The following is a 144,179-nucleotide window of genomic DNA, read 5'->3' as shown; positions in this document are numbered from 1 at the left end:
AAATGCTTCAAGTGCAACAAGTTCGGGCACTTCAAGCGAGAATGTCCACTATGGAAGAGCAAGAAGGGAGAAAGAAGTGGCTCAGAATCAGTGAGTGCAGTTGCTGGGCAGCAGGTGGAGGATGATCTACTTGTGGTATCAGATAGTCACAGGCATTACACAGAGGAGTGGACACTAGACTCTGCGTGCTCACATCACTACACACCACATAGGTTTTGGTTTGCGACATACACCAAGACAGATGAGGGATCAGTGACTCTAGGCGACAATCATCCTTGCAAGGTGGCTGGGATAGGGACAGTCAGAGTGAGGATGTTTGATGGGATTGTGAGGATATTGACAAATGTAAAGCACGTCTTGGAGCTGGAAAAGAATCTGGTGTCACTAGGCTACTTGGAGAGCAGTGGATACAGCTTCAGCAGTAGGGCTAGAAGCGAAGTATTGAACATCTCCAATAGAGCTATGGTAGTGATGAGAGGCAGGAGGTTGGACAATAACCTCTATCGCATGGAGGGATCTGTAGTGACCGGAGAGTCTGATGCAGCAGCTGCAGCACAGGACCAGCAGGGGGCTTACAGGATGTGGCACTACTGCCTAGGCCACATGGGTGACAAGGGGCTGAGGGAGTTGAGCAGGAGAGGACTCATCTCTGATCTGGAGGATGGTGCTACAGGAGAGATCTGTGAGCCTTGTCAGATGGAAAAGCAGAGGAGAGTTCAGTTCAACATCAGTACAGCCCGCAGTGCAGCCCCTCTGGAGTTAGTACACACGGATGTGTGGGGACCAGCCCCAGTTTTAGCTAGGAATGGGGTCAGATACTTCATGACCCTGATTGATGATTTCTCAAGGAAACTCTGGATTTACTTCATGAGAGAGAAGTTAGAGGTCTTCACCAAGTTCAAGATCTGGAGAGCTGAGGTGGAGAAGGAGCAGGGGAGGAGCGTGAAGTGTCTGAGGTCAGACAATGACGAGGAGTACACCAGCAGAGAGTTTCAGGATTACTGTGAGGAGTGTGGGATTAGGAGATACTTCATAGTTAAGGGGACTCCACAGCAAAATGGGGTGGCCGAGAGGATGAACAGAATACTTCTGGAAAAGGCACGATGCATGAGGCTGCAGGCAGGGCTTCCAAAGGAGTTCTGGGTTGATACAGTAGATGCAGCGGGTTACTTGATCAATCGGTCACCTCACACCAGGTTGGATGGCAGGTTTCTAGAGGAGGTGTGGTCTGGGAGGACAGTTGGGCTGGGCCATCTACGGGTATTTGGGTGCATGGCCTATGTGCACATTGGAGCTGGTGAGCGGAGCAAGCTAGACGTCAGATCACGCAAGGCTGTGTTTCTAGGCTATCCACGAGGAGTCAAGGGATACAGGCTGTGGGATCCCTTGAAAAAGAAGGTCATCATTAGTTGGGATGTGACTTTTGATGAGGAGTCAGTCCTACGGAGGCGAGCAGGCATGGAGGAGCAGTAGGAGCAGGAGGAGGTCCAGCAGGGCGCTGCTGGACAGCTTACCTCTTTGATTTTGCCTCTTGCAGGTACTACGGGAGGACATGACATTCAGGTGGAGAACCTACCTAAGGTGTCTCCATAGGTGGAGAGGACTCGGATGGATGATCGAGGCAGAGAGGTTCAGTAGGAGCGAGCTGGACCGAGGACTGATATCGGTGTTGCCCTACACAAGCCCAAGAGGACCTTCAGGCAACCAAACCGATATGACTTCGAGGAGACGCTGTCATATGCCCTGGTGATAGCGAATGGAGACCCATATACATATCAGGAGGCTATTGAAAGCCAGGACAGAGAGCGATGGGTCCAGACGATGTCCGAGGAGATGCAGTCTCTCCACAAGAATTAGACATGGCGATTGGTGCAGTTGCCACAGGGGAAGAGGCCCATTGGCTACAAATGGGTCTACAATCGCAAGGAAGGGCTTTCAGAGCAGGGAGGTATCAGATTCAAGGTGAGGTTAGTGGCCAAGGGATACTCCCAGAAGGAAGGCATCGACTTCAGCGAGGTCTTCTCTCCCATCGTCAAACATACTTCCATCAGAGTGTTGCTGAGCATTGTAGCAGCTCAGGATTTAGAGCTGGAGCAGATGAATGTCAAGACGGCGTTCCTCCATGGGTATTTGGAGGAAAGGATTTACATGGAGCAACCACCCAATTTCAGGGATCCAGGATCAGAGGGAAAGGTTTGTTTGTTGCAGAAGTCGCTGTACGGACTGAAGCAGTCGTCGAGGCAATGGTACAAGCAGTTCGACTCCTATGTGCGCAGCATTGGACTTTTCAGGTGCGAGTTTGATCCCTGTGTTTATGTTCAGTCTCTTGAGGATGGTTCTAGGTTGTTCTTACTCTTGTATGTGGATGACATGCTTATAGCATGCAAGAGTAGGAAGATTGTGCAGGATCTAAAGGCATCCTTATCTCGGGAGTTTGAGATGAAGGATTTGGGCCCTGCAAGGAAGATCCTAGGCATGAAGATTTTCAGAGATCGAGCCCGGAGGGTGCTGCATCTATCTCAGGGGGGCTACATACAGAAGGTCTTAGAGAGGTTCAAGATGAAGGGAGCAAAGCCGGTGGAGCTGCCACTTGCCGGTCACTTCAGACTCTCGAAGATCATGGCGCCACAGACTGAGGTGGAGGCTCAGGAGATGGAGATAGTTCCTTATGCTTCAGGAGTTGGAAGCTTGATGTATGCGATGGTCTGTTGTAGGCCAGACATCGCTCATGCAGTGAATCAGGTTAGCAGGTTCATGGCGCAGCCTGACAGGGAGCACTGGAGAGCTCTGAAGTGGATATTCAGATACCTGACAGGTTTAGTTGGAGTTGGCATCTACTACAGACAGCGAAGAGGTGCAGTGGGATACTTTGACATGTCCAGGGAGGCTCAGGGACTGATTGGCGGTTATGTAGATGCAGACTTCGGTGGAGATATGGATACCCAGAGGTCTACGATAGGCTTCATCTTTAGCCTGTATGGAGGTCCTATTTCTTGAAGATCGAGTCTGCAGCCTATCACGATCCTATCCACAACAGAGGTGGAGTACATCGAGCTGACAAAAACAGCTAAGGAGGCACTTTGGCTGAGGGGTTTGTTGACGGAGATAGACCTTACTCAGGAGGCCATTAGAGTACACTATAACAGTCAGAGTGCACTTCTACTAGCACAGAACTCAGTCTATCAGGCAAGGACAAAGCACATTGACATTCGGTATCATCAAATCAGGGAGCTTGTGGAGGATGGCGAGGTGGAGATGGTAAAGGTACACACCAAGGAGAATCTAGCTGATGCACTTATGAAGGTACTTCCACGGGATAGCTTTCAGAGATGTGTTGAGCTGATTCGGCTGATGGACAGAGTGGAGCTGGTTGAGGCCTTGGGGCACCAAGGTGGAAATTGTTGTGATCCAGATGGTGTGCCCAAGGCCCAGGGGACCAAGGCTAAGGCCAAGGTCCATCATTCATGAGGGCTTCATGAAGGCTCTAGGGCTAGTTGGGCCCTAGATTGAAAGGCTGTGGGCCTTTCGGGTTCTTGAGGTCTAGGTTATGTGGGCCTCAAGGGACCAACTCTGTATGGGCCAGGTCTGGGCCCAGGATAGGTGAGATTAGGTCGAGTCATGGGTGTACATGAGCTTGGGTTAACCTAATCTCCCATAGAGTTGGTCAAGGGAGTTTTGGGTTTGGGTCATTTGACCCCGTGTTTATATATACATGTACTGTGTATAGGTTTGATTAAGCCAAAGAATACGAAAACTCTTTCTGCCAAGTCTCTCTCTCTTCTCTCTCTCTCTTCAGCTATTCTCCATGCCCCAAGAGCAAGAAACCCTAGGGTTTCTTGCCGCCAGGTGCATAAAAGGCAAGAAAAGCAGGGGAGGCGCTAGCCCCTCCCCCTTTGTGCCGCCAACCAGATTGCCTCTCCCTCTCTTGCAGCTGCCCAAACATCAGGTCTGAGATTTAAAATCTCTTGCTACGAGGTTGGTACAAGTTTCTCTCAGATCTGGAGTTGATCTGAGGTCGTTTGAGGTGCGGGTGAGATCTCCATCAACAGATCTACAGGAAAGGCTGCAGCAGGACAGATTTGCAAGGTCTGGTTCTATCTACCTAATTTCCTATTTAGAATGCCCCGATTTGAGATCTATGAATTGGAAGACCTTGGTCCAGGTCTGATCTGGTTGGGTACTAGATCTTGGATTTTTTAGAGGTGATCTTAAAGGCGTTCTTCATCTGGAATGAAAGGCTGACGAAGAAGACAGCAACCAGGCTGATTTCGTCAAGGGCCTTCGATCAAGTCTAGAAGTCTCCAGATTTGTTCGTTGCTGGTTTCGCTGCACCCAAGATCCATGGGAGGAGCCAGGATCGTGCTCCAATAGCATCACCTTTGACGATGCTTGGGGGTTCATCCACAAACGGATCTGAGGTTCCCCCTCAGATCCGAGCCTCCCCTTTGGAAGAAATGCGGATAGGGGTCGCTCCTTGCTTCGACGTGGATGGATCCAAGCTCCTACCTTATGAACAAACTCCCCTTTGCCCTCCCAATTGCCCCCTGGTGATCCGAATCCAAGAGTGGCATAGCCTCCTCGATGCATACCAGACTGCCACTAAGAAGCTCAAGGCTGAACTCCTGCTCAAGGACTCAAAAGTCCCACTACCTTATGCTTTACAGCATTCTTCCCCATGCCTCTCTCCCTTCTTCGTACCTTCTTTATTGAGATGGTGCCCCGCATCTGCCAGGACCGACCCTATCGTCGATTATCGATAGCCTACGGGTGACAGATCAGCTAACCCACAGTGGCCTCCCCAAGCTTGCCAAAAAGTATGGCGGGCTCTGCCACCTCAGCCTTGGCTACCTCCATGCCTTCATTGTGTTAGCACTCGGCGTAACCCGAATGAGCGTGCAGGGCACCAATGAGAAGTTCAAAATGACATGGAGAACCCTTGATCGTGTCGTCGACAAGATCCCCAGTGAGCATCTGGTGAACTCAAAAATGGCTGGCCACACGACAAGCACACCATGTTGATTGAAAAGTTGAGACCTGACACGTCTCTTCGAGAGCTGCATGTTGATTCATACTCCCTAGGCCTGATCCCAACTCAGGCTGTCTGAAGACACGAGTGAATCTAAGATGAGTTAACTATCCACCTCAGCCTACAAGCTCCCTATCTATGTCGACTGCTGATCTACTCATGGATCCTCCGGCTCTTCACCAGCATTACTGCCCTCGGGCCATCAAACTCTATTCATACTACTGACTTCCTACTTCGGCCGTCAGCCCCGACGTCGGCCCCGACTTGGGCATTCGCATCGATTTTATTGCCCGACGGTGTATAACTGGCCCTTGAGGCTCATTCCTCCTACTCCTTAGTCTGCTTACAGCATCCAGTGGTATCCATCGGAAGTCTCCATATGATCGTCAAATCGAACCATTAAAGATAGCGGCTTATCATTATGACCTCAAGATCTCTCTATGACCCAATCACGTCATCTCATTAAGAAATGCAAGTGGTCATGAGTAGGATAAGATCAGATCAATCTCAGGACCTCTGGTTGTAATCCCAAGCCATTAATAAAAGTGGTTGGGCACCTATCAGATGGAGTGACAGCACCCACTAAATTCAAGAAAGTCAGAAGACTCGGTGTGATTTTCAAGAACACTCTCAATGGAGAGCAAAAAAGTCTCTGATAGTCTGTTCCCTTCTCACGACTCCAACCGCACCTATAAAAAGAGATAATTCAGGGATCCCAAAGGTATACTATCTCTCTAAAAGCACTCACTCTTTTTCATTAGTTGCAAAAATCTGACTTTAGCGTCGAAGGATCTCTGCCGGAGCCCACTCCGATTGGAGACTTATCTTACAGGTCCTACCATCGTCAACTTGTGGTCATTGCCCAGTTTCAACCAATCTGACTCAGGATAAATTTTTACTGCAATAATAAATACAAATAATGTAATCTTGTAAAAATATAGTAAAATCTAATTCAACTCGTTAACAAGCTTATCCAAGTTTGTTGAGATAAAAAATCACTAGGGCTTGAAATATTTAGCAAATTGGGCAATTGTTTGATTGCCCCTCCTAATTGAGTGTGATTATTGCTTGCCCTTTGCATCCATGCTACAGAAATAATTGAGGGCTAGGTTGGGCCCAATACATTGTTCCAATGTTATAAGATGCATTAAAGAGATGGTTTAGGTCTAATACACTCCAAAATGTAGACCAATTTTGAAGCTTTAATACATGTTATTTTCACTGCTACCCTACCTTATATGATATTTCTAAATTAGCTTACCCAATCCGCACCCAAGTTTAAAATCTCCTCAAACTAATTTAGGCTATGTTGAAGTACTTGGATTTCAATCACTCTGTCAAAAAATAAGTAGGTTTTTTTTAGAAGTTGATGCACAACTTTTTGCTTTTCAAACCTATTTATCCAAATAATTTCAAAAAAAATAGAGAATTAAAGATAAATTTTTAGCTCTACTTTCAACTTAAAAGCAGTTTTCCAAATAAGTTTTATATAAAAGCACTTACCTATTCAAAATATAAGTTAAAAGCAACTATCTATTTTGGCTAAAATTATGCTTATACCCTTATATCCTTTAAAATATTACATTATTACATTATCATAGTGCAGTATTTCTTTACAATAAGATAGTATTATATTATATTAGTGTAGTATTTCTTTATAATAATACAGTATTACTTTATTATATTATATTAGTATAGTATTTCTTTATAATAAGATAGTATTATATTATATTAGTATAGTATTTTTTTATAATAATACAGTATTGCTTTATTGTATTATATTAGTATAATATTTTTTTAGAATAAGATAATATTATATTATCATAATGTAGTATTTTTTTATTATAGTATTACTTTACAACAATGCAGTGTTACTTTATACTAGTATAGTATAACTTTATAATAGTGTAGTATTACTTTATAATAGTGTAGTATTGCTTTTATTATAATGTAGTATTATTTTATAATAGTATAGTATTACTTTATGATAGTGTAGTATTACTTCTTAACTGAAAGGATAATTGGATCATTTTATCATATTTAGATAGTTATTTTTAAATTATATTTCAAATATAGAAGATTTTTTACTTGAAACTTAAGTAGGTAGCTACTTTTAAGTTTAAACTTAATTAGTTAATTTTTATTAGTTTTTTCAAAAATATAAATTATTTTGCAATAAAAAAGATAGAAATAAATTATTCATTTATTCTAAGTTTTAAAAATAGATTTCGAACGACGTTCAAATTCAAAATAGAATCCATATCCAGGAGTTAAAGATCCGGAGCCCATGCATACTCGTGGCCCTCCAATCACCCATGTTTCCTTCGCTTGTATGTTGTAACCCCACTCTGTTTCGTGTTTCACTTGAAAAACTAGCTCGATAGAATAATCTAGAAGCACCCCATCACACCCCCTATATAAGCCACACCACTCATAAACCCTAGATCCCTCTTAGAACTCCTCCCTTCTGCCTACCTCTATGCATCTACCCATTTCTCCCGATCTCCTCTCCTCGAGTTCTTTAGCCATGGCGGTCGAGATGGAGACCTTCACCTTCCAAGCTAAGATCACTAGCTCCTCAGCTTGATCATCAACACCTTCTACTCCAAAAAGGAGAACTTCCTTTAGGAGCTCATCAGCAATGCCTCTGACGTTAGGCCCATGGGCCTAATGGACGGTCTTTTTTTTTTTCTCAAAAAAGTAGTCCAAACTGGCCGTGTCTTTAATGCCGTTACGGATAGTACCAAGTATGGCCCGTTTAAGGTCGTTACAGGCCAGGCACAGCCCATAATGGCTATTTTTTTTATTTTTTGGATTGGATAATGGCTAGTTTTTGATTTTTTACCATTTTAAACCTCCTAACAGCCATAAAATGGCTAGTTTTAGGGATAATTTGGAAACATAAAAATATTAGGATTCTACAGTTCTATATTATTTATTTTTTTTGGTCCGGAAGTTCTTAATTTCTTCTCTTTCTCTCTCTATTTATATATATATAGTAAGGTATGATTGGTAAATAAGCCATATAAATTTAAAGCAAGCATTACTTTTATATTTTAAAAAAAAAAGCCTCTCCAAACTGGCGTCGGCATCTATTTTTAGATGTTCTAGCGCATGCATATAAATCGTTGTGCGTACTCCGTACCAACTATTATGTCCTAACTAGCCATTAGGCATTCTTAAAATATTCGACGGTGGCTCCAACGGCTAATAACGAGCAGATTTGTCATGTGTCATTTATAAACTTTCCTATGAGTTTGATAAATTCTTCCGTTACTTAAATTGTATGTTAAGGAAAGAAAATTATATGTTATTAGATCTGTCTAACATCTTGAAAGAGGTTGAGTATAGTTACAGATGAATTGAGTTGAGTTCAATATGTAATTAACTTGTCGTGGCTAATTCTCTCGAGACCATCAAAATTTTTTATAACCAAACAGATGAATTAAAAAAGTTTATGGGCTAGCAAAAAATCATCGAGGTTAGTACTAACTAAAATAGTTAAAATCCCGAGATTATTGATAGCTATTGATTGATTGAGGCTCAATAAACTACCAAATAAATCCCTTGTATAGGTGGGCAAGGAGGGGCATTCTCCTAATTAAATTTATCTTGGTAATTTTTTAAATTTATCTTTTAATTATTGAGGTAAGTCACCTCAATTTCTTCTCTCTTTCTCATTATATTCGGAGGTCAGATCTAGCTCCCATCCCTCTCTTGTACTATTTTGATTATTATTAATAAATCAGTAGGGGTCCACGCCAAACCCCCCACCATTACAAGATGATTTTTTATTTTTATAAAAAAATCCTATATCTATTTTTAATTTTACTCAACTCTTTTATAATTTATAAAAAAAATATATTTTTTAAATTAAAAAAAAAGATCGAGCTAGCACGCGGACCATACCTGGCACAAGCCGTGCCATGCTTGGCCCGCGGACCATGCCTAGAACTGATCGTGCCAGCCTAGCGCTTATAGGCCATGTCGGGCCTGGGTCGCAAGCCGCAAACCCTCAGCCCAGCCCGGCCCCTTCTAATGGGTAGTGCTTGGCACGGCTCATTTCGTGTCGGGTCGGGCCGTCTAATGAGCGGCCCGACCCGTTGTCCATGTCACGGCTCGGCCTGTTGTCTATGTCTAAGGATAGGAAAGGCAGTGTGAAAGGTGAAGTAGAGATGACAATGAAGGGAAGAAAAAGAATATCTAGTGCTGTATAAGAGGAAATCAATCTAGATTAAGCCTAAAGAATTATAAAGGAAGAGCATTCAAGCACGGCCCATTTCGTGCTAGGTCGAGCCGTATAATGAGCGGCTTGGTCCGTTGTCCATGTCTAAAGATAGGAAAGACAGTGTGAGAGGTGAAGTAGAGATGACAATGAAGGGAAGAAAAAGAATACCCAGTGCTCTACAAGAAAAAATCAATCTGGATTAAGCCTAAAGAATTATAAAGAAAAAGCATTCAACTCGCTAAGAGGCTAGTCAATGATCAGAACAAAACAAGCCCGCCTAACTTCAAAGCCCATACTCTTAGTACTACCAAAGAGAGTTGTGCTTCTTGACCCCTTCGAAACGAGGAAGAATCTCAACAACATCAAGTTCTATATTTCTTTTTATGCGAAATTCTTTGTGCACTGTGAGCGATACAAAAAATTCGATATGGAGTACACCACTTCATTCGATTGGTTCATATAGTTATCACGTTCTAACATGCATTTAATGCTGACAAATCGATTTTTTTATTTAAAAATTTTGTATGACAAAAATACCTCCACTTTTTGAAAAAATTATGACATTTTATATCCATATTATGACATCCTGCATCTATAATATGCACAGGATATCATAATTTTTTTTAAAGAATTGAAATATTTTCGCCATTCAAAATTTTCAAATGAAAAAATCGATCTGTATGTATTAAATACATGTTGAAAAGTGATTGGACAAAAATATCTCACTCATATTATGATATTTTAGACTATATTATGACATCTTGGGCTATATTACGACAGAGGATATCATAATTTTTTTTCAAAAGATAGAGATATTTTTGTCATATAAATTTTTAAACGAAAAAGCTGACATGTAGGTATTAAATACAAGTTAAAAAGTGATGACTATATGGACCAATTGGATGATGCTGTGCACTCCAGATCAGATTTCCTATAATGATGCAGTGCACAAAAAAATTTTCTTCTTTTTATTCTTTGTTTGTTTGTTTCTTCAGACGTAAAAGAGAGGAAAAAGTTAATTACCATAGCTCTTGGTAATTTGTATATATATATTGCTTATGCTGTCTAACCGCACAAGCTCTCTACTTTTATTTAGATAAAATATCATTCATTTAAGTGGGTTTTCTCTTTTTTTTTGAAAGCATCCCGATGGTGTGATTTTGGGCCCAGCGACTTTCTCCACCTCATCCATATTCTAGACTTATCATAAACTTTCTTAACATTTACCTTATCTTCTTTTCGTTTCTTTTCAAACTACCAAATGTCCTAGGTCAGATCAACCGGTCACAATATGATGATCTATGTACTGAGCCTAACAGCTAATCCCCCATTGATTTAGAATCATCACTGACGCAATTGGGCAAAACAAAATAATCAGTCTCCCCCCCCCGGAAAAAAAAAAAAAAAAATCATTGGCGGTGCGTTATAGCTGTGCAGTGCATCGCGGTCCTAACCTGTACCATAACTTTCACGAATGCTCCTGGCTTGGCCAGGAAAACTTGCTGCATGGACCAGGTCCAAGTGGACCACGGCAAATCTGGAGCATATGCGCGGTGGATAATAAAAGGGTAATGTGCCGTGATATACACCGTGGAATTTGCGTGGTCCACTAGACCTGGTTCAACCAATAATTAGAGTCGGGCTGGGGTGATCCCTGTGTCCTGCCACCGTGTACTACTGTACCGGCACCAAAATACCTTCCAATTCGCTTACCGCTCGAACTAATAATAAAATTTCTCGACAATATCTTCCTTCCAGGCCTTCCGTGCTAAGAAAATGTGACCAGCAATCCTTTATCATCACCGGAGGTGACCGTATCTCTACAGTCTTCAAAGACGGGCCTTTTACGTCCGAATTCCGCCCTTTTCTTCCCCACCCTATCGTTCCATTGGTCTGGGACAGCAGAATTTGGCCGAGAGGTAAATCTCACCTCCCTTTCATTACCCACGGAAAGCCTAGTTTCGTGTTCAAATGATTCAATTTCTTGATCAATTTTATCATTTAGGGGCATAACTTTTGCTAGGTTCCTCTGCTTTTCCGCATCTTTCTTGATTGAATTCTGGATAATTTCTTGGTAGCTTGGAGTTAAATATCTTTATTCAAAAGCGGGATTTTTTTCCCTTCTTGGTTTCGATTGAGTATCGGGGTTTCATTGATTCCGTGAATTTGATGTTCCGTATTACGTGAATAATTGGTACTGGGCTCTTTAGGACTTTGATTTGACAAGGAATATCATTTTTATCGGGCTGTTCTGTGCAGAAAGTTTTGGATTGAAAAATTCTTTTATTTTGTTAGGTTTTTTGTTAATTTTTTGGTTAAGTATTCAGATTTGATGTTCATATCTCTTTCTTGATTGAGAATCAAGGTCGGAACTGATGAATTGCAGCACTTAAAGGATAGCATGAATAAAGTTGTTTCTATGTTTTTTCCCTTTTTTTTTTAATATCATCGAACACCTTTATTAATGAGGCAAACATGTATTTAATTGGATACTTTATGCAAAAATTGATCCTATCTTTTTTCTTAGTGCTCTAAACTGCAACCTATGTGATTGGAGTCCTCCCCTACAACGTAGCTTCTCTCTCTCTCTGAGATATGAGGTTTATGTTGGTGGAAGCTCGTACACCTTATTTCTCTTTTATCAATATGCTTGATTTCATTTGAGGTGGCTGGTTCCTCTCCACTCGATTAATTCTAAATTAGACAACATGGTTTTGAGTTGTCTTTATTTGAGAAATGAGAAAAATTGTTGAAAACTTGGAATTTTCTTTCTGGTACCTTTTTGTGGTAATTAGAAATAGGAAACATGAAGCTGTCTTAAAGAGGTTTTCTTCTTCGAAATCGTGAATGCAAACTTCATATAGTTTAATGGGAAATTACATTGAAATAATCTCACCAAGGGGTCTTATAGATATGATTATCAGCATTGGAAATATACATAACCTAATCTAAGAGAAAGATGTTTAAACAATTTGTCTTAAGTCAATACAACTTGAGTATTGGACTTTGATAAATATATCTCCAGCAGGGCCTTGTGTTACTTAAGGGTGAGTTCTCTCTTTCCTTCCAAGCATCCCATCAACCCTTTCCACCACCATGCTCTAAATAAAGGGCTTGCTTATGTTCCCCCGTTTGAGGAGAAAGCAACAACATCAAGCTAGACTTCTAAAACTGACTTCTGCATTAGCGTTCTAAATAAGATTGAAACTGGATCGGATACCATCATATCCATGTCCATATTTGTTTTGTCTAACGAATACAAATACGGATATGGATATTATTCAGATGCAAAAATTCATATCTATATATGTTTTAAATGGAGACGGATATAATTCGGATATTGAAAGTATGAACATAATTGCAGATATTACTTAGATAATTAAACTTTATGATTATAAAATCAAAAATATTACTAAATAGATGATAAATCAAGTTAATAACATGTTTATATGATTGTATTTTTTTTAAAAATTAATAAATATTATATAAAATTATATAGGGTTACGCGTAAATTCAGATATTCGGATACGGATCGGATAGTTATCTATCCAAATCTATATCCTTTTTTCTTCGATGGATATAGATACGGATGTGGATATTAGTCGGATTATCAAATTTTTGTCCATATCCAGGTTGATTCGGATGCGAAAACGAATATAGACGAATAATATCCATACCACATTCACCTCTACTTTTTAAACTGATATAACTTAATCCAATGTCGAACCTTTTGCTCCTTTAGTCAAACTTTGACATACGCTGAATGAAGTACATGTCATATAGGCCCATGACACATGTATCACCTAGTCTTATCATTCGAAGGTCTTATTGTGGAGTGTGAATGAGTTTTGTCGATCTAGGTGGATAAATTTAGAAAAAATAAGCTATCTTTGGAAATTCATTTCACAAATTCCAAAAGTTTTTCTGACCTCATTTGCTTGAGAATGTCACGAGTTTGAAGGTCTGGAATAACTCGACGATGTTGAGGAATTCAGGAAAAAAATTGGTAACTTAAAAAAAAAAAATCTGGAAGAAGGTTGGCAAATTAACTCGATAAATAATATATATATATATTAAATACATTTTTATATAGAATATTAGATATTTTTAATATTTTCATGATTCATTCACAATGAATGCAACCATAAAGTATGTTGAAAATATAAAAGAAGTTTTAAAAAATAAATAGAAGAGGAAGCTAGACAATCTATTAAGAGGAGAGAGATGAACATTGATTTGTGGTTAGTTAATTGAGGAAATTAAAGGGTGGCTTCTTTCTCCCAGATCCTTCCCATATTGGCTCTCTCTGTAAATGAGTCTTTTATATGCATGCTTTATGTTTATCTGTTTTCAATTACCTTTACTCATTTCTTGGCACACGTCATTTTGGCCCCCTTGCTCCATCTCATGCCTCACGATCTGCCAGATCTTGTGATCTATTTGCGAGTGATCTGTGAACATTACAAAGTACTCACATCCCATTTGCAAAGCAGAGAAAAAATGCAGAATAACTTAGATGGCTTCTATTCCAGAAATAAATTATGAATTTTTTGAAAGAAATTTGCTGAACACTTCAACTACGCTTGGGAGGAACAAGTAGATTAGTGTCAATTGGTGCCAACCATTGTTTCCCCCCTCACTTGGTACACATCTATGAGTACATTACTTAACCATGACCATTAACTTTGGGTAACACTCCTCATTTGAGTGCTGTTAATGGAAATTTTAGTTCGTCTCCATTCCAAGCTCTGTATGCGGCCACCTTTCTAATTTCAGTGCTTTTAATGGAAATATTAGTTCCTCTCCATGCCAAATTGTCTGTATTTATGGGTTTGCCTCTGCTTAATATACCCATTTTTATTTGTTTTTCCTTTTTTCAAAAAAGAAGATTCCTAATATTCCCATGTTTACATCTGTATCTCTTTTGTTCTTGTCTCATCACCGCATTTCAAATACTAACAATGGCTAGTTTTAGCAACACGTCAACCTTCATCACTTTAAAATTGAGATTCTAAGCCTCACTATCATATGGAAACCTTGAAAGATTCTAAAGCATTTTTGTCCTTTAGCCACAGGCCCACAAGTGTTGTGCTACCTACATATAAACCATTGCTACCATGGAGATTTTTTTCCATCTTTATTCATAGTTTCTGTTTTTTTGGGGGTTAGGGGTTGCATTTTTTTCTTAGCAAACTAAAGTCACCTGGCTGAATGCTGAAGCTTCCCATGATGACATGTTTGCTTAGAGCCTAGCTTATGTTTTGGTTGTCACAGACTCACAGTTACTAGTGTTACAACTTGCACTGACATTAATATGCATGTCAGTTGGCTATTTATGTCTATTTAACTCTGTTTTGTGATATGATATGCCATGGCATTACCCATTTCTTATTGGAATAATGCAAGATCTTGTTGTTAGCATGCTTGCTTTAACTTTCATAGCTTGAATTTCTAATGTGCTTGGAAATTTTGTGCAATTGGAAAATCTGTAAATACTTCGTAAAATGCTTTTTTTTTTTCGGATGGCTAGTGCATATCTATTAATGAAAAACCAGTACCAAGATATTGTGAGGCTGTTATAGTATTGCAATACTTTACATGCGATGCCTTAACTTATAAGCCTGAATCCATCTATGTGGGTCAGCTTTTATGTGGTCTCTGAAACTGTTTGAGGACAAGGATCAATCTAGTATCTAATTTATTTTGCAAGGCAACTACTTTCTAGAGAGGGATTGTCATGAACCTTGAAAGGCCAATTTGAGTGAAGGAAATTTACCTTATCGTGTATGTAGTTTAAGGTTGTGAAACTGGGAAGCAGTATCGGTTGGTGGTAATGTGAAGTGAGAAGGTAACTCTGCAATATATGAACCAATCCATTATTTGCATATGAAGAATGTGGAAACATCACTTTTTCATGTCAAGTCATATACTCCTGAATCTAGTCATTCTGTAGGTGCCTTAGGAGGCTTCTCTTTGATGAAAGGGCCTCAATTCTTTTTGCCTAAGAGAGCAAAGTTTGATGAAAGCAATGCATTCTCGAGTTCTGTGCAAGAGGCAGATGCATGTTGTTCTCCAGGTTGTTGTAGTTAAATCCCTTAGTTTATAAGGCAACATATGGAAGTGTATAAGTAACCGACTTATGTGTCATATTTCATGATAGTGCATTCTCTTTCTATACTCTAGTTGCCTCAAGTTCATCATGGGAGAACCAAACTAATTCTTTTTAGTAAACTGCAACTTCAAACCGTGAAAATGATATGACCACTTCATTTCTTTTATGATCTTGCATTTGTTTGAGAAGTTGACTCAGACAGCTAATACAGGCAGACAAGCTGCTACACTTTCAAAATACTACAGCATATCTTAATGCAATACTTTGAATCAAGTCAAGGGAAGACTCCAAAAGCACTCTACGTTCTTGACCCTTGCCACATTGGTGAACCAATCCATGGCATCATTTACTTTGTTTTTAATATGGGTGTTCACGTATCTCCAAGCATGTAAAATAGGGTGGGGTCTGTCTGTTCAATGAAGCTATAGCCCATGGCTGTGTGTCAAACTATTCAACCCAGAATTTTCATGACCTTTTTGTTTGACCACAAAAGATTCTGAATATACAAATTTCCAATTTTCGCATATCAGAAGTCCAAGTTGATTTTACCATCACAAATCTATACATATGACTTGCACTCCATCTTGCTCATTTTTTTTTTCAATTATTATTATGTGTTCATTCTAGCTAATTTGATGATTCCATTGAGTGGATACTACCACATAACAGCCACATTCTTTTCCTCTCTCTCTCTCTCTCTCTCTTTCTCTCTCTAAACTGACTATCACTTTCCTTGTTATGTTTTGTTACTTCTCTGGCAGTTTTCCAAGACATATTCCTGCTTGCTTTCATAAATATGAAAGCATCTCATCCTTAGACCTTGTATGTTCCAGCAGTTATAAGCATTGCATATAGCCTACTTTCAAATGATAAATATCATTCTCTCATTCTTGCTGTAAGATATTGCAAATTGTTCACATTATTTCACAGGTTTTAACTCTCAAGTCTTCATAAAATTAAGTGATTCGGTTCCATCTTATGATCACATACCTTGTATATTGAATGCCTTTTATTTTGTAACAGATATTAGATTGTTCATTGGGTTATCTTTATCAAAAATGGTTTTCATATCATGCATTGATAAAATGTATATATTAGTTTTTGGTACTCATACTACAACAATATGTACAGTGTACAACTAAATCTTATCTTTTTGTAAAATATAGTCAGTCTAACTAAATTCTTTTCCTTCATGGTTTTTTGTTAGGATAAAAACCGATATCGACTGGATACCATAGAGCATATTACATCCAGTTCTTGTGCATTATGGAACAACAAAACGTAGATGATATCCTGGTCATTTGGAGGGGCAGGGAGCTTAAGGTGGAGGTTAATCGACACTCTCAGGTCAGAGAGCTTGGACAGAAGCTACAAATGTTGACTAATGTCAAACCAGATACTATGAGGCTTCTTGTTCCACAATCCACCAACAAAAGTTCAAAATTGATTACTCCATTTTCTGATGTCGACTCGAGTTTAAGCTTGCAAGAAGCTTCTATTCTTGTGGTAAGACTTACACTTCACCCACACCATACGGTTTATATTTTAATTTATGGTTCCATGCAAGAGGCTGCTGACATCTAAATTTTGTTCCATGCCTTGTTGTTATTGTTAGCTAACATGTTGCTAAGGAGGAGTTTATCTATGTTTTCAAGTTTAACTGTCTTTTCTAGACCTGAAGTCTTGTATATTATCCTGTTCAAGAAATCTCTATGAGGCCCTTGGAAGATAGGGATAGGTAACCTTCCATCGAGTTGTATGCATGTAATTTGTAAGCTGCCCTATCATCATTCTTGTTTGGTCCTTTATCTGTTAGATCATGGGGAACCCTTTTTTCCGCCTTGGTACCTTCCCACATACTCGAGCCAGTGTCAGCAGAACCACCCCAAACCACTCGGTTCAGGGTATACTGAGCCATGAACTAAGATGCTTCTGGTCTTCAAATTAAGAAACCAGCAAAGGAGGGGGACGGGGAGAGGGAGAAGGAAAGAGAGGAAAAAGAGAGAGAGGAAGGAGTGAGGGAGAGGGAGAAAGAGGGAGGGTGCAGACGACCGACAGAGGTTGGGGAGGGGTGTCGAGAGGCAGAGAAGGGGCTTCATCCTTTGATTCCCTTGTTTTGTTCGAAATAGGGGTCTTGAAGGGGGGCCTTTTTCATCTTAAAGAATTTAAGTGAAGTTGGCAACCCCCTTACCTACTTCACTTAATTTTTTTTCAAAATAAAAGAAGGGGTTGCTTACTTCACTTAAAATCTTCAAAATAAAAATTGGCCCCTCTCATTTGGGACCCTTGATTTGAATGAAATAGGGGAGCTGGACTGTAGAGCCCCCCCCCCACCATGGTTTGTCATACCGCCATATGCTGTACCGTATTGGTACCATCCCTCTTCGGACGAGGTTTGTCGGACCGCCTCATATCGTATTGGTACCATATTGGTAGGGCATTTCATGTCTTACTGCCACTATCTTACCGTACCGAACCACCTGCTGGCATTATAATAGGATATACTTGTATGGGATCCGGTATCAAGATGGCAAATCTTGTCCTCGGCCCTTTGCCACCCTCCCTCCTTCCTCTCCCACCCTCCCCATCTCTCTCTTTTCCTTTCTCTTGTTCTCCCTCTCCCCGCCCTCTTTGTTGTGTTGGACCGCATTCTGCTGGCCTTCTCCCTTGCTCTCTGTCTCTTCCTCCCTCTCCCACCCTCTCTTTTCCTTTCTCCAATTCTCCCTCTCCCCTGCCCTCTTTGCTATGTTGGTATAGGCCTAGCACGGGGGTGTACTAAACTGTGCCGCTAGGCAACTGTTACTGCCCTTGTACCAGGCTACCAGCACAATGATCCTTGCTCTGAGCTTTATGAAAAGCGGCACACATGAGAAGAAACATGAAGTTATCTAGGAAATGAATGTGTGTAGTTGGTGATGGATGATTCAGTTTGAGGTTCTAGAAGCAACTAATACATGAATACTGATCATGGTCAATTTGATCAACTTGTTGTACTGTTGTGCCAGAATGAAGCCCTCAGATTTTGGTATGTACTCTGTATGTAGATTTGGTCCTTTTCTTCACTCTTCAGTGATAGTATTAGTGTTTTACTGTGGTATATAGAATTTAAGAAATCTTGTTTTGTCAAACAGGGATGAATATTAAATTGATTGGTATATTATGAATAGAAAATTGTGCATCTATATATATATATATATATGTGTGTGTGTGTGTGTGTGCTGAAATTAATTGTGATTAAAGTTTATTGTTTGCTGATTCGTGTAACTATGTTCATCTATGTCTGCCTGCTGCTGCTTGTTGAAAAGTGCAATATGCTTGCTTGTTTTACTTTTGCAGGGAAAGCCCATTAGAATGATGGGTGTTTTTGATGATGAAATTGAGGAGGTTTCACAAAATGGTAAGAAGCCAGACTTGAGGATACTTGGGTTTGACGAGGAGGAAAAGCGGCTGAGACAACGAATGCTGAATAGGCCTCAAGTTTCTCTGAAACTTCCACAAGGATCCTACGTCTTTTGTGATTTTCGCACGCTTAGCATTCCAGGGATTGAGGTCTGATTCTTCTTTGCTCAAGCTGTAAACTGACAATATAATTGGCTCACCTTCATTTTCATTATGTTCTCTGGTTGTGGTGTCCGTAGACCACTATCAATCTGTGGTAGTCAATAAAGATTACAAATCTTTAGAGCTTGACTTATCATCTTTGGTTCTCTTGACTAATTCTTCTCAAGAAGGCTTTGAAAAACAATCTAGAAAATTATTTCATGGTAATGCCATTCTTCTTGACTTGTTACTGTTTCTACCTCAGTTGAACCCTCCACCTTCAGAGGCACTGAGAAGAATGCACATGCTTGCCTGTGACCCTGGAATTATTGCCGTCATGAACAAGGTAGTGGCTGGCCCTTACAGATTAACATTTATTCATCATTACCCCCTTGCTATAGCATCTCACATAAGTTACTTTCTGCTATTCTTTTAGCATCGATGGCGGGTAGGAATTATGACTGAAATGGCACCTGTGGGATATGTAGGCATCAGTCCTAAATGCATTCTGGGCTTCAATAAGGTAAAAATCTTCTTGCATCGTTTGCTTAATTGCTCAATGAAAGTAGATGGTGATAATGGTTGGATCACAAGAATGAGAAAAATAACATTCATGGCATTAACTTGCTGTTTGGATATTTTGTTTCCCTCTGTTGGTGCAGAATCAAGGGGAGGAGATATCGCTTCGTCTTCGAACTGATGATCTTAAAGGATTTAGAAAATATGAAAGCATCAAGCAAACTCTGCTGCACGAACTTGTATGTAACTCATTTTTGCAACTTGGAACTTGTTACTAACTTTGATAATTATTTTCATGACTCAACTGTTATTCATCAAGCTTCTCTTGTGCTGCATTATCTATTGTTTATCTCAGGCACACATGGTATATTCTGAACATGATGCGAACTTTTTTGCTCTAAATAAACAGGTACTCATGGTGTATGCACTTCAGATTTTTGTATATATATGAGCATATTTCACCATTTTGTCTTATTATTTTGAGTTTGATACAGTTGAATGAAGAAGCTACTAGCTTAGACTGGACAAAATCAAGAAGTCACACCCTGAGCAGTCACAAGATCACTGATCATTATGAGGACGAGCTTTATCTTGGAGTAAGCAGCAATGATAAAGGTCAAAAGATTGGGGGAACATTTAGTTCATTGGTTAGCGCCCGTGCATCATCTGTGGCTGCTGCATACGGTCGTTTCTTAAGTGCCACCTCTAGTGCTGGTTTGGTAGGACACCAAGAAACTGCTCATCATTCTTTGAGTGATGACCACAAAACATTGACAACAATTGAACCTGATCCTGATGATGGTGAGCTGAAAGGTGAACTGGAGAATAAACATGCTGAACCCGACCCAGATGATGCACAAGCTATGGATAATGATGTTATGCATGTTGATCTGATCATCGACAGCAGTGAGCTCTCTTCTGAATTTTCTATGCTTGATGAGCATGGTGAGCCAGATCCTGATGATTGCTTAGACAATGGAAGGATGTTTGAACCTGATCCTGATGATTCCCGTGCTGTGGATTATTTGGTGCCTGGTGATGAACCTGATCCAGATGATTCTGTAGTTGGTGATGTTATGAAATCTTTTGAAGAGCCTGGTTCAGATCGTATCAGGTCAAACAGGATAAGTGAGAATTGCCAAAATATGTCTGAACCTGATCCTGATGATTCTATAGCTACTGGAACAATCAAGGGTGCAAAACAAATGGAAGATACCTATGTGCGAGAGAAATTTGCGGAACCTGATCCTGATGAGCGCACTAAGGAAATTGTTTTGATACCTGGCAGCAGTTTGGAACCTTGCGCTCGAGGTCTGCAGGCAACTGAAAGTTTGAAGGCTGAGCCTGATCCAGATGACCATATGGGTGGCTTGGACAACCAAGAACTACAGAGAATTGAAGATCCTGTAGTTGCTATTTGTTCACGTCTTCAGAGGGCCATTGAAATGTTAAGATCTGAAGTGACACCTGCAGAGGCTACCTCAGCTCTTAAAACACTTTTCAAGATCATCAGGTATTCCTAGCTCGCATCATGTGCGATTCATATATCTCTGGAAACTGTTTTGACCATGTCATATTACTCACAGGAATGTGATAGAACACCCTAATGACGTGAAGTTCAGAAGACTAAGAAAGGTATTCTTGGCTATTATTTTATCTTATCTTATCTCTTAGCCGTTCTGGAGAGAGATACAACTGTGCATATATTTTGAAATTTACTTGGTCGCTTTTCATGAGCTTGCACTTTTTGCTAGTGAGCTAATTCTTTTCAAACTTGTAGGCCAATCCCCAGTTCCAAAGGAATGTGGCAAATTATAAAGGTTGGGACCTTGCGAATTTATTTATTTATTTCTTATTATGTATTTACTTTTTTTCATATCTGTACCACCGAATTTTGTCTGTGGTCTGAAGTTAGATTTGTTTGGTATTATTTATACTGATATGATTTGCTTGACAGCTGCCTTGGAAGTTCTCGCGCTGGTTGGCTTCTGCGAAGATGTGATATCGGATGAAGTTGGGCGAGCAGAAGCTTACATGGTGTTGAAAAGGAATGATCCTGGCTTGCTTTGGCTTGTGAAGTCTTCTTTGGAAGTTTCTATAGCCTAGTGATCATTAGCTTAAAATTACATTAGTTCTTAAACAAATCATATGCTGTAGATGACAAGGCATGTCAGTTTATGCGTGGTGGTTGCGGTTGCATGTATAAACTGATCGGTTTGGCTTTGAAATGATATGTAATTAAAAGTGAAGTTGCATACTCGCATTTGTTTTTTATTACAACAGAAGAAACCATGGAAAGGAGCTTTGCCGGAGCTGATTGTTGTGTTCCCTAGCTGTTGATCTTGGATGGAGGTGGTGAAAGTGTGTGGGCGGTCGTAAGCTATTAATTTTTGAGATGGAAACCATGAACATTTTCTAGTTTGGGTGTTTTTGGTAAATCTGGCAAGCAAATGAGTAGCAACATTTGGAGATTTTGGACAGCCAAGTTTCGCTTTTTTATGCGAAATGAGATGACCGTAGCCAATTTGATGACAATTGTTCATGATGTTACGCAAAGTCGAATAGGATTTATGCAGGATTTCCTCATTGGCCTGACGACCTCCTTATGGACATTGTTTGGGCCGGTCGTCTACCATGCTGGCTGCTCTCCATGCTACAAAGCCCTCCAAAAGAGTCTACCATGCTGGCTGCTCTCCATGCTACAAAGCCCTCCAAAAGAGTATACCTGGAGACAAGCCATGCTGGAAAGTGCGAGATATAAACTGTTTGAGAAAATTGATAAGAAATCAAAATGATGGGAGAGAGTTGAAGGTTTGAAAGTTATGGATGACACAATTTTGATATGATGAGTTGAGACCACGGAGTTAGCTACCAACCTTGGTTTCTGGCATCAAGGGCAGTAGGTATTTCCCTTTTCTGCAGTGTTTGTTATCAACACGAGCAATGCTTGGCAACTCGGAAAAATTACTAAGAAAAATTCACTCAGCTGCCTTGCACCGTTCTGTTTTCATTACGTAAAACATTTTTTGGCGATAATTACAAGGGAGTAACATGCAGAGGTCACTGGGCTTCAGCAAAGGACAATAAATATTTTTTACCAAAAAAAATGGACAATAAATATTGAAACAACTTATATCCTTATTACGGTCAAATAAAAAAAGTTGGGGAAAATATAGTTTTACAGTCCATACTTCGGCCGAGCTACTTGATCCCTCCTACTTCGGCCGTTCATCTCCTAACTTGCATCTTGACATGCTCAAATGAACAAAGTATCCCCACCATTGTTATCTTTGCCTCTTCGTCCTTCCAATTGTTCTTCTCACCCTCGTCTATGGATCCGCTGCCGAGGGGACCTATGCTTCAGGGAGATACGACCCTCCCTATCAAGTCCCCATCTTCGCCATTAGGTCTGTGTAGCAGAAGGTTCACTTAAGAATAACAAATAATATGCACAAGAGGATCCGTTTGGTTTCACACCGGCTATACATGCAAAAGGTTAACCTAAGAATAACAAATAACATGTATGTGATGATCTATATACATATATATTTGGTTTCACACCAGCTACACATAAGGTAGATATTGAGTATTTATATAGAACCAAGAGATCTGGATAACATATTTCAGTTATAATTTTTTGAGGTGAGGTCTTAGATTTTTGTGAGTGATAGTGAAGTCGATTGAGGCCTATCTCATGTGGACTAGAGGATACCATCCTATTTGGGTGGAGAAAGTACATCTTCCATTCTTTATATGGGAGAGGAGGGAGTCATCGAGCACCTACATCTTAGTATTCAGATTAGAAATTTTAGAGATTTTAGATACTCACACGATGGTCTTGTTAGTCTTTTACTAAATCTCAATCCACGTTCAGTTTATGGAGATTAAAAGAAAGACCATGCTGAATCAAATAATTTTGGATAAATTATGTTTCTATTCTCTAAACTAAATCAATTTTTTTAAAATAATCTCTAAACTACAAAATTCTAAACTTTAATCTTTGTACTTTCTGAATCGTTTTAATATCATCCCTTCTCTAAATTTGGACCATTTTCTCTTATCGAAAATCTTAGCCAGCAATAATCGGTGCTTATATGGTAAAAAATATCTGACGAATATAATATAGCACAAATGATGTGGCAGATGAAAATTTTGATTTGCTAACATGGCATGGGTGATGACGTGACATCTGATATAGATTTTTTCTGAAAGCATCCAATCATCAAGAAATATGTCAACACTCATAGATAATATGTCATAAATGGCGTGACACATGTGTGATGACATAGCATGGATGATGATGTGGCATCTAATATGGTATTTTTTTCAGTAGTATCCAATCATTTAGTGACATGTCAGCACCCATAGATGACGTGGTATGGGTGATGATGTGACATCTGATATAAAATTTTTTTGAAAGTGTTCAATCATCGAGTGCTACGTCAATAATCTAGTACTACATCAACACCCATATGCCACATCATCACCTGTGTCACATCATCATTTATATACCATAAATTATATTTTTCATCCTCTAAGTTTCATAAATGTTCTTAAATGATCCTTGTACTTTAAAAAAACTCTAATTAGGTCCTTTATTTTTTTAGTGTGATTTAGTTTAATCTTTTCAGTAGGATGGCAGAGAAGATAATGATTCTGATACAGGATAAGTCATTGCATGCATTCAAAAAGTCGAAAATAATAGTAGTATTCAACACAGAGAGCCAAGTCTAGATCTAGAGATGGTCTCAAAATAGATCAGATTCAGAGATTTGAAAATCATTATTATAAACATAGCAGCGACAATGAAAAAATATACAGATTTGGTGTTTTCAATTTCACCGTTGCCAAGTTCGTTACCACTATCGACTTTTCCTTAAAAAAGAATAGATTAGTAATTGTGGACTATACAAATAAGAATCTTAGGTGTTTGCTCCAGTTGGAGTAGGATAGATCCCCTAATTAGGATCTCAAACATAGAGTAGGTCCCTTGATTTTCAAATATGATTTAATTTAAACTAATATAATTTTGATAATTAAAACAAATACAAAGAGATAATACATAAACTAAAAATTAAAAAATTATTTTGATAATATATTATTATATTACCAATTTTACTCAATCTTCAATCATACCTTTAACCTATCCTATTTTTCCTCCTACTTTGTATTAGAATAAATATAAATATATGCAAGAAAGAAGATTTACATCATCATGGCTCATATATAACACCCCATCATATATATATATAATAGACATAAATATATACAAAGCCAATATAGAAAGTTTGATTTGAATCTAAGAAGAATAAAAGCAAAAGAGGATAAGCAAAAAAGAAAGAAAACAATTCCTATTTTTGATTCATTTGTTCTCTGGACTTGCCTATGCTACTCCAGCTAAAGTAAACGCTCGAGATCCTTAGTTACAGAGTCCAGGATTACCAACCTATTCTTTTTCAAAGAGGAATACGACAGCAATAGCAAGCTCAGCAACGACAACATTGAGAGCACGGAGCCTGTATACTTTTTCGTTATTACTGTTATGTTTATAATAATATTTTTTAATTTTTCGAACCTAATCTACTTTGAGACCATCTTCGGATCTGGACCCAGCTTCCTGTTTGAATACTGATGTCATTTTTGACTTTTTGAATGCATCTAATGACTCATCCTATATCAGAATCACCACATTCTTTGCCATCCTACTGAAAAGATTAAACTAAATTATACTAGAAAATCAAAGGAGATAATTAGAGTTTTTTTAAGTATAAGGACCACTTAAGAACATTTATGAAACTTAAAGGATGAAAATATAATTTATGATATATTGGCGATAATGTGGCATGGGTAATGATGTGGCGTATGGGTGCTGATGTAGCATTGGATTGTTGACATGACACTCAGTGATTGAATACTTTCAAAAAAAATCTACATTAGATGCCACATCATTACCCATGCCACGTCATCTATGGGCGCTGATGTGTCACTAAACGATTGACATTATTAAAAAATATCACATCAGATACCACATCATCACTCATGCCATGTCATCATGCATATGCCATGCCATCTATGCCACATTATTTTTGAGTGCTGATATGTCTCTTGGTGATTGGATATTTTTAAAAAACAATCTACATCAGATGCTATGTCATCATCCATGCCATATCAGCAAATAAAAATTTTCTTCCATCATGCTAGATTATCATTCATATGCCACGTCATCTATGTCATGTCATATTCGTTAAATATTTTTTACCACGTTAGCACTGATTATTGCCGGCTAGAATTTTTTATGAGAGAAAGTAGTTGAAAATAGATGAAAGAACTACATTAGAATGGTTTAGAATATACGTGGACTAAAGTTTAAAATTTTATAATTTAAAAATTATTTAAAAAAATTGAATTAATTTAAAAATTAGAAATATTATTTATCCAGTAATTTTTTTGGATCAATCTGATATTTTTTAAAGCAGAACTGGACTTTTATACCCTCATTGTGTTTGTACAGCGATCTTTCGCTGGAACTGGACCGGCCAATGGCCCGGTTTGATGAATTTCTAGCCCGGCCAGGCAATCCGGTCCTTGATTTCCCGTTAGGGTTAGGGTTTGTTCAAACATATATAAATAGGGTACAAAGGCTGCTTGTTCTTTTCGTCGGATGTGATCTCCCCTTCTGGTTGGGTAGTTTTTCCGGTCCTAGGGATCCGCCGGCGAGGGTCATTGAAGGGTGTCGAAAGGTAGAGGCTTTTGTTCGTACCATCTCATGGCAGTACCTGTTTTTCTCCCTTGAAAGAAACCAATCTCCCGATTCTGTGCTTCTGATAATCGACAAAAGTTTTGATATTTGATCTTCTCCGTTTTTCTTTCCTCTTCGATTCATCGTATTAAGAAGGAATTAATGTTTATTTTTTGGATTGTAGATATTTTGGATCTTAGTTTTTTCGTCGAATTCTCGCACGGAGCACCCCGGGCTTTGCTGAGAAACTTTGTGACGACGGAAGCCCCAATGCTCGTGCCATATGGATTCGCCGTTCTGTGTTGCAGATCTGTTCACGAATTCTAACGACTGATCTGTGTCAAAGTAACGGCTAAATTTTAGATCTTCTATCATGTTTCTTTCTGGCTATTTGTTAAAAATTGTCTCTCCACACCTTTAGCTTTTTGAGCTTTAGTTTGCCGAGAGAGCCTAGTTATGGAGGCATCGCTCCTTTTTCCATGTTTTTGCCTCTAAAAATCTCTCGCCACAACTAGATGCCTATCAAAGGTTTGGACATTTGGTATTTCCTTTCCGACCAGTATCGCATTATGAACTGAAAAAGTGATCGAAAATTTTTTCCCCTGTGGGTAAGTGTGTGTTAGCTCTATAATCTTGTTTAGAATTTAAGTTGTTTTGTGATGTTATTTCCCATTCGGATGAAAGGGGAAAACGGTTTTGAATTGAGTTTTTTCTTTTTTCTTTTTCCTTTTTTTTTGTTACTATGTTCTTGTTACTTAAAATACTCTATTGTTGCCGATGGTTATAACCTGCATGTTCTGATAATTTTGCATGATGCGTATGAAGGGAATGGTTCAATTTCTTGATATGACCTGATGTGACGAAATATTTGCATATGTTTCTGGAATTTGCTTATTAGTTGTTTAGAAAAAATTCAAAATGATAGAATAGCGAGGTGTTCTTTTTTTTTTTGTTTGTTCGTGTTGGGCTTAATTGGGATGCATTGGCTGTGATGAGAATCCATACAGCTTCAAAAACGCCAGTTCTGCTTCAGAAAATTCATGATAGAAGAAGCTGATAAATAAATCTGAGCCTCTGTACATTCTGGAGTTGTCTCTTTTTTTGTTTTCTAGTTGTTTATCTATAATCATTGATCTTTTCTTCTTCCCTCCTTTTAAGTAACCTTGGCAATCTTTTAAAAGTGGCATTGTATTTTTGAGCTGCATATGATGATATTTCCAAGTTTATGGGGTGTACATAGCTCGAAGTCCTAAACAAGGAGAACGTAATTGGAGCTGCGAATACTCAAATGATGTCAATGGACTTATTTAAGGTTTTATTTCCTTTTTGATCATGATGTTACATTGATGTGCATGTAATATAGTAATTAACAATTACATTCTGGCTACATCTAAACTCTTATATCTTTTTATGCATTGAATGCGTGCTTTTTCCCAAAAAATAAAAGAGAAATTTTGAAGAAATTTCAGCTGCCAATGATGATATTAGAATTACCTTTTTTTTTTTTGTTTTTTCTTTCAAGGTTGTTTCATTAACATTGCTTGTAGTACAGAAATACATATTTGGTATATAAATGTTTGGTTCCTGAATGATAAGTTTTTTTTGTGAAACACAACTTGTGGCCTTTCCGATGTAAGAATTGGATTTTGACAATGCCAGTGATGATTTATCTGCAAAATGGATGTGTTGTGGAACCAAGACCCTGCTTGCAGGGAGAACCTACTTGGGGAAGCGGCAGCTCACATGACACGATAAGATACTTCTGAAGCATCAGAGATTTGTATAATCAGTCTTTCAATTTTATTTGATTTTGCTTTCACTGTTTTCAAAAAAAAAAAAATGTTACACAGAAAACGATTTGGAGCTCTTACATTTTTAGGGAGTTAGGTAAAAGCCAACTTAACCTGAACTGAATCTCCAACCCAGCTTTTAGGTTTTAGGGTGAAGTGGCATGGTCTGCATGTAATGGATGTAATTTCAATCAGATAATTAAATAAAATATTATTGAAAAATTGAATTTATTGTCTGCAGTCTGAAGCTTTGTATTATCATTATTATGATATTACATCAGCCAATTCATTTGAACCCACATGTACCTGAGTTTAACTATCCTCTTGCTACAGAATGCATTGTTGGCAGGTAGGAACTGACAAACTCAGAAATTAAGTGTTGTCATCAGCTTCGTCTCTTATCATATGACAGTGGAGTTAAATAACAGCACAACATTTTAATATTTTTACATGTTCTTGTATGCCATGTGTTGTTTTGTAGTCATCTTTCCTCTTCATTCTGTGGTTTGCTGAATTACTCTTCCATTATTTATGAGTATTTATGAGTTCTGGGAAATTTAGAATGTTTTGCAAGTAACATTTTAAGATTAATTAATAGCTCTCATCATTTCAACCGTTTACAACATTATAACTGAAATATTTTGGTTAGGATGAAATGAATGTAACATGGAGTTATTGTTAAACATGACACATACAGTCCTATCCTGATCAGCTAAGATGGTTGCAATAAATATGAGAATTGTATGTATGCATCTTATCATGTTTGCTTGCAAGTAAAAGCTTAAGGGTACCTGTTTCACAGCATTCTATCTTTTATAGATAGTAAACTTTTTAGATTTTGAGCTCTATATCCCCAAATAGTTGGTACCATGCTGTTCATTATATATAATTAATTTACAGTAGTTAGTGGGGTCTCAATTGTTTGATATTGCTTTATTAAACTACCCTGATCGATAAGGTTTTAAAACAGGAGAACTTGATAATTAAGTTTTTTGCTTCTTGAATTACAAGGATTATCAATTATTGTTGCTTATATTTTGCTTTTAACTAATCATGGGAGAAGTTTGTTGTATTTGCTTTAGTTAATGATCAGAGATTCTATATTGTTCCAATGTCTAAATAAATTACTTTTTCTGAAGTTATAGTTAGAACTAAGATCTTAGCACTTCAAGCGTTTTTATTCTTTATATTCTTTTGTTGAGCTCATTGAAATATGTGAACCTAACTGTTTCATTGTACTCTTTATGTTCTTATTCTCTTTGATCTTAAATTTTGCCTTCAAGATCTCATTCTCTTTGATGCTCTATCTCTTTTTCTCTTTCTCCCTCCATACATGCAAAATGTTTTCGTCTTGGCCCTTCGGGTATGAGGAGTTTATCCCTTCTTTTCCCTTTTGATTTCAGGTTTTTGTTTTCTCAAAATATTATGGTAGATTTTATTATGGTTGTTGGGTTAGCTACATGTGCCAAGGTCAGGGTTTTCGGTTGCCGTGGTCTTGAAGTATTCGATTGTAGCTATATTAACAAAGAAAAGAGGGAAAAAAACTGGTCGGGTTGCCCTTACCATGGGCAACCCGCTTACCGAGCTTCCCACAGTAAGTTGTTCTTAAGAAATTTCTATTATTTATAAATTTTTTGTGAGAGGGGAAGAAGAATGAGATGGTGTACTTGTTAGCCATTTTTTGAGGACCTTCTCGCATAGCAAGAGCTATCGATTTGCTTTGATTTTAATATTTTTATTAGTCTTTTAAAGTGATGATACCTTGGTCATCATCCAGGCAAGCTGCTTTGCATGAGAAATTGCAGATTGCGTCATCTGATGCCTACACCTCAGTATTCTTTTCTTTCTTTGTTATTGTGCTATTTTTCTATAATTCACAGTATTTTTTTAATCAAATATATCGACTCTTATCTTTTTTTTATTAATTTCTGGTAAAGGATGTTTCCCAACATCTCACCCAAAGAATAATCAATATTATCTTCAGTAACCATTCGATTTACCCTCGAATAGGAAGAGCTTTGTATTAAAAATGTTTTTACCATCACTATCATGAGAAGAGTAGCAACACGCTGCCCTGCTATTTTGGGTTACGCGTTCCGTCTCAGAATTGTTACCGCACAGAAGTCTTATATCACCAATATTTTGTAGGTGATGTATCATGGCTTGTATTTGGAACCACAATGTCTGTTTATATTGGTTTATATTAATACTTTAGAAGGAATGAAAAACAGATTATGACAATGCATGGTGTTGGAACTATTAAATTGTTTCATTTGTGATTGCAGTGAAGCTAGATGTATATAACAAATCTAATCAATCATAAAATCGGAAATCGGTGGGAGGAGGGAAACTCGATGATGGTTAGTGGTGGAAACCAGAGATAGAAATTCATACAGCGAAAGAAAATGGAGAGATAAGGCAGAGATGAGAGAGAAAAGAGAGAAAAATTCTCTCTCTCTCTCTCTCTCTCTCTCTTTTTTTTCTTTTTTCCTCTCTCTTTTTTCTTCTTTTTCTTTGTCTCCTTCCTCTTTTTTCTTGTTTTTCATCATCTCTTTTCCCATGAAAAAGACTGACTCACCTCACCGACAAAACCTTCATCAGCTGGTACTTGAGCCATCAAAGGATACGTAACCTACCCACCTTTTCTTAAGTTGCTAAACATTTGATAGCCAACCAGTGACATTCAAACAAGTTTACACCCTCGACTCCAAACAGATCGAGCAAAGTTCATCTATTTAGGTCTCCACGAATTGCAATTGATTCCAATTACATGCAAACTTAGAACAACCAACAAATGCACAGATTCAGCGGTCCATAGATGGGTGATCCATCTAAAATTAAGAGCGGTGGGGATGGAGGTAATGAGATCATTGTATTATAATGATTTTATATAGTAATAATTTTAAATTATTTTTATTCTTCAAATCATCTTTCAATTTAATGAGGGAATATCTCTTTGAGGTCAGGAATCTAAGTTTACCTTCAAATAGTGATTTACAAAAAAATTTGATATATCAATAGATCGTTAATATATTATATAAATATTATATATATAATATTATATTATATTTAATATTATATTTATGATATATATTAAGTAGGATAAATTAATGAGAAATATTCAATTGAGTTTAAATTTAATCATTTAAATTTTAAGTAAAATTTTTTTTATTTAAAATATAATTTAAAAATAGTTATTTAAATGAGATAAAATGATCTAATTATTTTTGCAGTTATAAAGTAATATTATATTATTATAAAATAGCATTGTATTATTATAAAATAGTTATGTATTATTATAAAATAATATAATATTATTATAAAATTATATTATATTATTATAAAGTAATATTATAGTTGTAAAGTAATATTATATTATGATAATGTAACACTATCTTATTATAAAAGAATGCTGCATTAACATAATACAATAAAATAATATTGTATTATTATAAAAAAAATATTATGTTAATATAATATAATATTATTTTATTATAAAAAAATATTACATTAATATAATATAATAAAGTAACACTGCATTATTATAAAGGAATCTATTTTAATATAATGTAATATTATTTTATTATAAAAGAATATTGCATTAGGATAATATAATACTGCAGTATTTTAAAGGATATAAGGGTATAAGAGTAATTTTAATCAAAAATAGATGGTTGGTTTTAATTTATGTTTGAAATGGATAGCTATTTTTATATAAAACTCATCTAAAAAGTTGTTTTTAAGTTGAAAGTAAATTGGAAGATTTATCTTTAGTTCTTTATATTAAATATTTAATATGTTACTTATATTTATTTTATTTTTTAATTAAAATAAATATTTATATTAATAAATAATATATTATAGGTATAAATAAAAAATTTAATTCTATAATAATAATTAATATATTTTTATAAGATTATTAATTGATAGGACTAATAAGTATATTTTTATAGAATTTGTTAATTATTAATATATTAATAAATATAGTAATATATTATTTATAATATATTATATATGATTAATAAATATATTTTTATGGAATATATTATGGATAGTTTTGGTATTATATAATCAGTGATCTTAAATTTTCATAGAATGTTAAACAAATTACAAAGGAATATCTAAGGATCTTAAATCATCGGATAATGGTCTATCAACATAATGATCTTAGGGGGTGTTTGGTTGGTGGGAGTGGGGTCTGAAGTCAGAATTGGAATGAGTGACTTTCATTCCAATAGTTTGGTTGGGAGGAGTCTCATTTCGATTTTGAGGTGAAATGAAAATAGTTCAATTTATATAGAATTCAATCCCTATTCTCGTTTATGGATTCAATTTTCTATTTCAATTTCGATTTTGGAAGATTTGTCCATTTTGATTTCGATTTCGATTCCAAGCCAGTTTGATTTTCATTTTCATTTTGATTCTCAAACACTCTTTTAAATTACTAATGATTAAATCATTATAGGATTTAAATCATCAGTTATCTTAGATTATTGTAAATTACTATAGTGATCTCATTTAGGCCATCAAATGCTATCATACCCTCTATGAGGGATTATTGCAGTGCAAGAAGCATCAATAGAGCTCCCGTAGAAGTATAAAGTTAGATCATAAACTCACGTTATTGGTTCCGAGTGGTGCGTCCAATACCGTTCCATCACCGGTGTTGTTCTAGTGAGATCACCTGTACGGTCTCTCAGAAGGAGAAACCCCTTAAACAGAGTGGGTGATCAAACTGAAACAGGAACAAGAGAAGATCCGGAATGTTGGTGTAATTAATGAATGATGAGTAAGAAATGTAAATAACCTCGCCAACCTTCATTTTGCCTTCACGCTTGTGACTGAAAAACCGGCTGGCTTCACATATACGAATGCAAAGGTCTACCATCTGAAATGATTCCATTAGAAAACCCTCTAAATCTCTCATTAAAAATTGCTACTTCTCGTATGGATCATGATATTCTCTTCCTAACCTTCCAGTTCGTTGGGACTTTGGTTTTGTTGCAACAAAGGATCATTAGCATCCAGAAAGTAGTCGCACATCCTAATGTCTTAGAAGGTTGACCTTAAATATCTCGAGACCCGGTCAACCACCACTTTGACGCAAGGTTTCACCTGAACTGCTCGTCTTTTTAGTTAACAAGCTTCCAGGAGAGTCATCTAAGCCTATCTTACACCTTATCTCATTGAAACAGACGCTTGATGCACGATCAATAGCCCAAGGCCTATAATATCTTTGCGTCAGAACTATAAGAACTTCGTCTGTGTTTAGCCAAAAGATTTTGATGACTTAGGGAAGCAGCACTAAGTTTTTAGGTTGAAATACAAGCAAGATTAATGTAAATTGAGTGATTCTACTTCAAGATTTGCTATCTTGATATCAGATTTTGTATCAATACTATCTTTTATAATATCAATATTTGGTACAGTACAAAACAACAAGACGTACAAAATATCATTATGGTATAAGACTGTATAGTGATATAAATTGGTATGCCTAGTATGGTACTGGTGTTAGCTAACAAATTCAGTCCACATTAAACATATTGCACTTTTTTTCTCAAAAAAATAAACATATTGCACTTTAAACCACACGCAAACAACGAAATTGCAGGGATACGTAGTTGTTGTTTCCATGAACTTAGAAAAACATGAAACATCACAATTTTGTTGCACATCCACGCTTAGAATCGCGGGGACACCTGGATTTGGTTTCAATGAGCTTACAAAATCAGTGAACATCATAATTTGATAGCATCAGCTCACCCTTGACATAATGACTTCACCAAAGTCTCCTGTAACTTAAAAATTATTAGCTCATGTAACAAATATCAATGCCACCTTGCAGTTCCACAAACCACCACCCATTTCCTATACCGTAGAACATCCTTATCCAAAACATTTAGTATACCAAATTCCCATTTCATGTTCATATTTCCAGATAATTAAGACCGCCTTGATTTGCAACTCCAGGATTTGTTTTCCTTTTTGATGAATCAGAGCAAATTAACTCTCAAGATCTGTCCATACCACTTGCATTCCCGTTTGAGGAGATGACACTGAAAGCGTTGCTCTCTGTTACTTGCTGTTCTGTGCCCCACCGAGCACGAAAAGTGAAGCCATTAGGTGAGACATTTTGGTCCACACGTTCAAAGATCGATGGCATGACGGGCTGATTAAAGGTTGGATGTGAAGCATTATTGGAAGGCTTTGAGAACCCAAATTCAAAAGATGGGAGTGACTCTGATGGAAGAAAAGCTTGGACTAGTGCAGGATCATTGGGACCAAAAATTTTCTGCTCATACTCCAGTAACTGCTGCTGGTTAGCAGCAATTCAGGATAGGCAAATTATTTCATCAGTAGAAGATACATTTGACAGTTTCAGTTTGTGCACTTATCATGCGCAAGCATGTGCATGTATATATACAGTAGATATGCTTCCAAGATATTATATTATGCTTCATATATCTATAGGTTCCGTTTGGCGATTCAAATGGGATTATCATGGTGATCTAAGATCATCAATGATCCAAATTCTGTGATAATCTGATCACCAATGATCTAAAATCATTGTGCTGGTAGATCATGGTTCAGCGATTAAAGATTCTCAGGTATCCATGAATAATTTTTAATATTTTATGTAAATTCAAAATCACTGGTCATATAATATCAAAATCATCTATGATATATTTCATAAAAATATATTTATTAATCATATATAATATATTATAAATAAATATTATTATATTTATTAATATATTAATAATTAATCGATTTTATAAAAATATATTTATTATTTTTATAAATTATTAATTCTATAAAAATATATTAATTGTTATTATAGAATTCATATTTTTATTTACATTTATAATATATTATTTATTAATATAAATATTTATTTCGATTAGAAAAATAAGATAAATAGAAGTAATATATTAAATATTTTTATTATATAAATATTAAATATAATAAGATAATTTTATTTTAATTTAAAATTATTACTGAATCAAAATATGACAATAATATGATTAATAATATATCATAATATAATATATATTATATATATAATACATAATATATAATATTATATTATATATATAATATTGATATAATATATTAATAATATATTAATATATTAATTTTTTTGGTAGATTGAAGATATTTTTATTCTTATATTTTAGTTCAAGATTATTATTTCGGAGTGATCTTAAATTTCCAACTTTGAAGATAGATATTTCGTTACTAAGTTGGGGGATGATTTGAATAGCGAAGGTAATTTAAAATTATTATTATTATTATTATGTAGGATCATGATGATGTAATCAAATGTGATGATTTTATTATCTCTATCGATCTTGGATAGATCATCTCATATCAAACATAAAGTAGTTTGGGACAAATGTTCAAAGACTAAAAAAGAGTAAGGATTAGGCTGAGAAGACACATCCATGATCTTGTGGCCACAGCTTATTTAGCAGAGGCGAATTCAAAGTGGTGAGCTTAATAAATGTCGCGAAGCATAGAGCAAGATATATTTCTGCTGGAGGTGAGCCCGGGTATGGCGAGTGTAGGAGATGGAAAGGACAAGATTGGGCCTTTACCTATTTAATCACATGATCAACTCCATTTTTATTATATATATATATATATATATTATGGATAGAAATCAATGCGCCGAGCTGACTGTTTTCAGTGCAATATAATGGATTCAACCATATTTGCTACTCATGCCACCTGTGCATTAAATGGGTCGATGTATTGTATCGTGAAACAAGTTGGTCGAGTCGAATGTCTATCACCCGATTGCTGCGAGGAGACACGGTACTGGCTGTCCCTGTCATGTCATGCTGGATGCACGTATCAAAGCCGTGGAAGTTGATTAGAGGATTTGTCTGATGCGAGGCCTAGATTAAAAACCCAGTGGTTCCTTCTACCAAAAAAAAAGCCAGTGGTTCCAGCAAGGTCAAAATTCCATCAAGCTGTGTACCTCTCCTTTAAAGATCTAGGCTTACCTTTATCAAAAAAAAAAAAAAAAAATCTAGGCTTACGCCTATGATTGACGTCTTGTACGAAACCACGTGAACTACCCATGTGCCGCACTCCGAGGGTCCCATCATATCACATGTGGCGACAAAATTCACTACCAAAAGTGACGCGCAGGAATCACACGACGACCTAAGATATAATTATTAAATTTATATAAAAATTAATTTAATTATAAAATTTTTGATCAATTTTATATTAAAAATATGTTCAAAATAATTTTTTAAATAAAATATATATTTTAAAATTTTTGAAAAAATATTTTAAATACAATTATTATTTTTTTTATTATAATATAATTAAAATAATAGATATTTATACTATAAGAAGATGTAAGAAAAATTGGATACAGATATATAGGAACACATTAAAGTTCTTAATATTTTTAATAATTTAATATTTTTGATTCTAATAATTCTGTAAGGTCACGATCATAATATTTTTTTGAATAGTTTTATTTCTATGTGAATTGTGAGGATTATATGGGACCCTTGCCCTTTAGCATTTTTTTTTTATTAAGATAGAAAAAACATATTGGGTTCATTCTGCTCGAATTAGAAGGGCAGGAAGTTATTATTTAATTAAAAAACACTTGATATGGTGGATAAATATGTTGCTTGAAGTTAATGGTTTACTGTCTGATAGAAAATATAAAGGACTGTGTCTAAAGATCATCGGACGGAATGAGGCATCTCTATCTATTTCACTATCATGTTTGTAGGGACTTGAACAGTTCAAGTCAAGTTGGTTAAAAATAATTTTGAAACTAAACTAACTTAAATTAATTTTTTAAAATCAAAATTAAAATTGAACTAATATGAAAATAGATTCAAAATAATTAGAAAAATTAATTTAATTTGATTTGATTTATTAGTTCCACCCGAAGATCGAAGATGAGCCAAAGCTGTCATGGCTTGCAGTGGAGGAAGTGGATAAGAAAAGGAACTATTAAATGTGTCTGTGCACGCACATATATTTTAGTAGTTGAAGAATTATTTGTATTCATATACAAAGTAATCAAGAAAAAAAAAAATTAAGAATTTATAGTATTTTGAAGGACCAAAGTGCCTAAGACATCATTTTGAGAGAGCTAACTCTAGCAAGAAAAATTAATGGCTAAGAATGATTTGAGGTACATGGAGGTGATGGTGCTGTGGAGAGGCATAAAAAGACTTATAAGGTCTTAGTCCCAGTACCAAAGTGAGAGACTTGGAGACATAAAATACGAGAAAGAGGAGGGATTAAGGCTGAGAAGAGGGAAGGGGAGAAAAAAAAGTTTTGGGTTGGAGGAGGCAAGGTGAAGGATTCTCCTAGGGAGGAGGGGAGTGGCTCTTCTTGATGACATGGGCCCACATAAAAGTGTCTTAAAAAATATTACGATAGATCTCACGATAGTTATAGTAGTAAGGGAGCCTATGGTGGGAGGAGAGTGGGGGAGAAGAGGGGTGATGTTCGTGAGAGAAGAGATGATGGCGGAAAGAGGGCCGAGTAGCAAGGATGTTAAGGAGAGTGAAGAAGAGGCTCTCCATAGGAGGAGGGATGATGGTGGGAAGGGAGTCGAGCAATAAGGATGTTGAGGAGAGTGAGGGAGAGGTGAGAGCACAAAGGGGTCTGAAGTTAAATAGCTTAAAGTGCACATTATTTCATTTTGGGATCAGATCCCTAGATGGTTGTTGATGATCGATCAAAAAGACAAGATTCAGAGAAATCTGATAGAAAGATTTAAAGTGATGGTTCTATTTAGTCCCATATCAACTGTTTAGATGATGCTTTCTCACTTTAAAACAACTAATCCTCATTGATTTTTTGGTTGAGCTCGATAGCAAGAGCTTGGGGCATTTGATGTTTGAGTGTCTCCATATGCTTGCTCATTCATTTCATATTAAAAATTATTTATTGTTTAGTTCAATTTAGATGTTTTTTTTTAATTTTTAAATTTAATGTGGATTGTATCTTTTTTTAGTTTCAAAAAATTCAACATCAAAACCAGATTGAATGTAAAAAATTTCGACCCAAAATAGATCAGAATAATTGGTTTAGATTAGTTTTATAGCCTAATCAGTTGTATCGCAGCCATATGCATACTTACAGAACTCACAACTTTAGGTTGTGTTTGGCAGTCATTTTGATATATCTGAAATAAAAATATTAATTTTTTAAAATATCTATTCACCATCTCTATTCCAATTTTATATTTGGTTGAAAATTTGTGAGGTCTATCGAAATTATATATTGTTATTCTTTAAACTAGAATAAGATGAAATTATTTTTTATCATTTTTTTGGAATAAATTATTTCATGATGAAATATAGAATAATTTAAATTAAGTAGAAGAAAATAAGATGTAATTAATATATTTTTGATCTTGTAAAATTTATAGATTTCACTGTCATTTCATAGTGGGTTTGAAAAAATAAAATGGAATAAGCCCAACCAAACGCTACCTTGGGGTGCAGAGTTGGGTTCTTGTTATATCGGTTTCTGAAATATCTCGCGTTTCTTGTAGGCCTCCCGAGCACTCGCGTCACGTGGCTGCTCGCATCGATCGCGACGCACGGAGTGTTGCGATTCAGAGGGCCATTGGATTCCACTAATTGGACGGTGACGATAATGCCTGCGAACGCCGAAATACGCGAGGTGAACCAGTCAACTGTGGTCAATGGGCCCTTTTACATCCGTCCCATGACCCAGAAGCAGCGCTCCGGCTACTGCTGCGCTCCTCTCCACTTTGTGCCCTCACCACACCACCCCCCCCCGCCCCCCCCCCCTCTCTCAATCGCATTTTGCTTCAGTTCCGAGAAACAAAGGATCCCTCTGATCCCAACGCAAGATCTCGAAGCCCTAGCTTTGCAATTGTCTCCCAGGTGAGCTTTCTAGCCGTTTTTCTCGCATTCCCCTTGCGTTGGCGAGCTGGAGCTTTCTTTCTTCTCGTGATCTCGTGAACTCCTACTCTTGTTCGCCTTTTTCTGACCACATTTATCTCGAGTTGGTGGAGATCGAGATCTCGATGTTCTCATGCTATATTTGCAGTGGATGTGGTTTTTTGAGTTGCACGAATGGTGGTTTTTGATGCAAAGAGGTTTTCTTGAGGGTTTCTGCTGTTGAAATGCTCTTATGCTGTTGCTGTTGCTTTCGATCTCGTGACTGAGCAGGATGCATCTTTGATGCGTAGTTTTTGGAGCAGGTTTGAAGCTTTTGTTTTTGATCTTGACTTCTCTTTATTTTTACTGAATTTTTAGTACATTTTTTATAATTTAGAGTTAAATTTGGTTATGGCTAGGCTTACGTGGTGGGATTGGTTGTGGTTGGATGAATTGCTAGATGAGTTTGTCTTTTTCTTATTCTCTTTTACTCTCTAGTAAGCTTAAATCCACGAGAACCGAAGATTTGACTTAAAGTCTAGTTAATGGTATCGCCATCTGGAACCACTGGGTGTATAATTGTAAAACATGAGATTAATGAGTCACTGACGTGCAATTTAATGCGGAGATGATCCTAGGATAATTTATTTTGTGAACCAAGCAACAAATTTAGTTATTGTTTCAATAGCATATGGTATGGTTGTCAGGCCGGGACACGTAGCTGGTTGTCGAGAGGCCCAACCCTGCTACCCTTCTGATGAGAATTGGACGGTTGTCGTTTAATACTTAAAGAAAGTTATATGTGGTCTCTTTTGTGCGAGCAGAATTAAATATTTTGTATGATTATTTAATGTATTCATTTTTCCTGCCTATCTATTAACTGTATCTGGCTTCATTCTGTTTCTGCAGAACTTGATCTTCCCGAGGTGATGTATCTATCTTGAATTTCACCTGGCAAGCAAGCATATCATTCACAGGCTTGCCAGAGATCTCTGTCCTTTTGGTTTAATAAGGTATATAGATCCAGATCTCTGTTCTTATTTCTTTGTTTTCCCATCTACTCCCATGCAGCTGCAACAACATTGTTTATTAGCTTTTCCTTGAATGCAGGTCACATTGAGCTATAATGGCAATCAGAGGTACTCAAAATCCTGTATCTGGTGAAACTACCTGTGGATCTTTGCTGCAGCAATTGCAGGTAATTGAGTTTATGCTACTGCTTTTATGCTACAATTGAAGGTAATGAGGTTGATCAAATTGCTTTCCTTTTGTTTTAGCTAATATGGGATGAAGTTGGTGAGAATGAAGAGGAACGAGATAAAATGCTTCTTCAACTAGAGCAGGAGTGCTTGGATGTCTACAAGAGGAAAGTTGATCAAGCTTCAAGCTCAAGGGATGTCCTTCTGCAGAGCTTGGCTGATGCGAAAAATGAGCTTGCGGGACTTCTTTCTGCCCTTGAAGAAAAGACTAATGTCAACACTGTGAGTAAAAATTAATATTGCATTTTGTTTCTCTTAACAATGTGTAATTGCACTCCGAGGTGTTAATTTCTTATGCGCCAATACTTTGAATCATCGGATGTGGCACTTGTTGATTGATTCTTTTACCATTCAGTATCATCATCTTCCTGCGCTAGCATCTATCTCCGACTAGATAAAGATCTTATAATCTTTTTAAAATTGATTTGAATGACTACAAAAATTTTGATCATGTGCATCTAGCTGTATTTCCTTTTTTCAAGATCCATTGAAAATATATTTGTCCTCGATGTGCATTGTGGTGTAAGAAGCAATGCACTTAAGGCGATCTTGAAATTTAGCTTAATTAATCAAATGTCAATACACAATCTGTACACTCTCCGGACTATGTTTTGATTTTTACCTATAATAAGTTGTGCCAAACCATTTAATATGTACGTATAAATATTTATTTACGTAACCAACAACACCCTTAACAAAGGTTGTCGACTCGAAACTGGACCCCGTGTCCGTCGGCTGGTGGTATAAGTCGGAATGCCCCTATATTAGACCATACCGGGTCCGAACCGATACAGAAATGAGGGATGAATCGGGGAGGAAAAGAGAGAGAAAGAGAGAGGAAAGGAAAGAGAGGCCGACGGAGATGCCAACAGTGGCCACCGTAGGGCCATGGAGGTTGCTGATGCCTTCCAAGCTCCGCGGTCCTCCATGAGAGAAAATGAGAGCAGATAGAGATAGAGAGAGAGCAGAAGGAAGAGAAGAAGAGGGAGGGGAAGGCAGCTGGGATGTGAAGCCAGCAAACCCATTGCCAGCTTCATTGTGTATTGTGCTTTTTAGAAAATACGATGAAACCAGGGTGAAGTATTTGTTTCAAATTTGTGACGGCTGTAAGGCTATTTTGGGCCATTCGTCAGCCACCCGGTGGCCCTTTGATGGCCTCCCCACAATCTTCCCCTCCCTCTTCTTATCTTCCTTCCTCCCTTCTCTTTCTATCTCTCTCTCTTCTCTCATCTTATGTAGGATCGTGGAGTCTCGGAGGCCTCAGTGGGCCACCGTCGGCTATTGCCGGCCTTTTTCTTTCCTTCCCTCCCCCCCTCTCTCCCTCTCTTTTCTTCTCCCTCACTCCATTTTTGTCGGCATTCTGAATCAAACGTCCGAACTACATAGATTTATTCAAAAACATCTGTTAGCCCTTGGTATGGTTTGACACTCCCACAGATGTATCCATAGGCATGGTCATGCCATTTTTGTTTCAACTTATGCATGTATTCTAAAACATCCCCTTATTGAGTTTTTGGAGTTGGCTATACTGATTATATGGTTATCCCTCTACCTAGAGCAAGTTAATATTGATGTTTTCAGACAATCTATCACTCATATCTTGATCTTGCAAATGGCAAATTTTCTTTTTGTAATTACTGCACTTCACTTTTTGTTGATGTCTACTTCGAAGGATGTGCTGTAAGACATTGTTATATTGTATCTTTAATTTATATGGAACTAAGCATAACACATGCATTCACAACTTTTTAAAAGTAAAAGGACATTGGTATAATGTATAATTATGTGATACAGTTTGTATAATTAAACATTAGGTTGAGCTGATTCACTGCTGTTTCTTGATGTACCACAGCCTGAGGAGTCATCGGGCACAATCAAAGAGCAGTTGGCAGCTATAGCACCAGCATTGGAACAATTAGGCAAGCAGAAAGAGGAGAGGATAAAGGAGTTTGCTGATATACAGTCGCAAATTCAGAAAATATGTGGTGAAATTGCTGGCAATTTAAAAATTGGAGAGCTGGTAGGGACACCTACAGTTGATGAGGATGATTTGTCCTTGAAAAAGTTAGAAGAGTACCAAACCCAACTCCAGGAACTTCAAAAAGAAAAGGTCTCATTTTGCTTTTCCTGTTGATGTTGGTAATGCTAACTTATTTTATTAAGATCACAAAATATGTTCTAACATCTGCAATGCTGTTCTGGTAGAGTGATAGGCTGCACAAAGTTCTTGACCTTGTAAGCACAGTACATGATCTCTGTGCTGTATTGGGGATGGATTTCTATAGTACTATAACTGAAGTTCATCCCAGCTTAGATGACTCTGTTGGTGTGCAATCCAAGAGCATTAGTAATGATACCTTATCAATGCTTGCTAGGACAGTTGTAGCACTTGAAGAAGATAAAAAGATGAGACTGCAAAAGGTAATTTTTGCAATTTTCTTGCATACAAGTTTGACTTAGTTTTACATATTATGGACATGCCATTGGTGCTTTATCTTCTATAGCTCTTTGGAAGAACATTTTACATAGTACGTGACACTAATGTCATATTGTGGGTCAATTAGCATGGAAAGTACTGTACAAGTCATACCCAACTATTGGTTTCAGTTTTGTAGGTAATTCTTGGTCATGCATTCCTATTGCAAATATATACTTCATGACCGCCAACTTTTTTTTTAATGCAACTTTCTTATAGAAATCTCAAGTCTTCCCCTGCATCTTGTAAACTGTCAATATGAATTCAAGCCTTTCTTGTTGGGGCATTTCAAGTCTTTCTTGCACATGCCCATGCCCATGCCCTCAAAATCTGTTTTCTCTGTACTCAATGAGTGCAACTCCTATGTATCTTCTTGTTGACATATTCCTGACCCTCTTCTCTCTTATCTTACTGCATAGCCATCTACCATTTCCCCTGTGTCCTACATTTAGTCATGCACATATTCTGTGTGCAACGTTTTAGCTGTTAACTTTATATATACCTCATTCTTTTAGTATACATATTTCTTCCCATCATTTTTTGCAATTTTCAGTTTAGCACCTGAATTTATCAATTAAGGATTATATATTTATTTTTATTAGTTACTTCAAGTTTGAGTATCAAAGAAATTTGAACGATTCAAACATGAGTCTGCTCTTGATTTCAGTCATTCAAAATCTTCAATAACTAGTACGGACAACTTTGTTGCAAAAAAGGCAAGTGACGTAGCAACGAGACAGTGAAGCCCATGTCTCATGCTATACAGATAAACATGCATATTTCTTCTGTAAGAAGTAAATCGATATAACCATGCAATACTACTGTTGGAAAAAGGAAGATTGGGAAAATCAAGGCCTTTGTGTGGACAATCATCTTTTGTCGACTCTTCATTGAGATAAACTTTGCAGCAAGGAAAATGAATATTGACAGAGGATGCATGCATATATCTGTACTTTAATTTTATGTTCTATTGCAGAACTTTTGACTCCTAATGACAAGGATTGGCAATTCTTAGACTTAGCTTCTACGTTCTAGTTCTGGAATCCACTGAGAAAAAAAACATAGAAAGATTTTGATCACAGAATCATAAGGTTTTTCTGTCAAATACCTTGATTGTCATTTCATTTTATTTTCTGAAGCATCAATTATCATTAGTTGTCTTTTCTTCTCCACAAGCTGCATATGCTTAATGATTGTTTTACGTCACAAAGTGATGATGCTTAGTCTGCTTAACTCCATCCTCTCAAATTTGGCTTTAAGTTGCCTTAGTTCTTCTTCTTTTATAATCTACCTCTATATGGTTTACATATGTACCTTGCCATACTGTATGCATCTATCATATTGTTGTCATACGATAATGGTGTATGGTTTGTTCCAGCAATATTGATGAGTCCTCAATATTTGCCCCACCCACAGGCATTTTTTCTCTTCTTTTTTCAGTCATATGCTACAATACCATTCAATGAGTTAAAAACATAGTTAGATTGCAGACAGATATGCTCAAGACTTTTTGGAGATTATTCAAGTGATATCAGTTTTCGTTTTTCCTCTTTCAAACATCCCCAATTTTGTTTGAGCCTCTTCTCTTATTTAGGTTTGTTTAGTTTGGTATATAATGCTAATTTATATAAATTCGTGGACTTAATTACTTGAGAGAGCAAACATTGTTTATCAAAAATGGATATTTATTTTCAATATTCTTTGGGATGCTAGATTTCTTTGCTGGTTAAAAATTATGGCTTGATTGTTCATCCTGTCTACTTCTTGTTAGAGAGGAACTACAATTAGATGGTGGGAAATGGGAGAAAGAAAGTGTTTGTTTAACACATCCTAACATGCGAGAGATGAGATAATCATTGTACTAGAGTGAAGGGAATCCTAAAAGCTAGATAGCTTTCTATTAGCAATTCATCTGCTTAATTTCCTGTTTGGAAGATCTGTCAAATCATTAGATTTTAGGTGGTCTTTCAAATGTGATGCTAAAGGCATTTTATCTCCAAAAGCCCAATTTTTAGGTTACAATGGAACTGATTCATGTGATGCTGTACAACAAAAGCGGTATTTTCATCAGAGATATTGCCAGTGGCACTGAGGAAAGCAAGGAAATCATCATTTAAACATCTCTATTGACAAAATCCATTTTCGGAATGTCTGGATTTCCCAGAGAGCTCCCATCATAGTGGAACTTTTATGATATCTTGAGAAGAGCTTTATAATATACTTCTAGCGACCACTTTGATTGGCATTTATAAACTCGATGGGCTCCTTTGAACTATCAAACTCCAGACAACACCAGTCTTAATTTTTGGATCTATGGATACATTATTTTGTTGATTTTTTTTTTTAATTTTAATTTTTTAGGTTGCAGAATTAAAGTTTTCTCCACTAAGAATTGTATATGTTTTAAATGGTTGGGCTATGGAATTGAATTTGTCTTCTCCAGGAGTGACTAATCTTGAATGCAATATGCAAAGGCCATACACATCAAGTCCAACTCTACGTTATAGCATTGTTATCAATTTAACAATATCCATGCTCTAGATGACCTTGAATGCTTAATGGAATGAGCTGGACTTATTTGCCTGATCCTGGTTATATACCGAGTTGTAAATTAAGATGGCATCATACAGTCGAAGTAAAACTGAAAGAAGCATGATACAAAACTCATCTGCTCATGCAGTGGTAACTCTTGGGCATTTACATAAGAGTTATTTCACAGATGGTTTTCCCAGATAATATAACTTTTACTTTGTTTACTTTATATGATTATTTGATGTGGATGTGATAACTGATTTTTATGCAAAACTCAGCTTCAACAATTAGCAGCTCAGCTTTCTGACCTCTGGAATCTAATGGATACCCCTATGGAAGAACAGAGTCTGTTTGATCATGTGACCTGTAATATGTCTGCTACAGTATATGAGGTCACCGTGCCAGGAGCTCTTGCCCTTGATCTGATTGAGCAAGTAAACAATCTCTACCATTTTATACTTTTTACCAGTATTTGCAAATGGTCTGCTGAACCTTGTCTGTGCTTGCTGTTATATGTATAGGCTGAAGTTGAAGTTGAAAGGTTAGATCAGCTAAAGTTCAGCAAGATGAAGGAAATAGCTCTAAAGAAACAGAGTGAACTCGAAGAAATTTATGCCCATGCTCACATAGCGATTGACTCAGTGGTTGCCCAGGAGAAAATAATGGCTCTAATTGACTCGGGAAATGTTGAACCTTCAGAATTAATAGCTGACATGGACAGCCATATACTGAAAGCCAAAGAAGAGGCCCTGAGCAGAAAGGAAATATTAGAAAAGGTAGAGAGATGGATGTCTGCATGTGAAGAAGAGAGCTGGCTAGAAGACTACAACCGGGTAAATAGGTTTTTCTTCTCAGAAGGAAATAGATGACTGTAGGAACATAGCATAGAAATCCCAAGCAACATACTGCTAGTCCCTGACAAACTTCCTACAGAACATCCATTTAATTGTTCCTCTCTCACACTAGCATTCTGTCTCAGGATGAAAACAGGTATAGCTCAAGCAGAGGTGCACATTTAAACCTCAAGCGTGCAGAAAAAGCTCGTATTTTGGTTAATAAAATTCCAGGTACTTATTTGATCCCAATGACAATTTTGGACTTTATTAGCCTCCCTCTTGTAAAGGATGTTACTTTCAGGGAGGAATACAGATGTGTTGTAATGTCAGATAGAAATGCCATAAATGCATGTCAAGAATTTTCATCAAGAAATATTACTGTAATTCACCTTATTAATAATGGGAATCATTCAGAACCTATTTCTTGAAACTATCAGACCATTTTCCTACTGTGTGATGGGCAGAGAGGAAAAGGAAAAAAACCATTGGACTGCCAGTATCTTTGCTTTCTAGGTGCATGTTTTTCTGTATGGATTTATGCATCATGTAATTGTGCAAATTCATAGGGCTTACCTGTGGATAAAATGGGTGACTGTTGCACCTGTAACTGCATACATAATTGTGTTTTGCGAAGTCCTTACTGGCATGGATGATGTCTCGCTTATGGGCATGCCTTAGTGTTATGGAAAAGCCCTTTCCCCATGATTGTATGAGCATACGAGTAAAGTCAAGGTCATGGAAAGGAGAACATTTGAAATGAAAGCCCATCAGGTTTTTCAATGGGAATCAGATAGATTAATTCTTAAAGCGGGCTAGTGCAATTCTTTTTTCAGGAAATAATTACACTATTATGTTTCCAACATAATCCTTTCTTATACCAATCAAAACCAAAATAGGCTATCATGTCATCAAAGCTATTGAAGGTTTGACCCCTCTTTTTTGGGTGATTGAAGGTTGGATATTTTTACTCTGCTCACCCAGTTGCTAATCTAATAAATGTTTTGTGCTAGCTCTTGTTGATACTCTGGTGGCAAAGACCAGGACATGGGAAGAAGATCGTGGCTTGTCCTTCATGTATGACGGTGTTCCTCTTCTAGCAATGCTAGATGAATATGTTGTGCTCAGGCATGAAAGAGAGGAAGAGAAACGAAGACTGCGGGTAAACATAATCTCGTATTTGCTTTTTCTAGTATCATGAAAAGTGGTGATTATATCATGTCACCGCTATTAAGATTTGCATTGTCAATGCTAAATTGAGGTATTGGGTTCTTGCATGAAGTCATTATGAATATGAGGTTTCGGGTTGCTTTTTGATATCCTAAATATCCTAGATTCTGCACTCTTGCATGTTAGGACATCTCCCTTAAGTTCTAAAAGTATCATGATACTCCTAACTGAAGCAATGACTTCCACCTTTTCCAATTTGACTTGAGGTCGTATGGCGTGTAAATGGTCTCCAGTCTAGAAACATGTATAAGTTAAAGACTTAAATGAGTATTGATGGATCTCACTATATCATTCACTGTTCTTATGTGCCAGGATCAAAAGCGTTTCCATGAGCAACTAAATACAGAACAAGAAGCTCTCTTTGGTTCGAGGCCAAGTCCAAACCGACCTACTGGTCCAAAGAAGGTTGTGGGCCCTCGTGCAAATGCTGGTGCAGCAAATGGAGCTGCCAGTCGAAGATTATCTCTGAACACCAATCAGAGTGGAAGCAATGGTGCCAGATCCACAAGCAAGGAAGGGAAGCGTGGTGACACCCGGCCGGTGGCTCCGGCAAATTTTGTGGCCATAGCAAAAGAGGATGCAGTTTCCTTTGTGTCTAGCAATGATCCAGTTCCTGCTTCATCATGACTTTAACCTAAATGTGTGATATAGGTAGATTATGCGAGTTAGATCAAAAATATAGTTTGTGTAGTTGGTTGATGTGTGTTATGTAGCGGAGGAGAGTGATTACTAACTGGATGAAGTTGTGCATTACTTTGCATGAGAGCTTTTTAATAAGTCATCTTTTACGGGGTGGCTCTGGCTCTGTTGGTCCTCAAACTTGTAATTGATGACTTTACATAATTATAATGGATTATTTAATTTCCTTGTGTTGTCTTGTGCATATATAATTGGTGAATTCCCCATCCTGAGAATACATTGGCTCGATTTTAAGGGTTTCTATTTTCTGGCCTCGTTGCAGTCCCGTGACGTAGAACAAAGCATTATATAATTCTCCCCATTGTGGTTTAGCACGTTATGGGTATGACAATTGCCTGTGCCGAGAATTGGGTGCTATTCATGGAAACCAAGGGGGAGTTGGGGAAATTGGCGACATTTCTAGGTAGCACTGGTCTAACCAAACTATACTCCATATAATTGCTGTGAGGATTTAGATGCAGGTTGCAAGTGAAAACACCCCCACGGGCGGACTGGGTTGCGAGTTACATCGCTGACCACTCCGAAAGAGGCTTTTGGGCGGATTTCACTGTTTTGCCGATTTCTGACCTTTTGGACTGTATTCATATTAGGATTGCATGAATAGTCTGTATTATTAAAATAAAAAAATACATGTTGGTGATCAGCAGCTTTATGTGTCTGGTTTCACGAGGTCAGCAAATTCTTGGTACCCCAGAGGTTCAACTATGTGTATCAATCTCACTGTGGCACTAGCTTCTATTGATACCTCCAACCGATATCACGCGGATCGCATGAAAAACCTTTGCATCCAAAACAAAGTTTGTAGATCCGTGAGCGGAACCTCAATCCAGAATTGTCCTTGTGTGGGTTTGGGTGCAGCCTCATTGGATTCCCCTCCACAGCTATAGCCTAACAGATTTGCCAACATCACCCAACCCAATCAGTGTTTCTTATGGTAAGGAAACCATGAAAACCTTGTTAATTAATTTTTTTTTTGACATTGAATGCTGATAATTTGAGCGATCAAGTTTCCACAATGAGCTTTGGTGTATTATTTGTGCTAATGAAATTGGAAACATATGCACTAACCTAGATCCATGACTAGGTTTTGACTTTTTTTGTATCTGATCCTTTTCTCGTTTGGATCTTAACATGCAGTCCTTGGCCATATTATTTAATTTTTAGTCCTGCATATGTTTATATAGAATTTGCATGTACTTATATTTATATTGTACATGCTAATACTAGTCCTTGTATACAATTATTCTTCCTACGTACAGTTTTAATGTCCCTGCACCCACTTATATTTGTGTGTACCTAATTACTTGTAGTTATGTATGATGTTTGTATTTAAGAATAAATATGTGCAAGCATTAGGGATTAGTTATTAAAGAAACTTTGAAACTTAGCACAAACCAGCTATCAATTTATTTTAAAATAAAAAAATAAAAGTAATAAAAACTAGAGGCTGGTTAAGTCCAAGGCCAAGCCTTTACTCTTTTGATCTTGCGGGTCTCTGTCGGGACAAGAGAAAAAACAGATTTAAAAAAAATATTTTTAATAAAAAAAATAAAAATTAAAAGCGACGCAACATGAGGATTTTTCAGGAGCCACACTTAACCGTAGAATTTTGACAAAATTTAGTGTATTAATATTGATATGATTACACCCATCATAATTTTTTTGACGTTCTAACATATAATATAGCAGCCGTTCCCTGCCATTGGTGACCCTCCCATCGTCTAGGTTTGCAGGACATAGGACCGTTCAAATGAATCCCACGATGATGTGTGACACTGCTAAGCTCACTGTTCAATTTTTTTTATCAAAAAAAAATATTATCTCAAAAAAAAAATAAATGCTACCTTTATGTATAAGAAATCGTTGAAGTTAGGGCCTGACGACTACCTTTATGTGGAGGGATTTGCATCAAATGTCTTTGCAAAGGCAGATAAGCAGGATCAGGCCGGATGAGCCTACTTGTATTCTAAATCTCACATTTCATCATCATTTCTTTTATGTCAGTTGTCTTAAGGAGATCATTTTTGAGCTTGGTCTCATAGATGCAGGTGAAGATTGATATGTTATTGATTTACAGGAATACTGCAAAAACCTTTTATGCTGCAAGCATCTTCTTTGAGATTCTGAATCAGTTTGGTCAACTTCAACCAGATGTAAGTTTATTTTCTTGTCACTACTTGCATAATTGATCTATTTTTCGTGTGTACTATTTCTCTTTCTTTTATGTTTCGAACAATATTTAAATGGACCATTGTATGACTTGGTGAAATTGACTTCTGTCTATGGCCATCTGCAGATTGAAACGAAGCAGAAGTATGCTAGATGGAAAGCTGCAGAAATAAGGAAAGCTTTGAAAGAAGGATGGAGCCCTGAATGTGGACCTCCTGGTGGTGATAAAGATCTATCAGTTCCCTCAGGTTCCCCAACTGATACATATGTATGCTTCTTAACTTGATAGGAATAATAGGGAGAAAATAAACGGTGATAACTTAGAAAATTATAAATGAGATGGAGATTGCGAGCAGAGCGAGTACCTTTTTTAAGAGCAATAGATGGACTATCGATAGGAGAATATAAGTCCGTAGTAGGGATAGGTGATGGAGTAGGATGTGTCATCAAGAACATCTGTAGGGTTGGCAGGAGGGCCAAGTTGAGACCATTGATGATGCGTCCTAAGAGGAGATACTGAAAAGACAGCTGGTTCAAGATCAGAAAGAGGTCTAAGGTAGAGGATTGGAAGAACCTCAGATATGACAATACACTTAGCAGTGGGAGAAGAAAAGAAGTGTTGCCCAGCTATGCAACCCAAGAGGGGGGGTGAATTGGGTTTCTAAAAATTTTAAGCTTAACTAATGACTTATGAGAAATGTTTGATAAAGCTAAATAGATAGAGTGAGTAGAATTAATTCAAGGCTAAAAGCAAGAGCAATAATGCAAAAAAATAATGGAGGGATAAAGAAGAGCAATTAGACACACACCAAACAAAAGGATTTATAGTGGTTCGGTGCCAACCTTGCACCTACATCCACTCCCCAAGCTGCTACTTGGGAATTCCAATCCACTAATCTTGTATTCAACCCGAATACAAACATCGAAAACTCCGACTCTAGCTATCCCAAGCTAGTTCACTTGTTTTCTGGATACAAGCCAACCCTATACACTCCGATTTAAGGTTCGGATCAACCTTCCCTTGTTTTGGAACCCTTCCAAAACAAAACCAAATACTCAAACTGAGTATAACAATTTATAGCACACTTAAGCACAAAGAAAAGCTCCTTCAATGAGCGAATATAACTTTAAATACACTTTACTTAAAAGAAGAATCTCCTTTTTGGATTTTCTCAAGGTGGATGGAGACTTGATTGAGCGCTTGAGGAGTTGGTGAGCTTGGATTGAAGGCTTCTTGAAAGCTTTGAATGAGCTCTTGATTAGGGCTGAAAAGTTGGCTTGAGAAATCCTTTTTCAAATTCTCTCTTTTGAATACTCTTCAATGCTCTCTTGAATGCTCTTTAAATCTCTTTCTTTCTCTTTTTTGTTTTTCACCTTTTTGTTCCTTTTATAGCTTTAAGAAATAGAGAGAAACATTCTAGGCTGAAAAAGAGCCGTTAGATCGCATTAAATGAGCATTAAAAGTACTTAAAACGGGTTAAAAACTAGCCGTTGTGAAAAAATTCCATCACAGGGGTCGACTCATGAGTCGACTCATGCCTGGGGGTCGACTCATGGGTCGACCTCTGTGGAAAAACGTCACAGAAGTGAACAGGATTCATTGTTCTGTAAAACTGGCAAAAAGACCCGCAGAGGTCGACTCATGAGTCGACTCATGCCTTGGGGGTCGACTCATGGGTCGACTCACAGGATTTGCCAAGTCTGTACCGGTTAGGAAATTCAGCGTGCCAGTCATCTCATGTGCCATGAGTCGACTCATGGGTCGACTCATGATTTTCAATCATGCATATCTTTCAGCATACAAGTCCAAAATTAATAAAATTTTCACCATTGGATCATAAATCTTTTGTTCTATCATTTGATATCATTAAATTAGGATTTTGGTAAAATTACCATTTTGCCCTTGAGGAGCAAAAAAGGCTTTTTCAAGTGAGAAATATTAGTATCCCTTTAACTGCTTTGTAATCATCAAAATCAATCTAGGGAACAACAATCTTCCCCTTTTTGATGATGACAAAACATTTGAACAAAAGTTTTATGAATCAATGAGCATAAATTTTCAAAGGAATGAAATGCATTGTAGGTAGTTTTGAAGATAAAAAGGAAATTTACTACCAACTAATAAGTCCATTTGCTTGAAAAGAAGATTGATTCTTTTGGAATGTGAAACATGTGCTCATTAGCATAAGTAACTTGCCCATTGCTTAATGATTTGAAAATTTGCTCATTTGATTATGTGATTTAGGTATCAGAGTAAAAAATTTGATTTTGTTATCAGAGCAAAGCAGAATTTGCATTAGGATTTGAAAATAGCGTGTTTGAAAATATCTCATTTGCTCATTTGCTTGTTTTTCAAATTTTTTGAAAATTTGCTCATTCTAATTTGATTATTTAGTTTTAGTATCAGAGCAGGTTTAACAATTAAGTGTTTCACTTAATGTCAGAGCATGTCAAATTTTAAGATGTATCAGAGCATGTCTAATTTTAAAGCATATCAGAGCATGTTTAAGAAGTAAATTTAAAGGTTGCTCATTTGCTTTGCTTAACAATTCATTCATTTTGTTAGCCATCTTGTTAATTTCTCCCAATTCACTCATTAAGTTTTGTATTTATCTCTCTTTTGATACTTTTGCTTAGCATTTGATACTTTTGCTTAGCAATTCATTCATTGTATTTTGAAGTCATTTAATAATCTTGCTTTTGATATTTTTCTTTAATTTTTTTTTAATTTCTCCCCCTTTTTGACATTATCAAACATTATTAACTCCCCCTCTTTTTTAATACATTTTCTCTTTAGTGTTTCTTCAAACTTCTTGTGCTAATCATTAATATTTACTCCCCCTGAATACAGCAATCATAAAATAAGATATGCCATTGAGTACCATAGATATGAATTAGCAACAAAGAGAAGATATATAATCAAGAGATGATTGATACCATTACAAAGAGTAGATACATAATTAAAAGATGATTAAAACCATAGTTGTTTCAATACATATTTCATAATATAAAAGTCAGCTAGCTAATATCATTACATGGCCCAAAATACAGATCCTAGAAAGAACAGTAGACTAACACCTAGGATCTAGTAGAACACATGACTCTATGGATCAGAATCAGATGTATCAGAGATGGGATGGGGAGATGATGGATCACGGCCAAGAGCACGTCCTCTACCCCGTCTGCCTCTGCCACGAGTGGAGGTGCTGGCACGAGCAGGTGGGTGAGATGAACTTGGAGGCTGAGAACGTTGAGAGGCCAAGGACTGGACTGAAAGAGTAAGCCTGATGGAATCAAGAACGTTCAGTGCTCTTGAAGCAGACTGAAGCAGAGCAGTGAACTGAGTAGATGCATGCTCACTCGAGCCTCTGATCTCTCTCCTCAATAACTCATAACCACCCTCCAATGCACCTCTGAGCCTGCCAGCTTCCGCAGTAAGGTCTGTGACCTCAATAGTGCTCTCCTGTGGCTGAGGATGGGCCAAAGCTAAGACTTGCCCCTGCAAGTCAAGAACTCTCCCAGTCAGTCTCAAAATGCAATCCTCGAGCTCCTGAATCCGAATAGACTGATCTGAGATCAACTGAAAAATAGTGGAGATATGGGGAATCAAGGTCTGATCAGATGAATCTAATGATGTGGATCCTGGTGTAAATGTAGAAGTGCTCCACTGACGAGAAAGCAAGGAAGCCATACGCTGAGAAATCTGCTCGATCTGATCATCAGCCAATCTGTACTCTGGGAAAGGTGCTCTGCTGTCTGGCTGTTGAACTGGTGTGTGCCTCCTGGTGAACTCTGAAGGGCCAGCCTCTGGGTCTGAAACAAACTGGATATCTGGAGATGCTGCCCTGAAGTCATGGAGAGGAGATGAGGGACCTTCTTCCTCAGCTCTGTCTTCTACTCTGTCCTCAGCTCTCTCCTCAGAACCCTTGATCCAACCACCATCAGTTTTAGTAAATCCCATGCGGTGCAGAGTGTGTTGGTTGATGGTGTCTGCGTGAGAAAGCTTAGCAGATGCCTCCCCCTCAAAACTGACTCCAAATCTCCTGAAAACCAGTGTGAGGGCCATACCAAAAGGCAGATGTGCCTTGGATCTGTTCAGTGTCTCTCTCATGGCCTCAATCATTAAAGCAGGGAGGTTTAGGGGGGTTTGAGTGATCACATGAAACATTATACAAATATTTCGCCCAGAAAGAAGGTCATGCCTACCACTCCTCGGGAAGAAAAGCTTTGTCACTAATTGATGTAGGATCCTCATTTCAATTGACAAGATTTTGGCTTCCAATTTATTTAAACTTTCCGAGTAGGTTCCTCCTAAAATTACATTGATCCCCTCTTCTTTCACTGGGAGTTCCATGTAAGAATATCCCTCACAGGGCAAATGTAGGATCTCTCCCAAACTAATAGGATCTAAGCAAATATCAACTCCCTTAACTGTAGAAGTTACTGTTCCATTGCCATAATGCAGATTTAGATAAAACTCTCTAACCAAGTCTACATAAGTAACTTCCTTGAGAGAACAATAAAAACCCCAACCTTGATTTTTGATCTTTGATCCAAAGGTGAAGCCCTCTTTTTCGAAAAACCTGAAATCCACATTCTTGTCGGTTTCTACCTTTCTGTTAGAAAGAGGGATTTTGCCAGGGCTAAGGGGAGACTGAGAGGGACCTGGAGCAGATACTGAAGCCGGAATGGATGCAGTGGAGGTCTGAGCAGCTTGCATTTTCCTGCGGACACTTTCTTCCAGCTCACGGACTGATTTTCTTCTTTGAGGGAGTTTCATCTTTGGGGCCATTCTCACCACAAGAGCAGGCAGGGAGACTCGGAAGATCAAATGGGTGAGGAGAAGGAGGGTCACTAGAGAATGGAAAGGGATTTTGGCGGAGAGAAAAGATGGGTTTGAGAAGAACGGTGGAAGCTAGGGCACGCTCCAACCGCTTCAATCAAGGGAGAAAGATGCGAGAAGCTCCTTTCTCAAAAGGTGATTTGAGGTGGAGAGGAGAAGGGAGAATGCTTTAGGGCTAAATCCTTGGTTTTGGAGAGAATGAGGATGAGGACGATGAGTGTTGGAGGGAGGAAGACGAAGAAGAAGAATGAGTCGGCTCATGAACGGGCTTCAAGCTAAAAAGAAAAGAGCCCGTGGGAAGTTGGCAATAATTTCAAGTATGCCATAGGGTCGACCCTAGGGGGTCGACTCATGATTCACAAAATTTCAGAAAAAATATGAATAAATTCCGAAAAAATTCACAATTTTGGGAGAAGAAATTTTGCTCAATGACAAGTTGTGAGAATGATAATCTTGAGCTTTTAGGACCAAGAGAGATGATGAAAATTGAGTTCAAAGAAATTTTGACATTGATTTCTTGAAATTTGAGAAATATTTAGGCATAAGGATCAAAAATTCTTAGATTTCTCCTAATTTCACAGAATCTATCCTCACTAAGGGCCTTTGTAAAGATATCAGCTAATTGATTTTCAGTGCAAACATATTCAAGAATTATATCTTTGTTTTGAACATGTTCTCTTATAAAATGATGTCTTATTTCAATATGCTTAGATCTTGAATGTTGAATTGGATTTTTAGTTAGATTTATGGTACTTGTGTTGTCGCATCTTATGGGTGTGTCATTAAGTTTGATACCAAAGTCTTCGAGTTGTTGCTTAATCTACAAGATTTGAGCACAACAACTTCTGGCTGCAATGTATTCGGCCTCAGCCGTAGACAATGCTACCGAATTTTGTTTCTTGCTAAACCAGGAGATTAGGTTAACTCCAAGAAATTTGCAGGTTCCACTAGTGCTTTTTCTATCTAATCTACATCCAGCAAAATCAGCATCTGAATATCCTAATAAATCAATTTGTGAATCTTTAGAGTACCATAATCCTAGAGTTTGAGTACCATTTAAATATCTAAGGATTCTTTTAACAGCATTCAAGTGAGACTCTTTAGGATTAGATTGATATCTAGCACACAAACAAACACTAAACATGATATCAGGCCTACTTGTAGTTAAATATAATAGAGAGCCAATCATACCTCTATAATATTTTAAATCTACACATTTATCTTCTTCATCCTTGTCAAGCTTACATGAGGGGCTCATGGGTGTGCCAATTGGTTTGGAGTTCTCCATTCCAAATCTTTTGAGTAGTTCCTTGGTGTACTTGCTTTGGGTGATGGAGATTTTTCTTTTGTTTGTTTGATTTGGAGTCCGAGGAAGAAAGTAAGTTCTCCCATCATGCTCACCTCGAACTCCCCCTGCATGAGCTTAGCAAAGTCTTGACAAAGAGACTCATTAGTAGACCCAAAAATAATGTCATCAACATAAATTTGTATAACTAACATGCCATTTTGATTTCTTTTAATAAAGAGGGTTGTGTCTACATTACCTCTTGAAAAACCATTGTTTAGTAAGAATTTACTTAGCCTATCATACCAAGCCCTAGGTGCTTGTTTTAATCCATATAGAGCTTTATTTAATTTAAAAACATGATTGGAAAAAGCATGATTTTCAAAATCTGGGGGTTGTTCTACATAGACTTCTTCAGCAATATATCCATTTAAAAATACACTTTTGACATCCATTTGAAATAATTTAAATTTCATAAAGCAAGCATATGCAAGTAGAAGTCTAATGGCTTCCAATCTAGCAACAGGTGCAAAGGTCTCATCAAAATCAATTCCTTCTTCTTGATTATAGCCTTTAGCAACCAATCTTGCTTTATTTCTTATTACATTACCATGTTCATCTAATTTGTTCCTAAAGACCCATTTTGTGCCTATTATAGAATAATTTTTAGGTCTTGATACTAAAGTCCATACATTATTTCTTTCAAATTGATTAAGTTCTTCTTGCATTGCATTAATCCAATTATGATCATTTTCAGCTTCTTCAATAGTTTTTGGTTCAAGATGAGATACAAAAGCACAATGATTAAATACATCTCTAAGTGAAGAACGAGTTTTTACCCCATGCATAGGATCACCAATAATTAGCTCCTTAGGGTGATTGTGAACATACCTCCATTCCTTGGGTAGGTCATTTGTACCTTGAGGTTGTTCTTGAAGTTCTTCACCTCTCTCATCCTGTTTGTCCTCTTGTTCCTCGTCCTCTTGAATTGTTGAATCTTTCAGAGTGATATCCTTCATTCCTTCTATTAGAGGATCTGCATCATCAACACCCTCATTCTTCCTTGAAGGAAGATCGTTAGATTCATCAAAAACAACATGTATGGACTCCTCTACTACTAAGGTTCTTTTGTTAAAAACTCTAAAAGCTTTACTAGTGGAGGAGTATCCAAGAAAGATTGCTTCATCCGATTTTGCATCAAATTTTTTAAGTCTTTCTTTACCATTATTTAACACAAAACATCGGCAACCAAAAATATGAAAATAAGCAATATTAGGTTTTCTTTCTTTCCAAAGCTCATAGGGGGTTTTCTTTAAAATTTGTCTAATCAAAGCACGATTTAAAATGTAACATGCTGTGTTGATAGCTTCCGCCCAAAAATATCTTGGAAGGTTGCTTTCACAAAGCATGGTACGGACCATTTCTTCTAAGGTTCTGTTTTTCCTTTCTACTACCCCATTTTGTTGGGGAGTCCTAGGAGCAGAGAAGTTATGGCCAATTCTCTTTTCATCACAAAAGTTTTCAAAGTCTTGATTTTCAAATTCAGTTCCATGATCGCTTCGAATATTTTGAATTGAAAATCCTTTCTCATTAATGACTTTTCGGTAAAATTTAGTGAAAACATGAAAAGTTTCATCTTTGTGTGCTAAAAAGAAAACCCAAGTAAAACGAGAGTAATCATCTATAATTACGAAACCGTATCTTTTTCCTCCTAGACTAGTGGTTCTAGTAGGTCCAAATAAGTCCATATGCAAAAGCTCTAGAGGTCTAGAAGTTGAAACAATATTTTTGGATTTAAATGAAACTCTTGTTTGTTTACCTAGTTGGCATGCATCATAAATTCTATCTTTTTCAAAATTCAGTTTAGGCAAGCCAAGAACTAATTCTTTCTTAATTAATTTTGAAAGAGAATGCATGCTAATGTGAGCAAGTCTGCGATGCCAAAGCCAACTAGTCTCATTAACTTTAGCATTCAAGGATACTAGGCATTGCATGTTTATTTTGGCTAGATCATTTAAATCTACCATATAAACATTACCATGTCTATGTCCAATAAATTTAATGCCATCATTAATAGGACTAGTTACAATGCAAACAGACGATTCAAAAACAACTTTGTATCCTTTATCACAAAATTGACTAATGCTTAGTAAGTTATGCTTTAAACCATCAACTAACAAAATATTTTCAATGTATTTGGAGGGAGTGATACCAATGTTACCTATACCGATGATCTTTCCTTTGCCATTGTCTCCAAAGGTGACCATCCCTCCATCTTTAGCATCAAGCGTGATGAATTATGATTCATCACCAGTCATGTGTCTCGAGCATCCACTGTCAAGATACCATTTCCTGTTTCCTCCTTGGGATGCTAGACACACCTGCAAGCAAAAGTCAAGTTTTTATTTTAGGTACCCAAGCTTTCTTGGGTCCTTTTTGGTTAGTCATAATGGTTCCTTTTGGAACCCATATTTTTTTGATAGTTGAGTTTGCAGATTTGTTAGAGAAGCAAGTGTATGATTTATGTCCTACTATACCACATTTGAAGCATGTAATGTTAGAAGACTTGTTACTTAAAGAGTTTACATAAATATTTTTCAGATATTTTTGTTTCTTCAAGGGGTTATAGCCAAGTCCGGCCTTATCATACACGGCCTTTTGATTATCAAGAATCATGTTGAGTTTATTTGAACTCAAGGTGAACTTTTCTACTATTGATTTTAGCTTGGCAATTTCATCCTTTAAGCTTTGATTTTCTTGAAGCAGGGTGGATTTTTCAATTGAAATATTTTCAGTTTGTTTTAATAGAGATTGATTTTTCAAATTTAGTTCTTTGTTCTTCATTCCTAGTTTCTTTAATTCATCAACTAAATCATAGAAGGTTTCATGTAATTCTTCAAATGTAAAGTCACTAGGAGTTTCAGAAATTACCTCACTTTCGTGTGCCATAAGGCACAGATTGGCTTATTCGGTTGAGTTTTCCTCATCAGAGCTTGAGTCATCACTCGCACTCCAAGTGGCCATCATGGCCTTCTTCTTGTATTTCTTGGGACCTTTCTTCAATTGTGGGCATTCGGATTTGAAGTGTCCCGGCTTCTTGCATTCGTAGCAGATAAGGAGTTGGTCCTTCTCTTTTTCTTTGCTCTGTTCTCCTTTTGTGAATGGCCTCTTCCTCATCCCCTGTTTCCTTTTTCTCAAAAATTTCTTGAATCTTCGGGTAATGAGTGCCATCTCTTCATCCTGTTCTTCATCCTCAGTGTCATCAGTTTCTTCATCTGGTGGAGCTGTGGATTTGAGGGCAATGATTCTTTTCTTTTTGACTTCTTCCTCTTGATGTTGCTTCTGCTCAGCTCATGAGTCATCAATGATCCAAGAAGCTCTTCCAAGGATAGAATGTTCAAGTCCTTAGCTTCTTGGATGGCAGTCACTTTAGCTTCCCAAGTTCTTGGTAGGGACCTGAGAATCTTTCTTACAAGCTCACTGTTAGTATAGGACTTACCAAGACTCTTTAAACCATTAATGATATCAGTAAAGCGAGTAAACATTACAGTTATGGACTCATCATGCTCCATTTTAAACAATTCATATTTATGCACAAGCATGTTGATTTTAGACTCCTTTACTTGATTGGTTCCCTCATGGGTTACTTCTAACCTATCCCATATTTCTTTAGCAGATGAGCAAGTAGAAATGCGATTAAATTCATTAGCATCAAGAGCACAATAAAGAACATTCATTGCTTTAGCATTTAATTGGGCCATCTTCTTATCAACCTCATCCCATTCTTTCTCGGGTTTGGTTGATTCCTCACCATCTATAATTTTAGTGGATGTGTGAGGACCGTTCACTATGATACGCCACATATCATAGTCGAGTGCTTGAATGAATATTTTCATCCGAGCTTTCCAATAGGTGTAATTAGACCCATTGAAAAGTGGAGGTCGGTTGGTGGATTGTCCCTCGGCTAGAGAAGTACCGACATGGGTTGCCATAGATCTTTGGCTCTTTGATTGTTTAGATCAAAGAAGGGCTAGAGCACCGGGCTCTGATACCACTTGTTGCCCAGCTATGCAACCCAAGAGGGGGGGTGAATTGGGTTTCTAAAAATTTTAAGCTTAACTAATGACTTATGAGAAATGTTTGATAAAGCTAAATAGATAGAGTGAGTAGAATTAATTCAAGGCTAAAAGCAAGAGCAATAATGCAAGAAAATAATGGAGGGATAAAGAAGAGCAATTAGACACACACCAAACAAAAGGATTATAGTGGTTCGGTGCCAACCTTGCACCTACATCCACTCCCCAAGCTGCTACTTGGGAATTCCAATCTACTAATCTTGTATTCAACCCGAATACAAACGTCGGAAACTCCGACTCTAGCTATCCCAAGCTAGTTCACTTGTTTTCTGGGTACAAGCCAACCCTATACACTCTGATTTAAGATTCGGATCAACCTTCCCTTGTTTTGGAACTCTTCCGAAACAAAACCAAACACTCAAACTGAGTATAACAATTTATAGCACACTTAAGCACAAAGAAAAGCTCCTTCAATGAGCGAATATAACTTTAAATACACTTTACTTAAAAGAAGAAGCCCCTTTTTGGATTTCCTCAAGGTGGATGGAGACTTGATTGAGCGCTTGAGGAGTTGGTGAGCTTGGATTGAAGGCTTCTTGAAAGCTTTGAATGAGCTCTTGATTAGGGCTGAAAAGTTGGCTTGAGAAATTCTTTTTCAAATTCTCTCTTTTGAATACTCTTCAATGCTCTCTTGAATGCTCTTTAAATCTCTTTCTTTCTCTTTTTTGTTTTTCACATTTTTGTTCCTTTTATAGCTTTAAGAAATAGAGAAAAACATTCTAGGCTGAAAAAGAGCCGTTAGATCGCATTAAATGAGCATTAAAAGTACTTAAAATGGGTTAAAAACTAGTCGTTGCAGAAAAATCCCGTCACTGGGGTCGACTCATGAGTCGACTCATGCCTGGGGGTCGACCTCTGTGGAAAAACGTCACAGAAGTGAACAGGATTCATTGTTCTGTAAAACTGACAAAAAGACCCGCAGAGGTCGACTCATGAGTCAACTCATGCCTTGGGGGTCGACTCATGGGTTGACTCACAGGATTTGCCAAGTCTGTGCCGGTCAGAAAATTCAGCGTGCCAGTCATCTCATGTGCCATGAGTCGACTCATGGGTCGACTCATGATTTTCAATCATGCATATCTTTCAGCATACAAGTCTAAAATTAATAAAATTTTCATCATTGGATTACAATTCTTTTGTTCTATCATTTGATATCATCAAATCAGGATTTTGATAAAATTACCATTTTGCCCTTGAGGAGCAAAAAAGGCTTTTTCAAGTGAGAAATATTAGTACCCCTTTAACTGCTTTGTAATCATCAAAATCAATCTAGGGAACAACAAGATGGAAGATTTCTCAAAAAAAGTGACATCTGGTGAAATGAAATAGTGGTTGGTATCTGGGGAATAATATCTGTATCCATTTTGAAGTTGAGAGTAGCACAAAAGTATGCATTTAAAAATTTTAGCAAAAAGTTTGTCCTATCCAAAGGGTGAGATTGTGAACAAAACATATACATCCAGAAATATGAAGAGGAAGAGGATAAAGAGATTGATTAAGAAATAGAAGAAAATAGAAAATTTGATTCTGTACTATTGAAGATGGCATGTAGTTAATCAAATAACAGGCAATAAGTACAGCATCAATCAAAAAATGAAGTGGAACATGAGTACGAAGTAATAAAGTATGGGCAATCTCAATTAAATGATGATTTTTGCACTCCACAACCCCATTTTACTGAGGGGTATGAATACATGATGATTGGTGAAGGATGCCTTATGAAGTCATGAAAGATTGAAAAGAGATAGAATTCACATGCATTATCATTGCATAAGATACAAATAGAAACACCAAATTGTGTTCAAATTTCAATATAAAATTGTTGAAAAATAGAAAACAACTCAGAATAATTTTTTATTAGAAATAACCAAGTGCAATGAGAATAATCGTCAGTAAAAATAACAAAGTAATAAAAACCCAAGGTAGAACTGACATGACTAGGATCCTAAATATCTGTGTGAACAAGATAAAAAGGAGATTCAAGTCTGTTGTTACTACATCTTGGAAATGAAGCACGTGCTTATTTGCCAAGTTGACATGACTTACAGTTTAAAGACGACAAAGTGGAGAGATGAGAAACCATTTTTTAGAGTTTGGAAAGGCTCGGATGTCCCAAATGGCTGTGAACAAGGTCTGATGACTCATTAGTTATGTAGGCCACTGGTGATGTAGGAACAGTGAGATGATGTTGACCTTATGACTCATATCCTATGCCAATCATTAGTCTCGTACCTCGATCCTGTACAAGAGTAGAATTATCAACAAAGGTAATAGAGCAATTAAGAGCATAGGTTAATTTGCTAACAGAAATTAAATTAAAGAGACATCTAGGCATATAAAGAACATAATTCAAAGATAAAGAAGAAACAGGTTTAGCTTGACCAATGTCTTTGGAAGCTGTTTGGGAACCATTAGCTAAAGTAATAGTAGGAAGAGATGTAGAACTGATAATATGCGAGAAAAGATTTTGATTACTAGAGATATAATCAGAGGCACCAAAGTCAAGAATACAGGATACTGAGAAAGGCAAGCAACTGGATTACCGGTCTGAGTAGCAGAGGAAAAAGATTGTTTGGTGACTTGATATTGTAAGAATTCATTATACTCTTCACCTGATAAAAAAATAGTTTGAGATGATTATCCCTCGGAGGGATCTGAACTAGATTTCACGTTCTCAATAGAATCTGTCTAAGCAATATTGACTATACGAGGTGGTTAGCCATTTAGAGAATAATAGCGATCCTTGATATGGCCAATTCGATTACAGCAAGTATACTGAGAATGGGGACCTCGGTTGTGATTTCCTCCTCATCCTCCTCCATGACCTCCTTTATTAGCAGTCCGTGAAGCCAGAATAAAAGACTATGTTAAAGAATTTTTAGTCGTAGCGACCGATGAAGAAGAAATGTATAGCAAATGAGCAAAAACATCCTCCATAGAAGGAATAGTAGGATTGTCTAGGATCTAATGACGAATTGAGTTAAGATCAGATCTAAGGCCAAACAATGCAAGTATCATAAAATGTTTGTCTCTCTGTTTCTCTTATTCAGCAGTACTAGCAGTTATAGGTATCAACTCATTAAACTCCTCCATAATTTATCTAAACTATGCCTAAATAAGTTTTTATATCTAGATCTAGCTGTTTCAAGTTCACCATATTAGAAACAACAGAGTAAAATCGCTGAATATCATTGATGTATAGAGTCTTAGCCTTTTCCCATAAGGTACATAAGTCTTATAGGCCTTAAAAATTGACAATAATTTGAAATTTATGGATATCTACAGTAAACTATATGATTGAGCGTCAACTTTCTTCCAAGTTGGTTTATCATCATCAGAAATATCATCTAATTTCTTAGTTAAATATTCCTTATATCCTTGACTCATGAACAACAACTCAACAGTGGTAGATCAAAATAGGTAACTGGAGCTACCTATCAAATTTTCAGTCGTGATAATAGGAGATCCAGAAAAAACAGAGATAAAACTATCACTTTTAAGAGTAGCGGAGATAACCTTAGATTGTAACGTACTTATTTGGATTGAAGATAGTTCTCAGAATAGGTAGAAAGAGTCACTAAGTCGGGTTGAAATGAACCTGGGTATGTTTTCTCGTTTCACACATCGAGAGATCTGGTCCAGACAGCTGCAGATTGATGGTTTCGGCAACCCCAAATAGCGAGCTATAGTAGATTTTGTTGGCCACCTCAGGTTTGGGTCATGTCCTACCGGTAGGAAAAATGTACAGCTAAAAGAGGAAGAGAAAAACATCGCTAAAATGGAAGCACAGCGAGGAAGAGCACCACTGGTGAGTAGTAGGCTCGGAGTTTTCTCATCTTGGTTCTGATGCCATGTTAAATAGTAAATGATGAAGCTTATTCATCTATTGCGTTCATTTATAAATATATATAATACATCAAGATCCATTAACATATCATGAATGTGGGAAACAAATAAAGAAAATATACAATTTCATGATTGTGAGAAATAAACAATCCTATAATTGTGAAAAATAAATAAAGAAGAAATTCAAATGATACAAAATCAAAGATGGTGGAGTTGATGGAGGAATTGATATACTTTTCTATGAAAAAATTTGTCATACTTTTGAAATATCCAATGGATGAATTGTCATGCTTTTCAAATATAATAGTATTCCAATAGTATCATTGTTGTTTTTATATTTTTGTCTTTGTACGTTAGTAGAAATTTCACATGGAGAATGACGTTGAAGAGACGTCTGCACAAAACTTCTGCCATTACTTATTCTTATTTCACTCTTTTTGAAAGTAATAAAACTTTGCTACCAAAAGTTCTGAAGACTGACTGTCAAACAATCCCGAAAAATGAGGAAAAAGTTTCATCATCTCCACGTACTTCGGTATTTCATTTTTCTTCTTCGTATTCTAAATACAGAAACAAAGATGTCGTTTAACGGCACTTAGTTTCTTTAATTTTTTGTATCTTGTTTATTCATTTATTTTTTGAACTAAAGATTTTTAGCATTAGACCATGGATGAGAAGACGATCGGGGCTTCTTGTAAATTGCCTTTGGGTTTTAGAAATGCAAGAAAATTTATCACTGATGTTTCTGTTAATTAAACTATGCATTTTAATTACTTAGCATGCATTAAGTAATAATCTTAAGCTAGAGCAATGAGAAATCATTCATCTACTGGTGCTCACCGCTCCAGAGCTCCTGATGGTGCTGGATTTGCGAGCCATGAGCCCTAACCATGCCAGATAATGGTGTACAATGAGCTCTAACCAGTGCAAAGATGGTCACTCATCTACTAGTGTGCCATGGCTCATGCACTTGCATAATGTGACCGCGATGCATCAGACCGTTTCTATCTCATTAAATCTCTAGAACACTCCCACACTACAACGATTGTTTGCATAAGAAATGCTTTGCATACTCGGTCTCGCTGCAATGTTGATTTTGTCCCTACCGAATTGATCTTCCCAACTTATTCCATATTCCAAGTTGTTGAAGCCCTGAATGCTTCTTCAAGGAATCACAAACACCAAGCACCAAGAACTCTTTGTTATAATCACCACCTTTGTCCAATCCGATGTCAACAAAACTTGTCATGGCTAGAGAACTGGCGAGACCAACAAGTTATAAGTCCACGTATGAAGAACTAAACAAACCCAGATTTTCTTATCCAGAGTTGTCCTCGTCTCTCTTTGTAATCCTGCCCCAATAATCCATCCTAGTTATCTCCAAGGATCAGTAATTTGGTCGATACCGTCTTATGCAAGTTTGCACTTAGAGGAAATCAAATGCTGCAGCAATGGCAAAGCATGATGGATGCTTCAGTGGATAGGAAGAACTCGGTCTTGGAATTATTGAAGCCAAGATGACTTGGGATACCGAAGCAGAAGAAAGAAATGGACCATCAAGATGAATAAGGAAAGGAGATGAGGCCGACTCTGGAGGAGTGGCTCCACTTCTCTCCTAGCTTCAACACAGATTACTCTTTAAGTGCCAGTGGAGTGCAACATCATAAAGAGTCTATCTCCAAAGGTTTGTTCGCTGGCTTTGATGTATAACTATGAGCATCTTTTCTCCACACCAAGGGAAAGTTTTTCTATTGAATAGAAGTATGTGTGATTAGTCCCACATCGGCTATGCATTACTTGAATACCTCTACGGAGCTAAGGAATCTGAATCATACCCTTTGGCTAATATTTTTTAGGTGCGTTTTTGGCACAACTTTGTCACTAATTAGTTACATACATGATAATCTTTCACAATGCTCTATAGTGCCAAAATGGAGTTTAAGAAATAGTAAAATTAAAAATCTAGTGCTACAGTTTTGCCACAAGTTCCTGAGATAGGAGGTGAAAAATATCTCTTGACCAGCAATATTAGAGGACAGCAAAAAATATGGATTTCAAGGAATTAAACAGAAATGAATAATGCTGGTGGTGGTACAGAACTGGTGAGACAATGATATACAAGAAAAGATGGACCTCTAACATAAGTGTGAGGAAAATGCTCAAAAAATGAAATAAGGAGTGCTTTTATTTGCAAAACCACAACTAATAGAACTCAGCATGCATAATGCTAAAAATAAATGAAGTATTTCTATTCTTTAAGCAGATTCTACGGTCGAACGTGGGAAGAACGAAGGTTGTCCTTGATTTTTTTTGCCAGTATTTGAAGCAGAAAGAATCCATGAAACTCTGAGCCCATGCTTTTTTCCTCGACCGACTCACTTTTCCTCGCTCAGCATATTACCAGGGAAATCTGCATGCTTCAGAGATCACATAATTACGATTCGTCTCAACAATCACATGGATTAAAAAACTATGCCAATATCGTCAACCAACAAGATTTATCCTATCTATTGGGGGAAGCGGGTTGAAAACAATTTTTTGAAGGGCTGGTTGTCTTCTTACATCCATTTTTAAGGGTTTAAAATTCTCGCCAAGTCAAGAGGATTGACGAGTAACAACTGTGATCAATACTTCCAGCTGTCCTCGCACTCGAGTCCATGATGACCTCACCTCATGCCAAAGTAGTTCTAACCTTGACTACAAACGGGACGATATTAAGCTGGATGATAGTGTCATTGACTATTTAGGTGCGGCAAACTGGTGCCAAGCTACAAGGAAAAATCACCCTCAGCATCAAATAATGTGACTAGGCAGGTCGTAGTAGAACTGATCATGGGTCGGGCCTCGGGCTAGAACTCTATTTATTTTTAGCTGGCTTCGGGCTAGGCCTATTTATAATTTGGCATCTTCTGTGCCTAAGGCACCGGACCCATGATCAGCCCTAGTAGGTAGGAACAAAAAAAATACTATCAAAGTTATCGGGTTTAAAATTTGCAGTTACAGTCACCCTGCTGGACTTTCTCCCCATCCTTTATTTTAACTTGTCTCGCAACTCATAATTAAATTGAACGGCCTGTGCTAAACAGTTAACAAGTCACCTAATAAAGGTTGGATAGTGAATACATTGAATACATCGAAGATATGTCACATGGGAGAAGTTGCGAGCCATATCGTCACAAATTTGACCCAAGATATTCTATGGTGCACGAAATACATCATAAAATATTGTACCATACTCAATGACTACCATCAGAAGATGGATGGTTATCAATAGCGATGCACCGTATATGACATGCAAAATCATATCAATAGCAATGCACTGTGTATGACGTGTAAAATCATTTTGTATAATAGCCATCCATCTCATGATGGTGACCATCGAGTGCGGTGCAATTCACTGCAATATGATGTGCGAGGACGCATGCTACGCAAATTTTGGTCCCTCGCGCATTTCTTCCATGTGAACACGTTCTTGGACAACAGAATCTCACACAAAGCAACGCTTTTAGTTTTAAAATACTTTTTTCCTTTGAAAAAAATGTAAAAATGTAATCAGACAAACCTACTGTTCTCCAGCGCTTGCTTAACTTGGAGGGCAAAGACCTACCGTTCCCTAACTTGGAGGACTGTTCGCTGCGAATAGTAAGAATTTAGAAGTAGGTGAGACAGAGGGGCATCCTCATTTCCACATTTATATGCCTTTCTTAGGACACACTTCACCCTCAATCTCTCTCTCTCTCTCTCTCTCTCTCTCGCTTCTCCTTGCACTCTTCTTTATCCATTGTCTGTTATGGCTGCTTTGCTATGGCACCATGTTACTATTGCCATTGCTGCTGGAGTGGTGGTATTAACGACTCTAGGTAATGGAGGGGGAGGAATAAGGACTTGTGGAGCAACACAAGGGGTTCACCATGTGGTTGGTGATGATCCAGGTTGGGACGCCAAATCTGACATCGCTGCCTGGGCCGTTAACAGGATATTCAGGGTTGGAGATAGCATTTGTAAGACCAATTCTTCCTGCTACTCTCTCTCCCTCTCTCTCTCTTCAATTCCCTCAAGTAGGAGTTTCTTATCGTAGTTACAAACATACACTGAAATGAACCATTATATATTTCTCTTTTGTTTTTTGATCCATCACTTTGAAACTTTCCATAAGAAAAGTGCTTTTTCAAGCTATTTCCAAACATCAATTATGCAAATAATGACTCAGTCGTTTTAGAATCACAATATTCTTAAAATATATTCGTGCAGTGTCATTTGTTTGGGGTTACTCGTTGTTCCTGTTTGTTTTTATTGCTTCTTAGGTTTGATTTTCCTATGCAGGGACAAAATAATTGACATCTTTTATAACATTCATCTTCTAAATTCTTGAATCATTTACGAAATGCTACAGATATTTACTGAATCTTCGAGTCCCACGGTCTACCACCTACTCAAATCATTCTTCAATATCGAACTTGTAACTGTTGATCTATTTTCTCAGGGTTCGCGTACTCTACAGCTGAAGAAAGCATCGCTGAGCTGCAAAGCAGGGAGGAATTCGAGTCTTGTGATCTTCGCAACCCCATTAGGATGTTCACAGAAGGGCTAAACAAAGTGAGCCTTGATGTGGAAGGATCACGCTATTTCACCAGCAGCAATCCAAACAACTGCAAGAATGGTCTCAAACTCCATGTTGAAGTGCAGCCTCAGGCACTAGCAGGTGGGCAGATAGCTTCAACAGCACAAAAGGAGAAGATGGATGATGCTACTCAAGAAGTGGCTGAAGGCCCCAAGCCTTCTGGTTCAAACTGTGACCATGGATCATCACTGATGTGGTTCGGGTCGGCTTTGATCTATTTTCTGTGCTTCCAAAGGCTTTGAGGATGGCCATAGGCATCGTTTCACCTTTTACACTGTTAAGTTCATTCTTAATTTACCTACGCCTGTGATGCCCTGATTCGAGCTTTCATGGGTAGTTGAAACAACTGTTTAGGTTTCTCCATGTGAATTTGCTATCTTAAAGGAAGAATACATAAATAGCACAAGGGACATTGAAGCAGTATTGCTGGAGTGTCTTTCATCTTCTCAGTTTTTTGGGACTTCATCTTCACTATTGGCTATTGTATCTAACTTATATTATCCTTAGCCTCCTCACCAGCACAGGTGCTACTTTGGTTATATGTCATTTGTTGGTGCTATATTATGTTTCTCTACAGCTTGGTTGTGTTTATGTGTTCTCTTTTCATCTGAGTTTCTACTTTGTGAGTCTCAGATTCGGGGCCCCGAATGCAGGAAGGTATTTGGACTTGGATTGTTTCATTTACAGGATTATTCATGTGCAGATGCCCAATATGTATGTTCAAAGAGCTCTTCTGTATGCTACAACTCCACAGCAGACCATGGTTTTCACTTTACATCCCTATGCAGCAGCTACTGTATCAATCTGCACAGTTGTATCAGCTCCTATCCCTTCAATTTAATGTCTGCTGACCTATCGGTTCTGCACTCACCATACATCTTATGGATCCTGATGTCTACTATTATTTCTTTGCTTACTCTACTTTTGGCAAGCGATTATTGTAAATATAGCTACTTTAATTTTGTATCCAAACGAAATTTTTTATGTACTTCAAGCGGTGCAAACCGTACACACCACCCGCGATGATTGATTTTCATACAAAATTGATGAAATTTTTTTTTTTTTTATGCATCGCACTTCAATCCTGTATGTGAGTTAATCACCACAGATAATGCGTGCAGTCCTACATCTGGACCTTACTTTTCTAGTTCGGCTCCTGGTTTTATAGTTCAATCTACAGTATCATGTAAACTGTTGTCATCTTTCACTTAATGCAGCTGTTGCTTCTTTCTACCGAAAGGGAAAAAAAAAAAAAAAAAGGATGAATGTGATAAAAAAAAACCTTAAAACAGCTTAACAACTATTGGATACTTCCGCACAAGGGTATGTACGACAGTGGAAATACCATGCCTGCAAACACTGCTCTCTCTAAAACATGATCCCAATTTGAAAGTATTTCCCACCGTCTCTCAAAGAAAACACCCAAAAAAGCCCCGACAGACACTGATTATAGACCAACTCGTTCAATTAATAGCTCCATCAGACCCCAAGCATGACATTCCGAGCCCGGCCTGACACAATCAACTAACCCAACTAGCCAGGAACCACTTAACACTGGGGCAGAGAACGTCCCCAATCTAGCCTCGACCTACTTTGGATTGAGAAATTGTATGCAACCTAGGATGATCGCTGGTTAATGATAGATATGGCCTCCACTTTATCATTGCATTACTTTATCCATTGTGTGCGCTTGCACTTCAAAGATGTCCCATTTCAGGCGATAGAGAATGACGCGGTGTTTTAACCCTCATCGCACAAACTATGAGATTTTAAAAGACGCACAATTCATAAGGCAAGCAATTCTGCATCCGAAATACAAGAGACTGATTCAAAGTGAAGGTACACAATTGGTTTGTGAAGGAAATGATCAAATAGAAAGCTTGAACAGAATCTGTCCTAACGTCCAAATACAACAGAAGTTGTGCATGAAGGAAGTTGCTCAATCCTGTTCTTAACCCCTTTTAATCTTTATCACAATTCAAAAGATCAACACCAGAAAACATTGTACTGGTAACATTCGATTCATTTCTCTCTCAACACAACATAATTGTGGCCATTGGTCTTCTGTATTTTTGATATTCTTCTTAAAATATCTGCAAAAGCTGATTTATCCTGCAGTAATAAATGCATCCAGCCATTAGGAAACAAAATTCATACAAAAGATTGGAAATTGAAAATGAAAGAAAGGAAAAGAAAAATAGCAGTTAATTAGACTGCATGAGGTGCTACAAAACAACTGATTTTTAATGAAAACACGGTGAGATTAAATACTCGAATGGAAAAAGATGAAGCGTTTTTAAATACGAGTGCCACCACCCAGATTTGGAGCCAAAACGTCTGCTCTATAGGAGGCCAACCAGTTGACACTCCAGTTAGCATTCACAGAGCTATTACAAAACAGTGTGCATCAGATGAGAAAAGATCTACAAGATGCTCTTAGTAATACAATTAGTCTTGAAACTCCTTTGTCAAGCCTATAACAGAAGGAAACACTACCAGTAAATCTAAATGATCAATGTTTTTCCACTGCCACAACAATGTTAAATTGACCCGAGACACAAGAAGAGCTACCATTCATCTGAGATGCGGCAGAATAACTAATCTGACCATGTGTTCACACTAGATTATGTGAATAACACTGTCACCGATGCCAGTTTCACACCAGCCAATGCTTATAACCACTTTATCAGTACATGTATCAATGGTCTGGAAATCAAAGGGACACATTGGACCAATGGCCGTGCCTAAGACAAGCCATGGCCACATCCAAGTTCAGCTGGAAATTTCAAACAAAGCTCAGGGAAGATTGGCTACTATGCCCAGCTCAAGCAGCCAAAACCTGGTCCAGGGAGTAGGTTAGGCCTATCAAGCTTACCATAATTTTCATCCTGGCCAAGATCTCAGTGAAGATATCAATCAGTATGATAATGGATGCTCAAAAAAACAAGACAAGATATTTAATATTGGCCTGGACTTACAGACTATCTTCATCAATATAAATTAATATCTTTCATAGTATCAGTTCATAGAATATTTAATAAATCGGCTAAGACATCAGGTTATCTCAGTCATTTCCAGACTAAAGTGCTGCATTTGGTGCTTAAACATTACAGCTACAGTTAAGGAGTGAAAAGAATATGCATAAACAACTACAGTATAGAAAAGAATATAAAGATAATCATTGACAACAATTCCCAAGCCTTGTCCCAATTATATGGTCCAAAGAAATGAGAGTAAACAACAAACCTCCTGCGATTTCAGTCTGGCCTTGAATCTAGCAACCAAGTCCTGTGTAGTCACGGGAGCCACTGAAAGAAGAACAGTCCTAATTTCCTCCTCCGTAACTGGAGCCACAGAAGATGTTGGTCCAGTTCTAGCAGCTGTGGAACTGGATCCTTTTGCAGGCGCACTAGATTTAGTGGAAGAGGGAGGCTCATCCTTAACACCTGATGATTTTGAGTCCTAAACCAAAGAAGCCATGGCTTCTTAGTCAAGCAAACAAGGCGTGATAGCCATGTAGTGGTCTTGTGTAAACTAAAGATCAAATTTCAAAAAAGAAAAGACATACGTTATCCGTCTTGACCTTCTTCACAGGTGCACCATTAGAAGACTTCACCTCCTCACTTTTCCTTTTTGTCTTTGATGATTTGGATGCAGCTGGTGTGCCCCGGGCAGATCCAGGAGGAGGTACTGGTTTTGATGGACTGCTATCAGTAGGTTCATCCTTAGGTGTATCCTTTTGTTTTGGAGCAAGCACAGGTGACATGCCAACCTCATCTTCCTGGATGGACAAAAAAGCGAGCATCAAAATGGGATAAGAATGCAACTTTTTGGCAGAAGATGAAAGCTCAATGGCATTCATGTTACATCTTCACAGCATAATTAAGCAGATGAACTTAATATAAATAGATTGGAGCCATTGAACAATATAAATTACAAATCAATCATTAAAGCATGCAAGCCTAGGTTTTTAAAATCCCCAAAACATATTACAGGATCAGTTCTAGTAATAAGATCATGATACATTGCAACCCAGACTCAAATATGCTGTGTATGCAATAGAAAAAAGTAGACTAATCAAAATCTCTGGAGTTCTTGAAGGCTCAACTGCACTTACATCGTCATCTTCATCATCATCCTCAGCATCTGATTCATTTAGTCCAGCAGCTCGTCCAAGCAGTTTCTTTAACTCTTTTCCAGATTTACTCAATCCACCATCTTCTTCATTTTCATCCTCATCATCCTGAAAATATTACAATATTTGAGTAAACCTTTGCAATTTGAATGACAGTGACTCTTATTCTTAGAAAAACTATCTTACAGAATAAATAAAATGATTAATTAACTCTAATAAGAGCAAAATACAAGTTACTAAAGAGGTTTCCTGCTCCTAAGTATAACTAACAAAAAGTCACATGAATTAATTTTTATAGTAAAAAATAGATGCATAAAATCTCCAAGGCTAAAAGTGCAAAACTCAAACCAAGAGTATTTTTGTCATACCAGAGTATCAGATCATAACTATCCCAGATCAGTTGAATATAAATGCAAAACTATATTAATCCATTCAAGTATAAGCAACTCAAAGTGGCCAGACTTATTCTAGCTAGGGTGGACTTCAATCTTCAGTCACACAAACATTTCAGGCATTTTTAGTAACTCAACCAAAACTGCTGTTTTCTTTTTAATGTTCAGACACTGCTGTTTAGTCCACATGAATACTGATAGCAGATGGCAGTGTTCATATCAGTGACTAATGAATTCTCAATATATACACATGGCAACTGCTTGATACACAATTAAAAAGATGAATAAGTTCAAAGCAGAACTTACCATGCTTATGTATAACCATCAAATCCGGGTGTTAATACATTACTATATCTTCAGGACGTGAGGACAAGAAGATTAGATGTAGCTAATCATTATAAGTCATCATAATCATTAGCTCAAGCAATACAGCATCGAGAGAACATGTGTTGGTTCTACAATGCACTAAAAATTTGCCATGTAAGTACTATGCCTCAATTTCTGGATGGCAACCCAATTCACAATTACTACTAGATAATTTTTGAGGTTTGACTATCGATTCACATGCATAACACATAATCGGACAAAAGCATCCAACCCTTGCCATGTGTTATGGTCATGCTACAGACAGGTTTGAGAACTTCAAGCGGACATATCTACAAAATTTTATGTTTCCTTCAACAATTTTCTCAGAGCACCGCAGACTCCTGCTGTTCCTGGGAAGATAAGGATGTTCATGCTGCTGTGTCTCAAAAACAGTATGCATACAGATGACGTTTTGCCGAAGAAAGAATGGGCCATTGGTAATGGCTCTCCTTTCTGTGGTTATATGGACGAAACAGCTGCACCAGGCTGACGAAATGGGGGAATTGGGTCCCAGCATCCCTTCAACTTGCTCAGGACCAACTTGTTATGGCCTTTTATTTTATTTTATTTTGTTTATTTATTTATTTTTTATGGGGAGGGGACTGGAGGTTGCATTTGGAAAGAAAGGAATAACAGGATTTTCCTTTATGAAGATGAAGCGCAGGGAAACTTTGTACCAATTGGCATGGCTTAACAACTACAAGCATCTAGTACAAGGTCTGGAATGCAGCTCATAGCAGCCAGTTACTAGTGGACCCACCCAAAGCCAATGCAGAAGCGGCCAGTATGACCTAGATTCAGGAAGTCAGGCCTGGACCACTGAAGTAGGCCCCTAAAGTCCCAAACCAGACTGAACCAAGTAGTGCCTGTATCACTCAAGAGGAGGTTTTAGTGTGTATTTAACTCATTCTGCACCATTTCAAGGAGGGAATAAGTTGAGACACAAGCTTGGAACTACTAGCAGCATTAAGACAAAACACAAGAAAGGCAAAAAAAAAAAAAAAATGGAGGCATACTTGGGGTAACTGGCAATGTCAAAGTACGTTGGTTAATGTCCTTTGTTGATGATATAGCATACAATACAGTGCCTGCATACCATACTTTGTTTGATTTAAGTCTGAAACTAGATACTGTAAACCTTGATCTAGTGTCAAATACACATGGTTAGGTTTTTAATTGGAAAAATTTAAATTGGTAAGGTATTGTGTAATGTGCTGCTCTTGTCAGCAAACATCCTATTGGGGTGAAGCTCAGATGATGTCCAACTAGCATGTGAAGCTCCCTCCATAAATGGCCTATTTTAATGCCCATTCCAAGATTTGCAATCTTGGTACTGGAAAGCATACCTGTACCAAGTTGGTATGGTGCTGGTATGCGTTGGTTTGGTAACAATATGGTACCGTATTGCCCATTAAAAAACAATGCATCTATACATCAACATTGCAAACCTTGGCCCGTTCCAATACAGCTACTCTGTCAAAAAGAAGCAATCGAGTTTAGCTAGAAAGACTACAATTTATCATAAGAAGATATACTGGGATCAAGCACGAAGCCGGTACAATAAAGCAATCAATCTTGATGGCAGATAACACCCAAATTAAGCAAATGATAGCCAAAAAAACTATTTTTTTTATGATATATTTAGTCAAAGTTAGAATTCAATGCTTTCTAAAAAAGTGGGTGAGTGTTAAGGTAGTTAGGAGCCCTTTTTTGAGTCAAATTATACAAGTTAAATGCGTCCTCGATCATTAAGTGAAGTTTGAGCCCTCTTAGGAATAGATCAGTTTTTCAGGATTGTTAGATGTCATAGGATTATATCACATTGTTCAGTAGAGTTTGTTTACTTGTAACTATATAAAGCTCACACAATATCGGAAGAAAACAGGACTTCATCCAGCAACAAAATTGACGCACGATGGAGCTCAAATAATTTGAGGCTTTCAACTGCAAGCACCTAATATGTTATGATACAAATTATATATGCCCTATATCTATGTATGGACTAGCAATACATGGTATGGGGCTTTTCTCATATCAATTACACTTTTTTAAACTTCTCTCTTCGAGTCCACATCACAACAATGAATTAGTTTTAGACATTCTTAATGTTTATTTTTACCTTCTTCAGAAAACCCATGTTCTTCAAATTATGATGGTTCATTTTAGAAGGCAATGGGTATTATACAGCGTATGGCTAACCATACAAGCGAGGCAGAATGGAAAATAAAGAATGCCCAATAACAGATGCATAACTGCTCAACAATTTTTTGTGAGGACAAGGAATCAAATCCAAAAAATCAGCTTGATAAGCAGATACTTTGGTACATGGGCAATCAAACAGGGAGCCTAGAAACCAAGAATGCAAGCCTCTCAATGAAAAATGATTTCTATGAAAATTCAGAAAATATTAACTCGTGCAAAAATTTGCAACATATTGTCTTATAAATATTGCTGTGCTTGTAAGAGGCACATCAGTCCAGTGTACCTGCTTAATTTCTGGCGGAGCAGGAATTTCAGGAGCTAAATCTTCTCGTTCCTCTGGATCATTGCCCACAGCCTCATCATCATCGGTGAAAGTTTCTTCATGCTCCCAGTCATCACCTAAAGGGGGAAAATTAAATAATAAGAAATCCTTGGTTCCTGATTTCCAAAAGCACTAAAAAAGCAGATTATTACATACAATCTGACCACAAGACTTTTTATATACCTCCTTGCTGCATCACAAGGAAGAAATATTTAGAAATCAAAATAAACATAAACTCTATCTATTGATCCACAACAATGTTCATATACCACCACGTGAAGTGGGATTATATTACTAAGAGACTTTGATGGGACAGAAAACTTCAAGAAGACATTTGTTGAGAATAAGAGGCAAAATAGGATGGTAATGGACAATGCTAGAGCATGCCATGCTAGAAACTAATCATTTTCAGGTCATGATATTGAGAATACATGTTCCATCGAAGAAAAATGTGCACAGAAAGTAAAAAATGAAACTTAATGTAATAGCTTTCATAATGCTTTGGCCATAAAATACCAAATGACAGAGGTTCTCAACAAAAACATAATTTTAAACAACATGTTAGTAAAAGATTTCTAAATTTATTATCTTGATCTCACGTACAAAAAAAAAAAAAAAGTGGATGTATTTTGGCTGATCCACATGATGGAACATTCTGAAGGGTCAACAGACATCTAAAGTACCAATAGTGTCTGCTGCCTGGACAACAGAAAGATAAGGAGACCATACAATGCATGATTATGTGACCAAACTGAAAATGTGCTGACATACCGTTCAACAATAATACTGCAACTAACAAAAGTTGGAGTTATCTAAAGCCATTTGCCAGACAAAACTGTATGTCAAAAATAATGCAATTCATTATAAAAGTTTGTTTGTTAGAATTTCATTAGAAAAAGGAGACCAGAGGCCTCAACTGCAAGTAGGGCCATACATTAAACCTTAAACCCAACCAACCCATAGAGGTCTAGGGTGTGGTTATCTATCATTGTATTTATGCATATATATCATGATAGATCTAGATGGAAACCACCAAAGCTTTATTTCATCTTGGTGAAAGACAGTCTCCTTTCATCTGTCATCCCATATGATTCAGGAATAAGTATCAACAGTTCCAATTTACTCCAGCAAGGCATTGCACATATATAACCATCCAAATATATCTACACATCCAAGCATAAGTCTAATGCCAGCTAAAATGTCACACTATCATGCTTTGGTCACTCAAAGAAGCATGTTCTCCATGAAGTAAATTAATGCTCCACAGCACCAACATATTTGTTCACTGGTATTGCAAGTTAGTCATGGCAGTCTTTTCCACGCTCATGATTATTTCCCACATGTTTTGCTGGTCATTATTATCTCCGACAAATTCATTGATGGCCTGATTATGTAGCATAGGAGAATTTTTATCAATTCTAAAATTCAAGGAAGTGGCACTTATTCAAATTGCTGACATCTTGAGCAATCTGCATAACCCACTACATGCCTGATCCATAGAACTAACTTTTATAGTTCTAGCACTACATGCAGTCATTATAAAAAATTGAACGGCAGGGCCTAATACCGGGAAATGACATATGGATAATGTCTGATGATGTTAATAGTAATTTAAGGCTTAGCTTTAAAAAGAAGCAGGGTAAAGTTAAGATCTTGGATTATCCAAGAAAACAACACTGATATAAAACCACAAATCTTAAAACTTCTAATTATAGGAAAGAAAAAGAATTGGGAGATTTAATATTAGTGAAGGGGGGGGGGGACTAGAGTTTAGAGTTGAGAAAACAAACTAAGGGCGCATTTGGTTAGGGTAATCTGGAATGGAAAAATAAATCCCATGTCAGATTATCATATTTGGTACGAAAATTGGATGAGAGAGATGGTAAAAATAAATGGTGAGTCCCGTGTTTATTTTCTTGAGAGAGAAAGTAAAACAAATACCACCAGAGGGGTGGTATTTGTTTTCCCATGCTAGATTACCGAGTGGAGGTAATTTAAAAATATCATTTCTTAACGGAAATGCCCTCATTTATATTATATTAATATCATATTAATTATATTATATGATTAATATTAATTATATTAATATATATTATATCAATATATTTTAATTATATTAATATATTGATTAATAATATTGATAAATAATTAACAAATAGTAGTAATTAATATATTTATTTATATACTAAAATTTATTTATAACAAAAAATATTTTTTAATATATAATTAATTTAAAATATTTATTAACTCATGTAAATATATTTCAATATTCGAAATAGCCAATATTGATACCATTTAAGTGGGCATAAATTGCCAAAAAATGGATCAAGAAAAAGACATGATTACTTGAATTGTTTATTCAAGGATATTGTTGAAAATTTGATAATATTCTCATATAAGATTATCTCTAACCAAACATAGTAATCTTTTTTCGATGCTAATTTACAGAGTAATTTTTCACCAATGAAATGTGGTAAATTTTATTTTCTTTGCAATCATTTTTCTAGATAAATGATTCTCAAGAATTATCAAATTATCCTATATCTAACATACCCCAACCAAACGAACCCTAAGGTCAATCTATTAAAGATTAATGGAGGGAAATTTAAAAAAAAAAATCAAAAGTGAGCAGAAGTTACTAATAGAACCTAGGAGGGGAATGTTGTTATTGCTCACCAATACCATCGCCTTGACTACCTGCGATTGGATCAAGTATAGATAAAACTGTCCCGTGACATCTACACAACTTAAAAGCTAATCACTATCATCATGTACTAAAGTATGCTTGTGATGAAGGCAACAATAAAGACAGCATGCACTACTTAGCCCTAAACAAGAAGATCTTACCCAAATTTTGTTCCACATATGCACATTCATGGACATTCAAGAATGCCATGTAGCAACACAATTTTTCCTATAGTGAGAGTATCCCATGACTAGGGGTGCAAACAAGGTCGGCGAAATCGGTACCGGTAGCCGGATCGGTCGGCTGGCGGTACGGTACGGCACGCCTCCGTTCCATTCCGAACCGACGAAGGAAAACACGGACGAATCGGAGAAGAAAAAGAGAGAGAGAGAGAGAAATAGAGAGAGAGAGAGGGAGGAAGAAAAAGAGGAAGGCGAATCCGCCGGAGGGCAACCGTGGTCGTCGGGCAGCGAAAAGGGCTCCCGCGGCTCCGCACGGGGAACAGGGGCGATCCGCCCCTATTTCTCGGGGCTTTTTTTAAAAAAATCTTTTCAAATGAAGCCGGCAAACCCTTTAAAAAAGTCTTTTCAAAGTGAAGTCGACATGGGGTTTGCCGGCTTCACTAAACCCCATGCCGACTTCACTTTGAAAAGACTTCTTTAAAAAAAGTCCTGAGAAACAAGGACGAATTGCCCCTGCTCCCCGCGCGGAGCTGCGGAAGCCCTTTCCGCCACCCGATAGCCACGGCTGCCCTCCGACGGCCCTCCGACAAATTCTCCTCCCTCTTTTTCTTCCTCCCTCCCTCTCTATTTCTCTCTCTTTCTTTTTTTCTTCTCCGGCACCAGCATGTGCCGTTTTGCATGCCGGACCGTCTCGATTCCCAACCGGAACGGTTCGACAAGCCCCGTACCGGACGGTTCGGTCCGGTACGACATTCCATGGGTGCAAATGGGTCGGGTTGGACTGGGTCATAAATGATCCCGATCCGATCTGATTTTTTGATTGGACCCTAATGTTGGATCCAGACCCAATCCAATTGAAAATTGGATCGGGTTGGGTCTATGATCAAAAAGCCTGCCCCATTGGATCATTTGGGTCGGGTCGGGTCCATGTATAACCCGATCCCAATCTAAAAATGTTGGATTCGGCTCGGATCCAAATTCTGGTCAGACTCGGTTCGTATGATAAACCAACATATGCGAAATTTATGACAAAAAAAAATAAATATTACTTTGTTTTAACTATTAATTTATAAGCAATTTTTCAAAATCTCCCAGTCAAATTTAATAAAATTGTATAAAAAATAATAATGCTACAAGAACATTCGAAATTCTAATCCCACTCTATTTTCTTTATAGTTTACATGTTGGATTCAATACTGAATTCGGATTGGGTCGGGTCCGAATTCAGTCAACCCAGATCCGACCCGAAATATTGAACGGATCCAATTTTGGAGCCCGACCCGGCCCCGCAGGTCCTTTAAAATGGGTTGGATCGGATCTAAACGGGTTGGGCTGGATCGGATCACGGGTCAACCTGACCCATTTGCAGCCTTACCCATGACTCAAAGAAAAAAGCACCAAAAGACAAGCACAAATACAGATTCAAGACTAAAATCATTCGTTGTCATATTAAATATCCTACCTTTTTCGATGTCATCATCATCTAGATCAATGTCGCCCCCTTTTCCACCTTCTTCTTCATCATCAACACCTTGTTTGGTAAGTCCAAGTCTATTCTTCCTTGCCTCCTCTTCTTCCTCATCTTCCTCACCCTTATCAGAGTGATCTCCCTCATCATTGCTTTTTCCTTTCTTAGCACGACTGCCATCAGCCCCACCACTGCTCGCACCTTCGCTCTTCTTCAACAATTCACCAAAAGCAGCAGCTCCATTAGTTGCTGCCTTCATCATCCATCTTTCATATCCAGTTGCATTATGCTTCCTTTTGTTCATCTTCTCCTCAGCCTCTTCCAGTGTTAATTGCTTGTACTGTGCAATTTTGGTAAAGTTGTACCTGTGAAGGAATAACAATAATCAAAAGTTCCTTTATTTTAGGGTTAACATGCATATATCAACTATATAACATGACAATTACTCGGAAGTGCAAATTACAGTTAGTGTCAGCTATAGAGTGACCAAAATCATGAAGACAACTCATATGTTGATTCATATAATGCATGTAGGCTTCTAATAGAATTCAACACTTTGACAAACTAAATGATTTGATTGCTACTTTCTCATCCATAAAAAAAAACAAACTATAATTGATATAAAAAGACTAAGAAAATGCTGTGCAAAAAACCAACAGCGGAAAAAAAAAGGGAGGGAACATGCAAAGCTTTTCAGGACTAATGCATACCAAGAACCAGCAGGAATAGCAATGAACTCCTTGCCATGCAACATTAACAGATAGTAAGTTGCAGTAGTAGATTGTGAACCCTCAACTTGACCTTGATACTGATGCTGACCAGTCTCATCCTCCAAAATCCATGGTTTGCTCTTGAACTTCTCCTGTGCAATTCCATTGATCAGTACATACAAATTGGTCAAACAGACAAGCAAGACAGCAAAAATGTCAGACTGCTAAAAACAAGTACTGTATAAAAATGAACAAGCTTAAATGTCCCAAATTGGCATCCACCCAAACTACCACTCCTGCAGAGATGATATATCATCTTATCCAAAGACTCAGCTCCAAATTAAACTACTTCCAGAAACTAGTTAAAGTTGCCAATATAATTCCTTGAAGAACCCAGAAAAGACAGTGTCATTTACTCATTGTCCTTTACTTTGTAGTATGACCCCTGGAGGGAGGGAGAGAGGGAAGAGAAAAGAAGTTGGGGGGGGGGAGGAGTGGGGGTGCTTTGTGAAGGGATCAAAAAAAAGAAGAGATTACCCAGGATGCTTTTAGTAATTTTTGTTCCTTAGTTCTCTCAAATGTGGTTCATTCAATAACTCCAAGTTGAACCTTATCTAGCTTTCACTAGACACAGGACAACAAACTTTAGTCAAATAGCCTATAATTCCAATTGCTTCAAATTATCCAACTTATTCTAATATCAACAATTTCATTGTTCTAATGTGGCAATAATCATAAACATAACTATCAAGCCATGTCTGGACTATCTAGCATACCAAAATCTGTCAACAAAAAATTTAATGGCCATTTTCCTCAGCACATTACTCACAGAAAAATTCACTTCCGATCATCATCAACAAAGGAATCCAATTCAAGATCTTAACTATAATCCTTTAGAAGGAGTACAGGATACTCCACTTATGCCACATGAAATAAATTGAGCAAATCAACTTGACCAACCGCAGAATAATACAATTTATCTAAAATAACAAAATTAATGTGATTTTCTGATTATCAAAAGGTAGCTAAGGGGAAAAAGGAATTTTCAAAATCCCTTTTCCTATATGGATTTCATTTTTATATTAATCAAATTTTAACATATTTGAGTTCGCTGATCACTTGCACTTGATAGAAAGAAAAGAGTTTATTCGAAATAAAAGAATTGAAAGCCAAATAATTTGATATTTGATGAAATTGCTGTCATCCATCAAGTCTACAACAAATAACCCTGTGCTCTAAGGACAAAGACATCCAGTACATGGAGGGGCCTCCTTCAGACTAGATACTTTAATGTGAGGAGAGGAAAAAGTCACTGGGGGAAAAGCATCATCTGGCATGTTATGGGACATTATCAATGTTTCATGCACCAAGACTGATGACAGTTAGGAGGCGGAGGCAGCAAATGAAAAATGTGTAGGGTTTTCAGCTATCCTATAAGCAACATTGAATCAAACATTATTCATCCAACTAGGAGTTCGAGCATAACTTCCAAAAGAATTATTTACTTTTCAACTTCTTGACATTTATTGGCATATGTTACAATTTTAATCAGCACATTAATTGCAAGAAGGATGGCTGTGATTAGTGCATACCCGCAAACTGTCGGTGAGCTGCCGTCCTTGAAGCCCTTCCTTGTAAAGAGACCATTTATTCTCTGCATTCTTCTTCTTTGAAAAAGGAGGCAAACCTGTGACAAATCTACCAATATAGAAAGCTTTGTCTGTATTGGCGCTTGCCCGGACATTATACTCCTGTAGAGATGACAAAAGAAATAAATGTTTTAGCAAACAAAGAAGGAAAACAAGAACCACAGGGAGAAAATCAAATCCAAAGAAGTATCAAGCCTTTGATGAGGAGCAGGAAAAAGCAGAGAAAACCCCATGAACTTGAATGAAACCAAGGATGTGGACATACAAAAAAGCATATGCGTTATGTCAACGCTGGAGAGAAAACTAATTAAAAAAAAGAAAAAGAAAAGCATAATTCGAATATCTTATATAGCCATCTCAGAAGAGACATGTGATCTCATTGGTCCAGAAGTACAACCAGTTCTGAATTACTTAAGAAGTTGATTAATGAATATAGAAATGCTAACCATCAATGGACTTCTGTTGTTTAATAAAATTTCTTCCTATTAGAAAATTAGGATAAAAGCATGTGTATAAATAAGAGAGATCCACATGACAAGAAATCAACTTCTTGAGGACTTCCAAACGGAATTTTCTTTTACTGAGAACCATGATAATAAAATAATCAATTCTTTTTACAGTGATTGAATGAAAAGCCTAAGTTACCAGTAGAAATGGCACTGTGACACACAAACTTGGACCCAATACAGACCTGCAGACCTACTAGTCAGGAATGGATCTGAAGACAAACCCATAAAACATTAGAATAGATCAGGATCTAGTAGAAGAGTACCTGCCCAGACCCAAGGTGATTCGACCATATAATACATTAGAATATGGGACTAATTTTATGAACCCGAAATGACTTGGATCCAGAACCAATTCAGACATGATAGTTTGCCAAGTTAATAATGTATAGTTTTACTTTTGAGGATATGCTCTTAGTAAATTGTTCTGAGGACATAAAGGGAATTGGCTAACCAAACACTAGCACCCACTTCATACTTGTACTGAGACCTAATCCAAACCCGACAAGTGTCAAGTAGAATACAGGTCATAACATCCCGGTCCTAACCTAGTTCTTGAATGAAGAAGTTTGATTAAAACTTGGGACCCAGACCAATAATGCGTATGAGCCTTAACAAATCCAGATGCGACCCAATAACCAAATAGCACCTGTGGCTACAATTTGTTTCAACAAATTCTTTTGTTTGAAAAAATGTGAATGTCTAGATTGTGAACAAGCTCATGATGGAGCTTGAGTAGAAAACAAATGGCCTCATCCAAACAGAGGGCATTTTCCATTGCTTGGAGAACCTTGACCAGGGCCTTGGAGTCGAGCTGATATCAAAGGTGGCTTTTGACCACATGGCTTCAGCAAATTAGAATGACACTCCACGACTGTACCGATCGCAACATGAACAAGTCAGTCCTTAGTTGGTATGGTGCAGAAGATATTGAATTTAAATACATCCTATATTAACAAAGAATTGATCTTCGTCATATATCAGGCTTTATTTGGTTTCATAAAATCTATGTTGGGACACAAAAGGCATGTAAAAAAAAAAAAAAACAAAACAAAAAACAGAAACAAATCATGATACGAGTTGAGGAAGAAAAGACACTAGAAAAAGGAAAAATCAACTATGTAAAAAACTTGTGCCAAAGATGCAAAAGCCACAAGAAATAGAGAGAAGATGCATGCAAGAACCATAAGTTCCCATCCCATGACCTTCAGAATGGGTTGATAAGCAGAATAAGAAATCACATAATATTTCATTGACCAAAATTTTGAATAGGGATTAATGTGTGTATACATATTAGAAAATTCATGAACCAAATAAACTATATCATTTACCAAGAAAGAGGGAGAAAACTTAAAGTGTAAAAATGTCAACTGCAAGTTAATGACAAAGTGGCTTCAAAAATGCCCTGTCAACTATGGCTGCAAACAATTTCCCACCCTCCAACAAGGACAAAACCCAGTAGAGGAAAGCCTTTGGGTTTAGAACATGCTGCAAAGTTTTGTTCAGAACTCTGAAACCAGGAGGAAAAAATTAGTTCCAAACAAACCTGATCCTGGATGGGGTCCATATCAGAGTTTGGCCCAAAATAAATTATAGCATTTTCTTTCATTTCTTTAATGTTGGGAAACATTTTCCCAAAACAAAACAATAAGTTAGCAAGTTTTCAAAACATTCTGAGCAAAACTAATTTTTTTACATATATTTGGCTATATTAGAGTTCAAATTTCAGAGTCAATTCTTTTAACATATATTAGATGGCCAATAATATAGTATATTTTGAATAAGACTGCTTTGGAATTTTTTTTAAGAATAACTTTTCTTTAAAAAAAAAAAAAAATCAAGAGAACAGAAATAATATATTTTAAGTTCCTGAACATATATCTTCAACCAATATCCATTTTGTTATTCTTGACTGATTACATTGTTGTTCACCCTATTGTAATTTTTTTTTTTTAGTTATCTATAGTTTTCAACTGAACTGCTGAAACTAGAGTAAGAACATCGAAACCACCACCCTGCCAAAACCAAACCCATGTTGTTCATCCAAAATTTGGAAATGAAATGAAGTTTCTGACCTTGTTGTAGAGCTTTCATGACTAGCCACTAGTTTATCACAACATTATGCCAAGATCCACACTGCCTTATGTATAATTTTTTACATTGAAAACCTGTAGAAAATAAAGGTGTATAGTTGTAAAAATATAAGATAAATTTTGAAGGCAAAGCATCTATACAGAGGACTGAGGATATGTGCTAAGTCAGTGGAGATCATGAAACTGGCTCAGGAGGGCAATGCTTGGTTGTTATGCCAACTTCCTACTAGGTTCTAAGGTGTATAGTGTAAAAATATAAGATAAATTTAAGGCAAAACATTTTTACAGAGGACTGAGGATATGTGCCAAGTCAGCGGAGATCATGAAACTCGCAGGAGGGCAATGCTTGGTTGTTATGCCAACTTTCTGCTAGGTTCATCTCTTAATGTTGAAAAAGGATGCAGGGATGGAGCACTGATCCCTAAGGAATTTTTGTTCGAAACTGTTTGTTTTGCAACGGGCAGAAAGATCTCACAGACAAAAAAAGTTTAAACTTAACAAACAAACTTAATCCAATCTGAACAAGACCAACTATAGGGCACAAAGTTTGTAATATCAATATAGCATCAATATCGCTGGTTTTCAACCTAAGATCAACCCTCTGGATTTGTACCAAGAAAGGCAATTTTAGGAAGAGTGAGGCATCCAGCAAAACAAAGAATGCAACCATGTGGGAAATTATGACAGTGATACTATAGCTTTTCATTTTCTACTATATCAGAATTTACATCCAAAAAACAAAGTTTTGCAACTTTCAAGGTCTTCCAGAAATTCACATTTTAAGACAGGTAACAACAAGAGTCTGAGACACAACAAAGTAGCAATTCATGTTTACTTGGCATTAAATGATTAATTTGTTGACACAAAGTAGAATGCATAAGATTTTTATCCAAATAACGAATGGATTCAAATGAATGTCAATTCATCCAATTTGCAGAAGATGTATTTTTCCACATGGGGGCAACTAAAGTCAGGGGGTGAAAACGAACTCATGGGCCCGTCAAGAAGCTTCATAATCCATATATTGGAATCACTAAGAGTTAAAAAGACAAAGCAACTTAGGTACCCTTATGCTTACCCAACTTAGGTGCCTTTATGCTTACCTCTGCATTCTGTACTAGACATGTTGAACTATCAGATAAGAAAAGGGAGCAATGAAGACTAAAAGGAAATCTATGCACTAGCTGAAGACAGCTTTAAATCTTCAAAACTTGGCACCCAATGAATCCGATCAGTATAGAAGCATCCATATAGTCAACCCCAAATCAATAGTAAAGGGCTTGTCCTTTATGTTCATGTTCATGGTAGAATTATAAATTTATAAATTAATGTTGTAGGGATTCGCTCATAGAAAAACTGAACATTGTCATTTACATTTATGTTCACAATTAAATTATGGAGTGTTATTTAATATTATAAGGATTTTCTCATACAAAACCTAGAGCTATAAACTTGTAGATTTGAATGTAAGTGAAATGGTTTTGCATAATGCAGTGTTATTTATTGACTAAAGTTGATTTCTTTCTTGTCCCATTTCATCTTGCAATTATTTTGAAACATATAAGTGCTCAAAAAGTTATTCCACCCAACTTTTTCATCCACCATTTATATATTTGAAACAAAAGGTGACTTGAATAGGCCAAGTCCCTGTGGCTTAATAACTAGGATGGTGATGCCATATCTCTTAGTTTCGTGTAATCTTGTCCATTTGAAATGCCAGTACAACACCTCCAACACTCAAAATGATATCCACATGTTTAAACTCCTGCACAATGCAAGGTTACAATCAAGTTTTCTTCTTTCTCACATATCATCTTACAACCATCTTTGAAACAGATAATTGCTCAAGAAGTTATTTCACCCATCTTTTGCATCCACCATTGATACAAGTGCCACAAGAGGTCGAACAAGAAGATCAAATCCCTGTGAATTATGTGCAGGTCAATGACATAATACCTCTTTTATATCTCTTCAGCTATAAAATAACTATAACAATTTAATTATCTTATTTACGTCTAAGTCTCCAAGTTTTTGTGCATTTGGAGCCTATATAACTAGGCAAAAGGTGAAAACCCTTCTCAAGGACACCTGAGCATGAATATGAATAATTTGGAAAAAATAAGAATAGATTCTTCTTCTTCCTCTTTTTTTCAAAAGGCTATATATCTTATTACAGTCATTAATCAGGGCTAAGGACTACTCGTTACATCCATCTGTTCCCTGAGATTCTAATTTGGGGTGTGCGTGTGTAATACTTATTGATTTTGACCATCATAATTCATACCACCCAAGACGTCTCCTATTTTCGAAACTACGTATTAGGTTCCACATAAAACTACGTATTAGGTTCCACATAACCAAGCCCATATCGATGAGAAAATACCAGTTGCCTGTATTTAGTTGTTTGTTCTCCCATTGCCGTTTTATGATTTTGAGAATTCTCCTGTGGTGGAAATGTAAAGCATGTCTCGGACTGCAAAAAGTAACCCTCTACCACCAAAAATGTATTCCATTGATTGTTCTGCCATCTAACATGTGTGATTTTTAGTTTTCTTTTCCTTTACACAATGAGATTTTCTTTCTTCCAAATCTTTTCTCAAACCTAAACTGAAGGAACAAAATTCAATCGAGATATCATCTTTTTTCACTCCCATCGTGAATCGAGTTGAAACAAAGCCGGATGCAAGCGATCAAAACCCTAATCTTCCAAGACGGATCAAAACCCTAAAAGAACACGAGGCGAACTGGATGGAAAAGGTTAGGGCTCCGCGAGAGGTCACAGAAGGGGGCCATACCCTGATCAATTTGGTGATGAAGGCGCCGCACATGCGGCAGCGGCCGCGGTTCTCGGCCATGGTCTTGCCGCAGGAGCGGCAGAGGGTGGTGTGCTTGCAATTGCTCCCGTAGAGGTCCGAGGTCGACCCGCACCCCTCGCACGACGGCTTGAGCACCAGATCGAAGCTCATGGCGACCGACCGACGAGACGGAGAGACTTCGGGAATAAAATAGAAAGGGGAAATTCTATAGCAATGTTTATATAGTAGAGTACAAGGCAGAGCCTCTACAGCCTGCCACCTCAGCGGTACTTTTGAATGAAAGAATCGTAAGGCACTGTTAACGGAAACAGGAAACTAACGGGGACTTCCGTTATTTCCCAGTACACCGTGTCCGACCCTCCACTTTTTTTTCCGTCCCGCCGCTATCCGTCGTCTCCACCTTTCCTCTTCTCCTCTTCGCCGCCGCCACCTCCGGCCGCCGTCGCCACCGCGTCAAGCAAGTGAAGCTCCCAGCGCCCACGCCTGCATGATCTTGGATGCGCTAAATGTGTCCCGACGGTGCATGGTACAAGAAAAGTAACTTGCAAGAAATTAATCAGTTTTTTCGAAAAAAAGTCCTTGATCAGACCTTAAATTACTTAAAACTCTCTAACAAGCTTGATTCATATAAAATGAGCAATGTTGCCAACTATATCTTTGCGGGAGACCTGGTACCGACAAGTATATATTGACTCCCTAATCTGATAAACAGAACTGCTTGCATAGGTGGAACTTGACAAATGTATTTTTAATTTTAATTTGAGCTTGATATTAAGAATATCTCCAGGGGTGCTTCGTTGGAAGAAATAGGGTCCGAAATCAGAATGAAAATAGATGGCTCTCATTCCTATCATTTGATTAGGAGAAGTTTCATTTTCATTTTGATTTCGGAGTGAAATGAGAATAGTCCAATCTACATAAAATTCAATCCCTATTCCCATCTATGACTTCAAATTTTTATTTCAATTTTGATTACGATTTCGATTTCGATTTTGATCACGAATCAAGCGCTTCAAAAGATTTGATCATTTCGATTTCGATTTCGATTTCCAATCATTCCAATTTTAATTTTAATTTTAATTATGAACCAAACATAAATCTCCAAAGCTACATGCCAAACTTTCCGAGACAACATCATAATCTTTTTGGTCTAACCGCATTGCATTTCTATTTTTTTTAATATAAAAAAAAATTATTGTGCATTAGCACAATAGTCACAAATAAATGCACAATAGCCACTAAACTTTATTTGCCATAAAATCTGTACAACGATACGGAAACAAAAAAAATTTGCAAAAATGAGCCTTTTCGTTCGGGACCGTTGCGAGGATGACTTGTGGGATCGACTAGCCACCACGTCGGGAGTCTCACTGAAATCACGGCGAGCTACGTGGTCGAGTACAGACCTCAGTTGGAGAAGTGGATGGCTAACGACTTTGGCGACCACTCCATGTTGGAGTTTCTTAATCTCTCTCATCCCTACGATGCCTACTACCAGCAGGTAGCCGACGATGCCCGTGTCCAGCTCTAGTCATGCTCCAGTTCTCCCAGCAGGTTAACAGCGAGGATGCATTTCTCTAGTTCTTTCTGCCTCTTTTATCTGATGACAACGTTGCATCTTGCAAGATTGTCCATAGCCGCTTGGTCTATTTGTTCATTTCAGGAATCTGCACCAGCAACTAGGGCAATTTTTTTCAGAAGTTTTTAATCAGTGCTACAGATCCGAGGTGTCCAATGAATGCCATCCTCGCTGACGACAATTTAAAATGCATATCTTATCGTTTTTTCTCTTTTAAATACCTAACAAACTTGACATATAATGGTTGAGCCTAAGCCATTTATATTCCCGATGTGATATAGTTTCAGTGCATATGAACCATTGAAGAAGTACATCAATGGTACTTTATGAGGACTGAAGCACCATAAAAAAAAACATATTCCATTGAAACAACTGATGCAATCTATTCCGACCACATATTAACCATTCAAGAAGTAAATCGATAATACATTATCAGGAAACGAACGATGTAGCGATGCAAAACTACCATCACACACCATGAGATACACAAACCATTCCGTCCATGCTTTACTCGCATCTACTCGTATCTTTTTAAGATATGCTAGCAAGGCTTGCTACCTATGCCTCTTGTTTACGTCCAAATATCCAATATACTTGAGATCCTCAAATACGCGGTTCAATTGAAAAGATGCAACATTAAACGATGGCTCTATCGTTAAAACTTCCAAAAGACAGTGAAATAGAAATGGCCAAAAACACAACAAACATTTTATGATAACTTGCAATTAATATAAAATAAGAGGGGCTATATGCAAAAAAAAAAAGAAAAGAAAGAAAAGAAAAGAAGAAACAGTGAAGCATCCGTACTAGCGATCCATAATGGCTTCACAATGAATCTCTGCAGGTTTTTGCCCCCTTGATTACCAGGTTGTCTGCTCGAATTATGGTCGCACAACTATCATGCAGCCACAAAATAAGAAGCTGATTTATGCAGTTCAAAAGAATGGGAAATTGGCCACAATCCCAGCTGAAATTTATTTTCATTGATATAGTCCTTGAGGGCATTTGTCTTTCCCATAAACCAATTCCAACCGAGGCTTACATTCTCAGCCAGGTTGCGAGACCATCAAGTAATGATACAATCAGGACCAATTGTCATCAAGACATGCATGAATTCACCAAACAACAAGCAGGACAACACCAGAACTAAACATTAGCAGGATCATTCCAACAAAGATCACTGATATGAATCTGGCAGCCACTGTAGTGTATAGTTGTAGGTTCCATTGAAAATCTCAACATACTGAACCTCAGTCCATCATCGGAGCATTCATGGATGGACCACACCTACATGCACCACCTTCTGTAAAACAGAAGCGTTCCTACAAATCTCTTCAGCATAATTACTGATCCTGTGCATGCATCAGCAACACATCTCAGGTGCATACTAGGGCCACAACAGACTACAATTGACAAAATTCAGACCAGTAACTAACACAATTCAAATTTTCAAATGCCGGTTATCATATTAGTCAGCAACCCCATCTTTCTCCCTCTTTTCACCAAAGTGGATCACATTTAAACTAAACTATTAAGGGGCTAAGGTAATTCCATGCTAGGACATCTTGGCCTTTTAGCGTTCACTTCTTTTGCAACAATTAAAATTTCGATGCAGTACTCTCTAGAATTTTTCATTTGGATATATTGCAGGTAATCATACCAATTATGCTAGTTCCAGCAGTTGAGATCAAAATAACAAAGGGGTCAGCAAAGGACCTAAACTTAAAAAAGAACTACATAATTTTCCCTCAAAAAGGAAAAGTGAACTACATAGTATACAACAGGGTGTCAACTGTCAGCTTCCATAGAGCAGTCCATTTTGATACCTGTCAGAAAAGAAGAACAATATTGGTTAGAGCATGAAGTCCGCTGCTGGCAAAGAATAACAAAACTAACACAATACACCAGATATCTGGCAAGCATAATTCTATTGCTGCGCATGCTGACCTCAAAGATACTCACTAAAAAAAGAAAATCAAATTATTGAAAAAAAAGAAAGTTTGTGCCTTTCGATGATCTATCTGATAGTGGGTTCAAGAGTAGGTGCAATAGAATAATTTTTATAGCGCCCAGTATCATTTAAGGTCACCACAATAGCCCAGCATCCTCCATAAATTTGCAACCACTACATTGTAACTAATTCCAACTTCCAAGCAAATAATAGCAGTGGCAAGCAGGTCTGACCCACTAGTCCAAGAATCATTTATAAACATATGATATCACCAACAACATTAACTGGCAGACTAATAAAAATGTCTACCATACTTCACAATCTTTGGACCAAACAGCCAGAACCAAGGTTTGCTGAAGTGATGATACTAGAGGGGGTACTGGCTGAAACTGGTTCAGCATGGTACAAATCCATACCATGACGTTCTAGGACATGCGAACATAGGGAGAGCTGAACAAGGAAGGAGAAGGAGAGAGAGAATGAGAGAGAAAGGGAGGGAGAAGGAGAGAAAGGGAGGGCGAGAGAGCTCTCAACGAAACAGGATCAAAATGGACTGCTCCCTCTCGCTTTTTCTAACAGGTATCACAATGGACTTCCTGCTTTAAGGCTCGAGACCTCTCTCTCTTCCCCCTCCCCTCCCCCCTTTCTTCCTCTCCCTCCTCCTCCCTCTCCCTCCATAGCAGCTCAAACACAAGGTTGGTTCGGGCATACAGAACCAGACTGGTTGGAACCCTCTAACACTGTTGACAATTGAGCTCCTGCTGCTACATAAGTTAAACTGTTCATCAGGAGGATTAGTTTAACAAGTGAATCCTTTGTGCGTGGGAAAGGAACCCACAGATAAGAAATTTATGAAGTCTTCTGAACTGTGGTATCATATTTCTAGTGGTAGTGGAAGTAAAGTTTGTCAAAAGAAACCAAAAAAAAAAAAACATCATAAAGAACATACCTGATTTTAGGATCTGTTCTTGGGAAAAAATAGCTAAGAATAAATGCACAGATTAGACACTGTGACTCATAAAACTGCCACATTGCATTAATTGGTGACAGGCTGAAAGCTGCCCTCTGATTCATCATACATCCATCTGCAAATCAGATTTCTTCAAAATCAGAGAGGGCAAAGATGACAATAGAAAATGAATAAATACAAACATAACTACTGAAACATGAGCAAACCAATGGAATTTATAATCCATTTGCAACAAACTATGCATAAATTTATCCTTAGAATGCGAAATAGCATGAATTAAAATTGGCAATTGCCAACAAGCTTGTAAGTTGCACTTTGTATACAATCCATTTTGTTTATGTACAATAATCTCATCCATTAATTGTTAATATACTTTTTATAGCCAAATATAGTTATTCAATAAAAATTTTGTAGTATCCTATATCAAGAGTGACTAAAATGACAATTTTGGACTTTGAAAAGATTTCATTTGTCAAATTTTCTTCCCCAATTGTCATTACTTTTATAATTATTTAACGAACTTTATAAGAGCACCTATTGCATATTTTTGTTAAATAGAGTGACTTTTCTCCCTCTGATCTCCAACTCAGCATGCACTGCTGCAGAATAATATCCTTCCCTTCCCTCTCTTGCATCTCACATGTTTTGACTCATTAACTAATTAACCAATCACAAACCATATGATACATTTTTTCTCTTTATAACAATACTGCTACCACTAAATTTCTTTCATTCTCTCCTTTAGATTTGAAAAAGCCATCCAAAAACATCTTAAGTTTATCTCCTAAGCACATAGGTAATCACCCAGATTTGTAAGAAATCTAAGCACGAGAGCACCAATTTGTTTCCTCCTCTCTCTGGGATCCACTTTCTTTTTCCCTTATTACCCTCCTTAGAATTCTAACCAGATATATCAATTTGTTCTTGGGTCTCCCATTCCCTCACCCCAATAAGAATTATAAGTAAAAATAGTACGGCATCAATTAACAATTAAAGTCCTAATTGTACACTAATAACAAGTGAGAAAACCTTTACTCTACATCATTAGCCTTTATGCTATCATATTTCTGAAAAACCTCCCTCCCTCTCACCATATCTGCTTTTGATTCCAAAACTATTGCATGACAATCTCTTGTTTTAGTTTTATTAACATTAAATATGAGAAACACCTAAATAAATGTATAATTCTCTCTCTCTCTCTCTCTCTCTCTCTCTCTCTCTGTTGTCAAATTTTGGTATTCATTTCTCAAAAGGAGAGGGAGAGAAAGGATTCAGGAAATAGATCACCATATTCGTACTTTAGTTTCGTGTTCGAAAAATGATCACTTTCACAGAGACCCACCATCAGCAGTATTTGCATCATCAATCAAACATAAATTTCAAAATATGTTGTACATTGCATCCTGCTCGAGCGAGAATTCTCCAGACCCTCTTAGATACAACATTCAGCATTGTACAATATGACTGATCTCCAGATCCCCTGAGATTAAATAAGAGCTCTTAGGTGCACAAGCAAGCACAAGACTCCTATGCCTGGTCAGCCACTACCATTTATGAAGCCGTAAGACTTATGCTGGTGGTGGATATTTATATGCAAAAATATCAAGGCACCAGAGAATGAAGGATAGGCAATTAATGAATACAAAATCCCCTTCAATCATGATTTTGCATCATAAATGCAGAGATTCTCTCCTTCCTATATCATACTAGTAATATACCCCAGGGGAAAAATCTCCTACAAACTCAGTAATTCTCTTAATTTTTTTCTCGAAACCTTATCAAGCTCCTATCATATACATTAATGTACATGGATTTTGGTTTCAAGAAAAAAAAAATCTTAAGAAACTTGAATGGTAGCTTACCGGAAAAGGGACTTGCATAATACAAGAATACAAAACTTAATTTTTGTAAATTGATTTACTACCATCATGTATTCTATGAGAACACTAAATAAATGAAAGACACATTTTATATGTCATAACTATTTCTTTCATGTAAGGTAAGGTCTTAACTCAAAACTAGAATATATAGCATATTTTGTTGTAACTATGTGCCTAACATCCTCTTATAAGTCATAAGCATCACATGCATTGTAGTGTTTCCAAAAAACCTTAAATGCTAGAATCATTCATGCCAGATCCAAGCTAGCTTCAAAAATTAGTTTCCATTGTTGAATCGGCTTCAAAGAATTCACCATTCTTGTTGCTTATATGACTCCATATGAGGTTTTGTAGCTAATTTATTGCCACTTTTGTTTGTGTATGATTTAACTGTGGTTACTTATAACTTTGTTAATGAAATATCATCAAACAAGATTTTTTCTTAAAATAAATCATTATTTAATGCTTTATTACAAAGAGTCTATCATTTAATTGAAATTCTGCTTCCCACATTTATATAAAACCTGTTTCTACTTTCTGCAATTATGACAATTCCAATTGGAAGAAAGAGCAACTCTTCAACAGGAGCATAAACTCTCAACAGACTTCTCGCCTTTCATGTAAAATGAGAAAAAGGTAAAAGATATCGCAGTTCCTGACATGAACCAATCTTGCTCCCAAAACATCTTCATCATGAGTACATATTCGATGTTCAAATCTCACCATCATGATTTTTTTTTTTTTAGTATCCCATGCTCAAATCTCATGTTCTACAATTATAAGTTGATAAGCACAATTTGACGAATTAGATGATATGTGGTTGACGTTAGAAAATCCCTCTGTAATCCTTTGATTGTATTTATGATGAATACTTGTGCATGACAACCATCTAAAAGACAATTTATGATTGACAACTTGATATGAATATTAGCATACGATATGATACATACATACTTCCATTATAAGGTGCACAGAAATATTTGTAGCTAAGCTTCAACTTCTTTTCCCTTTTTCATCTTGAGAAATAAGATTATTGACATTTAACAAAGGAATTAGATATCTTGTGCCAACACTCGGTACGTATTGGCACAGAAAGATGCGTAAGTTTGTAAAAGGATTCTCAGATGGCACCCTAATCACCCTTTTTCTCAGTTTCTTCAGACATACCTATATTAATTGCTTTGTATTAGCATGTAGACATCATAAACAAATAAACAATGTCTTTAACTAATTAGAGAAATCTAGGATCATGAATCACATAGATATTTGTGTTGATTGCAGGTTACATGGGCATTTATGGCCTCAAACAAACTGAGCTGAACTTTGGGTTGCCCAGGCTTGGCTTCTTAAATGGCAGGAACATTTCAATCTTCAGCATTGCTCAACCATAGATGCTCAAGGTTGGCTAATTTCCAAATAAACAAGTTAGAACAAGTTTGTTGTCAAGCCAAACCCAAGCTTCTACCTCTTTTTGCTAGCCTGGAGTGTTCTGGCTTGGCTCGTTTGTGAGTTGATCCTTAAAATATATCCTGGGCTTGTTTAGTTTCCTAATTAACAGGCTTAAGCCTAACTTTGTTCATGAACAATTTAATTCACTTAAAATACAAATCACATTACACAACTATTTTACAGATTAACAGCATAAATAAAGTTCAAAACCTACCATATGATAATAAGAACAAGGAGTCAGGCCACATTAGGCCCAACTCCAAAGATTGAAGCCAACTAAGTTTCTTTTTACATGCCCCTCTTATTTAATTTTAGTCAGCTTCATTTTATTGCGAGCCCTATTCCAACTAAGAGGGATCTCAAAGTCGAATCATCTAGAATCCCTTTTCTATCAAAAAGGAAGAGAAGTGGAACTATTTCCCAACTCTTCAATTTCCTCTTAAAAATCCATATATATTGGGAAAGGAGACATGCAAAGAAACACAAGAATAGCCTTATCCATACTTCAGCTCCCCATGCATTGTACTTGCCAATAACTAGTTCATGACATAATCTCCATGGTGTTTGAACTCTTGTTTCTAAGTATAATGACAATCTTTTATCATGATCATGGGATCCAGTCCTCAAATGTTATTTAACAAAAAGAGAAAAAAATAAAGGGACAGTTCCATTCCATGTAAAGAAAAAAGTTTCAATTTAGGATGGTAAATTACATATTTAAAATGGGAAACTAGAGTACCAGTCCATACTATTATGTACCAGCATGTATCAATGCACAATGAAATGATGTGCATCCAAGTACAGAGATATGCACCCCGGTGCTGTGCTGATAACCTATTTGTCTCCACATAGATATGCGCACTTCAGTCCATATGTTTGTAAGTCATCAAGCATAGACAACATGACGACCCAAAGGCTAGCATCTTCTCTAGTATACCCAAGTTTAAAGTCATGGCCGACCATACACCAACCAATATATGACAAATGTTTCCAAATAAACAGAGCAATAAAACTTCGCATTTGTTGGAAAATTCTTTAAGTTATTCTTATGTTCTTCAAAACAAACCTTTTTCCCATTATTGTCCAAAGTTGAACAAACACATATCATCCTCCTAGCAGGATTGACACTTCAAATGTCTTGATGCAACATCAATGATAGAACATCCAAATTGAAAATCCAGTTGTATATATTATATATGACATAATGGCTAAAATCCAAAATGACATGAACCTAATCTTAGAATTGACTCATTTAAACCAATCCTTAACCTCTGATAAACTGATAATTAGGAGAAAAGAAAAACTTGTCTCACAATAAAAACTTCCAAGCCGGAATGAATGCAAGTGCAGTTGCACTGACCCGGATTAAACCAAGATCGACCTAATTTAGATTCAACCAGTCCTCAAAGTAAAGGCATGTGGATTAGATGTGGTTACAAACAGAGACTTGAACTCCAAGTTAGTGGGGGACGAATATCAGAAAATTAGACAAAACGTGATTAAACCTAATCAAACATTATTAGATCTGAGAAAATTCCAATGCATATCTTGGTCATCTTATTTAAAATTTGGGTGAGTTGCCCAACCCAACTCAATCTAAAGCGCACCAACACCTGTCAAGAAATTGGGTTTGATGTCAGTTGAAACAGATGACATGAAGATAAGTCAGGTTATGTCTACATCAGATTTAACTACGACCCAGTTCTTCTTACTTACACCCTCAATGACACCTTGGTCCAACCTTAACAAATCCAGTATGATCCCTCATCAAGGCAACTCAAAAGCATTTATAAGCCTCACACCAAATGCTTGGAACAAAAACTATGGCCCTTGAAAGTAATATATTATTAAATCCAAGAATTAACAGTTAGCCCAAACTAAATCCTAATTTTAAATTACCACAAGAATCATCCAAATTTTGGTTTCAGAACTCATCTATCATACAACATAGATTATATTACCTGGACAACTGACATGGGTGTCAAGTGTCAAAGTGTCAAGAAGAATCCAACACAGTGATCTTTTAACATTGGAGCATGCTTGTATCTTATATATGTATCTGTAAAGATGTAATTGATTTATGGGTATAATGAACACTAAGCTAGATCTATGCTCCTTCAGTTCAAAAGCATTTGATGAAATGGATGCTAATTATTATTTTAGACTTGAAAACATTCCCATAAAAGTGCTAGAAAAGTATACACATCATGATGATGGCATCATAATTTGATGGTATGAAGTGCCAACGAATGTCATGAGGTGTCCTACTTGTCCAACAGGTCAAAAAAACATGAAATTTGAAGTGTCCAGGTATCACTGCTTCATAATCTATAGGCAATAAGCTGGATGGCAACTTCTTTTAAGTATGGGCTTTAATATGCTATAAGCTAGAGCCCGCAAAGGAAACAAATAATTGTCTACAACATGGTTTAAAAGTACGGAGAAAAATAATCACTATTGTCTATTTCTGCATCAGATACTTAAAGCTGTAATATCCCATTAGCTGCCAGACTGAATTTTTCATCCATCGGCATCACAATTTCCATAAATAGAGAATGGAAATGATGCTCTAAATAGATAGTAATTATTATTTTAGAATTGAAAATGTTCACATAAAAGTGCCAGAAAAGTATACGTGTCATGATGATGGCACCATAATTTGATGGTATGAAGTGTCAAGAAATGTCATGAAGTGTCCTAAGTGTCCAAGTGTCTGACAGGTCAAAAATAACCTGAAATTTGCAGTGTCCAGGTAACACTGCTCCATAATCTATAGGCAACAAATTGGATAGCGACTTCTTTTTTAAGTATGGGCTTTAATATACTATAAGATACAGCCGCGAAGGAAACAATTAATCATCTACAAAATGGTTTAAAAGTACTGAAAAAATAATCAATATTATCTATTTCTGCATCAGCTACTTAAAGCTGTAATTTCCCACTAGCTGCAAGACCGAAATTTACATCTATCAACGTCACAATTTCCATACACAAAAAATAGAAATGATACTCTAGGATCAACAAATATGCTATTACATACCATCTCAAACTGTCAATTGTTTTGATATTTGGTTCCTTGCTGGGTACATTTGGTCTAAGTTCATTTGGCATTGACAAGATATAGCCAGCATGTAAGAGTTTTTTAACTTTGCAAGATACATACGAACAAATTCATTTATGCAGAGTCATACAGATCAAGGTCAGGACATTCATGTTCAAGCCAGATTCCAAAATAACCTGACCTAATTAACGTGTGGTTACATTGACATGTAAAACACAACTATTACCATCATGTACCTATGTAGGCAGCACCTCATAAAATAATTAGTTCTTCCAAAAGAGCAAATGCACAGTAACACTTACAAAAAAATATCAAGATTGGGATTGAGAAGACATACTTGCACACAAAAATTGGATATAAATCACTTTTAGAATCACCTATTTGTGATCTCCCCTCACTTTCTTCCCTAAACTTGTCAATGGCTAAAACTTCACAAGGACCATATATTGAGCCAGCCATTATGGTTTTTTTATTATTTGAAGCATACACCTGCAACCAGAAATTCATATGAATTGTAAGAGTATGGAGTATAAACAACACCCTCCAACACCATCCTATACCACACGCGCGCACACGCGCGCACACGCACACACAGATTAAAGCTTTGAAAATCCAATTTATACTCATCAAGTAAAACTGAAAATATATCAAAATATTCTAAAAAGTATAGAAAGATAGAGATCAGCTCCACAACAGATTGTTCCTTCAGAAGTCCAGGTAATGTAATAGACATGAGCATCACTTATACCATCTGAAGAAGCTTTTCTAGCAAGGAAAGAAGGTTTTGACACTTTTATAGTAGCTACCAGAAATATGGAACTTTGAAAATGCTAAAACATAAAAGGGGGACAACATGTGGGGCCTGATGCTAGATTATCATGCCAATAACAATGATAATTTTTCCCCAGGATAACATTTTTAAACAAGGAATAACGTCAAAATAGCAGTCATAGCAATCTCTGGTTAATCTTGAGCTATGCATAACCTATTAGTTGGTTGCAAGATTTTCTTCGAGTTATTGCCAAACAATTGGCTTAATTATATGCTATTCAATAAATTATAAAGTCAGCAAATATACTTTTCACAAGCTAAAAATTGCTTGTTGATGAAACACTAACAAGTTATACTCGGAGATAAATGGCCAAATAACATTATTTGTTTTAATTGTTCCCCATCCAATGCTCATAAACAAGTTAATTGGTACATAATATATCCCAATTGTGCACAATTCCAACATTGGATAATGAGCCCTTTAATCATTTCTAATCTTGCTAAAATTTTGATGAATTTCCATACTATTCATGGATTAGACAGTTTTTTACTTACCTACGTAATTCTTGAATGCCAAACTTTTGACTATTTATCAGAGAAACCAATGATCTTACTTTGAAGCTTACTCGGGGAAGCTAGAATAATGAGGGTAGAGCACTGAATCTGGGTGAAGGTAAAGATGATTCTTTCATCATATGCAATTTGTGATAATATGCTATTTTTTTAGATTTTGACAAAATAAAAGACAAAATACAATGAGTACTTAGTTTACCTAACTTGCTCCAAAGTTTAAAATTAAAACAGTGCAATGGAGAGACTGGCATTTAATATCGATGTTACAAAAGCAATAAGCTTTAAAATAAGTACTGACTAGTAGAATTTATACTGGTTTTCATTTTACATGTGCAGATTTTCCTGAAAGCTATTAAAAGCACAATAAAAAATTAAAAGATATAACTGATGGATGAATATAGCCTCTATTAACATTTTACTACATTAAATAAGCATTAGAAAACCTCATATAACATATTCTCATTTCAAGCTTATATCCGTACAATTGTAGGAGAGACTAACTAATTTTAAATTAAGATGTCAACTAGACTAATTCCCCATTTTTTTAGAGCAATCAGGTATTACATTTGTCGATGTAAAAAGATAGTGACCAAAAGATATATGAATTCTTACTGGCAACTTTTACAAGTTTCAACAGCAGGACATATTCTTAAAATTTTATTCCTGAAAAAATGGTAGTGAAATATCCAATAACTCATCCAACTACTGGTTATGACTAAGTTTGGATCCTGCAGTTTGGTCCATCCAGAATCCAGTTCCAGGTTCTTAACAGCAATATAGGATCAGAATTCTTATCTAATAAATTCAAACAAGCCAGATCCAAAAAGATAACAAGGTCATTAGACAAGACAAAGGAGACCTTTGGATCAACGTAGCAAAAAAAAAAAAAAAAAAGAAAAAGAAAATCTAATTCTGGAGACAGCTGAAAGGCATTATCATTACTGATGCATCAGACCATCAACAGTAAAAATTGCTCAATAATTCAGCAGCATTTAAAAAATGTTATGACTAAGTTAACCAATGGCTCACCTCATTGTTTTCAGGTGTAGATGGTTGGCTAACAATCTCTGCAAGATCATTGGGGAAGTAATACAAATCCACACTAGCCCACTTTGACCTAGACTTATTATCCTCCCACAAAGACTACAACACACAGAAGAAAATGATAAGTCAGCATACAATGGTAACATCAGAATTCACAAAGACAATATGAAGAAGGAATTTTTTGTACTATGTAACAAAGAAGGGGGAAACAAGTACGGCAATATTTGCATAAAGATGAAAGATTATGTAAGATCTGAGTAAAGACTTGCCTGGAGCTTTGAAGGAGCAAACTTCTGACAGGTGGAAGCAATTAAAACATGATCTTGAAGCTTGTACAGAACACCATTGATGCGACAGGACTGGTAATATGTCTTCTCATCTACAACTTGGACAATATTACCAACCCAATCTACAGCATGCAAGTCTGGCAGAAAAAACCTACCACAATCTCTAGCTTCATTCCCATAATCCAAGGTTCCATTTGAAGTCGCCTGAAAATTATCTCCATCATCCATCCTAGTGTTACTACCAGCCTTGTTTTCAGATGTTTCCATTTTACTGAATGATTCTTTAAGTTCATTGTCAAAGAGCTTGCCGATTTCCTGCTGTTGAATTGCAAAAGCTTCAGCATTGTTTGGCATCTTTACTCTGTTGCCAACTTGTGAACCACCAGACACTTGAGACTGATTAGTGTTGTCAATAACATTGCCACATGGATGCTCAGAAAAGGAACTCTCTGGTACTGTCTCTGGCTGCAACACAGACTCAGAGGTTGCTTTAATGTCACTTGGAGATGATCCATTTCTGTCATTGTGCTTATCATTACTTTCATCCTTTGTGCCAGAGGTGATACAAACCACTCCAGCATTTGCTTTTAAGGCGTTGGTGGAGGCCCCTGTAGACATCCCATCCTCTCTTTTCATCTCAGCTGCAGGAGAATTAGACTGCATTTTTGCAACCTTCATCAATGAAGCTGGAGCTGACTCAACATGGCTGCCTCCTGTATTGGAAGGACAGGCAAAATCTGGACCACCAGAATTTCCATTGGCTATTGCTTTCTGTTGATTAACCTTCGAGTCTGGATTTTCCGTTTTCTTCTCCAAGGAAGCATGAGCACCACCTGCATTTGAAGCAGCCTTTGATGGACCAACAGTCCTTGTAACCCGGCCATATTTAGGTGGCAAGGGTTTGCCATTGCTTGATAACAAGCATTTTGGGCAGTGCCACTCAGCCTTGGGAATGCCTTTGTTACCATACGACTGGAGGCATTTTAAGTGGGTTCCTTTCTCACAAGCATCACAGACAAGCAAACTTTCCACATCAGTGATAGTAATCTTGCAGACTTGGCAAATTAGAGGTTTGTTCATGTACTCAGTTGATGGTGGAGTCCAGCTAGGATGATCAGAAACCTTTTGCTGCAATATCCTCTGCACATTTTTAGCAATGTCATTATTGTTGGTAAAAGGAGAAGGTGCATGAACAAACGTGAGGCCTGGTGGAGGCTGATGTCCAATAAGAAAATTTCCTTGTCCAGCTTGAATTGCAGAACTTCTTATTTCCTGATTTCTTATTGCTTGCGTATTTTGAGCAGCATTAACTTCATGAATACCCTCAGACTTTACCAAAGCATGATCCGGCAACTTATTTGCCTGGCCAACCTTTGTTACAGCCGCAGATGTTGATTGCATAGCAGTTGTTGGGGTTTTATATGGCATATATTCAGCAGAAGTTGCTGCATACAGAAACACATAAAGTTGGTCAAATTATCAGCATAAATAAAACAAATCCTTCTGAGCAACAAAAACCAAGATTGTCCAAAATGGGGGAATGTAAAGGAGAAATTTATGTTTAATGCCAAATTTCATCGTCTCTCAGAGAAAGGCAATGAACTAATTACTTCTAAAGGTGATTAACCTATTATTTTTCAGACTAACTCCAAAGATAATGTACTTCAATACATAATATGAAGGACTTCATGATGTATCCAGCACCTGCCGCAACTAGACAAGCAACCTCGAAGACACCAACAGAATCATTTACATAGCATAGAAAGCATCCACACTATATAAAAAGCAAACAGGCATGCCATCTTTAATTGTTCAAATCATGCTAAACTTCTGGCCTAGAAATCGTCATGATTTAGAAAGCAAATACTTGCAAAAGCAAGCTTCTAACAACAATAAGAATCACAAAGTCAGGCAATAGTCTAGATATATATGTTGATGCTTGCTAACATAATCTCTCAAAAAAAATATTCTCTTCACATTGATTGTTTTAAAAATTTAATCTTGTAAAACATTGGGAACTTAAAACATTAGTAAAATGTAAAGCATTCTTAATTGTCTTTTCAAATAAGACATATAAATAGCTATTTTTATCAGTTATGCATCAAAACACAGCATAAGAAGAAAAAGAAACCAAGTGTATATGTATTATAACAATTCTAAACCACATTTTGACAACAAAGAAAAGAGGAAATGAAATGAGAAAACTGCAAGAATGTACCTTGAACGAGTGTTTGATAGGTTGGCCCATCAAGTCGTGCATCCAACCTGAGGTGTCCTGGTTCTGTACGAGGCAGTGTTAATGAAGGAGAATCCCTTTGGTGTGGATTGGATGCTGATTTTACAGGAGTGACACCAGCAAGTGTTTCATTGATTTGCATCTGCTTTAAAGAGGAGGCAGAAGAAGCTACAGTTGAGGTACTCTGAAAGCCTCCAGCAGACAACACCATTTGACTTGGTTTATCGGGTGGGAACCTAGTAGCTCCATGTAACAAGGTTCCATGGGATTCAAAGTTTGCACCAAAGCTAACTGGAAGATGCTGAGATGAAGAAAAAGATGAATGTGTGGCGGTTTCCTTGGATTCCTCCATCTACAGAAATAGAACCAGATGCATGAGGTAGACCATTAGATGTGTCTTGCCATGTAAGAAAATACTATGAAATTTAAGAATTTCATGACAACAACACTGATACTCCACTAGAGGGTTCCACAGTCATAAAAACCATGTTTAGAATGAAACTAGGCCTTCATCAAGAAGACTGTTTGAAAAACAGATCTATTTAGAGCTTTACCGCAAAAAGGGAAGAAAATGCAAAACACCGCAAAAACAGCCAGGAAGCTCCTAACAGTTTCCCTATAGTTTTACCACGCTGCAAAATGCATTTCACACATACATTCACTGTTATCCCTTCGGAAACATTTTGCAAAACTCATCAAACATTAAAAGAAATATCAGATAACCAGTTCAGAACATCACAATTTCCTTTGGTTATAGAAAATAATCACATCGACGCTAGAAATAAGTGAATACAACTTGGCATTTTCCTATCATCAGATATTTGAATAAGGATGTGTTTTCAAGGCTAATGTATGTTTCTAAAAAAGCAGGCACCACTGAGGTAGGAGAGAAAAAAGAAGAAAGGATACTAACTCAAATCCTACAATAGCTCTGCAATGAAAAGAGACAGCTCAAAGCAGTTTTATCACATAGAAGTGAATTTATGAAATTATATGCTGAATTGAAAGAAACTAAAGCAGACATACTAAAGAAGAACCATGGACCATCGCTCCATCACCAGGTCTTAAAGAAAGAAGCATTGGTAAAAACTACATAAATGGCAGTCAGCCCACCGAGGGAGTTAAACTGGCAACCACTATATAATTAAAAAAAAATCCAGAAAAAAGAAAATATTCAATGCATCTTATAAGTTATAACATGAAAAAAAAATTGTCTCACAGAACCACTAAGTTTCGATTTATCAGGCAACTAGTCATCTTATACCCACTAAATTGAGTGGCAACTCCACAAGCATGGTAACACTTCTCGAGATCTTTTCACATTATTACAAGATTACGGTGATGGAGTCACCAAAAGGCCCTCCAAGAAAATCAATGCAGCTTCAACAGAACCCACAAACATGCACACAAAAAGGCTCAACAAAATTACCATAAATCTATGCAATCGAGAAACCATAAGCGATAAAAAGAGAGAAAATAACATCAATATTAGCTAAGAAATAATTGGTTCCCAAGGGCAGACCTTCCTTTTGGTGAGCAAGACCTTCTCGGCGATGGACATCTTGGGAGGCCGGAACCCCATGGGATCCTTGGACCGATTGAGCCCAAGATCCTCGACCACAACCCTAACCGCCTCCCTGGAGAACAGATCCTTGGGCTTAACGGCCTCGCACATCCCCGCGAGCTTCTCCCGCGCCTCCGCCACCAGAGCCTTCTCGGCGGCCGTTGGCTCCCGGCCGCCCCGCATCTGCCCCATCGCCGTCAACACCATCACAATCTCCGCGACCCTCTTCAAGTCCCCGGCGTCGGCGCCGTCCCTCGCACGCTTCTTAGTCGCCAGCGCCGTGGCCTGGGCCGCGGGGGAGCCGGCGGCGATCGTCCTGCCCTCGTCTCCCATATCCGGCGGCGGGGACCCGTCGGGTGTCCGATCCGGGGGGACCGGGCGGACAAGGAGAAGGAGGGGACCTGCGAGAACGAGAGATCGGAAGGCATGAGAGGGGGAGAGAGGAAACCCTACCAAGGGAGAGAGGGGGGAGTCGAGAGAGAGGGCGGGGAGGGGAGAGAGGGTTTAAATACCTATTTGGCGGGTAATTGACGGAGCTTTAGAGCGGGTTATGAGACGGGGCGAGGGCTTATTGTTGAGATGTCGGTGAGAGTAGGGCGAAGTTTGGGAGCAGACGAGGAGAGAGAGAAAGGGGGGCAAATAGCAGATGGTAGAGAGGAGCCTTTTTATTTTTTCCGTTCTATTTTATTGGAACCGGGTCGAGACTCGGGGGTTCAAAAGGGACGAGGAGCGACAGGAGTCGGCGACGCAGTAAGGATTGGGCTAGTGGGGGAGAGAATCGACAGATCCGGGGGTACAGGTACGAAGCTCGGAAGTTCGCCGGCGATAGAATGACAAGTGTCCTCTTCTGGATTCTTCTACCTAGATATCCTCGGTTTTGCGCTCTTGCCTTCTGTACCGCCCGTGTTGCCTGTTTGGTAAGCGACAGATTCTAGATTCTACCATCACACGAATCGTGAAACAAGGGGTACACAATCAATCCTTTTGCAGCGTAACCAACTGTTCATAGCCCAAAGCCGCTCGTTTGAAGGATATTTTATTGTTTTACTCTTTTGTTGTAGTCACGCTAGATGGTTTAATTCGTCTTTTTAATTCAAAAAAAAAAAAAAAAAAGGGGACGGTACAGGATTATGGCCGTTGTGCAGCGGATAAGAATTAATCAGGGGGGCTGCGTGTGCGTGCCAAGTGAAAAAAACTGGTACGTGCATATGCACGTGCGAGCCACGGGTGGCTCAGTAACAGAGCTGATCATGGCTAGGTTTGGGTATAGAAAATAACAAATTTTAAATAAATTTGTCTCGAAGCCCAACTAAAAATCAATATAGTTTGAACCCAAGATCCGGCTTATGATCAGCTGTGTTTAGGAAGAAGAACAAAAACTTGAGTTAAGAGATTTGATGTGCATGCAAATGATGAATTCGTGTGAGAAGCTAGGCAGCCACATCTAGCTTCCCAAACCCCTTCTCCCACATAAGAGATGCTGGACATGTGCCTTGAGTTTCTTGATCTGCACCGCTTCATAGTTCAATTCGATAATTTTGAAGGAAAAAAAAAAATCATCGGAAGCTTATTGTGAGGTGTGCGGTGGTCATGGATATAATCCGATTTTGATGTACATTTTCTCATTTCTAACTAAAAAAGTATGAGATGGGATGTACTGAGGTTAGGGTTTTATCAAGAGACAGCATTGTTTATTCTTCACTCTTGCCCATGGATGCAGGCTTACAACTGAATCATGTAAATCTATTCAACTACATTTTTTTCTCTCCATCTCGTTGAATCTTATTATTCTTCCTCATTTTGAGAGCTCTAAATACCTTGTTCTATCAAGATCCGTTCTCACGCCTTTTAGCAATTTAACCCACCCAGGTTCCAACGCCAAATTTCCTGCATGACCCAGCTGAACTGGTTAGGCGTGATACTAACCAAAATCTATGCATCACCTTCTGTGGTTGTGCCCTTTGCTCCTTTTCTTCTCTCCCTAATTATTGAACCGTAGCCTAAACATTTTTTCTTTCACCGACTTGCTGACAGCGGCTGAGGGAATGTGGGAGAGATAACCTACCATTCATGAGTCCCGTAAGGGCAGGAGGAACGAGAGACAAGAAGAGGGGAGAAATATTGATAGCTCTCATATCTTCTCCTAACATGAAAAGACATGAGAAACAATTTCCTTTGAAAGTGGTGACTGTAATATATCAATTAAGAAACGCAAAAGTAGAAGAAACGATTGCCAAGAAGAAATAATATACCAATTAAGCTCCCTCATTAGTTTTTTCCTCACCGTTGCATGCATTCTTTTGATGCAGATCATGCAATTTTTTCTCCTTCTGTTGACTTTTGCGCATAAATTTATTGGTTATTGATGTTTCCTTCTTTTAGCAATTTTTGGGATTTCTTGCACCATATGCTAAAGATAATTTCGCCCGTGCAAGAATGGATAAGGTCAGCTTTCTTCAGGTTGGATTCAAGCACATGCCAGAGTTCACAGTCATGTAAGATTGTGTAATTATCTGGAAAAGAATACTTATCCAATCAGGTAACATTGGTTCTTGGCCTTTAAGTTCTATATTTCCTAAAGCCACAGTAGTTGAATTGCTGCTGTTACAGCTATGTGATATTTGATGATGAAATAACCACACCAAGTCGTGGCTTATATCCTGTTCACAGTTGGTAGATTTACTGATGGCTAGGGTCCAATGCAAATAGATGTTGGATTGTAGGCTAAGGATTGTTTTTTTCCATTGTTTTATGTGCATGGAAGACGGCAGAATGGCAGCTGCTAGCCTGCTACTGAAAATAGTTATATATAACAAGCATACAAGAGTGAATTAGTGATTGAATTTTGAACCTACAATAAATGTGTCATAGAAAATTACTATAAATAGAAAGATGGTGGGCACATGCAAAGTTACATGCTATGAATAATCTGATTTGAAGCCTTCTGTGAGAGCAAGAACCTTTGCAGAGAGCTTTGGTTGCAGCTTCGATATGGCTTGGCGGATATCCTGCAAAAATTTAGATAATCATTTATTTAAGATGTGACATGGTGATAAATAGGTTAGCATACAACATCCCACCTCAATTTTGTATCTGGATGAAAAGTGGGTAAGTATGACAGCCTTGTTGCGAAACCACTGGGCATGCTCCAAAATCTACAAAATGTGCACCATTTTTTTCAGAACACACAAAAAGAAATCATTAATGATGCTTATCAGCCTTGAAGAGAAAAAGTGCAGTGCTCATAGAACTCCAATATACAAGTGTGGAGATGAGACTGATGATGGTGTGCTTGGGTTCTCTTTGGCGTCAGCCTTTATAGATGATAAGTTTAAACAAGAAAGTGACAACTAGTTACCTCAAACAAATGCATATGACCATGTTCTCGTGCATGTTCGATGTCGTTTTCTTCATCTAGGTAAGTCGCCTGTCAAACAATAATCACTTTTCAAGGAGGTTCAGATTTTAAATTTCAAATTTCAAATTATAGGACCAATGAAATATACTGAAAATGTCATTATTCAACTCCTTCCATTTGGCCCAAATCACACACCCTTGGGCTTTCAATAGAACTTCTCATCCCTCACAGCTGTAATAAAGCAGAGGAATGCAATTTACAAGATGGGCAAGGCACTAGGGCTTGACCACTAGCGGTCCTACGTTATATACTTATATTTATACTATATAATATTTTCAAGAATCTGGAACTTTACAGGAGAGTGAGCAGCATTAATGAAAGTGCTAATAGTGTACGAATATGTTAATGTCAGATAAGGCCATGCCAAGATTGTACATGTGGTAGCATATTATAGCTTGTCATTGCTTGAAAATTTTCGGGCTACTAAACATCCATCATTGTGAAAAGCGGTAATTTTTGTTGGATATTACCCTCCCCTAAGATAGTTCCCATAGCATGTAAGAGGATACACTATTGTTTCAAGGACTCATGCAACAGAGTTTTCCTTTGTTCGAATAATAAAACTACATCTGGGGGGAGCAAGGATACCTCAGTGATAAGAATTTTTGCTCTCAGGGCATCTGCATTCCGAGGCTCAGTAATGAAATCAGACATCGTATCTCCCGAAAAGGCAATCTCTGGAGATAATATGGTGTCTGTAATCTACCAAACAAATTTTGCAATGAATCTTTGGAAAAAGCATAAGTTCAGAAAATTAAAGACTATATATTAATTCTTCTAGAAGTCAGGCACAATCATAAAACCTCAACACCCGAGAGCTTCAGCTTCTTGATTTGAGTGCCTTTTAAATGGGCATACTGTTTTCTCAGTTTCTTTCTCACAGAGTAAATGACATATCCCTGCATTATATTGAGAAACCACATTAAACAAGATTTAGAACTGAACTTATGAACAAAAAAATATCAAATAAAGAAGCATGATGTTTTTCTGGACAAAACAGGTAGCCTTTAGTGGATTTAATAAAGCATACCTGGCTGGGTATAACATGCTGAGTTCTGAATGGTCTGACAACAAGGTCATTACGTATTTCATATGTCTCTCCTGAAAGTATGATATCAAATGCATTACAAAGCTAGTGTGCATATAAGGATGAGCTAGTAGAATAAGAAACAATTTGCATACCCACATCCAGAGCAACTAGATCAAGTTTAAGTTCGGTTTGACTCATGGTCCGATGAATTTCAAGTAGCTTCTCCACATCCTCTTTAATGCATGGTGGCAGAAATACTGTTGGAGGTTTTAAACTGTATAGGCCACGAGTTGCTAAATACATTGGAAGACCCCCCTGGAATCACAGCCAAAAACAAAATAAGACTGTTGATTCAGTCACTAACCAAGCTGAAAGGATAAAAAAAGTCAATGATATTTTTTTGACCCATCAGCATCTGAAACTGTTGAAATTTGTTCATGGTCCCTTCCAATCTGCATATGACCATCAGATATTCAGTTATTGAGTTTTCTATTTCTGTTGTGAAGATGCAGTTGCTTGCTGCAAGCAAGCTGTCCTCAGACAGAAGGTTTTTATAGGGTATTATATTTAATTAAGGTGCTTCCTGCATGTAGATATGATAACAAAATGCTACAACAAAAAGAAGGAACAACCCCCACTGACACCCCAAAACCATGAGGTAGATAAATAATATGCTGATGGCAAAGGAAAAGTGCAAGAAAGGTGGTACAGAAACCATGAAAGAGTACTGCTGTATGAGAGATGGCCAAAGCACTGACTTGGAAAGATGGTTGAGATTATGCTTGGAAATGCACAATCACTGATTCAAGGTACAGCAAGACTGATAGCCAGTATATATTGTAAAGGTTGGATATTGGTGATGTCGTGATGATAAGTTTAGAAGGATATAGAAACCACCAACAGAGCAGCATGATGCATTGTCAGTAAACATAAAAATGACAGACGTAAATGAAGATGATCTGATAAAAGTCATAGACGCAGCCCTTAACCTCAAAAAGAAGCTTCAAGCTTCAAGACAAATACCAAGCGAACCATAATGAGGTAGAGAGTGGCAACTTTGAACACCAGACTAATAACACAAACAAGGAGGATATTAGAGTTGATAATTGCAATAAACATGAAAAAAGGGTAGCAATGTCTCATGAGAAGTATCTCAACTTAGTAGAAAATTTGACAAATTAGGGGGATAAGTCCATCAAAGCTTATTGTTGGCTTGAAGGAAAGCCTTTGAAAAATAACAAGGCTAATATTTTGTCATTATCATGAACAAAACACCAAAAGGAAAAGCAAAACTAGCCTCATTACCAAAAGAATATGAATTATGATTCTACGAAGCATATCAAAACCACTTGAGAGGCTCAAAATGACTCAGTTAGGGGGGTACTTTGGTGCAGGGTTGAAGGGCAAGAAAAGATTCAGAGAGAGAGAGAGAGAGAGAGAGATTCAGATGGAATCAAGGAAATGGATATAAAGGCATTTTAAGAAAACTAATACCCGGGTAAAGAAATTTGTTAAGCATGATGTTCTGCTAAGCATCACCCTTTTTTAAATTTTTTTCCCGAAGAACCATTATGCTTTTGTCCCATCAGCATTCTTAAAAAATCACATGAAGATAATTGCACCATAGGTTACATGTCTCCAAGAAATGGGTAGCAAGGAATTGCACCATATAGACCAAGTAAAATGAAATGGAGAAGTGAGAAACTACCTTGGGCATGACAAAGGGTCCATTTTTTCCATTGTGAATTGCTTTATTAAAATTGCTTTTCTTAGTTAGAATATAATGCAAAATTATGACTATCAAGTCAAAGGATTGGTCGTACTTGTTTCCACCTAACTCAAACCAAGATTTTAAATCCAATGGGACGGAGTTGTTCTGATTTTCTTTATAGAATGGGACACAGTACCATCCCACCGCATCCTAACACTTGGGACAGAGGATATCTCAAGAAGTGCTGATCGAGATGTTGCGATGATAGTGGGACGGCTCTGTCCCGATACATGAGATGGTACCTGTTGGGTATAAAATAACCCCAGCCGAAGTTCGTAAGAGGCCAACCCTCTCAGGACTCTTCCGGCTTCCGACCTTATGCGACGTCTTTCTGAACTTTCCCGACCGTCCGAGCTTCCACAATACCATCTGGACTCTTCCAGCAGTCGACCTTCCACGATGTCCTCCAGACTCCTCCAATGGACGAACTCCTATCGTACCCTCCGGACTTCTCCAATAATAAGCTCCTTCAGTCATCTATCGGACTGCTCCAAATGCTCTCTGGGCTTCACTATCAGCCGATTTTCTACAGTGATCGACTACTCTCCGAATCTTTTCCAGACTTCCTCCTATCACGATCAACTTTACTCTGAGCTTCTTCCGGACTTCATCAATGTCCGGGCTTCTCCAGCAGTAGGACTTCTACAGTAACCAGACTCCATCCAAGTTTCTACAGTGGTCAACCGCCTTCCGAATTTCATCCGAGCTTCTACAGTAAGCGAATTCCGTCCGAACTTCTATTGCAAGCGGACTTCAGCTGAGCTTCTGCAATAAGCGGTCTCCACCCGGGCTTCCACGGCAATCGGTCTCCATCCGAGCTTCTACAGTAAGCGGCCTCCTTCCGGACTTCTGTAAGAACCGGACTCCGTCCGAACTTCTGCAGCGGATGGATTCCAGATGAACTTCTACAACGGACATGCTCCAGCAGCCGGATTTCTACAGTGACCGACTGTCTCCGGTGTCTTCCGTACCTCTCTAGTCCTCAACCTTCAACAGCGCCAACCGGACTTCAACAGTGCCGACCAGATCCCTCAACGGACAAATTTCCTCCGAACTCCTCCAGCGGACGAACTTCCATAATGCCTTCCGAATTCCGCTGTCGGTCGACCTTCTGTCGGATCCCTCATGCAACCGAACCTCTCCAGCGAACAGTCTTCAGACAAGCTTCTACATCAGACAAATTCCAGACGGACTTCTTTAGCAATCGAACTCCAACCGGATTTCTCCACCAGAAAGTTTCCGTCTGGACTTCTACAGCAGATGACTGCCGTCTGCGGTATCAACGCCTAAGGCACCCAACAACAGTTAATCCATCAGCAACTTCGGAAACATCCAAGCTTCTCTTAGATTGCTGAGACAGAAGGCTATTCCGCTCCACCAGACGTCCCAATCGAGCTTCAGCCGTCCAGCCCGAACTCACCGGCAAGTCGCGACAACGGACACCACTCCACTCCCTGTAACAAACTCCACGTGGCGCCACCACTCTCCGACAAGTCGCGACAACGGACACCACTACTCTCCGTAACAAACTCCACGTGGCCCCGAACGGCCCACTACCAGACAGTTACGGACGTCGCTGTCAATCGGTTACGCTCTCCCGTCTATAAACGAGACCCTCCAGATACGTTCTCCTCTAGGCTCTAGGTACTATCTCTAAACTCTGCTAAAAATCCAATCGAGTGCTCTATTTCTGTTGAAGCAGAGTACTGACTTGAGCGTCGGAGGGTCTTGCCGGAGCACCCCGAACTCCGATTTAGACTTTCCTTGCAGGTCCCAGCGACGGCCGTGATCCCCTCGACTCCAGCTTCTCCGGCATCGATGGAATTCTGCACCAACAGAATTGGCGCTAGAGGAAGGGTGCTGTGTCTTCGCAGGACCCTTGTTCTTAAAAGAGCATTCAACGGGACTGTCTCTGGTCATCTTTTTCGACATCTTCTTCTTCTTCTCTGGTCAGATTCCAACCTGATGCCTCCCCGAAAGGCATCCACCAGGTGATCTACGGCCTCCATGGCCAGATCTCAGCAAGATCCGCCAGCTCCGGCCTCGTCTCCAGTTTCTCAGGATCCTCCTCCTCCGGCAACGGCAGTCGGCATGGAGCAGTTCAACTTACTGGTTCAGCAGGTCAGGGGTCTCACCGAGGCAGTGCAGGCCATGCAGCAGCTGCAGGCATCTATGCGGCTGGAAAGAGCATCGTCGGAGTTTCAGAGTCCGACAATCAGGCGGCCCACTTGGGCCAGTCGCCCTGTATCCCCCGGAAAGAGGAAGCAGAAGGTGGAGAGCCGTCTGTCTGATCACGATTCCACCCCCGAAGGGTCCCTATCACCGTTCTGCCAGAAGACCCACGAGATTCGTGATCGAAAGGATCTCCTGGATCAAAGGTTCCAAGAGATGAACCGACGGATCGAGGGGCTCCGCCATGCTCCCCCTACTTACGGTGAGGATATCTGTACTGACCCTCCTTTTTCTCAAAAGATTATGCAGGAACCGATCCCGTCGAACTTCAAGCTCCCCCAATTTGAGAGCTACGATGGGACCTCAGATCCGGTTGACCACCTGAAGGCTTCCGGACAATGATGCTGCTCCATAACGCGCCAAACGTCATCCTGTGCCGAGCTTTCCCATCTACCTTGAAGGAAGCAGCAAGAAACTGGTACTCGGCACTAAAGCCAGGTACTATCTTCTCCTTTGATCAAATGAGCCATCAGTTTGCGGTTCATTTCGTCAACAGCCGACGTCCTCGGAGAGGTTCGGAGTCTCTCATCAACATCAAGCAAAAAGAGGGAGAATCCATCCAAACTTATGTCAACCGTTTTAACGCTGCCGCATTGGAGGTCCGGAACTTGGACCAATTAGTTGCAATGGCCGCCCTGAAGAGCGGTCTTCAAAAGAATGACCTTCTGTTTTCCCTGGAAAAGAAGTATCCCAGAAACTTCGCTAATTTGCTGGCTTGGGCCGAAGGATATGCTCGGGCAGAGGAAGCCTTCAAGCTAAAGGACGAGGAGGCCGCGAAGGAGCGGCAAGCGGGTGATTCCAGCAAGCCCGCAGCTGAAAAAGGGCCAAGTGAAACTCGACCACGTTCTCGAACTCCCTTCAGACACAAGCGTGTCCGAACTCCTCCCCGAGCTCGTAGGCAGAGAAGCCCGGACCGCAGAGTTCGACGGAGCTCTCCCCCAAGAAGATTCCACAGCTACGCCCCTCTCAATGCCCCAAAAACTCAAGTGCTGATGGAGATCAGGGAGCAGCTGCTAAGGTCGGAAAAGATGCGCACACATCCCGGAAAGCGCAACCCTAACAAGTTCTGCCTCTATCATCGTGACCACGGCCACGACACGGAGGAGTGTATTCAGCTTCGAGACGAGATTGAGGAACTTATCAAACGAGGTCGGCTCAACAGATTCATCCGACGCCGGCCTGAAGGTAGAGAAGATCGGCCGAGGGCCCTACCACAAGCAGAGCCATCAAGGAGGAAAGAACAGCCTGAAGATCGACCTCCAATCGGGATCATCAATACCATCTCTGGAGGACCTCGGCGGGGCGCAGCCAGTGGATCGACCGGACCGCCCAAGCAGCAGAGGACTGAAGAATCTATAACCTTCACTGAAGAAGATGCCCAGGAGATTCAATTCCCTCATAATGATGCGGTCGTAGTTTCTTTAAATATTGCTGACTATGATGTACGCCGCATTCTTGTTGATAATGGAAGCTCGGCCGATGTTTTGTTTTACGATGTATTCTCAAAAATGTCCATTCTGGATGATCGATTAGGGCCGATAAGCTCCCCATTGGTAGGGTTCACTGGTGATGCTGTGCCAGTAGGAGTAATAACTTTAACCGTAGTTGTAGGTTGGTGCCCGAAATAATCTAGAGCGCAAGTGAATTTCCTGGTAGTAAGGGCGCCGTCTGCCTACAACGTAATACTTGGCCGACCTGGCCTCAACGCCCTCCGAGCTGTGGTATCGACCTACCATTTGAAATTGAAATTTTCCACAAGCCAAGGGGTCGGAGAGGTCAGAGGAGATCAAGTCCAAGCAAAACACTGCTATAACATAGCCTTACAAAGAAATGGTCAGTCTGACCCCTGTCTGGTTGATGAATTAGACACCCGCGACACCTTGCTGAAGAACGGGTGAGCCAATTGAAGATCTTGTTTCAATTCCTTTGAATGATGGGAATGAAGGGCACGTGGTGAAGACCGGCTCCAACCTGGGAGAAGAGGTACGGACACAGCTCATCAATTTTCTACAAAAGAATGCAGATGTTTTCGCCTGGGTTCCAACGGACATGCCGAAATTGATGCGGAAGTCATGGAACACCGTCTAGCTGTTGATTCCAAACATCGGCCGATGAAGAAAAAAATCCGAGGTCATGCACCGGAAAGGCAGAAGGCAATAGCTGAGGAAGTTGATAAACTCCTGAAAGTCGGGTTCATCAGAGAAGTCAATTATCCGAACTGGATCTCCAATGTGGTTCTCATCAAGAAGGCGAATGACAAATGGAGGATGTGTATAGACTTCAAAAAGCTGAACAAAGCATGTCCTAAAGACAGTTACCTTCTGCCCAGAATTGATCAATTAGTGGATGCAACCTCGAGCCACGAGCTTCTCACTTTCATGGATGCATTCTCCGGCTACAATCAAATCAAGATGGCACCAGAGGACGAAGAAAAGACTGCTTTTATCACTGACCGTGGTCTTTTCTGTTATAGGGTCATGCCTTTCGGCCTAAAAAATGTAGGAGCGAGCTATCAACGACTGGTGAACAAGATCTTCAAAGAGCAAATCGGCCGCAACATGGAGGTTTACGTGGACGACATGCTTGTAAAAAGTAAATCCTCAATGAACCACGTCGCCGACCTTGAGGAGACCTTCAGCGCCCTCCGAAAATACAAGATGAAGCTGAACCCAACCAAGTGCGCTTTTGGAGTAACCTTAGAAAAATTCTTGGGCTTTATGGTATCGGGGCGCGGGATCGAAGCAAATCCGAAAAAGATTCGTGCCATCCAAGAAATGACCGCCCCGAAGTCAATAAGGAAAGTTCAGTGCCTTACTGGGAGAGTAGCAGCTCTGAATCATTTCGTCTCAAAGTCGGTCGAACGGTGCCTACCTTTCTTTCAGACTCTCAAGCAGTCGAAGAACTTCTATTGGACCACTGAATGTCAGCAAGCATTCGAAGAATTGAAGAACTACCTCGGCTCACCTCCACTATTGTCAAAGCCCGAACCTGGAAAGAATTGTTCTTGTACCTAACGGCTCCCCTGTGGCTCTCGCAGCAATTCTGGTTAAGGAAGAAGCAAAAATTCAACGACCGATCTACTACATAAATCGAGTATTGAGAGACGCCGAAACCAGGTACACTAAGTTAGAGAAACTAACTTACGCCCTGTTGATTGCAGCCCGAAGGCTCCGACCTTACTTTCAAGACACACCATAGCACTGCTCACCGACCAGCCGATCAAGGCAGTTCTGCATCGAGCGGATGCTTCCGAAAGGATAGCGAAATGGACGATCGAGCTCACGGAATTCGACATCAACTATAGACCTCGGCCGACGATAAAAGCCCAGATATTAGCAGATTTCATAGTGGAATGCACTATTCCGGAAGAAGCCGAACTTGAGCGAAGTGAAGCTGACAACCCAGGGCTCCAGCCGAACTCCCCTGAGGAAAGAATAGATCTCCCTGATGGTTTTTGGGCCCTCTACGTGGACGGTTCCTCCAACATATCAGGCGCGGGCCTGATCTTGATCAATCCGGAAGAATTATCGCGGAGTACGCTGCCTGCGCTTCGAATTTTCTGCGACAAATAACGGAGCAGAATATGAAGCTCTGATTGCAGGACTGAAGATCGCCAAAGATTTAGAAGTAGATCGGCTCCAAGTTTACAGTGACTCCCAATTGGTGGTGGGACAAGTCAGCGAAAACTATGAAGCTCGGGAGGACAGTATGGTCAAGTATCTCGAAAAGATAAAAGAGATCATCCCTGCTTTGGCAGCTTTGACATCAAGCAGATTCCAAGAGCAGAAAATACCAGGGCCGATCTTCTCTCCAAGTTGGCTACACTGGCTCCGGCTGAACTACCCAAGAAAGTCCTCTTCGAGGTTATGAAATGTTCAAGTACAGAAGAACCGCAGCTTGTAATGGAGATCAGCCATGAACCCAGCTGGATTGACCCACTGGTTGCATACCTCAAAGACGGGGTTCTTCCTCATGATGCAAAAGAAGCTCGAAAGCTCAAAAACCAGGCCTCCCGATAGATCCTTTATGAGGGCCAGCTGTACAAGAGGTCGTACTCTTTGCTCCTGAAATGTCTCCGACCTTCTGAAGCCGACTTTGCCTTGTGGGAGGTACATGAAGGAGTCTGCGGAAGTCACATGGGGGCCAGATCCTTATCCCACAAACTGCTCCGACAAGGTTATTACTGGCCTACAATGTACCACGACTCCATTGAATATGTCAGAAAGTGTGATCGGTGTCAGAGATATGCGAATATCCAAAGACAGTCCGCCTCCGAACTTACACTTTGAGTGCTCCATGGCCGTTTGCACAATGGGAGATAGATATCCTTGGACCTTTTCCCATGACGTCAGGGCAGCGAAAGTTCCTCCTGGTGGCAATTGACTACTTCACCAAGTGGGTCGAAACCGAACCTTTGGCAAAAATCACAGAAACTAAAGTGCAGGACTTCGTCTAGAAGTCAATCGTTTGTAGATTCGGCTTACGCAGAACTCTCATTACTGATAATGGGCGACTGTTTGCTGGAGCAAGATTTGCTGAATTTTGTGAGGACTTAAACATCTCCTATAACTTCACGTCAGTAGCCCATCCGCAGACAAATGGTGAAGCCGAAGTGACTAACAAGACTCTGTTATAAGAAATCAAGCGAGACTTGAAAAAGTAAAGGGAACTTGAGCATACGAGCTTTATCATGTGTTATGGGCATACCGAACTACCCAAAGATTGCCCACGGGGGAGACCCCCTTTGCCTTAGCCTTCGGAATAGAAGCCGTTATTCCCATTGAACTCAAGCTTCCGTCAGTGCGAGTCGTGGCATTCGACGAGCAGCGCAACTCACGAGATCTCAAGGCCAACCTCGACTTGTTAGAAGAAAAGCGGAAACAGCTCAAGTTCGGATGGCAGCCTACAAGCAGAAAGCAGCCCGTTACTACAACTCCCGGGTCAAGAGCAAAGCCTTCAGAGCGGGGGACTTAGTACTTCGGCGAGCCGCTATTTCACAACCTTAGAACCAAGGAAAACTTGCCCCAAACTGGGAAGACCCGTATGAATCAGGAAGGTAGTTCGGCCAAACATACTATCTAAAAGAGCTCGAAGGAGCAGACCTTTCGCGACCATGTTATTCGAAAAATTTACGAACGTATTACCGATAACTTTGCCTTAAATAAAAGTTCCATATTCGCATATTTTTTTCTTTTGGCATGAGCTTATAATGACAGGGAGTAGCTCCTTCAGATAATCGAAACTAAGCGTGTCAGGAACAAGAGGAGAACCTCATCCCGACACAAACGAAGGCCCGGTTATTAAGAGACCGGATGGGGGGAGAGGCCCTCGCAACGGCCCTTATGCGCCCCCACAGCCATGTTAGGAACAGGAGGAGAACCTCATCCTAACATGAGCAAATCGAAGGCCCGATTATTAAGAATCGGATGGGGGAGAGGCCCCGCAACGGCCCTTAAGCGCCCCCACAGCCATGTTAGGAACAGGAGGAGAACCTCGTCCTAACATGAGCAAAGTTGAAGGTCCGATTATTAAAGACCGGATAGGGAGAGAGACCTTTGCAACGGCCCTTATGCGCCCCCTACAGCCATGTTAGGAACAGGAGGAGAACCTCATCCTAACTGAGCAAAGTCAAGGCCCAGTTATTAAGAGACTGGATAGGGGAAGAGGCCCTCGCAACGGTCCTTATGCGCCCCCACAGCCATGTTAGGAACAGGAGGAGAACCTCGTCCTAACATGAGCAAAATCGAAGGCCCGATTATTAAAGATCAGATGGGGGAGAGGCCCTCGCAACGGCCCTTATGCGCCCCCACAGCCATGTTAGGAACAGGAGGAGAACCTCGTCCTAACATGAGCAAAGTCGAAGGCCCGTTATTAAGAGATCGGATGGGAGAAGGCCCTCGCAACGGCCCTTATGCGCCCCCACAGCCATGTTAGGAACAGGAGGAGAACCTCGTCCTAACATGAGCAAAGTCGAAGCCCGATTATTAAGAGACGGATGGGGGAGAGGCCCTCGCAACGGCTCTTATGCGCCCCCACACATGTTAGGAACAGGAGGAGAACCTCGTCCTAACATGAGCAAATCGAAGGCCCAGTTATTAAGAGACCGGATGGAGGAGAGGCCCTCGCAACGGCCCTTATGCGCCCCCACAGCCATGTTAGGAACAGGAGGAAAACTTCGTCCTAACATGAGCTGAAATTGACTGTGTCGGGAACAGGAGGAGAACCTGTCCTGATACAAATGAAGACCTGATCGTTTAAGACCGGATGAGGGAAAAAATCTCCTCAACGGCTCCTCTACACCCCTACAATCCTGTTAGGAGCAGAGGAAAAACCCTCGCCCAAACATAAAAAAAAGGGGGAGAGAAAAAAGAAAGCGACGAGCTACGTCAGAGATAAGGGAAAAACAAACTACATCTAAGACATAAGAGACCTCGTCTCAACGGAAAGAAAATTCTTACCAAAAATCCTCAGTCTTTAAGGGAAAACCTACACTAGCAGAAGAAAATAGACTTCCTCAAAGTAACAAAAGTTCGGACCCCGAGCTTGAACACCGGAAGAAAGCGTCGAATTCGAATGACCTCGAAAAGACCTTCGATCATGACCAAAAAGGACGAATCAATGCGACGATGATCAGAAACCTTCAAACAACATCGACTCGAATAAGACAAAAGACAAGAGGAGTTCGGTAAACGACAACTCAGAGCAAGAATAGACAAGGTAATGAGAAAATTCCTTTTCATTTCATTAGTAAAGAAGCATTATATAGGTCTTTGAAGGCCAAAAAAAAAAAAAATAAGAAAAGAAAAGAATACATGGAACAAAAGATTAAAGAACTCTAAGAAAGCTCGGCTTCTTTGACTTCGAACTCTCGGTTCCAGCCATTATCAGGAATTGCTTTAAGTTCTCAACTTCTTCTTCCAGTTCCTTCTTCCTTAACAGTATCTCCCGATACATTTAGTGAAACCGTCGGCTTTCGCCTTCTGATTTTCTAAGCCTCTTCCTCAGAACTTCGGACTCCGCTTCCGCATCCTTAACCGCCTGCTGCTCATAGGCCAGCTGAATTTTCAGCCGCTGCAGTTCAATCTTCTCCTTCCCAAGGGCTACGGACAATTCTTCCATGGTCTCCCTCAAGGATCGGAGCTCGTCGGAGCCTTGCACCGAAACGGCCTGGGCTCTTTCGGACAACTGCTTTTGAAGGCGGGCAACCTCGTCGGTCGCCGTCTTGAGCCTCCTTCTGTAGTTGTCTATTTGCCCACATCAGCCGACTCGGTGAGTGTTGTAATTTATCTCGGCGTCCTGTAGCTGCTTCTGGAGGTCGGAGAATTTTTTCGACCAGTCCCAACCGTTATCGACCTGAGTTATAAGCCAGGACAAGCTCGAGCTCCCTTCCAGTTGGCTGATCTTCTCCCGTGCGGCCGCCAACTCGACCTCGAGGGAGCTGATCTTGGAGGCCTGAGTCCAAGATCGGTCGCTGGCACGTTTCTGGAGTTCCTCAAGTTCCTTCACGAAGTTGGCCTTCTTCCGGGTGTAGTCCATGAAGCCCTTTTTATGGAGGTTCCGAAGGCGAGTAACCTCCACGGTGGCTTCTGAATGGCTCTTTCTCAGCCTGTGAAGTTCATCGTCCATCTTCTTTGATTTCTTCGTTAGGTGACGAACTTCCCTTCTCAGATCCCAAACCATGGACTTCAAAGGGATCTCCTACGGTAGGGGAAGAGCTTTGACAGGGTACTGTTGTCGGAAAACAAGAGCGTCACAACGTAAATCATTGCAAAAAAAAAAAAAAAAAAAGAAAAAAAAAATAAAGAAGAAAAGGAGCTCTCTGTAAAGAGGAATCTGATTTTATTGATTGAATAATTCTTAAGTACAAGAGAAAAAGAAAAAAAAGAGAGTTGTAACAAAAGAAAAGTACAAAGTTAGAGGTCTCGGACCTCTGGAGCAGAAGTGAAGGAGCTCGACGCCTCCGGACGGTCGGTCACGGCGGCTGTGGCGGTTGAAGAGGTCCCGACTGGAGGGAGACTGGCAACAGCTTCGGAAGGTCCGGCTTCATCGTCGAATGCTTCATCCAGGAGGTTGAGGTCGAGTTCGGAAAACTTTCCGACCACCTTCTCCTGGCAAAGCTCGAAGCCTTTGATGAAGGCAGTCTGGCCGAACTTGACGTTCAGATCACTCATCTCGGAGGAGGTCTTGAACTCCTCCACTGCTTGGGCCCTTGCCTCCAAGACTAGGGTCGGGATCTGCTCCTTCAGCTTGAAGACCTCAGCCTCTGCCTTCCTTCTTTCCTCCTCCAAGACGGCCTTCAGATCCGCCAAAGTTTGTTCTTCCTTCAAGAGCGCCTCTTGGAGACTCGCGACTTCGGCGACCTTCTCCTTAAGACAGGTAGCCTCAGCCTGGCGACCTTCCTCCGCCTGGGCTGCTTCCTTCTTGGCATTGTTCATCGCCTCGATGTTGGCGATGAACTGGTGTCCAATCTGCAAGAGCGGCCAGGAAGTCAATATGAAAGCTAAGGAATGCACTAAGCGAAGAAGCGAAAGGAAGAAAAAAGTAAATCGACCTACCTCAAGAAAGGACCCCAGAGAGTCCCAAACCCGCTGTTCAGGATCGGCATGGACGATCCAGTGGACGACCTCGGGCAAAACACACCTGTCGACCAACCTTTTTATTAAATTCCTGTTGTTGAAGGGATTCTCCCCTGAATCCTCTTCGGAGCCGTTGGACCCCTCGATGGCAGCCCTGCTGCTGCGGATCTTGCGGACCAACGTCTTCTTCCTTTTCCTCCTTTCGGCCCCCGGCGCCTCCTCGGGACAAGACTCTGGAGCAGGAACCTCGGCCGGAGGGCTTCTTGAAGAAGCTCGGGGGACTGCGGGCTCGACGTCGGAGGGGGCGTCAACGGCAATGGCCGCTTGGGCAGGCACGGCCGAGCTTGTCTCCTCTACCCTTGCCTTCTTCGCCGACCCAGAAGTGACGGCGCCTTTCCTCTTGTGGGCCTTGAGACCCTTGGCTAGTATCTGAGCTGCGTCTGCGTCCATATCTGCGATGAAAAAAAGATCGACACAGCTTAGAAACGGAATAAGAGAAAAAGGAAGCAGCGAATGACTTGAGAAAGAAAAAATACCGACAGGGTTGAGAGGGCTCAGGCCGACATTGAATAAAAGTTGCTCCTTCAGAAGATCGGAGAGGAGAGGAGCTGGATAAGTCTTAAGTTTATTGGAGGGTTCTAGGTCATCCTTTCCCAGGCTAGAAGCCCGACGGACGGAGTCCCTCAGGGAGCCCCAGGGGGGCAACCCCAGCCTTAGGGTTGGGCATCGGACGTAGAAGTACCTCTCCTTCCAGTTGTGGATAGAAGAGGGGGCACCTTTCAACAACCCCTTTCTACCGAACTGGGGGGAGAAGTACCACCAATCCTTTGCCGAGAGGTGACACTTAAAGGTATAGAAATTTCTAAACAAGGAAAGAGTTGGCCGGACTTCAACTAAATGATAGAGGAAAAGAAATCCTATCAGAAACCTAAAGGAGTTCGGCGCTACAGAAACTAGAGAAATGTTCAAAAAGCGAAAAAGAACAACAACAAAAGGTGGAAGTGGAAGTGGAAGTCCGGCGCGGAAGGCTTCCTGGTATAAGCAAAAGTGGCCAGGGGGAGGAGCGCTAGCTCGATCAGTTGGCTTGGGAAGCTCAAGTCCATACTTCGGAGGAACCCCGTACTGAATCCTAATTAGCGAGAGTTCGTCCGAGGTCAAAGAGCTGGAAATGGTGTCTGGTACAAAGACCGGACGAGATTTGATCCTAAGTGCGGATTCATCTACAGTACCAAGATTTTGGGGGGCTGGAGCAAACGAACTCCTAGAACTGCTAGAGGAGATAGTGTTGGAGGACATTTTGAATCAAATGAAAATCCTGAAAAAATTGAAAAAAATAGGAAACAAGACGCTCGCGAAGAAACTGAACGGGCGGAATGTGAAGGAAGAAAAACGGAAGAACAGCAACAAAAAAAAGGATTCCGGAACTAACCTAGGCTGGTCCGAGAGGTGCAGGAGGGCAGCAAAGACGATGGAGGTCAACCTGAAGGGCGCCTAAGACTGCGAGGGATGCTGGAGGAGGACGAAGCTCTCGGAGAAGAAGAGAGGACCGAAGAAAAATCTCAGACAAGATAAAACCCCTGAAGGAGAAGGACGGGTTTAAATAGACCTCAAGGTCCGACGCAATAATGATTGCAGATCTCCTTTGACCGATCTACAACCGCCGCATGTCCCACTCGTTGTGGCAGATGGCTGACGACTGACTGAATCATTATTGCGCCGTACCTGGAGCAACGCTCCAACGAGAATTCCGAAAAAATCTTTTCAGATCGCCTCGATTTGAAAAGGCTCCAGCACCGGTGCACCAAACGTCAAAATATCTGAAAACAATCGAGTACAGAAATCAAGGGGGCAACTTCGGCTGTGAAAATTTTTCTGTACTTCATTCGAAATTCGAACTCGAAAGTAGAGGGACTGGTGTTGGGTATTAAATAACCCCAGTCGAAGTTCGTAAGAGGCCAACTCTCTCAGGACTCTTCCGGCTTCCGACCATGTGCGGCGTCTTTCTGAACTTCTCCGGCCGTCCGAGCTTCTACAGTACCATCCGGACTCCTCCAGCAGTAGACCTTCCATGGTGTCCTCCGGAATCCTCCAACGGACGAACTCCTATCGTACTCTCCGGACTTCTCCAATAATGAGCTCCTTCAGTCGTCTATCGGACTGCTCCAAATGCTCTCTGGGCTTCACTATCAGTCGATTTTCTACAGTGATCGACTACTCTCTGAATCTTTTTCAGACTTCCTCCTGTCACGATCAACTTTACTCCGAGCTTCTTCCGGACTTCGTCAATATCCGGACTTCTCCAACAGTAGGACTTCTACAGTAACCAGACTCCATCCAAGTTTCTACAGTGATCAACCGCCTTTCGAATTTCATCCGAGCTTCTACAGTAAGCGAATTCTGTCCGAACTTCTATTGCAAGCGGACTTCAGCCAAGCTTCTGCAATAAGCGGTCTCCACCCAGGCTTCCACGGTAACCGATCTCCATTCGAGCTTCTACAGTAAGCGGCCTCCTTCCGGACTTCTGTAAGAACCGGACTCCGTCCGAACTTCTACAGCGGATGGATTCCAGACGAACTTTTACAACGGACATGCTCCAGCAGCCGGATTTCTATAGTGACCGACTGTCTTCGTGTCTTCCGTACCTCTCCAGCCCTCAACCTTCAACAGCGTCAATCGGACTTCAACAGTGCCGACCAGACCCCTCCAACGGACAAATTCCCTCCAAACTCCTCCAGTGGATGAACTTCCACAACGCCTTCCGAATTCCGTTGTCGGTCGACCTTCTGTCGGATCCCTCATGCAACCAGACCTCTCCAATGGACAGTCTTCAGACAAACTTCTACATCAGACAAATTCCAGACGGACTTCTTTAGCAATCGGACTCCAACCGGATTTCTCCAATAGAAAGTTTCTGTCCGAACTTCTACAGCAGATGACTTCCGTCTGTGGTATCAACGCCTAAGGCACCCAACAACAGTTAACCCGTCAGCAACCTCGGAAACATCCGAGCTTTTCTTAGATTACTGAGACAGAAAGCTATTCCGCTCCACCAGACGTCTCAACCGAGCTTCAGCCATCCGGTCCGAACTCCCCAACAAATCGCGACAACGGACACCACTCCACTCCCTGTAACAAACTCCACGTGGCCCCACCACTCTCCGGCAAGTCACGACAACAGACACCACTACTCTCCGTAACAAACTCCACGTGGCCCCGAACGGCCCACTACCAGGCAGTTACGGACGTCACTGTTAATCGGTTATGCTCTCTCGTCTATAAAAGAGACCTCCTAGATACATTCTCCTCTAGGCTCTAGGTACTATCTCTAAACTCTGCTAAAAATTTCAATCGAGTGCTCCATTTCTGTTGAAGCAGAATACTGACTTGAGCATTAGAGGATCTTGTCGGAGCACCCCCAACTCTGGTTTAGACTTTCCTTGCAGGTCCCGGCCGCGGCTGTGATCCCCTCGACTCCAGCTTCTCCGGCATCGGTGGAATTCTGCACCAACAATACCCTATTCCAATATCCCGAGAGACATCCCGCCTGAATTCCTTTAGAATAAATGATAAGGTTGGGGTGTATAATAAGAGCGATAAAGCATGAACAACATTATCCTTCACAAGAACCATAAAAATTTGACATGGTCAATTTGATTGATCTTTTCACTGGTTGGACCAGATTATCAAATGATGAAGACAGAGGTTTGAAGATGAAAATTTATATGTAAAAGTCCTTTTATAGCTTAACAGGGTATCTAATCGCCAGCATGCAAAAGAAAGAAGGGTGCAGAATCCAAAGTTCAGCCCTAGATAGCTACCACCATCCATCTCAAAAATAGACGGTTGTCGTGACTCTCAGGAATATAGAGGAGCATGTTGAGTGCCAAATGCAGCGCATCATAACAATCGTCCATTTCTGAGATGGTAGATATGGTGGCTATCCAGGTTGTATAGCCCTATGTGGTGCAAATATGCACTGCAGAGATCCTGACTCACGGAATCCAATGGTTCCAAACTAGGTCAAATTGTTTCATCCTAACTTGTTATATAGTCATGTACTTGGGATAATGTGTAGTGTTTATAAAGACTACTTTCTTCCTAAGAAAGAAACAATTAACTAATCACTTTTCTTAAAAGAATCCCATGCATTGTCCCGCTTGAATCAAAAGAATATTGGGTTCAAGTACCAAACTTGCAGTCAAAAGAGTCAGTATTTTGTTAAAAAAATTACCTTAGATATTGCGAGACCTCTCTCTCTCTCTCTCACACACACACACACACACACAATTTTATATTTTTACCTCCTTGACGATTGGCACCACTAGTCTTCTCATCAGTTCGCGAATTCAGTTTCGAAAGTCCGCATCTCATCAACATTCCAAATTCAAAAGGTAGAACAAATTAAACTACAAATACCATCTCTTTTCTAATTGTGGTACTCCAATATGACAATTAGACGAATATCCACATACAAAAGGGCAGAGGGGGGCTTACGATGTGATCGAGATGAGCATGGGTGATGAAGAGGAAGTCCTGATGGACGGCCCTGGATGGGCACCGGCCAATGTCAAAGGCGGCGTTGAGGCTGGGAACCACCACGCAAGTCTCGTGGCCGCCCACGGAGACCCCCTCGATGAAGTAGCCCTCCACGTCCACGCCCTTCCGCCGGACCTCCGCCCGCGCCCGCCGGTACTCCTCCTCCTCCTCCATGGCGCGGTCTATTACCGACAGAAACCCCATCCTCTTCGCGGCGAGCGCCCGGCATCGGTCGCCAGAGACGCCCTCGAAGCCGGTTAACCGGACCGGTCGGTGCGGAAAGGAGGGGTGAGGAACAAATTGGAAGCAGTGGGAGAGAGGGATAGGGGTGAAGGGGGTGGTAGAGGAGGAAAGGTTAAGGGATAACGGCATTCCGGAGCTCTTCATCTACAGAGCGCACGGCATCCTGAATGGAGATATTATAAGGAAGATCGTGGCGAGGAGACGAAGAAATGTAGGATTTGCGGATGGATGATGCTAGAATTGGGGTTTAGGGTTTAGGAAAGGAAGGGGGGAGTAGGAGACGAGCGACCAGAGGCAGGAAGAAAACACGCAGATGATAACGAATGGTAACTTGATACGTCTGCTGCAGCTACACATCGGAAAAAAATAAAAAAGAAAGAAAAAAAAACTCCTCTGCGAAAAGGCGCAAGAAATATTCGTCCATGCACCTTCTAAATACTGCAAATGGTTAGTATTGACCTGCGATATGATCCAACGTTTAGATTCGATTTGATTTATAAAAGATTTATAAAATTAGATTAAATTTTAAAATTAAATTCATTTAATATTTTAAATCGGATCTGAATTTCGATCCGATCTGATCTAATTCGATCCGAATTTAGTATTGAATTCAATATATAAACTATAAAGCAAATAAAGTAGGATTAGAATTTCAAATGTTATTGTAACACTGTTATTTTTTATATAGTTTTACTCAATTTGACTATGAGATTTTGAGAAATTATTTATAAATTAATAAATAAAATAAAATAATATTTATTTTTTTGTCATAAATTTTGCATATGTTGGTTTATCATACGAACCAAATCCGACTAAAATTTAGATCGGAGTCGAATTCAAATTTTTTAGATTGAGATCAGATTATATATGAACCCGATCCGTCCCAAATGATCCAAATGGATAGACTTTTGATCATGGACCCAATCCGATCCAATCCGATTTTCAATTAGGATGGGTCTGGATCCAACATTAGGACTCGATCAACGAATCGGATTGGATCGAGATCACTCATGATCCGATCCAACCCCAGCCATTTGCACCCCTACTTCTAAGCTAGTGCGCGTTAGGGTTGAGCAAATAAACGAAACTTGAATAAACCCATCCAATTCGACCCGTATGAAACCAAACTTGAATCGAATTGTGATTCATAAAAAATTTGGTTAATTATGGTTGGATTCGATTTCTGCATTTTTAATCCGTATGAAATCAAACCTGACCGACCGATATAGTATTTTCAATACTTAGACTATTTGGAGAATTGAAAATTGATAATAATTACATGTTATGTACTAACTTATGGATGTTATGAAATTATTATATCATAATTTCTATATGAATTGAATGGTGTATTGATTTCTGATGTTTAAAATCAATATTGGATCAACATTAAAGCTCAAACTGATATAACCCATCCGAACCCGCTACAAACCGTTAACTTTGGTTTCAAATAGTTTATATATGATAAATGATTGGCAGCAGATGAAATTTTTTTCAATCCGTTTGGGTTCAATCAGATCAAATTTTTTTCTCAACCCAAGGCAATCTGCCCCATGCTCAGCCCTAGTGCACATGCACCTACATAATAGATGCCATAGAAATGGTAAGATAAAATAAAAACTTGATTTAATTATTTTATAAATCTTATTTTTTTTTGAAATTTTTATTTTTATTCTGAATTTTGATTCATTTCAATCAAATTCTTAAATTTTTATAATATTATAATTTTTTACATTAGTACTATTTTTGTCTGACGACCGTAATGAAAATGTTACGTGCTATCATATGATATGTAATGGAAGCTGATGTGGAATTATCAGTATCTTTTTTTTATTTTTTTCTTTTAACCAAATTTTCTACTTTTAATTTTATCACTTTTTTCTATCGCTATCTCTTTTAAAACTCCACCACCTTCTACACCACCATCCTCCATCTATCTCCATTACCATCTCTAAACCTTTCTTCATGGAGGCCACAACCACCATTAAGACTGCTTCAATTATTATCCTTTTTATCAAGTATTAAAAATTTGAACTTTGAGATAACACGGATCTTAGTTACCTGATTACCTCTTTTTTTTTTTATTGTTTATATTTGTTTAGAAAATTGTGTGATTGATAAGATTCCTGGGTTTGTAATGATTCGAAATATCGGTTCATTTGATCAGTAGCAAATCTTATAAACCCACAAACTAATTTTGAAAAATTTAAATTTTAAAAGAAACCAAAAAGAAAATGAGAACAACCAATCTAATTTTCCGTGCTTTGTTCTCCCATCTTTTTCTTAAGTGGGTCATGCTCCAAAAAGATGAGAGAAAAATAATAAAATAAAAAATAAAAATCATAGCTAGAAGAAAAAAATAAGAAATAAGAAGAAGTTTATGGTTCCACGTCTGCTAATTCTATGTCACATCTACTTCTGCTATGTCATATGATAGCATATGATATTTTCGCCACGAACATCAGACGAAAATAGCACTTAGGAGAGAAATTACAATATTATAAAAGTTTGAGAATCTGATTATAACGAATCAAAGCCTACAATAAAAATTTTTATAAAATCTAAAATTTTTAAAATAATTAAATTTAAAAACTTAAAAAAAAATACTTTCTACATTTTACATAAAATTATAGGTATCTTTTCATATTTCGAATTGATACCATGTCAAACCCTATATTTTGTACACCACTGCAATATAGTTTATCTTCCATTAATCCGCAACAAGACTTGCCAGAGATGTATATTTGTCAACTAACACAGAAGCATTTACATGTTGTTAGATTTTTTTTTTTTTTCAAGACGATGAAATATGATATGGTGGAAGGGGCGGAAATGCAAGTAAACTAGGAAGTGACATAGATGTGGACAAACAACATAAAGAGCATTGTAAAATTTGACCCCAAAAGTCCAAGACTTTTGGAAGTGACTGACGATCTCCTTCAGGCCAAGGTGGTTAAGGAGGTTTGGATTGGGATGTGCAGCGGGGACAATGTCCAGCTTATAGTTGATGACAAATTATTTGTGCACCGCTTATGATGTAAAAAATCTGAGGTGAAGTACATCATTTCGTTTTGTTAGATGTCATAATATTTAATATTCACAATTTTATTTTTTCATCTAAAATTTTGAATGATAAAAATATTTTTTTTAAAAATTATAATATTTTTTGATAAAACTTTATAGGAAATGTTAAACTGAACTTTTCTGCAGGGATGTCATAATTTTTGTGAAGGGATGTCATAATTTTTATGAAGAAATATCATAAATACTCTTTCATAAAAATTATGATACTGCTGCTGAAAAGTTCAGTTTAGTATTTTCTACGGGGGTGTCTTAATTTTTGTGAAGAGATATCATAATTTTTGAGAAGAGATGTCATAATTTTTAAAAAGAACATTTTCGTTATTCAAAATTTCAAACAAAAAAAATAAAATTGCGAACATTAGATGCATATTAGAAAATGAACATTAGATGCATATTAGAAAATGATAGCTACGTGATCCAATAGAATGAAGCGGTACGTTCCACGTTAGATTTTCTATGCCGTGCAGTGCACAAAGAATTTCTAATGGTTGACGTGAGAGACATGCCAGGCTGGGTTATTCTTGAAGAAGAGGGTGGGAGGGAGCCAGGGGTGTAGTCAAGGTGGGTGGTGAGCTTGTCCTCAAGGCACCAGTGGTGTTCTTATTTCAAGTATTTCCACATAAAGCACCAACGAGTTGAGGATGAGGACCCATGGTAACGTTGTAATTTTATCAGACATCACAAGATGGTTCTTGAAGATGTAGTAGGACCATCAAGGCATGAGAGTTGTACCTGAAGGTGTAGAACTGGGAGTTGGCAATTGAAGATTGTATGGCTGTTGAGGATAAGCTTATGGTCGTCGTTTTCACTCAATTTTGTCAATATCCTTGTTAACCGCCTCCTCCTCATTCAAGAAGAGAGACTGAGGGTAGGATTGGATGTGGAGGAGATTGTTGTCATCCTCATTGTCGTTGTTTGGAGGAGTGTTAAGGGGATAGGGTTAGGGTTTGGGGATTGGTTTTGTTTATGGGAGCGATGATTGGTGATTATAATAATAAGTTTATATCATATAACTACCTTCACATCAGCTGATAAGTAGTCACATCATCTCCACATTAGCTAATAAGTAGGCACCACCAACGAGCCCCAGTTCGAATTGGAAGAAGGGTGGATCATATTACAACAATGTGCAAAACACAGAGCTGACATTGCATCATTCTGAAGTGTAAAAATAATTGCTATGTCAAATAATCAAATAATAATTTTGTGGCCGCTATCATTAAACGGGATCTGACTAGAAAGTAATCCCATGTAGAACTTGGATGTTGGAGAAACGTATCAAACATGCATAACAAGCAAACAAATATGCATAACAAACACTCCCTGCGTCTAAAGACATGTTGCATCCCTGTTACCTCGGTCCAAAAGATGAAAAATGGTTTCCACATTCGATTATTTCGTCAAAAACTACCATATAGCACTCCTAAATATCACTTCCATTAGCTAAATTAGTATGTCACCGTGATGTGAATCATCTCCAAGTGACCTTTGAAACGTTCTGGACCATGACATTGGACTTCTTATATTGACTATGTCAAACAGTTGCACAGATCGAGGCCACCATCACTATTGCCTATTGGGTGCCAGAAATAGGGAAGAGACCACCAAGATCTTAAAGAAATGTGAAGCAGAGAAGCAAATGCACATTGCAGTTAGGCGAGAAGAATAGGAAGAACAAGAAAGCAATGCATGGGGGAACTGAATACGTGCGCGAGTGATTGGAAGTGGTGCATACAACACTCAAGAGAGAGAAATGAGACAAAAGGTTAGAAAGGAAGAGGCCGGCATCGATACTGTCCAGACTCGTTAATCCAATTGGCACCCTGACCCAGTTGATATGTATGGGACCTTGACATTAACCCCCACCCAATATTATGACACATCACAGATAGGTTCCATCACTCGCAGGCTTACAATCCCAAGCAGCACCACCTGCCTGATGGATATGGGGTCACTGCCTTCAAAATAATTCTCGAGGTGGCACCCAGCTTCCTCCACTTGCCTTCAAAAAAAAAATGATGTGGGATCATTGCCATGAGATCCAAGAAGCTGGCAACTGCTGTGGGACCTGATATCATATATTCAATCTTCTTCTTCATACAACAGAGAAGAAACACCTTGGTGTGACCTGCCATTTGCCAAGCTATAGAGCTTGTCTGTGATTCTTCTAACAGGCGCCTATAGTCGCCACGCTGTTTGTATGCATCAGAATTGAAAACTAAGCAATCATTATCTTACTATGAACGGTAAGTCAGTACAACCTCCATCCTGAATTGCATGCCATGTAACATCTTCAAAGCAATAGTTAGTATTCAGAGGCTTACCTCTGTTTTTATTTCCATAATATGTTTAAAATTAAATGCAAATATTTGCAGAGAAAGATCATAAGATATAATCTACTGCCTGATAATTGAGAGGGCTTGCTTACAGAAATCACTTAATCATGAATACAAATTAAACAATCAGACTTTCATTTGAATATTTTACACCCGTCTGGCCTGTGGCCGAAGTACAGAGGATACACATATGGAAATTACAAAGTGATCTCCCAGTTAGGGCTGGAAATGGGCCAGCCCTAAGCGTGAGCGAATTTAAAAGTTTTAACATGCTCCACTGGGATCAATACAAATCCAGGCCTGTGGACTGCCCACTCCCAGCCACGGATTCCAGCATTTGTATGCTGCACGCATCATTCCAAATCCATTAATTTTCCCATCTGTGTGTGTGAATGCTAGAAGGCAGATCACACGACACCACTGAGACTGGTATATGCTACATCAGAACATATAACCATCCTTGAACTGAAGGTGAGTATGTCTGCATTTTGGAGCGTAAACCCATGGATGATTGGCAAAGGAAAACCTTGCTTGAGATGCATGTTAACATATGGCACAAATACAATGTTCAGGAAGGCCCGCATGACCCCCTACATGAATATTAAAAAAATTGAATAACAATGAGATCTATAACACCATACATTTTGCGGTTAAAAAAGAAAAGTAAAGAAAAGACTAGAATCCTGAAAGAATTGGCTGAAAGCACAAGTATATACATTAATAAATGATATAAAAATACCAGCACAATCAAAAAATTAGGTGAATCACAGCAACCACAGACAATGACCAGGAGTTGTTTAGAAAAACACAGAACACTTCAGGTTATATATGTATAATAGTTCGGCCAACTTTCTTTCTCAATGATGGAACCATTATTTCTCTTATTGCTAAGCATTTGCATGCATGCTTTTATGGCTCTTTGTACTGCCGATGTGCAATTGTGATACTGAAGGCTGAAGATTCTATAATGGCCCTCCTCATCCAAGAGGACCAAGACATGGCATCCATGAAACATAAAAGTGCCAACTTCAATTGATATTGACTGTGATATAATTTCTGATTTCTACAATTTTACTACAACTTTAGCTAACTTACAATCTCCACACATGCGCGCGCGCGCACACACGCACGCACACACACACAAAAAAAAAAGGAAAAAAGGAAGCTTATAACGATGGACACCTTGGAGCAATCAGATCTTCCCAGGGTGATATGCAGCATTTTTATCATTTGTAACATACCAATGTTCTTCTCAAATAGATCAACAATGGAAAGTGCCTGGTATGCTCTACTCAAATTGACAGTGCTATGTTTCAAGTATAAAAAGGAACGACGTGATGCGGTAAAGAAATCCAGGATTCGACCAAGTTCCAAAACTATTCATCTTGAAGGGCTAGAACTAGATGTGAAATGCTTTACAACTATAAGCTAAGTTACAATACCTGAATTAGATGCATATGAAAGTTTCCGACTTTGCTCCACTTCAATTTCAGGGTGAAATCATCTAATTCTACTCTACCACCTAGGTTATTTCCTGATATCTCCACAACCCCTGAAACAGAAACTACCTGCAGAAACCAGTGGCAATTAGTGAAACAAATATAGAGGCATGAATCATTTATTGGACCATGAAGATGTAAATTAGGTTCCAGCAGGATGCTCTAGGAAGATAACTCAAGAAACACTCAGGACTCGTTTGGTTCACAGGAAGAACTTTTTTTCTCGGGAAGAAAATTACTTCTTAAAAAATTATTTCCTAAAAATATGATTTTGACATGTTTGGTTGACCATGAGAAAGTAACTTATTGAGAGTGGCTTATGTTTGGTTGAGCATTCATTTTCCTGAAAAACTGTGTAGAATATCTATTATATCCTTAATAGATGCACGGTCATACATTTTTGCTCTGAACTTTATATAAATTATATTTATAATCATATATTATAATATAACATTAGATCATAATAATTTATTGTATTAATATAACACCAATATATATTAATATTATATTAATATTTTAATATAATAAATTTATTAATATACATATAAATATAACGATATATTAATATAAATACTATATTAATATTAATAAAAATATTATATTAGTATAAATATTATAATAATATTAATACAAACATTATATTTATATTCATATAAATACTAGGATAATATTAATATAATATAATATTATAAATATAATATAATTATATATCATATTTTCTAAGATTTTTTCAAGAAGAGAAAATGAAAACCTTGGCATATATCACTATTCAGTATTTTGTCCTTATCATTCATTGATATTTTGCAAAATCTTAATGGTGGATCTTAAAAGAGTATTTTTTAGAAAAAAAAGCACTATCAGTTCTCATCCCATGAAAAGTTTCAAAATTCATCTCCCCAATGGGTTTCTACTTTCTATGAAATGTGGGAAGTGTCTTCCCGTAGGAAGAGATTTTTCCATTCTCTGTTCTCTTAAAATTCCAACCAAACAAGAGACTTCTCTATTTCCAGGAATTGTCTCTTTCCCCATCCACTTCCCATGAACCAAATGAGTTCTCAAAAATAGTAACCTCAACTAGCACAGTTAATGATCAACATTACTTGCTGAGATCTAAGCAACACAGAGGAAGCATGCAATGTCAAAAAAAAAACAAAACAGCTTTACCTTGGGATAAATAATAACAGAAGTCATTCATGGAAGCATTTAAAACAACTGTGATGAATTTTCCATTTAGTTCATACATGGGTAACATGCAGTCAAGTATTGGTTATAGTTTTTTCTCCAAACAAGTTATCATCCACATCACACACACACATCATGTATATATGCATGTATGTGGTTAGGAACAAGAGACAACTCATGTGACTCGTATAGAGATAAATCCTTTTTTTGAATGGGACGTTGAGGGTCTCACATCAATGATTGAGCCATTAGATATAGACTGTTAACTGTAACTGCTTACACACTAAAAATTATATGATTCGGAGACTCTTGGCTGATGCATTAAGTGGTCAATTTTTTCATATTATTTAAACTATCAAATTTTTTACCACTTGATGCATAAGCCAGCGATCTTCGAATCACATAATTTTTGGTGTGTAAACAGTTTGAAAAGATAGTAGATCACATCCAATGGTTCAATTCATCAATATGCGAGCAACATCATCCAATTCAAAAAAGGTATAACTCTATAAAAGTTACACTGGATGTATTACACCAACTGTAACTTGAACCTGACCCTATATGTACATCTTCCTTGAAATTATCACAATCAAAAAACCTGCGAGCACCATAATGGCAAATTATATGGAATGTTGAAAGTAGATCACCTCAGCAGTCCTTCGCTTTCTTGATTATCCAAGTTTCAGCCAGAGGAGAAGGGTACTTACAACTCCTAGGTCATGTGTCAGAACTAACTGAGAAAAAGATTCATCTAACCAGAATCTATAGCTAATAGGACCTGGGTCTGCTAGGTGGCATTCCAGAAGTTCTGAGAAGAGCGTTCCAGGCTCAAAGTCAAATTTAGTATTCTTCCCATATATCTCTGAAAAAGGAAAAAGAAATGATAAAGACCTATATGATCATGATAATCTCATGATATTTATTTCTAAGTTTCAAATAATCTGACTGGAGTCAGCATGTCTGGATCATGCTAATGGTAATAGCAAGTCAGGTTGACTAGAACTTGACCCAAAATCTTTTCATACTAGAAACCTCTGACAGGAACTAAACACATGAATCAGTGGATTACCAGATATGCAGATATCAAATCAAGTTTTTTCATGGTGCTGAATTTTCACTAGAACATCTAATAGCAATGACAAACACTGCAGCACACACAGCATGAACTAGAATTGAGTTGAAAGCAACAAGGAAAACAATTTTGCGACAGAAGAAAATTCTGCTTACCACTGATATGCATGCAACAGGAATTGACTCGCAGGCATCCAACACATGGACTGTCATGTCTGAGGAAATGATAGCCCCAATATTTTCTGGTGTAATCCTTATGAGCGGAGGAGAAGTTACTGAAATATTCAGTATCATGTCATCATTTGGGTACTTCTTGTACAACTGAGGAATAAGAAACTTCCAGCTACCGGTATTCAAAAGAGACTGATCAGGTACCTTGTCCACAATCCAATGCATCAATCCTGCCTGATGTAACAGATGACCATCAGAAAATACTTGATACACAGATTTCATGCTGTTGCCAGACACAGAAGATGATCAATAGTGTACTTGTTATTCACAACTACCTAGTTTACTAGAAACAAACTCTTCTTATTGCTTGGTCATTAATCACAAGTTAACTATCTCACCAAATGCTAAATTAAATAGTTGCAAGGCTTTAAATCCCATGAGAAAGGACCGTCCTGATTTTTTCATGGAATGGAATGCGCCGCTGTCCCGCCCCGTCCCGACACTTGGGATAGAGGATGTCCCAAGACGTTCCGATTGGGACATTGGGACGCTAGCGGGATGATCCTGTCCTGACACATGGGATGGTACCCTGTCCCAGTATCCCGTAGGACGTCCTGTTGGGATTTGAATTATTGAATAGTTGAGAGATAAAAAAGTTTAATGGAGTTGAGCTACCGAAGTTTTTGAAATCATGTTCAAATATTACTTACATATACGAGTAAACACATGATGGATACTTAAACTGAAAGATGCCAAAATTAGCAAAATGGAAACTTCATTAACCAGCCAAAACTAAAGCTGGAACCAAGATTTCAAATCCGTACTAAAATTGTTTGGAAGTACGGTGCATTACTCATTAATCCAAAATAACTGAAAACCCAATATGATTCAACCAGCTTAGCACGCATCAAACAGAATTTATAAAACGAGAGCAAATGAGACGCATCAGACTTCAATAATGTAAACTGAGGCATAAAAATTGTCATTCCCCAGTCTAAATAGAGTCCTAAACCCACATGAGCATAAACAACAAGAAGTGTGTGAACCACACAGGAACCCATTGTTACGTGACTCCTGAAACTGCTTGACACAGGTCTCAAAGAAACAGTTTGAGGTCGAGTGACATAAATGGTTTTCACTTGTGCAAACATGAGATATAGCATTCCACCTTGGAAAAATTATAAGCTTTAATATTTATGTGTCAAAAAAATACTAGATGGAGAGACACAAATAGAATGCAAGCTATGGAGACGAGGCAAAATTACCTGAAAGTATACCACTGATGCAGAGTTAAATACAGTCTCATCTAGTGAGATCCAGAGCATCTTTAATATCCACCCACAAGATGTTGAAATCCATGCATTTTCATGTAAATAGCTTCGCATTGAAACTTCATCTGATGCAATGACTAGACCATTAATGTCAAACTCAACAGAAGAATTTCCAAACACTGGATCATTTACAAAAGTCACATTCAGCACACCAACATCATCCACATCAATTTTCTTTGGCAGAGTCTGCAATAACGAATCAAGCTTCATCGTCCCTTCAATAATATTTTTAGTAATTGCACTTTCCACAGCAGATCTAATCCGATCCTCGAAAGCATTCACAAACCTAGAAAATACAAACAAAGCATGGAAGGTAGTTAGTCAGTCAGGTTATCGACATGAATATGCATCAAGAACGGAAGAAAAAGGGTATAAATTTTTCTTTAGGACATATTACTCAAGTTGTATCCCATACTTCTGGTACTACGAACATTATGTTGTAGCTATGGGGTATTTTAGTGGAAATATATACAAGCTAGGAGTTCCATTCCCTTTATGTAAACGGTGTCAACATTTATAGTGTCCTATGCTTTACAAATCAAGAAAATCAAAACTCTTGAAAGTGCATTCGCTTTTGGAATGAAAGAGTACCTATCTAACTTTTATGAGGCGAATCTCAAAAATACTTTGGCTCTGTATAAGATATAGGTAGGCTTGGGCTAGGTTTGTAGTTTAGACAAACTTCATGTTTGTGCAACTTGAACCAAGTCCTTAATGTTAAAACTGAAAATGTACTGTTGGCTGCACAAAGCCACCAAAGTTATATTCTAGATGTTTGATGAGAAGTGCAATCGAATACCACTACTGAAGGACCTGGGGTTGTCGATGCCTCAATGGCTGGGCTGGTCCAACCAGCTTTCTAAGACAAGCTAGTGGCTACCTTAGGCTGATCCTAGTGGCCAGCTTGATTTTGGGATACGTGTGTTGGAAAATCCACATACCAAAGAAGGTGAATTTTTATTTCACCTCCTGCTAAGCATAAGATTCTGACAGCTTAGACTTAGAAGTTAGAACTTACTGAACTTAAGATGTCTTGGCTGGCTCAAGCACAATGTGTTCTCTGCAATTCTGCACCTGAAGACACCTCTTATATTTTTCACAGATGCTCTTAAAACAATTTTGGAGTACTTCATAAACAAGATGAATTTAAAGGTTGTGCTGGTTCTCCAGCTTCTTTGTGAGGATCTTGGAGAGTTAGAAGAATCGACAAGAAATGGAAGGCAGGGATATGTTAGCTTCTGTATAGTGGAATACGGAAAGAAAGTAATTGAGCATCTCTAGCTTTGAAACAAAGATGAAAGCTACTCTGGTTGATGAGATTAAAGCTTTTTGGTTCCAATGGGGTCCCCTGAAAGTATATTACTAAGATAGTAGTTGCACACATTTTCCTATCTTTTAATTTTGTACCTGTACATATTTTATGCCCTTAATGAAATGTCTGATGGTCTATGTCTACCTTTTCCTAAAATAAATAAATAAATAAATAAATAAATAAAGCTTCCCTAGGTCGAGTATAAACTGCAGTTATGACTACCTTGGCCGAGCTTATATTTCCATGCAAGACATTTTCACTGAAGATAAATTTGCTTTAAACATCACCTTTATGTCTTGAAAGAACTTTACAAAAGCATACAAAGAATTCAAAGCATGCTGAGCAATACTAGCCCATTCTTAACCAAACAAAAACTTTGAGAAATTATTTTCCTTACTGGTGAACAAGCACCACTTGTGATAAGTGCAGCCAAGTGAATCTCTTAGTACATACATTTTATGTGCCTTATCAGAATATAAATGGATCCTTCTTCATTTTTACAATACAAGGAATAGGCAGTCCATCACACTTCTCACAAGAGAAAAAAAACAACCATGTGTTAACTTTTACATTTCATACTCACATAGGAGCTAAGCTGATCTTCTTTAGAGTGTCGAATTATCGTCATAAATATCAAGAAATTTAAAAATATGAATGCTGGAAAGATTATTTAAAATAAATCACCAATAAATTCCCAGAATGGAAGAAAATGAATTAGCATATAGATTAACACTACCTTAACAATAAGTGATACACTTTGATCAATATTAACTTCTAGTCATAATGGAATAGATTGAAAAGGAATACAATTCATGTCAGAACTTCGCCTATGGGTGTGTTCTCATTTTATTAGCAAAACTCTATGTATACGACCTATATGGCTTGGCATTTATAATAAACCATAAGTCCACTTGATTAACAAAAACAATGCACCATAACACTCACAAGATTCAAATCTTTTACAATAATGATCAATGAGGTTGCATACCCTTGATAAAACCAAGATGCTCCTCCATCCAAGGTTATGACCATATCTTTTACATAACAGCCACATTCTATGACATTCAGCTCCAGAGTTCCATTTTGATTTTCCATGCCAACGGTGAGCCCAACTTCCAGGCCTTCAACCTTACCTAGAAGTAGGAATCATCAGTTTCCCTTTGTTGAAATACATTACAAGTAGGCAGGCAGCCAACAAGGAGAGGGAGAGGAGAAGAAAGAAGAGAAGATTAAGTAAACATTGATAAAGAGAACAATGAAGCTAATTAGTCACAAATAAAAAAGAGTCAATGCAGAGTGCATAGAAATAGTAGAATAAGTTCCATAAATAGACATCAACGAGAGAGGAAGAAAAGCAAAAAAAAAGAAAAAATGATGCATGACAGATACAAGTCAAGCATGAAAAATATTAATATAGAAAGAACATTAAAACTATGACATTCTGCAAACTAAGTGTTCTAAGTCTTTTGATAATTATGATGAAATAATGAGAACGAGAAGCTAAGTTCTATGCCTTCTATAATTATGATGAAAAGAATGAGAAAGAGAGACTGCTATTAATAAATTTGAGGAATAGAAGATGGCTGCAACTGCGGCCCAAAGAGCAATGACTAAAATTTTAGCGTAGCATGTCCTACAATAAGAGAAGAAACTTGTTCAAAATATTGTGATACATGAACCAAAAAGTCTCACCTTTTCTTTTAATATTTTCTAACAACTAGTAGAATGCACTGCTTACAGCTATTAAAGTTTAAAAAAAGGAGAAATATATGCAGAAATATAAATAATTTACCCAAACAAGCTACAATAATAGCTTGAGCATGTTAGTCTGGGACAAATAAAAAGGATGTAAAACTGCAATAATAATACTTATTACAATTTCAGATATGCATATATTTGATGACTGTCTGTTTTAACAAGGAGACCTCCATCTCCTGAATCGTTCATGTCTAACTATCCAAGTGAGAAACCTTGACTGTACTGGATCTGGCAATGACTACAAGCTAATCTATTTCTTGAACAAATTGAAGCATTCTTGAACAAACCTTCCACAAGCCTTTTTTACCATCTACTAACTCTGATCAGGAAACTGAAGACACTGTGGCAGGATCATGCAACTCAAAATAGTTGGTTTTCTATCCTTGTCCTCTCCCATTCTTGGTATTCCATGCGTTTCTGTATGCTTATCAATCTAAGTGGTTAGGGAGTATCCCAGTCTGGTGGAGTGACAAAAAGTGCTCTATCTACTTAGAGCCACAAAATGATGGCAATTTCACTGAGTAAATTCAATAGAGCAACTTAGGCTAAAGTGAAACAAAATTTTTTTTGTTTGTTGACTTGTCTCCTAGCCTCTTCATACATTCAACATGAGAGCTCCCTAAGTCAGAGAAGGCAGGTTGACCATATTATTTTTTTAATTCCATGACTCGGCCTCTGTAAAGCAGCTACATAAGCCCTAGACTCCATTAGGTTAAGCATGAATGAAATGGTTAACCTTTGTTCCAAATAGAAACTTCTCTCTTTGGCTTTTACATGTTGCTCATACTTCTTCGGCTTTCAACTTATATCTAATACGCCTAGCAGCATTTCAAGCTAATTCTTGGTTCTATAGACCGCACCACCACCTTCACTAAATTAAGCCTCCAAGAACATTGTAAATTGGGATAGATTCCACCTAGGCATGCAGAATTGAATCAGTTAATTACCATTCTCCCAATAACCAGAAGCCTACCCAATCAAGGCTTGTGAATCTTCCACTCCCAAAGATAGTCCAAGCATTCACAAGAAGTAATAATGGATTCAAAAACCTCCCTAAATCCTACTGCAGCTCACTAAATTGGGTTCGACGATGTCCATAACAAAACGAAAATTCTTAGCTTTCCGCAGAGAGTGAGAAGCGTGAGCAGTCCACCAAACAAATCAAGAGAGGCAAAGAAGTTTAAAACAAATCGACAAACGTTATTAACACACATGAGCAGAGGGGAATTCAAATTACCCGAACAAAAGCACTTCCTTCATCGGAGATTTCAATAGGAATAAGCCACGTGCGATACGAATACCGCCAATTCATGCTCAAATTAGCCGTCGCCCCCGAAGCAACGATCAAGATGCCCGACTCGCCGGGCTGAACCGTCGAAGATGAAACGTTGATACTTAACAGCGTGATGTTCGTCGCCGTCATGCTAACGGTCCCTACGACCGGAATCTTCACCGACTTCTCGATGTCAGGGAGACGGTGCCGGATGAGGGTCTTCCTTCCCTTCTCGATCAGCAGGTCCTTCCCGAAGTCGAGACCTTTCTCGGAGACGACGACGGAGATGAAGCTTTCTTCTTTGGATTGGAGATGGGCCGTGGCCGAATCAGAGAAGATGGAGAGGAACAGGAGGAAAGGGAGTAGGGTTGCCATGAGATTTGGGGAGAAGCCCAGAAGGGAACGGCGGACGAGAGGGCTCGAAGGGAAAAGGGGAGGCAGGGGGAGGGTTGTTATGACCAAGGCGACAAGGAGGGAAAGGAGGCCGGGGAGGATGAGAGGGGAGCGCAGACAAGGACAGAGTCACAGAGGTTGTATTTTTCGCGCAAAAGAAGGATTCACCCTCTTCGCACGGATTCACCGTTGGATCGTGCAATAATCCATTAACGATCTGTGCAGCCGGCAGACGAAAGACTTTTGACATACTTTAAAAGCTGTGCCGGACGCGATCCAACGGTCGATGCTGCGAGAGAAGATCAATCATTCTTTAGCGCGAAAGATACAACCCAAACCCGTGGAGACAGTGACATAAAGGATGCTTGACCAGTTACGCCTCTATCGTCCGGTACCCGAGGGAGGCCCGTCCTTCACCTTTAAGCCTGGTTTTGAATTGAGACCACCCTCGGCGACGGAGGTGTTTAAATTAGCGGGCCCTGCTACAGCCACGGAGTTGGTGGAGTTGGGATTAGGGCTGCAATCCGGTTGGTTAAATTTCTGTCGGACAAGCTGCAAAACCTAGGGCTGAGTAAATAATCAAAATTCGAAGAAGTTCGTCAAATTCCATCTAACAAATATTTCGATCGATCAAAAAATATAAATTAAATATAATTAAAATAAAATTTATAAAAAAATTAATTATTTATAATTAAATTTATTTTTTATACTTTGAATCTGTTTGAAATCGAAACTAATCGATATAGTATTTCACAAATTCATTTTTATTTAAAACGACATCATTTAGATTTCAATACACCATTCTAAAAATCATTCCATCGGCCATTTGAATTCATGAAAATATTAATATTGAATTATTGATCAAAGCATATCAATTCGAAATAATTCTAAAATCAAAGTTTTTGAATATAGTTGCTTTCAGATAAGCAAATCTTCTCTTTTTTTTGTTTTACTTTATAAAAATTCAAAAATAAGTTCACAATTTGTAATTTATAAAATTTAAATTTTTTTTACATTAAATCGATAAAAAAAAATAAATAAAATTAAAGAAGCCAATATTCGATTTAAAATCAATATTGGGTCAATATTGAAGTTTAAACCAACACAACTCACTCGAGTCCACTACAAACCATTCACTTCGGTTTCAAAAGGTTTATATATGATAAACAATCACCAGTTGGTTGAATTTTTTTCAATCCAATTGAATTCAGATGTATGAAAATTTTTTCTCAATCCGATCGAATTCGATCCATACTCAACTCTAGCAAAATCGAAAGTTATGTGATA

General features: G+C 38.5%; 7 protein-coding genes, 1 long non-coding RNA gene and 5 other non-coding genes across 17 annotated transcripts; 9 read left to right on the top strand and 4 right to left on the bottom strand.

The window, feature by feature from the left end:
• The first annotated feature begins 11,034 nt into the window (after nucleotides 1–11,034).
• On the top strand, nucleotides 11,035–21,682 carry LOC105050011 (uncharacterized). Its single transcript, XM_010929852.4, has 11 exons — nucleotides 11,035–11,173; nucleotides 16,574–16,872; nucleotides 18,703–18,915; nucleotides 19,172–19,252; nucleotides 19,343–19,429; nucleotides 19,569–19,664; nucleotides 19,781–19,834; nucleotides 19,920–20,938; nucleotides 21,012–21,060; nucleotides 21,206–21,245; nucleotides 21,383–21,682. Exons 2-11 carry the CDS (start codon nucleotides 16,633–16,635, stop codon nucleotides 21,529–21,531), a joined length of 2,028 nt encoding a protein of 675 aa, XP_010928154.1. The 5' UTR covers nucleotides 11,035–11,173; nucleotides 16,574–16,632; the 3' UTR covers nucleotides 21,532–21,682.
• A 4,401-nt stretch (nucleotides 21,683–26,083) lies between these two features.
• Nucleotides 26,084–30,218, top strand: LOC105050010 (uncharacterized). The gene is made up of 2 exons (XR_832934.4): nucleotides 26,084–26,165; nucleotides 26,349–30,218. It is a non-coding gene; the product is annotated as an uncharacterized lncRNA (long non-coding RNA).
• Nucleotides 26,381–26,524, top strand: LOC114914492 (small nucleolar RNA snoR134). The gene has a single exon (XR_003801749.1). It is a non-coding gene; the product is annotated as a small nucleolar RNA snoR134 (small nucleolar RNA).
• LOC114914477 (small nucleolar RNA Z223) lies at nucleotides 27,145–27,241 on the top strand. Its single transcript, XR_003801734.1, has one exon. It is a non-coding gene; the product is annotated as a small nucleolar RNA Z223 (small nucleolar RNA).
• Nucleotides 27,366–27,478, top strand: LOC114914478 (small nucleolar RNA Z278). Its single transcript, XR_003801735.1, has one exon. It is a non-coding gene; the product is annotated as a small nucleolar RNA Z278 (small nucleolar RNA).
• LOC114914488 (small nucleolar RNA snoR97) lies at nucleotides 28,288–28,392 on the top strand. The gene has a single exon (XR_003801745.1). It is a non-coding gene; the product is annotated as a small nucleolar RNA snoR97 (small nucleolar RNA).
• LOC114914486 (small nucleolar RNA snoR109) lies at nucleotides 29,460–29,551 on the top strand. Its single transcript, XR_003801743.1, has one exon. It is a non-coding gene; the product is annotated as a small nucleolar RNA snoR109 (small nucleolar RNA).
• An 8,669-nt stretch (nucleotides 30,219–38,887) lies between the features above and the next one.
• Nucleotides 38,888–48,053, top strand: LOC105050008 (65-kDa microtubule-associated protein 1). The gene is made up of 11 exons (XM_010929848.4): nucleotides 38,888–39,181; nucleotides 39,768–39,871; nucleotides 39,969–40,056; nucleotides 40,136–40,339; nucleotides 41,970–42,227; nucleotides 42,323–42,538; nucleotides 45,404–45,559; nucleotides 45,647–45,958; nucleotides 46,105–46,192; nucleotides 46,972–47,120; nucleotides 47,501–48,053. The coding sequence occupies exons 3-11, from the start codon at nucleotides 39,985–39,987 to the stop codon at nucleotides 47,813–47,815; spliced, it is 1,770 nt and encodes a 589-aa protein (XP_010928150.1). The 5' UTR covers nucleotides 38,888–39,181; nucleotides 39,768–39,871; nucleotides 39,969–39,984; the 3' UTR covers nucleotides 47,816–48,053.
• Nucleotides 48,054–67,884: 19,831 nt separating this feature from the next.
• On the top strand, nucleotides 67,885–69,391 carry LOC105050007 (cucumber peeling cupredoxin). Its single transcript, XM_010929847.4, has 2 exons — nucleotides 67,885–68,167; nucleotides 68,650–69,391. The coding sequence occupies exons 1-2, from the start codon at nucleotides 67,957–67,959 to the stop codon at nucleotides 69,027–69,029; spliced, it is 591 nt and encodes a 196-aa protein (XP_010928149.1). The 5' UTR covers nucleotides 67,885–67,956; the 3' UTR covers nucleotides 69,030–69,391.
• Nucleotides 69,392–70,638: 1,247 nt separating this feature from the next.
• LOC105050006 (transcription initiation factor IIF subunit alpha) lies at nucleotides 70,639–88,513 on the bottom strand. Its single transcript, XM_010929846.4, has 9 exons — nucleotides 88,294–88,513; nucleotides 82,843–83,001; nucleotides 81,251–81,402; nucleotides 80,535–80,905; nucleotides 76,166–76,281; nucleotides 72,905–73,030; nucleotides 72,356–72,568; nucleotides 72,034–72,249; nucleotides 70,639–70,899 (listed from the first exon to the last, which is right to left on the bottom strand). The coding sequence occupies exons 1-9, from the start codon at nucleotides 88,462–88,464 to the stop codon at nucleotides 70,810–70,812; spliced, it is 1,614 nt and encodes a 537-aa protein (XP_010928148.1). The 5' UTR covers nucleotides 88,465–88,513; the 3' UTR covers nucleotides 70,639–70,809.
• A 2,984-nt stretch (nucleotides 88,514–91,497) lies between these two features.
• LOC105050005 (uncharacterized) lies at nucleotides 91,498–106,364 on the bottom strand. Of its 3 annotated transcripts, none has more exons than XR_012133818.1 (8): nucleotides 106,192–106,363; nucleotides 105,638–106,080; nucleotides 104,098–104,467; nucleotides 101,862–103,324; nucleotides 101,578–101,691; nucleotides 99,542–99,693; nucleotides 92,794–92,929; nucleotides 91,498–91,719 (listed from the first exon to the last, which is right to left on the bottom strand). XR_012133818.1 is itself a non-coding variant. In XM_073242361.1 (8 exons), the coding sequence occupies exons 2-8, from the start codon at nucleotides 106,010–106,012 to the stop codon at nucleotides 91,689–91,691; spliced, it is 2,676 nt and encodes an 891-aa protein (XP_073098462.1). In that variant the 5' UTR covers nucleotides 106,013–106,080; nucleotides 106,192–106,364; the 3' UTR covers nucleotides 91,498–91,688. The 3 variants fall into 3 exon arrangements, 2 of the variants coding, with proteins under 2 accessions (XP_073098462.1, XP_029121935.1); XM_073242361.1 differs by having other exon boundaries at nucleotides 99,507–99,693; nucleotides 106,192–106,364; XM_029266102.2 differs by having other exon boundaries at nucleotides 99,582–99,693; nucleotides 106,192–106,364.
• Nucleotides 106,365–108,470: 2,106 nt separating this feature from the next.
• On the bottom strand, nucleotides 108,471–127,819 carry LOC105050004 (tRNase Z TRZ2, chloroplastic). 2 transcript variants are annotated; one of them, XM_010929843.4, is made up of 8 exons: nucleotides 127,201–127,819; nucleotides 110,280–110,442; nucleotides 110,128–110,198; nucleotides 109,901–109,996; nucleotides 109,686–109,799; nucleotides 109,038–109,106; nucleotides 108,760–108,834; nucleotides 108,471–108,687 (listed from the first exon to the last, which is right to left on the bottom strand). In XM_010929843.4, exons 1-8 carry the CDS (start codon nucleotides 127,627–127,629, stop codon nucleotides 108,598–108,600), a joined length of 1,107 nt encoding a protein of 368 aa, XP_010928145.1. In that variant the 5' UTR covers nucleotides 127,630–127,819; the 3' UTR covers nucleotides 108,471–108,597. The 2 variants fall into 2 exon arrangements, with proteins under 2 accessions (XP_010928145.1, XP_019707677.1); XM_019852118.3 differs by lacking the exon at nucleotides 127,201–127,819 and adding an exon at nucleotides 127,008–127,158.
• A 5,171-nt stretch (nucleotides 127,820–132,990) lies between these two features.
• LOC105050003 (putative BPI/LBP family protein At1g04970) lies at nucleotides 132,991–143,293 on the bottom strand. 2 transcript variants are annotated; one of them, XM_010929840.4, is made up of 6 exons: nucleotides 142,464–143,288; nucleotides 140,457–140,596; nucleotides 138,091–138,442; nucleotides 136,811–137,059; nucleotides 134,345–134,470; nucleotides 132,991–133,492 (listed from the first exon to the last, which is right to left on the bottom strand). In XM_010929840.4, exons 1-6 carry the CDS (start codon nucleotides 142,872–142,874, stop codon nucleotides 133,310–133,312), a joined length of 1,461 nt encoding a protein of 486 aa, XP_010928142.1. In that variant the 5' UTR covers nucleotides 142,875–143,288; the 3' UTR covers nucleotides 132,991–133,309. The 2 variants fall into 2 exon arrangements, with proteins under 2 accessions (XP_010928142.1, XP_073098538.1); XM_073242437.1 differs by lacking the exons at nucleotides 132,991–133,492; nucleotides 134,345–134,470 and adding an exon at nucleotides 135,160–136,445 and having other exon boundaries at nucleotides 142,464–143,293.
• Nucleotides 143,294–144,179: the final 886 nt, after the last annotated feature.

This window comes from Elaeis guineensis, chromosome 8, assembly GCF_000442705.2.
Source record: "Elaeis guineensis isolate ETL-2024a chromosome 8, EG11, whole genome shotgun sequence".
In the NCBI taxonomy this organism is placed as follows: Eukaryota; Viridiplantae; Streptophyta; class Magnoliopsida; order Arecales; family Arecaceae; genus Elaeis; species Elaeis guineensis.
The sequence above is the reverse complement of the archived record's forward strand: the minus strand, read 5'-3'. Positions and strand labels throughout refer to the sequence as shown.

Bases quoted from the DNA above. Each gene is read 5' to 3' on its own strand.
- LOC105050011 (XM_010929852.4), top strand. From the start codon at position 16,633: ATGGAACAACAAAACGTAGATGATATCCTGGTCATTTGGAGGGGCAGG. The intron at 16,873-18,702 runs GTAAGACTTACA...TTACTTTTGCAG, and splicing joins AAGAAGCTTCTATTCTTGTG to GGAAAGCCCATTAGAATGAT. The intron at 19,665-19,780 runs GTATGTAACTCA...TGTTTATCTCAG, and splicing joins AAACTCTGCTGCACGAACTT to GCACACATGGTATATTCTGA.
- LOC105050004 (XM_010929843.4), bottom strand. From the start codon at position 127,629: ATGAAGAGCTCCGGAATGCCGTTATCCCTTAACCTTTCCTCCTCTACC. The intron at 109,800-109,900 runs GTTTTATGATTG...TTTGTTTGGTAG, and splicing joins TGAAGCTCTCGGGTGTTGAG to ATTACAGACACCATATTATC. The intron at 108,688-108,759 runs GTGGGATGTTGT...AAATTTTTGCAG, and splicing joins CATCCAGATACAAAATTGAG to GATATCCGCCAAGCCATATC.
- LOC105050008 (XM_010929848.4), top strand. From the start codon at position 39,985: ATGGCAATCAGAGGTACTCAAAATCCTGTATCTGGTGAAACTACCTGT. The intron at 40,057-40,135 runs GTAATTGAGTTT...CTTTTGTTTTAG, and splicing joins CTTTGCTGCAGCAATTGCAG to CTAATATGGGATGAAGTTGG. The intron at 42,228-42,322 runs GTCTCATTTTGC...CTGTTCTGGTAG, and splicing joins AGGAACTTCAAAAAGAAAAG to AGTGATAGGCTGCACAAAGT.
- LOC105050007 (XM_010929847.4), top strand. From the start codon at position 67,957: ATGGCTGCTTTGCTATGGCACCATGTTACTATTGCCATTGCTGCTGGA. The intron at 68,168-68,649 runs GTAAGACCAATT...CTATTTTCTCAG, and splicing joins CAGGGTTGGAGATAGCATTT to GGTTCGCGTACTCTACAGCT.
- LOC105050006 (XM_010929846.4), bottom strand. From the start codon at position 88,464: ATGAGCTTCGATCTGGTGCTCAAGCCGTCGTGCGAGGGGTGCGGGTCG. The intron at 80,906-81,250 runs GTATGCATTAGT...ATTCCTTCACAG, and splicing joins GCTATTCCTGCTGGTTCTTG to GTACAACTTTACCAAAATTG. The intron at 76,282-80,534 runs GTAGGATATTTA...TTCCCCCTTTAG, and splicing joins TGATGATGACATCGAAAAAG to GTGATGACTGGGAGCATGAA.
- LOC105050003 (XM_010929840.4), bottom strand. From the start codon at position 142,874: ATGGCAACCCTACTCCCTTTCCTCCTGTTCCTCTCCATCTTCTCTGAT. The intron at 138,443-140,456 runs GTATGCAACCTC...TGTATTTTCTAG, and splicing joins GCATCTTGGTTTTATCAAGG to GTTTGTGAATGCTTTCGAGG. The intron at 133,493-134,344 runs GTATTGTAACTT...ATATTCATGTAG, and splicing joins TTCATATGCATCTAATTCAG to GGGGTCATGCGGGCCTTCCT.
- LOC105050005 (XM_073242361.1), bottom strand. From the start codon at position 106,012: ATGGGAGACGAGGGCAGGACGATCGCCGCCGGCTCCCCCGCGGCCCAG. The intron at 101,692-101,861 runs GCAAGTCTTTAC...TGTGTGTTGTAG, and splicing joins TTGCTCCTTCAAAGCTCCAG to TCTTTGTGGGAGGATAATAA. The intron at 92,930-99,506 runs GTAAGTGTTACT...TCTGATTTGCAG, and splicing joins CCCAATCTTGATATTTTTTT to ATGGATGTATGATGAATCAG.